The 144,179-nt window shown below is 40.2% G+C and overlaps 1 protein-coding gene across 3 annotated transcripts; it reads right to left on the reverse strand.

The window, feature by feature from the left end:
- Nucleotides 1-41,780: 41,780 nt before the first annotated feature.
- Nucleotides 41,781-116,982, reverse strand: LOC119646917 (T-box protein H15-like). Of its 3 annotated transcripts, none has more exons than XM_038047590.1 (6): nt 115,880-116,982; nt 91,891-92,060; nt 87,505-87,635; nt 51,342-51,627; nt 44,107-44,351; nt 41,781-43,064 (listed from the first exon to the last, which is right to left on the reverse strand). In XM_038047590.1, the coding sequence occupies exons 1-6, from the start codon at nt 116,004-116,006 to the stop codon at nt 42,632-42,634; spliced, it is 1,392 nt and encodes a 463-aa protein (XP_037903518.1). In that variant the 5' UTR covers nt 116,007-116,982; the 3' UTR covers nt 41,781-42,631. The 3 variants fall into 3 exon arrangements, with proteins under 3 accessions (XP_037903518.1, XP_037903517.1, XP_037903520.1); XM_038047589.1 differs by having other exon boundaries at nt 41,781-43,076; XM_038047592.1 differs by lacking the exon at nt 41,781-43,064 and having other exon boundaries at nt 44,103-44,351; nt 115,880-116,981.
- Nucleotides 116,983-144,179: the final 27,197 nt, after the last annotated feature.

Consider the following 144,179-nt stretch of genomic DNA (forward strand, 5'->3'; position numbering starts at 1 on the left):
ACTTTACACACAGGAATGCCTCTCTTGTGTAGAACAAATACATACCCGTTGGTATCGCTCCATCTCAGGCAGGGTCTGCCTCGTCTTCTTTTTTTGCCATAGATATTGCCCTTATAGACTTTCCGGGCTGGATTATCCTCATCCATAGGGATTAAGTGACCCGCCCACCATAACATATTGAGCCGGATTTTATCCACAACCTGACGGTCATGGTATCGCACATAGATTTCGTTGTTATGTAGGCTACGGAGTCGTCCATCCTCATGTAGGGGGCCAAAAATTCTTCGGCGGGTTCTTCTCACGAACGCGGCCAAGAGTTCGCAATTCTTCTTGTAAGATCCCAAGTCTCCGAGGAATACATGAGGACTGCAGGATCATTGTCTTGTACAGTAAAACCTTTGATCCAATGGCGAGACTTTTCGGAACAGTTTTTATAAGCTGAAATAGACTCTGTTAGCTGACAACAACCGTGCGCCGATTTCATCATCGTACATCAATCTAGTCAAGATCAATATAACACCATTCACTAGGAAATGTAAGCTTCATCACCTGAGAGTATAGCATGGAGGCGACACGAGAAACAGAGTTTAAATATATGTGAATTGAACTAAATTAAAAGCTTCGGAAGACACATGTTGGAAACATATGCCGGAACTCTACAATGGGTCTTGCAGGTTCATACCAGGGAAAATGCAATGCGCTTCAAAAATATAATGTATCCAACATTCCACGCTCAACGGTATTCCTTGATGTCCTTCTGGGATTGACTCCTTTCCATCTTCACATACAAATGAAGGGAAGGACGACGCTCTTCAGACTCTCTGGGAGTATGAGGCGGGTTGCATCATATTCTTTCTAGGAGCTATCCCAAATTACTGATCCAGAGGGATAGGATGACTTTAAGATTGCATTTGTACAAAAAATTTGGAACATGCTGAAGTAACAAAGTAAACTGGGGGAGCGTGGCAGTGACATACGACTTAAACCAGCAACTGACTAATTTCACTAATGGATCCCTCACAGCAGAGGCAGCAGGTACCTGGGTCATTGGTCGAAAGAGAACATACGTTGAAAAACTGGTTAGTAGCATACTAGTATATTCCAGGCGGAAATATACGCCACTGGTAGATGTGATTTCTCTAACCTTTAAAGGAACTATTGAGGGCAGAGCATTGCTATTCTAACCGGCAGCCAGGCAGCCATTAAGGTTAAGGTGAACTCTAAACTGGAATAAGAATATTTTAATAGACTGATTATGTTCAGCTTGCAGGAAAAGGCCTGGATACTCTGGAATTCGCGGCACGTTGGGTTAGAAGGCAATGAGGCAGAGGACTAGTTAGTCAGGATGAATGAACCCTCTGCAGAATCAGAATTGAAGTCATGGCTATGACGTTGAAAAACGAAGAGAAACGGATCTTAGTAGGAATAATTGCCTTAAGAATCCGGGAATAGAGTGCCAAAACCCCAATCATTTTATGGGACAGTGTTTAGTGCTTGTATGAAATAGGTTGAGGCCCTTGGGAGAATACCAAATGCCAGGTTGAATTACTTGAAAGTAGGAAACATATTAAAGTTCCCGCCTGTTATAGGCTTGATCGACATTCTATAGTTAAACTGGATACTATAACCGGTAAAACGTTCTGTTAGAACGCAGTGTGAATTCCATTGATTATGTCGATAATAGCAGGAGGTGATATCAACACTCACTGCATCTTGTTGGGGGGCAACTTGCTCTGATGTCGTAGGACTGCAATAGGCAAGACTTGCGGACATTGGCCACATCAGATTAATTGGATGTACACATCCATAATAAAGCTTCCAATCACGACCCACGAAGCTATCCTAAATCTAACCCTATTCGTTTGAAGGGGAATTGAAAAGCAACTGCTGGTGGATATAAGTTTGATACCATTGGCAATCTTACAGTAATGCCCACTGATCTTATGGCTTCCAGCTTTATCTTGGAGAGGACAGATGCTGTCGTAACTACCAAGAGCAGAACAATCAACGATTGACCGCGAGTTCTTTCGGATTACAGACTTAATAATCTTCATCGACGGGTTCTCGAAAAACCCGATTATGGGACTAGTCAGAATTCGGTGAGAAATACTACCATCCAAGTGAAGATATATGCCATTTTATTGACAGCGGGAGAGTGTTCGGAATGAAAATGTCCGGAGCACCATTCATATCTGCTTCGATAGTCGGGCAGGGTTTCCAAAACTAAGCAGTAATAATCTACCAAGCCAGTTAGTGCAGAGTTGCCACTAGTTGCTGCTGAAATTCGGCTAATTGAACAAAACTTCGGCAATGTGGACTCCAGGTCACTCAAACATCGCTGTTAATGACGAGGCTGGCAAACATACTCACACGGGGTCTTGATCCACAATATAAGTAAATTGCAAGGATTTACGCAGTCGAATGGAGGAATGTAGATTCCTATTAGCAAACGAAAACCTTTGGGGAAAAGCCCGGGGCCTCTAGAGCAGCAATAAGGCTTTTAACAGAATACTCCTCCTTAAACTACGACTTGGAAAAAATTGGGATACCCAATATGAGGAAGAGAAGGAGATAGTCTTGTACTTCATATGCAGCTGCCCGGCCTCTTCAGATTTCAGACGAAAATACTTCGGTAAGGTTTTCATCAACGAATAATCTGTGCAACCTTTGCATTCGATTCACAAAAACCTGCGAACACCACAGGCGGAGAAATCCACTTTTCCAGTCAAGACAATAAGGAAGTTGTCACCAGTTTTGACGTCAAATCCTACTTCGATGCAGCACATGACTTGGCCGCTCTGATAATTTTTAGAACTATAACCGGAATGCCCCTCTTGTGTAGAATAAATACACCCCCGTTGATATGGGTGGGATTTAAACTTCGCACATTGCTCCACGACAATTCCAAAGCTTTTAATGTGATTGGCGCAGATGAATTCAGAGTCAGTTTCTCCATGCCAATCAGACTTTTTAGGTGTTTTTTCATGTATTACAAAATTATTATTTTTGTGACAGCACCTCATATGCCTGTTCTTTCACCAGAAACTGGATCATAGCTAATTTGTTGTGGACTCGAAAATGTCCACCTAAAGATAGATATCGATTAAATTCAGGTTTCTAGCCCTAGCTGACTATTTTAGTCTTTTTATTTTCATTGTTTACCAGAATAGTCTATCTAGAGGTCTGACAAAGATTTGTACCAACGAGTAACGCCGGGTATGAACTCGGTATCCTTTGCCTTCTAATAACGCTAAATTGACCTTCGCTACTTTGTATTGAATCTGAACCAACGAGAGGGACTGTAGGTGTCTCGCCATGGAGAACTGACGCATGTCAGTCTAAACTGGCAAAGATGATGCGTAGGAGTAATTGACATGTTATGTCTCAATTAGCGATTTATAGCTACCACTTTTCCAGATCGTTTGCAGTGTAATCGCAGTTATACATACACGTATAAGGCTGGGGCTTTTAAGCTCCATACCAATTACCCTTTAAATTTAACCATATCGACTGGTTTCCGTCACTAGGTTGAATTAATATTAGCAATTACATACTGTGTTCCATATTCGCATTGGCTTATATAGCTTCCCTTGCTCTATAGCAAACTCTTAACTAATGGGTTTCTCAGTATCCGCGGCTTATTTCAATTACTGCCGCTTGTGATAGCTCATAATCGACACTTAACCGTATACAGTTCTTAAGGTAATAGCATTTGATTGCCCTATTATCTTGTGTTAAGTGAAAACCCTTGAAGGAATGTATTCCATGAAATTCATCAAATTTATAGGAGCGCCATTCTTCAATCAATCTAGAAACAGTATATAGTTCGCGACCCCGTAATAGATTTTCTATGACACGTCATGAGTTGAGCAAATGCGTTTTGAATTAGTTATGAAGACACCCACGATAATCGTTTCAGGATATGAAAAGTTGGAATTCAATTACGTATATTTTTCTATTGCCGAATGCATGCATTCCAGGTGAAAGAATCTATTGGAAGTCTCAATAGAGGTGAAATTCTGAATAAGTTATGAGGAGCAAATTGGTGTCAATACTAAGCCCTTGTGAACCTGGGCAAATGTGGTATATTCGCTTGAACGACTGCGAGTGGTTTGAAATTATCAGAACCATCTGCCTTCATATCAGTTTCAATCCAGACCTTCCCTATAAACCCATCAAATTAACGACCTCCTGCAATAATCTTTTAAATTACAGGAATTAGTAGCGAATCTCCATTTGTTTTAGACACCTTGCCATCAATGGGATGTTCATCGGAATAACAGTCCAAAGAGGGAATTAATTCTTATCGTGTAGGTTCAATCTTATCTTCCGAAAAAAATAATGCGTTTGGTACCTTGATTAGGTAAGTCTTCACAAATAGCAAACACCTCCGCAGAGAGTAGAGATTAGTTGCGAAGCCATATTAGCTCCATTACGGAGGTGCACACTTTCTCCTTATAGGTACCTTAAAATTCCAACTTTAATGCTCAGCAATAATAATAATAATTATGACTGACGACAATTATAAAGCAATTTGCTGGGATAATGGTTTTGTAGAGTTTGACCTAAAAAGCAGTGCACAAAAATCGTTGACTGTAGAAACGACCTAGGGGACCCCGAAGTTCTCGAATGTAATAATTGCACTGAAAATGTGCTACCATCGAAGATACTATCCCACCAGAAATTAGCTCTCTGAAGTGCGGTCACATCAGGTGAGCAGGTGTCAAAGGAGGGAGGTTGAATGTATCGTAATTTAGTTGTAGATAATCTGTTTGTTCTTCTAACACTCAATTTTCCGTTTCGTACATTTTACAAAACGACAAGCCCCGTTCTGTGCAAGGTCTGAATGGCTGAATGTTTTTTGTTGCGGCTGATCATAATCAACGACGATCCTAAACACCTTGCGTACACCAACCGAGAATTAGGTTCGACAGCAATTTTCCTTGTTTCAATGCTTTTTGAGGATACAAGGGCAATTTGATAAGATCGCGGCAAGAAAACTTGAAGCATTTTCGGTAGTACTGAGAGGTTGAATGTAATTTTGTTTGAAATCGGGTTCCTCGGAAGGGGTGTTTGTGTAGGAAGCAGTATCGGGCTCTCTATCGCTTGGTAGCGATGATAGATGTAACCATATAGCTTTTGCGAGTTTAAAAAGTTTCAAAAAAATCTCTCTGGTCTCACATTATATTGGACCATAGTTAAAATTTGTCAACTGTTTCGGCGGAATATTGACACAGATTTGCAGAACATGTCCGAAATGACTCAAACCTAATATAATAATAGGGTAACAGTGATCAAGATTGTTGAGCGCAGCCTCGCGATCTCGTTACTCCGGGTTCGAATAATGTTAATTTTTCTATCGCCCGGCTGCTGCAGGCTTATCAGTTGCACCGCATTAAGTGTGATGATAATGAAAGTGAAACATAGCCTTATTGAAAACTGATAGCGTGTGGATACTCCAAAAAGGATAAAATTGGAAAAAATATAACAAGTCGGAAAACCGGAAGCTTGGCGCTTTAGGTATAAAAGGTTTCGTGTTTCCCTATGTGAGGAGCATAACGCAGTTGTCCATTGACAGACAGCATTGACTCCAGAAATTTAAATCGCTCAGTTCTGTTAGCGACAGCGACCTGCCCAGAACGGAGCGATTTAAATATTTCGGGTCAATGCTATCACCCAATGGAGCACTGCGCTATGAAATTGCTTCACGTATTAACGTAATCTGGATGAAGTGGCATTCCACAACTGGTGTTCTTTGTGATCGACATATTAGCGAACGTCTCCAATCTAAAATTTATCGCAATGTCGTCCGTCCTGTCGCTCTTTGTGGTTCTGAGTGTTGGCCGACTATAAAAGACAATGAATGGCGTCTTGCAGTAATGAAGGTGAAGATGTTGCGTTGGATTAGTGGAGTGACACGTTTTGATCATATCCCAAATGAGGATATCCACGATTGATATGGGGTTGAACCGATCGTGGAAAAACTGAGAGAGAGGCGTCTTCGATGGTGTGGTCACACAATTCACGCTAACGAGAACTCACTTACCAAGATTGGTCTGAACATCGAAGTCGAGTAAACGATCAAAAGCCGGCCGAAACAACGGTGACTGGATACGCTGGATGGGGATTTAAAAGGTCTCGAGGCTCTCTGCATCCAGATCAGTCATTTGATAGAGCCAAATGGCGAAAAAAATCACGACTAGCCCGCTTGTAAATGGGAAAAAGGCTGAAGAAAAAGTAGAAGATGTGAATAGCGATGAGTGCATGACAGTTCCGTATCACATAGTTAAAAATTCCATTGCCCTCTATTCTTTAAAAAGCGATTTAAATAAATAATTTGATGGAAAGCACTGTATTGATAATAGTCAACCTCATACGCTTCACACTCGGAGTTTAATATTATTAGCAAATGTCAAGAATTTAGCTTTCAACAGATACAAACATGTCGGGAAACCGGAAGCTGGACGCTTCAGGTATGAAAAGTTTTATGTATTTCTTCTATAAAGACATGTGAGTGTGCATTTGCCCCATTAGTACGTGGGACGTAATATATGCATATATTATGTGAGAGTATCCAATTTCGGGTGATATTGATATTTATAGTCTTGAATTTGCAAAGAAACGACAAATTTGACCTGTTATAATTTTGTTCGTAATGGTGTGATACCCACCAAAATTGGTAGAATATTATAGTCTATATTACTGCACTTCGTGGCACTAGGATGAACTTGAGGGGGACTTTGCAATCAATTACTAAAAATTATAGTAAGATACCATTATTTACTTTACTATTTTTGAAAGGATATCGGCATGGAAGCTATTTCGGAGCCCAGATAACATATAATGGCAGCCTCCTGATTTCTTTCAGATTTTTCAGTTGGGTAGTTTCTGAGAATGGGCATGTTAAAGAAAGGATCATTTTCAGCCCCCGGCACTCCCCACCTTTCCAACAAATCTTAAAACTAAGATCGGCTTCGGAAATCGAGACCTTTCATTTGATATCCCACATGACTAAATTTGGTGACAAAAAAATACACATCCCTTTTGCATGGGACCCTCCCCTTAAAGTGAACATAAAGGGATGTAACTCACTTTATGCGCGAGCGTTCACAGTTCCCACATTTGCACCAAATTTGGTATCAATCGCCGTAACCGTCTCCGAGAAAAATGTGTTTGACAGACAGACCGACAGACGGACGGACAGACAGACATACAGCAGAAAGTGCACTTCCATGAAGATAAAAGTTGGAATACAAACAATTCATTCCGACCCTGCGCTTAAGTACTTAGGCGTAATGATTGACCAGAAGTTAAACTTCAGATTGCATGTGGAGGGTGCAGTAATCAAGGCATATAACATCGAAGCGCTAATTGCGAGAATGCTACAAAATATAAGTGGCCCAGGGCCGATCCGTCAACTCTTTATTTCGAAGGTCAGTTCGATCCAACGTATGCAGCCACAGTATGAGCAGATGAACTGAAAAAATATAGCAAATAATAGAAAGATTGGAGCTGTGTATCGCATAAGTGTACTCTGAACACAGAACACAGTACAGAACAATATCCAATGAAGCAGCTTGCCTGATAGCAGCAACGGTCCCAATTGAGATTCTGACGAAAGACAGACAACGACTTTACGATCGAGCGTATCTCACGGGAGAATCTCCTGCTCCTCGGCGACAGTTTGCACGAACTGAAACTGTCGTGGAATGGCAGGAGAAGTGGGATGAGTCAGAAAAAGGCCGCTGGACTTACAAAATCATATGGGATATCCGGAAATGGATCGAGCGACTCCACGGCGAAGTAGGTTTCGACCTAACTCAATTTTTGAGGGGACACGGAAGCTATCGAGCATATCGATTTGGGCGTGATGATTCGCCATATTGCCCAAAGTGCCCAAATATTGCAGAGGACGCAGAACACGTTTTTCTCCATTGCCCCAGATTCGAAACCCAAAGAGCTACATTGGAAGCTATAGACGGGGAGCACTTTACACCCGAAAATATAATGGAACTTATGGTGAAAGCAAAAGGAATATGGACCGAAGTCGAAAAGATGATTGCAGCCATCGGAAAGAAGCTTAGGCAGGAAGAAGTCATCCGAAAGAATGAACGCGAGAGAAACACCAATGTTAACACGAGCGCCGAATAAATTCTGATCCTGCGATGTAATACCAAATGGGAGTCCCGTGGAGAGAGTGGAAGGAGAAGGAGATGGTTTTAGTGGGTAAGAGTCCCACATAACCGCGTGGCAGGAGTCTGCGGTAGCTTTTGAAGCTTTCCACCTTCCATCGGCAAAAAAAGACAGACATACAGCATGCAGCTCCAGTTTGGGTTGGGCTGGGCAATCTTTGAAGTTGGAAGCAAATAGAAGACAAATAGCAGCTTCATACCGATTGAGAGCATTGCGAACGTCATGCGCTTATGTTACAACATCAGACGAAGCAGTCTGTGTGATAGCAAGCATGGTCTCCATCGACATCTTGGCGAACGAAGGTCAACGCCTCTATGACCCATCATCTGTAATCGGCGAATCCTATACCTAACGTCGGCAATTAGCACGAAGTGAACCTATTTTGGAATGGCAAAAAAGATGGGATAATTCACCTAAAGGACGCTGGACATACAGAGTTATTCTAGATGGATCAAACAAAGGCACGGTGCGGTGAGTTACCACCTAACTCAATTCCTAAGCGAACGTTTTGCCCGATAAGCGTGATGATTTTTTAGGATGCGAAGCATGTTGTTTTTAACTGCTCGCGGTTCGCCGCACACTGAGCGGAGGCGGAAATTGACGCTGGGGCACGGTTAACACACGAGAATATCGTGGACCACATGTTAACCTCTGAAACATTTTGGAGAACGGTGGAAAAATTAATGAAGGCGATCCACAATCGGTTGAGGAAGGGGGAGCTTTTGAGGAAAGTTACAAATAACAACAAGAGGCGCAGTTCGGGACTGATCCTCCCCCGCGATGAAATATCGAAATGAGAGTCCCGCGGGGTAAGCGAAGGACAAAGAGGTGGTTTTAGTGAGTAAAAGTCTCACATAGCCGTATGGCAGCAGCCACCGGTGGGTTTTAAACCTTTCCATCTTCCAACGCATAAAAAAAGACAGGCAGACAGACAGACAGTAATCCGATTTTAATAAGGTTTTGTTTTACACAAAACCTTACAAAGGGCTAGACAGAAGTAGATTTTTCATGAATGGAATTTTAATATTTCATTGGAGTATGAATTATTCTCGTTAATTATGACGTCAGTACCTTATTTGTATGGTTTTAGATGTGGTTAATTCGCATGAAATTGATAAGTTTGAACTGCTATATAACTTTGACAGGAACAGTCGGATTTTCATGAAACTTGGCGCGCATATGCACGATACTGTCATCTATGCCGGTGCCTAGTTAGTACTCATAGGATGAGCCTAAGGGGGGTTTTCAGTCAATTTCTTAAAGTCGATAATATACTATTTTCAAGTTTATTTGAATAGATAACGGAATGGGACATTTTTCCAGGCTTAAAACCTTAAAAAAGGGCTGGGTAGATGTAGATTCTCAATAAATGCGATTTTAATATTTCACACGAATGTCAATTATTCCCCTTAATTATGACGTCAGCATCTTATTTGCATGGTTTTGGAAGCAGTTAATTCGCGCGAAATTGCTAAGTTTGAACTACTGTAAGTTTGGCGTTAATTGCCATATTTCCATGGAATTTGGTATGCACATGCGAGATATTGTTCTCAATGCTGGTGCAATTTAGTAGATGGACTGAAGGGTTTTTTTTAGTAAATTTCCAAAAGTTGATAATATACTATTAGTAAGTTTATTTGAGCAGATATCGAAATAGGTCATATTTTGAGGCCTACATTTCATCAAAGCGCACCATTTTGATTTTTTTCGGTTTTTTGGGATGGACAGTTTCCGGAAATAGGTTCTGCCTCGCTTTAAATGTGTACCTTTTGATTCCTTACTCGCACACTTTGCAATTCAAATCGAAACTAATATCATTTTCGGAAAATACCAACCGAGACTTTTTATTTGGTAACCTACACGACTATATCCAGTGAAAAAAATGTCAAATCCCCCCTTTGCATGTATGAAGAGCCCCCTTTAAGCTCCATCTAAATATATGTCACTTACTGTATGCGTGGGATTTCATAGTTCCAATCTGTTAGCCTTTAGGTTTAGCCGTTTTGGAGGAAAGTGCGTGTGACAGACAGACAGTGAATCGTTTTGTTTTACACAAAACCTTAAAAAAGGCCAAAAAACAAGCTTTAATTCAATATTTAAACATATATTCAATCTCATTGTATTATTCACTTTTCCATCATTGTAAGTCTTTCCTTAAAAAATAAGTCGATACTTATGTCAACCCTACATTAAAATATCTTATTAAAATATGGGTAAGTATCCCACTCCTTTTAAAATTTAACATGTTAAAGAGATACCATCATAGTTACATGCATATCAATGACGGTCCACCTCCCCAACTTTTACAAAATTTTATGGTTGCTGATTTCGCTATAACTCATCACGGCGTTTTCTATTATAAATGGAGCTATTTGTTGATGAAGCTATCTTTTAGCATTTTTTTAACATTTAAGATTTTTTTAGGAACATCATCAGCTACTTCCAAGAGCTATTTTATGGCGGCCGTAATTAAAGTATTCAAGATGGGAATTAATGTCGATTGGTCTCCGATGTGACTTTAATGAGCTCATTCTGTGATAATTGCGAATTGTTTCTCAGGGCAAAGATGGCCGTAGTTTGTCATTTTGATTATGTTCGTCAACAATTATTGCTGTTCCGAGAAACGAGTACAAAGACTGTTGGAGAACTGACGAAGCTTAAAAGTCAACTACTTAGGAAAGGAGTCTTTGGTTCGAATTTAATAATAAAGCTTGGGATCGATGGCGGAAATGGAGGAACATCGAGGGTTTATGATGTCTTGAGGTTTTTGAACATTTGAATTGCTAATTGCGACATTCTCATGTACATATAATGCTCGGGTTCTCAAGAAGACATCGGCCAGTTCAACTTTATTGCGCAAACATATAATGAAAAATATATCTAAATAGCTATGGTCGTAATATTATAGTTTTTCCGGGTTTGAGGGCCTAATTTTTACTGAACTATAGGTTTTCGAAATTGATTCCATTTTGGACTAAGAGAGATGACTTGGATGTCCAATACGAAAATTGTATTTCCCAAGAAATTAAGTTTTAAAAATGAAGTGTTGTAAAATACTGGCCAGTGGCCAAGTGTATTTACGAAAGGATGAGGGAACACTCACTGTGGTCTAAATGGCTGTGTAATATCTAGGCATCTCAGGGACGCCTGGAGATATACTTCTCATTTTCGGGGGCATGATTTTCATTAATTGGTCCCCCTAAACATTGGCCCACCTTAAGTTGCAGATGGAGAATTCACTGCCTGCTTATCGTAAAAGGCAAATCCTTTTGTGAACTAACAATTTGCCTTAGATAATAACGATGCTTTTGGAAATTGGTGAGGCCCACATTGGGCGCAGTAGACTCTTCTGTCAGCGGTAAAGTGGGCAAGAAGCGTAAGACCAACACATTTCTGGTGGGAAACGCTTTATTCTGCTCGGCACTATAGCCTACATCAACGCTTTGGGCGGAGTGTGGCGGGAGCTAATTAAATCATCGAGAGAGATCTCAATGAAGCTGGTCCCTCCCATAGGAATAAGGACAGACGTGAAGGTGAGAAAGTAGGGGACGCATGTGCAAGCTGCAACCTCATTTCTGACCGCTGTCATGGAAGTTTCTTCCAAGGATGCAGATAATCCCAATTTTGAACAGAATCCTGACATTATAAAATAGATCAAATTGCAGCACCTTCAGAATGGAGCTGCCCGCGGAGGATAGTGTATACTATCCCCCCATGGAGACTAACACTGGCAAAGGGACTACAGAGTAAATCCAACCTCTTAGTAACTTCTCCTAAATATTTAATGGAAGAAAGAGAAGCCAAAGACGTGAACAGAACTGGCTTGATGCCAGGTTGTATGATCGGATCTACGCAAACCGCATACCGCAAATCAGAGAAGGTGTTAAGTGGAAAACAGAAGAATGCTCTGCGTGATGAGATGAGACCCTCTATAGATGAGAATGTGGCCACTGTTTCCCCTCCAAACGCTGGTTACGACTCGACTGTGCCATACGCTTTTAACTGTTTTTTAGTACATATTAGACTAAACTTGTTGAAAATATAAAGATACTGGCAGCGAGGCTGGCAAAGCCTACAGACTGTTACTACATTTTTCTGGTGCAAGGGCATGCATTCGATTTAACAGAATTTGTGGCGTAAGACTAGTTAAGGGGGCTAGTATCTTTTACGATGAAAGATCCATATGACCGAGAGCTTGTGTCTTGATGTCAAGACGGTTAAAGGCAACCATCCTGAGACAGTTCTGCTCCCAGGACTGACTGTCGTGATAAAAAACATCATAGGTGCCTATACTTAATTACCCTATAACTATTTACGTCCTCCAGCGGCGCAAGAATTAAGGGATCTGGTAGGATATGTAGAATCAAGTGGTCTCGAATTCTTAATAGGCTGCAACACGAACACTTAACATTCGGGCAGTAGCAAATGCAATTCTAGAGCTATTTGATTTCATCACCTTAGCTGGTGTCATGATTGCAAATCGTAGAACCAAAAGGAAGTGAATTAATTGACTTGAAAATTTGTAATTCAAAGGTGTTTGAGGTGATTGCAGACTTTCAAGTGGTAGACGAAGTCTCACTGCTTGATCGCTGAAACCTAGAATTCAGTCTGACTATTTCAAGCCAACAGTGCAATTCAAAGAGGGAATCTTAGGAAAAGGGAATTTCCCTGTAAAAGCAACAAGAATGAAGACTTGTTAAGTGGTCGAAACGAGACTCGTAAACGAGCATACTGCAAGGAACTCGAAAGCAGAAGACAGACTTCAAAACGGTATAGAGTCCTCAGCAGGAAAGAGTCGGCCAAGTTCCACTGCCTTAGAAAACCGTGTGATACATTCACAAACACCAGACTGGTCAGTACAGACCCTCTTGGAAGTACACTATCCGGGTAAATAGGTGACAGAAGTGGAGGGGTAAGGGGGAGGGGAGTGGGAGTTGGAATACTGCCAAAGCGCTTGTTAACGATGAAAAATTGAGAACTGCCATCCCGATCTTTGAACGCTTCAAAGCATGTCGCATGGATGGCATTATCCAACAATGCTAAAGGCAGGTATAGGACCCTTAGAGCGGCTGCTAAGAAATAATTTTTTAAACATGTTTGGCTTTGGAACACCTGTCTACCTCTTAGCAGAAGGTTAAGGTAGTCTTCCTGGAAACCTGGAAGGGATTATTCATTATTCAAGCCCGAAGAACTTTAAACAGACCAGCTTGACATCATTCTAGGCTAGTTGAGTGTCAATTTCACGAGAAGGCGCAGCAGTTCCACTCGCTAAATGAAAGCCAACACGCTTACTAAGCCCTGTGAATCAGCTTTTCATTCTTTAGGTTTAAAGATAGAGAATACAATTCTGAAAGGTGAGTATGCGATGGTGATGTTTGTGGGCATTGAGTGGGCCTTCGATTGTGCTCCTTCATAAAATCTTGTGAAGCCGCTAGAGAACATGGTATCGATGATACTTTAATTAAATGGAGTCCTCAAATCGCAAAGGCAATAGCTGAAATTATCTTGAAACACATTAGAGAGCACCCCGAAATTATAATGGACACCGTGTGCATTTTTACCCTTCAGATCAATGCGGAGTTGTGTGTGATTCGATCCTTGCTTCATCTGCTTTTTAAGAAGTTCTACTCTTGAAATGCGTAGACTGGGTTCAATTACTCTACCACGATCCGAAAAGTAAAGCTACAGTTGTCGTGCGTATATTTAAACCGCTTCGTGTCTCTGTTCGTGTTCATCAAGGAAGCGCCTTCTCACCCCCCCCCCCCCCCCCCCCCCCCCCGCCCTTGTTCTTGTTATGGACATTGTAACACGGAACACCCAACGTCCCCCGCCCTATAAACTGCTTTATGCAAATGATGTTTTCCTAGCGTTTCATAGCAAAAATGATCTTGCACAACTTGTCCGAAAATAGAATTATCGCCTCATGCCTCATGTCTCAGATTGAATCTGAATAAAATTGAATTTTCGACGACCGATCTCGATGAAACAGGTCCAATCACTGTCAACGGCAATGACCTGCCCAGAATTTCGCAATTTACATAAATGAGGTCAATGTTATCAACCAATGGAGAACCGCATTATGAAATTGTTTCACGCAGTACCGCAACCTGAATGAAGTGGCGTTCCACAACTGGTGTTCTTTGTGATCGACGTATCAACGAACGTCTAAAATGTAAAATTTACCACAATGTCGTCCGCCCGGTCTCTCCATATGATTCTGAGTGTTGGCCGACTATAAAAGCTCATGAACGGTGTTTTGTGATAATGAAGACGAAGATGTTGCTTTGGAGTAGTGGCGTGACACGTTTTGATCACATCAGAAACGAGGATATCCGCGATCGATATGTAATTGCACCGATCATGGGAAAATTGCGACGGAGGCGTCTTCGATGGTATGGTCACCTAATTCGCGCTAACGAAAACTCACTTGTCAATATTGGTCTGAACATCGAAGTCGATGGTAAACGATCAAAAGACAGACCGAAATAACGGTGGCTTGATACGCTGGATGTGGATTTAAAACCCTCGAGATTGCAACCAGATCTGGCATTTGATAAAATTAAATGGCGAAATCCATCACGACGAGGTGACCATGCTTGAGAACGAGACAAAGGCTGAAGAAAAATAATATTGTGCCTATTGTTGACTTTCTGTTAAAATCTTCAAAGAGAACCTTAATGCCGTTAGAGCGCGAAACGGAAAGCGAGACTCGTGCTAATTAGCAAGGGAAAAGGAGACTCTAAGCAGCCATCTGCATACCGATTCTTAGGTATACTTGACACAGCCGGGAAAGTGCTCGAAAAGCTCATAAGGAGTAGACCCGCTTAAGCGCTCCACGCTGCCGGTGATTTATCCCCAAGGCAGTTCGGGCTTAGAGCGGGGAGATCTACGGTGGGTGCTGTTATGGAGGTCGTGGATGCGGTTCATCAATCGGTGGCACGCAGTTGCCGATCTCAACGTATAGTTCTCCCCACACCGCTTGATATTAGAAATGCATAAAATTCAGTGAAATAGATAGACATGCTAGGCGCAGTAGGAATGTTATACCACGTTCCTAGCTATCTCTTGCTGATATTGAGGGACTATCGAAAAGACCGTTCCATGCTCCATGAGATGCTAGAGAGCCAGAGGAAAGGTTCTTTTAATAGCCTGCTAAGACTCGGCATGCCAGAAGATTTGCGCTTGGTCGGTTATACAGACGGCGTTGCGGTACTTGTTACCGGGCCCCTTGTTGAACGGATGGATGATTGCTCATGGTTTCAGCTTTGCGCTGGAAAAAAACTTAAATAGACCTCTTGACCAGAAATTGAATCCCAATCCTGCGTCCCATATTGATCGACGAGTTAACTATAGAGTCAAAACTAGCTGTTAATTACCTTGGTTTAATGTTCCACTCGAAAATGAGCTCCTTCGAGCAAATCGAAATAGTAGCCGACAGGGCTGAAGCTGAGTCGGCTTATGGCGAATGTTAGAGGCTCTATATCTACCAGGAAACGTCTTCTTATGGGAACAATGCAGTTCGTTCTGTCCAACGGCATGGAGGAATGGGCTGCTTCTCTTCACAAGGAGGTATATTGTAAACGTGTGTGGAGATTGTTTGATTGGGTTGTGGAGATGTGGAGCTATGTGAGTGATCTCTGGTTATCGCACTGTCTTAGAACTGGCCGTGATGCCCTTTCCTTTCTGGCTAGGGAACGTAAAACTATCTACAGCCGCAAGGGCGAAGATCTAAAAGGTAGCCCATGATGAACGTCACGGGGGGTGGCAACTCTCTTGACAAAATGAGCCAAGAGGTAGATAGACTGCGCAGCTCATCGACAATTTAGATTCGTGGCTGAACCGAACATATAGCGAAATTGATTACTCGCTTACCCAACTTCTGGTCAATGGAATGTAATGAGCCTGATATTTAAGGATTTGACCGTCATATAATATAAGGCTAAGTCACTACCTACCCTCCAGGTGCCCGTTTAAGTGATTATTTGAACCAATAACTGAACTCAACTTGTGTCCTTTTGCCTCGTTTGACTCAAAAACCATCACTTCCAAATATTCCTTTTAAGGGTAATTTATTTTAACTACCTAGCCGGGCTCGGTGCTGCATTTTTCCAATTGACAATATTTGTAATGAGCATTCATATTGAAAACGGCAAGGTAATCCTGAGAGCTCGGCAGTGTGTTTTTTTGCGTTCGATATAGGATTTACTTGTTGTTGTCCTTTCGGAATTAAGGAAATTTTCACTTCGAATCATTGAAGCTCCTTCTCGATACCCAAAACTACAATGCCGTGTCCATAAAAATGAGCAAATTTTTCCGTGGGATAAAAATGGTGTCTTTTAGTTACACTTTAATTGTAAGTAGATTTTCCACAATAATTAATGCGCCGAAAACGTGTTAGTTTTCGATGCTAATTATTATAAAGCGTAGCAAATGCCTACAAACTAAAGTTCCCACGTAAATCCGGATATCCTTGTAATTCCTTCTTGCAATCAGATAGCCTGTAGTCGAACTGTATCTTCTACTTTAGGTATCACATTTCAGCTACTTGTCCACATCCCTGGACCCTGTCGCCATCGAGTATTACCCAAAAAGCATAATTCCTCCTCGCATCAATGGCTGACCTTTTCCTCGGAAATTTATAATTTCCCTTGTCTACGCATGTGCGTGGTGGGCTTTACGCATATCCCGTGGAATTATCGCACTGACAGGGTGTGAAATTTTAATAAGTCTCCAAATATGTTTTTCCTTTGCCTTTGATGAAATGGGAAAGCATAAAATTCGTTTTTTGTCCCTAATAGGTCTCAGTATGTCGGGCAGATTTTTTTATCGTGGCTTAGTTGTAGTTCGGGAAAAAAACTGGCATCGCGTTTATTGTATCACACACGCAGGGCCTTCTACTTTGGCTACGCTTGTTGTAATTGGGTGTTGGTTGCCTAAGGCCAACTATCCATGTCTTCAAGGTGGCGTATGAGTGATGTGTGGAAAATGGATTAAGAAAGCGGTTTTCCAGTCTAAAACGAGAAGTTTACTGTTGAAATTATTTGACGAGAATTTTTTTTCGGTCTAATGTTCACATCTTAGGAAACGTGGTTTGATATTTAGTCTAATGCTGAAAAAACGACGGTAAGATCAGTCGGCAATTTGTTTCACTAAAAATGATTTGGGATCATGTTTCATACTGTAGTTGTAGATACATGTATCTATCACTTATCATTTATTGAACTGCTGGAAAAGTAGGTAATTTAACACCGCTCAATGAAAGTAACGCATACGTAATGCTAATTTCAAAATTGTTTCCTGTTTGTATTAAATTTCATTGATCAAAATGATATTGTGAGCTCTAAAACATGAAAATCTAAGGTAGATTTGATGCATTACAAAATTTATTGATTGCTGAAAACGATATCTGCTGGTGAAGAAAACAAAATTAAATAAAAAATTTAACCCAAAAAATGAAAGCAGACCTAAAGCAATTAACTCCTAGAGAGCACTGACCTTATGTTGCATTCAAATTATTGTAAGAATACTCCCAATTATGATGTCCAGGTAGACAGTTTACTTATGTGAACCGACTGATTAACTCAAATGTTCGAAACTGAACCAAATATAGTGCCTCCTTCTATCCCTGTATGAGTATCATGCATTTAGTTTCCATAATACTAAGCGTTACCCTATACAGTTGCGATCGGATCAATGACTGCTTTCACCCAGGAACTGTTAAGAGTGGAGTCTGTCCAGTTTGTTAATTGTCACAATCAATTAGGCATGCGCATATCTGCATTGCTCCACTAGGCTGAAGGATATCGCCACAGGGGACAAGTTCTTAATGACTATTGTACGCTTGGCAGGTCAGACTTCAACAGGCCTCCAATATCGCCAAAACCTCTAACTCTGATATCTAACGGTCTTCCACTTTGTACAGGAAAATAGTCTTCAAGCTCGGCGTAATCCATTGCGAATGCCATGGTACTTCCACTAGGATTTTTCTATGGGCGTAATCTTTCGCTGTCAACTATCGAGACTTACGAATACGCTTCATCGCTTCATCACATATGAAGATCCAGCGGAGGGGGAAGGTAGCCACCGGGCTAAATCGCAGGGCACCAGTAAGCTCTGAGCATGGATCCCTTTAAGTTTGGTCCTATTGTATTTCTAAACGATGGAATGGTTTCTTAGGATTAGATGGTCCATTGGTGTGCCCATCGAAAGAATCATCTTCATTTTAACTTAGTAGTGTAGGATGAACCATCTATGTCCATTTAACTGAGGGGTTGCTACTGACGTACCCTTTTCTTGGTGGTAAATAGCTTGAGTTCCTTTTTGGTTGGATTTATGCTGAGTCCATTCAGATATTTCCAAAGCCCCCATTTATAATCTTGCTCCTAATGGAGAGAGTCATTCCTGACACAAATATCTGCAAGTCATCGACGTGCGTTTCTTCTTCTTTTTAAGGTTTTGTTTGCAAAACATTTGCTGAGAAGGTGGGAACTGTGGACCCCAGACATGCAGTGAGTGATACCTTTCTACGCAGAGATTTAGGGGGGTCCCCATACATGCATTTAAAAGGGGGGGTGGAAGATTTGGTTTGCCGAATATGGTCATGTTAGGTATCAAATGAAAGGTCTGGATAAGTACTTTTGGAAGCCGGTCTTAGTTTAGAGATTTATTAGAAATGCGGGGAGTGGGAGGGGTGGAAATTGATGATTTTTTTTATCGGACCCATTCTCAGAAACTACAAAACCGAAAAATCTGAAAAAATTCATGAAGCAGTCTCTATATGGTACCCAGGCCTCAAAATACTCTCCATATCGATATCTACTCAAATTAAGTGAATAATAGTATATAACTATATTTTTGGGGCAAAGTGAGTAAAAACTCCCTTTAAGTTTATCCCAGAGAGTTGGCAGTAGTATAAAATATAATGTGAAGCATAATATCTCCAAGTTTTATCAAAATTGTACTATTACTAACAAACTTACAGTAGCTCAAAGTTGACTTTACCCTGTAAATTACTCCAACTAAATATCAATATAACACTAAAGTAAGCAGTTTGACATGCTATATGCATATACATAACAGGCTACGTACAAATGGGGTAGTTCTGCATTCAAATGTACTCCCAGAAGAAGCAAACAAAACCTTTCATACCTGAAGCGCCGAGCTTCCGGTTTCCCGACTTGTTTTAGCCTTTGTCCCGTTCACAAGCGGGATCGGCTCGCCGTGATCGTTTGCGCTCGTTTGATCTACCAAAGGCCTGAATGACTGCAGCCGCGAGGCTTTCAAACCCTCATCCAACGTATCAGGCTACCGCCGTTCCGGCCCTCGTTTTGGTCACTTATCATCTTCAAACCACTCCTGTTCAGTATCTGCGAAATTTCATCTATTGCTGTCAACCAGCGCATTTAACAGTTGGTACAACCCTGTTGGATGCACCTGCTCACAACTCTGGTCAAGTACTTACTTCCCACATCTAGGATACAGTGCATTGCGTAAAATGCCTCTGCAATCTTATTCTGGTTGGAAATTTCTTAATGGCTTTATTACTTATGTTATTGATTGCTTCCTATTTATCCAGGCACCTAAGGTATATTGCTGATAGTATAACGACTATTCAATTATGCTAATTTCTTCATGAAGAGCCGTTGATTTGTATTTTAGATGCCAAATAGTCATCTTTAAGTATTATAGATGTTCGCTGCGAGCTCAGATCTACGGGACGAAAAATGTGAACGTGAGTGGCCACAAGTGTTTTCGCTTTCAGTACGCGTTCATGCGGTTAGTTTTATATAGTTTAGTGGAGAGAGCCGAAGCTCCGAGCACTCAGCCCTTGGTTAGGCCCATTTTACTTTCTTCGTAAATCAATGGTTTCCCGTCTGCCGCTTTCGTGCGAATCGTAGAACATTGTCCCCAGGCAGAGAGTTCGCAGATTCTTCGTTGAGAAAAACCTAGTGTCTTCGTCTAAGACCCGAAGAAGTCGGGAAGCTACATATGAAGTGCAGGGCCGTTCCTTCGCCCTCCTTATATTGGCTGCATATAGCGAAAATTGCCACCCCAATTTTTTTCATATGGTATTTTAAGATGCAGTTTCCGGTTAAAAGCCCTAGAATGGTTTCCATGTTCCACTTCTAAAGGGGAAGAGGCATGAGAATTATTAGTGGACCAAGCCCGATAAGCCGTGCGAAGCCAAGAGCTGAAAAACAGCAGAATTCCTAGTGGACAGGCGCACAAAGATGCATAAACATCATGGATGGCAGCTACATCTCTTATGGACGTAATATCAATAATTCAGTGCGAGTTAAGTCCATAATTTTTTTAGGGTTCAAAACTTGAAAGCGTTTTTCTCACAACTCGCGTTTTCAAAAGCGGTGCCCCTCATAACTCATAAATTACTGCACTGATCCGTTTGGTATTTCGACACTATCTCTGTACGTAATTTACGAGGTGACGCTGAGTTCTTTTCAAATTTGCTAATATTTTTCATTTTGCAATAATAAATTAGCCGATTTTGTTTTCGCAGAGATTGCGTTTTTCGATTCAAAGTACAAAATGGAAATTTCGAAAAACCCTCCAGCGCTACCTGGGGAAAGCAACTATCTAATGAAAGAACTTTAATTTTTTGATATGCGGTGATCCAGCACCGAGTTAAGAGGGGCATGAACATTTTACATGATATTCTTCGAATATCGTACCCTCATATAAAATTAGTTTTAATAAATATATTTTAATTGTGTCGTCAAAGCAAATTGACCAAATTGTACCTTTTCTCCACGAATTAACGTTACAAGTGAATGGGGGTAGATTTAGAATAGTTTCGAGTACCGTAGCAAGGTGTCCATTACCAGAAGCCATAACAGTGGAGAGCGCCCGCAAGGCATCCTGCCTCAATAAACTTCTGCCCGAAGTAGTATCTTAGCCACTCCTTCGTGTCGTCGTCGGCAAAGTTTAGCCATAATATTTTACCGTATACACTCACCGACTCAAAGCGTAGTTTAATCCCTCGCGAGGATGTAGTCCATACAGTTAGCAGGAGTTTCCTCCTAAGCTGCTCGGTATCGGAAACGGATAGATTGGTGTCGTCATACTAGATTCTTCCATCGGCTTCGATAGCATTGGCTGCAAGTGAGAACTTAGCCGTTTCCAGCCGACTCCTTTTTGCTACTTTTTGTATTAGGTGCTTCGGATGTCCCCTTCTCCTCAACCCTGGCATTGTTCGGTGGTTGTAATTTGTCTGGAGGTGGTTTGCCCGAAGGCAGTTTTCCCGGAGACAGTTTACCCGGAGGCGGTTTTTCTGAAGACTTTTTGAGGCCCAATGATAGATGACCAAGACTTTAGCCCCAGCAGGTGGTGTCGATTGGAGGCCGGGGTCAGGAGTGCTGACAGAAGGGGCATGCTTCGGCTCGACCTTAAGGATTAGGTCCCAGTCGAATTCTTTTCCACTTTGGTAAGCGGAGAATTTGCGTACTCAGAACTTAGGTTCTTGGTCGATGAGCTAACTTACTCAGGGTTGGTTCGTCACCATCGAGATCTAGTTTGTTTCTTGGTTTTTCATAATTGGTTGTCATGGGCTTCATTTTACCGGGGAAAGTAAGTTAATCTCGGTAGAGCCCTTCTTGCCGAGACAAGACTAGTTGAAACAGGAGGTCGCTAGGTACCGAGAGTTCACTGTTCGCGGACAACGTAGGTAACAGTCCAGTAAGACGCGCATACGGTACATGTCTGATCAAAATACAGGCCTGGTAAATCTCTGTAAGCCACGGCGCAGCATGTCGGGCATTGTGCCATCTGTGCTAATTTTATTCTCGGTGATTGTCGGTTTGTTACTCTCCCATAACTGAGGCTGTATTATTTCTAGGCAGAGTACTTGGGCTAGTAACTTCAAGAGACTGTTTAAAAAGAGATGGACTGCCTCCCCTGTTGCCTGGTCATAATCTCACTGACTCTCTGACTCAGAGACTCGCCAATATTTTTCATCAGATAGTAAATGGGAGTTTTCACAATAAATATAAAGTGGTAGGTTGAAAAAGATTGCTAATATTGATTTTACTAAGTAAGGAATTAGGTAGGAAATGAAGGTAAAGAAATTCTATAAAAAGAGAGTCAATAAAATGCTATGCTTTGGGGGAAGGGAATAGGAAAGGGAGAAAATAAATGCAACTACATGTGATTAGGTGATTTAATTTGATATTTTTTCCTTTTCCACTAGAAGTTTTGTTTTAATTCGCACATGTGGATATTTCGGTATAGACGTTTAGTATTGAAAAAGGGAGCAAGTAGTTTTCCTAATATCGGTATAGGCGAATTTAAAGAAAAATACTAGCGAAAAGAAAAAAATGACGATTTCCCAAAGTTATAACTGACATTTCATTTGGGCCTGGGATCCAATTGATAAGAGCCTGAATTTCTCTATAAACAGTCTTTTTCAAGGCTCCCTTTTGTTCTGATTGTTAGTACTTGCCATTCTGCAGACAATTTCGTACCCACTGCGGCTGATAGTGTGAATTAAGATGTTGTGGGGTTGTTCTTTCTTCCAACCGTCTCCTCTTCTTTTCCATATTGGGTGCAAATAACCGAACCTATCACCTCAATTTTCCCCAGTTGGCAGGCTCATTGGGCAAATTAAGGCTTTTGTACTTCCGTGTTGATAGAATAATTACATGTTTGTGTTGACATCATTCTGGTCTAGGCCTGCTTTAGTAAGGAACTCCAGACATCCTGGTTTTGCTCTGAAGTCCACCAATTCGATATCCCTAAAAGCTGTCTGTCTGTCCGTCTGACCTACGCCATCGTTCCATCTAAGGCAGCGTCTGCCTCCTCTTCTTTTTTGACCGAAGATATTGCCCTTATAGACTTTCCGGGCTGGATCATCCTCATCTATACGGATTAGGTTGGTATCACTCATACATTTCATCGTTATAAAGGCTACGGAATTGTCCATCCCCATGAAGAGGTCCAAAAGTTCTTAGAAGGATTCTTCTCTCAAACGCGGCCAAGAGTTCGCCAGGTCTCCGAGGAATACATGAGAACGGTTTTAAGCGCGTGAGACTCGCCTGCATCCTTCTCCGTCTGCAGTTTTTCATTAAGGAACAACTCCGAGCCACGTGATCGTGGAGGTGGAAATAGCGTTTGGTAATAGTGCGGTTGGTGTTGGTTCAGCAGGCATTTCCCAGGTGTTGCGTTCTATTGTGGTTACTAATCCAAGTTTCGCCTTGGGACCTATACTACCCTTTGACCGCCTGATGATGGTAGATACATTTTCCACCGTCTGCTGGCTTCCTATTTTCACCGAATTCTACAAATTTTGTAACTTCTAAGTATTCTTTAAGAAACCTCTTCTCTATCAAGGGTACTCTTGCAACAATGGAGAGGGATCCTAAGTAAAAGTTGCCATGAAAACCTATTGAGTGAAATACCAAGATTCAGGAGTGTTATTACATAAGACAGTTATGGATGACTTACTCAAGAACTTACATAATTTTAGCTACGTGGCATCTATGTTTAGGACAAACGTGCATACTGTGAAGGCAATGAAAGGAAAACTTGCGTTTATCATAATTTAATTTTATTGAATATTTTTCATCATGGCAATTTCACTTCTTTCTTTTTACGACAATAGAAATAATGGTGCTGGGTATCCGGGCTTTCAATTGCATTTTTTTTTAACAGTGAAGTTAAATCTACTTTGTTAAGTTATTAAATCTGGAATAAAAAGTCGGGGAATCAGAAGCAAGACGGTTCCGGTATGAAAGGGTTTGCGTATTTCTTATATAAAAATATTTGAGTGGGAGTGATCAGGTTCTTAGAATGGGTCCCTGAAAGAAATGACCAATTTTCAACCCCCTCCCTCCCCCAATGTGCATTAAATTTCTAAACTGGAACCAGCTTTAAAAAGTACTAATCGAGACCTTTCATTTGATACCCAACTTGACTATATTCTGCGAAAAGAATGTACACCCCTCTTTTGCAACTATGGAGACCACCCTCTTAAACTATACGTAGAGCGGTGTAAATCACTGTATGAGTGAACGCTCACAGGTTTCACTTTTGCTCCAAATTTGGTGCCAATTGGTATACCCGTTTTTGAGAAAAATGGCTGCGACCAACAGACTGACAGATGGATGGACAGACAGTAAACCGATTTTAATAAGATTTTGTTTTACTCAAAACCTTGAAAACAATTCTACACACGAAAAACAGATGCAGCTCCTACAGAACTTTCAAATTTTGAACAATTAAATATCCGATACGACTTGAAAATCGTCGAACTTGGTTGAAAACCAAGGGGTCCAAAAATAGATCTTCTCTTCTAAAAAGTATTTGTATTTTATTTAATTCTTTTCTGCTACTAGGACGTACTGTTTCCGTTAACTCTACTAAAAAATCATCATTTGGTATAACATTTTTTACTCAGTTTTCAATAATTAACAAAGATACCTTTCATCAAGTCCTCACTAATGATTTCTAACAAAAACCCTTTCTATTTCTTGCTCCCAATTAAATGACATCAGTCCAAGTCAACTCATTATTTGTCTATTAATCTAGTATCCGGTGGCAGCAATATGCTTTGCTCAGGCACAACCAATAATTTTTTATGCGTTGTAAAACAAGTTTTTTAGATGTTATCCTTCAATGATTTGTCCCTAGTTGAACCTATTTTCAATACATTATTGAGTATATCTTGTCATCGAGTTAAATTTTAAATGCCATTTACTTTTACCCTTGCTCGCGCCGCCGTTTTCAATTTGGTCATCTGTCCATTAGGCGATTTTATGAGTGCAGAATAAGAGAAGGGTTGACAGATAAGGGTCTTCATCGTCGACTTAATATCCGTACTCATGGAAATAAAACAAAGGACTAATTAAGGGTTGAAGAACAGATGGCCTACACTTCATATTTTGTATCACTAATGATGACTGAACGAATGAAGCGAAAGTTGTGTCTTCATAGATATTTTAAGTTGACTTCAAAAAATTCAATTAGGATTTCTTGATATAATAAGTATGGCAAGATTGTTTGTTTACAGTAGTTTATTAAGAATTTTTCAAAACTTTAAATTTTTTGGCAACCCGGAGCCATTTTTTGATACTAAAACAATATTTGTTAAAACTATTTACTGACTATTTCTAGAGGTAGCCTAATTCTTCTACTCAGCTTGTATAATTTACATAACATTTCTTTAACATATTGAGCCGTTTATATCAGTGAGTTTCCGACATCATCGTATCGATGTTAGCACCACAACTTACCTCAGTGCTTGAACCGCTCTCATTTGAGGTTGTCAGGTCAGGTTTGAACAAGTTTATCAAACTATTTAGATCAAGTTATCGAAATGAAGTTATCTTTTCCATAAATCCCTATATCCTTATTCTTGGAGCGGATTGCTCTGGGTCACAAACTTTCACAGTAGTTGATCAAGTGCCAGAAAGATGGCGAGAGGTTGACAAGAAAGAAACCTTAAAGGTTGTGGTCGAATATTGCGGTAAATTTACCCCCTCGTTCTACCGATGATACAACATTACATTTCTTTGACAGCTCTCGGAAAAAGAAAAACTTGTCAAGTATTTAGGGTGTCCTGAATCCGCCATCTACTTGATGGCAACCAATTTTAAAAAAAATAGGCGACTTGCGCTTTAGTCCAGTATAGAGGCAACTCATCAAACGTTTCGTCGCTTCTAGCCTGGGAGTACCGTGACCCAAGTTGTTATTAGGTGTTATTCGCCCCGTATATAAATCGCGAAACCTGACGAATAGGACATCTCGGCTTTACGCATCCACTGATATGAACTGAAATCTGAACTTGGCATAGTTGTACAGAACTTAAAATGGGGGGTAGGGACGATTCTATTATTAGCCCCCCTCATGAAAATGGATTTGGGTACAAATTCAAAATAACCCACTTCTACTATTTATATAATCCTCTGGCCTACTTACTAAATGAAATAGAAAATCTCTATTGACATAGATATACCTGCCTAGCCATTCGATCAAAATATATGGGGACAGGGTACCTCGATGACATGAAAGAGACAACGTAGGCTTGGAACTTTTGAGTAAAAGTGACGTGTCATTTTCATGCGCTACCCCGATGGATCTCATAGAGACAACACGTGCGGGGAGTTGCCTCATTTTAATGATGGCTTAGAATACCTGCAGATGAAGGTAAATCTAGAGCCGTTATATCCCTACTGATATCAAGTTGTTGCTACTATCCTTGAGCTAGCTTACTAATTTTTTGCCACCTCCAATACTACGTCCATTATACCCATGGGGAGAGCATGACGGCCCATCACGCTCCGTGCCTTGCCTTAATTTGTTTTTATCCTCAGTCGTGGCACGTGAAAAACATACTTTTGAGAACCAAGAAAATATTTACACTCCCCTTTTACATGAATGTATCATCTCCTAACCTCAATGCAAAATCATGCCATTCACTGAATGTGTGGGAGATATAGCCTTCACATTCCCATTGAATTCGGTGTCAGATAGACACGCCTAAAATAAGCGGACACCAGTCTGGTCTGCGCGAGCGTTACCTGGTCTAACGTTTATAGAGGTTTGATTGGGTCAGAATATGATACCAGGCACATCCCCCGAGAGGGCTCTTCCTATAAATTGTTACCGTTCATTGCGGTCAAACTCATTAAAGCGCAGACGATACGTATTCCTGAACAGAAAGAACAGCTACTGATGTAATGCGACCAGTGGCTCAGAAAATTGCAAGCATCTAAGTACACCGTTAGGAAACGAATAGAGATTGCCTCTTCGCAATGTTCTGCAGTTCGGCAAACACAAATCGACTGGAACATCGACGTGGCAAAATTTGTCGAAGCTCTTTCAAGAAGGGTGAACCGCTAGTTCATTCAACAATGAGCTTTATTATCGCAAGGTTGCAATGCATTGAACAAATTTCCTCAGACTTTATCGGATTGCTCAGTGTGCCTGAGGCCAAGACGAGGTGACGCTTAGAACCGCAGAGTATAAGAATGTAGAGGAGGTACCCCGCCACGAAATCAATAGGCAAAAAGCACGCTACAGGCAGAGCTAACCAACGGCGTAAACAGAGAGCCATGGAACTTCGGGTATAAGCTGGTTTCCGAAAAATTCGTTGCCCATCGGCCGTCCTGCTCTATGGAAGCAGCGAAGATGGAAGAAATCGTGTAGGCCTACCCGATCCAAACTGACGCAGCCGATTAAAGAGTGAACTACTGAGAAATTCCCATCCTTCACTGCTAAGGAATGAGAGGAAGCGGCCCTGTCCATGAAGGACAAAAAAGCGGCAGGATCGGACGGTATTTCCAGCGAAGCGTTGAAACTCGCATGTAAATACAAGTCGGACTTGCTACTCGGCCCATTCAACGCACCTTTGACAGCGGGTGTTTTTCTCTTGCGCTTGAACGTTGCGAGACTTGTGGTGATAAGCAAGGACAAAGGTGATCCAGAGGCGCCGTCAACATATCGTCCGCTCAGTATATTGGATACAGCGGGTAAGCTGCTTAAGAAGGTCATTCAGCCACGACTGACTCATGCAATATGTGTTCCGGGAGACTACTCTCCAACACAATATGGTTTTAGACCGAGGTGATCCACAATTGATGCCATTGAGGAGGGGGCCCACGCGGTGAAACTGACTAAGGCACACAGTCGTCATTATCTGCGAATGGTGCTTCTTGTGATGCTCGACGTAAGAAACATTTTTAATTGTGCGGGGTAACGCGACATGCTTGAGGCACTGGAAAATCGTTTCCATACTCAAGCCTACCTATTGCGGATGTTGTGGGACTATTTAAAGGACTGTGTTCTACTCTATGAGGCCCGGAAAGACCCGCGCAGAATGGTGGTAGCTTCGGCTCAGGAATCTATCCTTAGTTTGGACCTTTGGAACGCTTTATACGATACCGTTCTATGACGCGATATGGCGATAAATCGCACCTGGTCCAATACACGGACGACGTTGAGGTACTGGTTATCGAACGCACGGTTGAGTAAGCTCAGCGCACACTGGGAATGTTAATGCGGCGAGTAAACTGATGGATGGCTGAGCATGGATTTTCCCTAGCTCTGCAGAAAACCAGCAGGCATCGCTTGCTTATGAGCGTACTTCATTCCATCCTCCTTTACAATTCCGAAATATGGGTTGACTCCCTCAGTAAGGAAATGCACCGTGAGCCCTTAACGCAAGTACAAAGACGAGGCGCATTGCGGCCTGTTACACCATCTCGGAACCAGCTATAATGATCGCTCTCCATGCTGCCGAGCGGAAAGGGAAAAGAAATAAGGACGCTGATGCTTGTGAAGAGAGGGCCCGTACTCTCTATGCATGGCAGCAATCTTGTGAAAGAGATTCGAGAGGTAGATGAACTGTGTATCTCATAAAAAACGTGCGACCGTAGTTCAATGCACGATGAGCTTGTCTTTTATTTAACCCAGCTATTCACAGGACATGGGTATTTTCAATGTTACTTGCACCCAATCTGGAAATCACGGTCGTCCGACTGTATTTATTGCAAGTACGTGTTGGATGATGCCTGCCACACTTCTTTCTTTTTTTCTGTAGAAGGCGGATCGCCATCGCTATCACCTTTCGATGGAAGATTGCCTTGGATCCCAGGATACCATAATTGAGGCCATACTGCCGAGCTAAGATACATGGAGCCGAGTGGCATGCTTCACTCAAGGCATTCTTAAAACGAAAAAGAGGGAGATGGATAGGGGAGATGTCAGGGTAGCTGAGGCTTCCTGAATCCACAGGAAGTTGCTCCCCTCTTGCCAAACGGCTCTAGGTCAGAGTCCTGGGTGATCGAGGACGCTCCAAAAAGAAGGAGTGTGTATTGCCTTCTGGGCCATCTCAGATCATGCGGCGTTCGTAATCTCAGGAATGGTGCCAATTGACCTCTTGGCAGATGAGATGACGAAGATATATAAAATCAAGTCCATTTTTCGAAAAAGGACCGCGATGGAACCACCCAAACAAGAGTTGTTGGATACCCAGGTTAATCCCTAAAACCAAGGACTGGCGGAGAGAAAACATGGGGTGATCAAGTATAATTTCATCCAGATTCTCACCGGCTATAATGGGTACCGACAATGCGTGTATTGGTTTAAATTTGATACCTCACCTGATTATCTGAACTGCGATGGGGTCTCGGAGGACCCAGCGCACGTATTCTTCCAATGACCGAGGTTCGTGGAAGTAAGGAGGAACTTAGAGGGGACTCTCGGTGAAATACTGAAATTTTTCCAGAGAATGATAGCTTGTCAGGAGGATTGGGATGCTATCAGCTCCATGATGGCAGCGCTCTAAAGTAAAACTGCGAAATGCGGAAGAGGTGAGGAAGGCGCGGTTGCAATTGCCGCGGGTAGACGAAAGAGACTTGGCTAAATGTATTGGAGGTGGTTCCACGGAGAAGGAAGGAGTCGGGGGTGGTTTTGGTGGGTAAAAATGAAACACACTGGTTATCCAGGCCAGTGTCTTTTGATGATTTCCACCTCCTCAAATAAAAAGGTAGACAAGCGGGCAGACAGACAGACAGTAAACCATTTTTAAAAAAGGTTTTGTTTTCAACAAAACTTTAGAAAGGTAAAAGAAAGCAACCATCAGTTTGCGGAAAAGCACAAATGCATTTAGCTTCAAGAATATTCGGAATGACGGGATGTATACCACTACTGGGATGATGCCTGTCAATAACCAGATGATGAGATGGGACGCTTTTAGGATAGAAGCCCAGTGCCTTTGATTGAGATGCGAAGAAAGCTGGAAGGGAATAATCACTAAAGAGGTGTTAACAGCAATGTGAATGATCGGAATAAGGCCGTTGGACTTACAGACTGATTCCCAACATGCAAAGAAACTACGAAAAATTGAGTATACAATTCTTACGAGGCATGGAAGTTACTGAAGATACAAAGGCGAACACTCTACTCAATTGTCCTGTGTCGGACAAAACCCGCAGTAGCTTCTCTTTCACTGCCCTAAGTTTTTGTATAAGCGAAAGAGTTTGTATTAGATATTAGATAGCTGGAGAAAAACGTGTGCTCCTGCAAAACTGGAATGCAATTAACCATACAAAATTGATACTTAATGTAAACTGAAGAAGCATAGAAAGAGCAAGATATCTTTGTAAGCGTAGTAATTGAGGTTAGTTCCACTAGGATTAGAGTTAAAGTTCGGAGGTTTCCGCCTCTAGAAAAAGAACATCAACAGGCAGACAATCTATTCCTTTTTTGAGCAGTCTCTCCGTTAGAGAATTGTATGGATCACTAAAAATCTTCAAGGCCAGCAGAACAATTCAGATTTCAAAATATTTTCATTTTATCGAGTTGAAACCCTTAATTTGTGGGCTCCTTAACTAATATACCTTGTACACTTCCATAGGCTTCTAGTTACAGAAGTAAATAGGAAAGTCATTTGCAACATCCCGCAAGATTGCTACGTTAACTGATACCAGCTCTGAGGCCACCCTCAACAGTCGTTACCATCCTCAAAATAATCCTTGGGGAAGGATGAGAAAGAATTAATAAGACCACCAGACACTTCTCGCCGTTCGTGCCTTAAAAACAAGATGATTATGATACCACCTTCAATAATCAGACATCCTCACCACGTTCCCCGACAATAATGCTGGCGACTGAGAAATTGTAAAGTCAAGTACCCCATCCGGACTGCAATGAAGTCATGTTTTTACTGTATTACGTCGTCATGTCTTCAGTTCGGGCTTTCCAGCATCTTTTCTGTTTCTTTTCATAAGTTTCACGAAAATGCTATGCCATTCTCTCAATGAGTTCACAAAAGTATTATCTTTTTCACTTCCAATCCCGGATCTGATGAAATCCTGAACTGTAATCAGACACCGGCCACATGACTCAGTTGTAAATAAAACTAATGAAGACTTATCTACGTCCGTCTTGTGTTGGATGCAGATTGACTGCGAGATGCTACAGTTGAAGTACTTCTTGTTCTCGCCAAAGGGCAGGGAATGAGCAAAGGAATGGGTTTGAATTGATTTCAAAGGGATTTCGAACCCAAAGCATCTATTTCAAATCATTCCAGGCGGAAGGAGCAGCCATGTGCTGAGGGACAAGAATGTTCTATTGTGCTACCATTAAGGACACATAATTCTTTTTGGATAGTATATAGGTGTCCATTTCAATTCAATCCTTTCTCGTCGAATATTAGAGGTTGACAATACATAAAAAATAGATGAACCTCGAACTAATTCATTTCAACCCGAATATTCCCCTTGATTTGTCTGGGCCAGTTTTTCGATCTTTGCATTTCCTACTGGTGACCCGGACATCCAATCATACGTACGTAAAGATATTGCATCGTCGGTAAACGGGAGTCTTGCTGGAGGGCACCGATTTGGCTTTGAGCACAAGATTAAGTTATCATTTGATCTGTTACAACTTCTTTAGTTGGAGGGTATCAGCTATCGCTCGACTGTAACTTCTTGACGGACTCTATTCAAGTGCTGAAATCTTTGTTTCCTTTAGCCTCGCCAGACAATCAGGAAAAATCGTCTTATGTTTTAAGCTCAGACACTTAAGTATGCTTCCTGTTGAGGAAGATTACTATTTAGTATTGAGAAATTGAATGGTATTTATTTTAAATATTCATGGTCTCAAGATATTTCATTTTTGAGAAAAAGATCCATAGAACTCTTCGTGCATTGTAAGAGACCTCTTTCTGTTCATCTACATCTTCAACTGTAGATCTTATAACAGAGGAGATACATTTTTGCCAGGTCTTGAATGCCTTCATTTGATTTCCTCTCAATATCTTCTACGGACCTACTAAGTACCCTCATAAAATATTGCAAATTTAGGAATTTCAATTACCCTCTCGCGTCACGGAAAAGCCTCGCCTGAACCTCTTCCCGGACTGAAAGCGATCCTTTCGCGCGACTATTGACAAAATTATTTTATGCATAAAATATTTCTTTTATTGCTATGTTCGCCTGTCGTTGGAACTTATGCGCGATAAAGGTGACAGAACGATAAATAAATTAACACCTTTAGGTGACATGTTGCGTGTGCCTGAGTAAAGTTGCTTGGCCGGTCCTTGGACTTTTGTATTTTCGCGGTAAGGTGACTTTTTTGCTTTGAATTTTTCCAGTGTTGGACCCTTTTTGTGAATTTTTGTTTCTTGCTAAATAAGGAGCGAAGACTGAACAAATTTTGTGACAAGTTACAACAAGGCACCTGCTTAATGGCTTGTCCGTCTGTGTTTGATGAAGTAATGAGTAGTTTAAGTCGGACGAATCAGACGGTCAAGTTTATTGTCCGCTGGGAGCCAATTAATGTAGGATAAAAATCAGCAATATTTTTTAATATAATGTCAAGCTCCTCATTGAAGTTAACCTGAATGATACAAAGTTGTACTAAGAGTAGTCATTTAAGGCTATGAAGGATTATCCACTTATTCGAAATAGGTAGTACCATATTAAGATGCAGTAGCTGCTAGAATGTAAAGTTGGGGTTCGCACATGCTCAGAGATATTTTTCCGTTACCTTCACCTTTTCTCGAAAAATTCAATGCAGATTATCATCGAAAGGTACTTTTTCATTTACTCTGGAATGGGTTTCTAGTCCTTATTGCCATATTTCGGTAGAAATTCAGAAAAAACACAACATTGGGAGTTTTTGTCGTCAGATCAATTCATTCAATAGGGGCCTATTTAAACTAGACAAATTAAAAAATTATTTTTTTTTAAAGTATTACCTTGTATGATTTTTCTCATTATCTACAGAGAATAGATATGGGAAGTACTACAGATTTACGGACTCCTTGCTTGCTCCTGTTTCCTTCGGAATTCCTACTGATACAGACCATGGGAGTACTTACCGCATCCTCAATAGGACATATGTTATAAGAAAAGGAATCGCCATGTCCAAACTGATGCAGGTATCAACAATATTCGCCATGACTAGTAACAAGCTGCATTTGAAGATAGTGAACATCACTAGTAAGCCCTATATCCTGATTCTGCCCATTATTTCTTCCTTTTCTTCGGCCTTGCCATCATCATGAACCTAGGTACTGTAAAGTTTTCGCCCAATGCCGGAATTTCACTCGGTATCATTCCATTCTATGTTAACTAAAACAAACTTGCAACCGGAACCACGACAACCTCCGTGGTATACATATGTTATAATAAGAGCTGCCAGTAATAATTTTCTAAGTGGTTTGGACCCTCAAAAAAGGTGGGTCCAACTTACCGTTGAAAGGTTTTTTCATCTTTCAATTGCTAATTAGTATAGCTTTTGTCTTCTGCTCTATCTACTTCAGCCAAGCCTTGATAAGCCTGATCGATGCTTCTTGCAGTCATGATAATGTTCCGAGCTTTTATCGACGAATTAATCAAAATGTTGCTCACGTTGACAATAAGCCTAGCCTGCTTCAGTCCTATGGAACTCGTGCTTTGCAGTAATTATGTTACATGGTTAAGCCTACTCGTGTGTCGTAGATGAGCTTGTTATTTACGAAATACCGCCTGACGCTTAGCCGTATAAATGCGAGTAGATCCAGCCTGCTTGGAGATACCAAGATGGTCATCCACTGAACATAATCAAAAACGTTTTTTGGATTGGGGATGGTGACAACGTCGACCAAGGTGCGGGTATAACGGGCGATATGATACCCGTGTTCTTACTCGAACATATTTTCTACCAGGTCTCTAATCCGGTCCACTCTCTTTATTATTATTCTGTCAAGGGGAAGTCGCACTGCGCCCTTAAAGAAATATTGTGCCCCTTTTATTGGTTATAGTGTACCTATTAATCATAGTATCTCAAGCAAGCCTATAACCATTAGGAATTTTAGTATTATCCCTACTTCCAAACTGTTCAATTTTGTATTTGGTATTAAGTATTCTCCCAGATGCCTCGACCTACTTTGCACAAGTGAAGGACACTGTCCCAGAATCCTCACTCCACACAGAACCTAGTTTCACTAGGTAATGATTTAGGCGGCAGTGACCAGTGAGAATTCGTACTAAAATTCGGAGGTTCTTCTTGGTGAAATTTAAGAAATCCTTTGTGCGCTTGAGTTCGTATCCCCAAATACGCACTCTGAACTGTTCCATTCCTGGTAGGTCCGCCTAGTATTGCTCCCTCAGCCGTTCCTCTTTATTTTTTAATGTCATAGCCATGAACCCGTTTCCGATTTCACAAGAGGTTTCGGCCGTGTAAAGGCGTCCCTGCTTCTGTCCTGGTTAGTTCGTCCGCTGCCTCACTGCCTTCCAACCCAACCTGGACTGGAACTCAAAATGTCCAGACATTGTTAAACGAGCCACTCGCTTCCTCTGTTTTGAGGGATCTGTCAATGCACCAAGTAATCAGTTGCTGGTTTAAGCCGTATGTCACAGCCATGCTCTTCCGATTTGCCTTGTTACTCCAACGTGTTTCAAACTTCTTATCGAAGTCAAATCTCGGTGTCATATTATCCCTTGGTATCAATAATTCGGGGTACCGCCTAGAAAGAATATCAATCTTCCTTCTATTTAGACAGCTCCCCACCTTATAGATATTCGCGGCCATCCTGAAGAAGGGTTAATCCCAAAAGGACCTCCAGGGATACTGTTGGGCATGTCCTCATTGCCCCATTGCCCCCCAAGCCCAAAGACAGGCAGGAGTTTATGTAAATTCCTGGCTTCCGTGCTGAGTTCAGTTCTTTCTGCCCACCGTTTTGAGTACGAACGATGTTAGGCAAATTGAGAGAGATTTTGGGTGAAAAGGTCCCTTTTTACCCGCTTTCGGAATGAAGACCACTTTTGCCTGCCTCTATGTCCTTTGGTATATAACCCAGGGCTATGCTGGTCCTCACCACCCTCAGAAGAGTCTCTGGGATGATTCTCACTGCCCACTTTACCCTAGCCTCCGAGCATACCCCTTGTGCTACTTTTCAGTTCTCCTTTCTTCCCCTTTTATTCATTGTTGGGATGCCAGGCAGAATGTCGTCGCCTGCCGTCGTGGGGTAGGACCCCGGGAAATGAGTTCTGAGAAGTATGTATACTCTGTCCTCCTCATTCACGGTAGATGTTCCATTTTCTATCTTCAAACATACAGAAGATAGTGCCCCGTCTTTCGCTACATCTTGGTGAAGCCTGGTTGCACACAATCGTTTTGAGTGTGATAGTTAGATTTATATTTGTTCAAAACAAAACATTCAAAATTTAAAATATTCCTGGAACATCTCAAGAACTTCATGCTGCTTTCTGCTTTGAAAGCCCCGGTGCTGTCATAAAGGGAACGATCCGCTCGATCGGCGAGTGTGCCATGATAAAACAGAAACTGTTATTGTGCTGGTTAGGGAAGCAGAAGATGCCGCAGGACGCAATTATTTCAGAATTGTATACCGCATCATGAAAGACGAAGGACGATGGTCTTGTGAAGGACGTTACCGGTCGACTTCTCATCGACGACGACGAACAACTGAAGAGGTGCAAAGAACACTTGACCACCACTCTTAATGGTGCAACATACGGTGAGGTCCCTCCTCTTGTGAAGAAATGGGTAGTCACTATAACATGCGGATACGGACTGTTACTGCATTCAAACGCAGCCAAGCCGCTGGGCTTGACGATCTCCCGCTGAGTTATTTATCGCTACACCTGCAGTTACTGCAGATCTGCTATTTCCACTCATACGGAAATCGGATGATCGTTAACATTCCAGAGATGAGTAACCTTAACTAATAACTAAAATAATTCTGGAGTACATCAAAGAACATTTTCAAAAGCTTGATGGACAGAGAGCAGGGTGGTTGACGCTCCAGATCCCACGGATCACTTTGGAACCTGTTGATCATCAATTTCGAGAAAGCTTTCCATAACGTAAACAAGGAGTATATCTGGAGTGGTCTACACAGGAGGGGCATTCTGGAAAAGTTAATGGTTATGTTGTGTGCTGCACCGAAGAAAAATTTGAGAGGAATTTTATGTCCAAAGCAGAGTCCTCCAGGGTCGCATCTTGGCACCGATATTATTTCTTCTTGTTATCGTTGATGTTTTTCCGTTCGAAGGATGGGAAGAAATACAATGGGCTATAACATTTTCCTCAAACACCCCGACTACATTCCTGATATCAATTTGCTCTCTCATCGGGTTATGGGCCTTGACCAAATGGCTCTGCATTTAGAAAGAGAGGTAAGTAGAGTTGGAGCAAAGGTAAACACGAACAAAATCAAAGTTCTCAGTATTGTACTCTCTTCAACGCTGCGTCATATCATCGGAGTACGCTGACCAGTTACTATTCCAAACGAAGAACTTCGCCAGCGAACAGGCCTGGAAACCGTACGCGATGTGACTTGAATGTGGGAGGGATAGGGGATAGGTTGCACATTAATGAGAGCGGCAATTGAGTGGCTATGCAGCGGCATTTACTCTACCAAGATGACCGATTAGTGAGTCGCCCCAATGGTATTTTTCGCAGAACAGTTGGGTGGGAGTACAGGCTTCTTGGGAGTCTGTAGGGGGGGAGCTGAAGGGCATTTCGAGTAATTACGAAAGATGGCGTGTAGGAGTGGTTAACATGCTATACTCCACCAAGGGGCAAATGTTGACTACATATATATCAGATTAGTACTCAAAAAACTGCTCCTATGTAAAGATACCGCTTAGCAGTTTCGTCTTGTTCAACAATTAATAGTCGAGCTCGTTATAATAAGACCTGGATGGGAGGGTTGATAGCTTAAAAAGGATATACTTTTCTTTGTAAAGTGAAAAACTATAGCTCCTCCATTTATACCATTAGTGAGCCAAGCGCACTACACATTTTTACATACTCGAAATGATTCAAAGTCGTGAGTGGGATTCGAACTCAGGATCATGACCGACGATTTAACCAACCACAATAACTATATATGGATGTACGTAGCGGTATAAAAACTATCTCGAATTCCCTAGAGCACCATCTCCCCGAAGGGAAATCAACAATCAGAGCGAATGAATAGACTTGGGTCTCTTAAGCCCGTCGCCATTGTAACTACTAGTCGCTAACTCATAGGGCAGATAGGTATGGGTACCAGTTTTCATCAACGACTTTATATGTAAATAGGCCATTTATTTCAGGGTGGACTGAATAATAATAATAATATTATCAAGGGGCGCTGAACTGCGTCCTGAAAGAACTATATCCCTTGCCGGTTATAGTATACCTATAAACTATAGCATGTCGCTTAAATCTATGGTCGACAAGAACTTTATTATGCTCCCTACTTCCAAATTTTCCAATTAGGAATCTGGTATTAAATATTCTCCCAAATGCCTCAACCTACTTTGCACTAGTGCCGAACATTGTCCCAGAATATGTAAGGAGGTTTCACCACTCTCCTCGCTAAATCTACAGACAGTGTCCGCAGATATCCCTAGCTTGCCCAAGTGATAGTTTAGTCGGCAGTGACCAGTGAGTATTCCCACTATAATCCGAAGGTTCTTCTCGATTAGCTTTAAACAAGCTTTCGAGCGCTTGGATTCGTATACCCCATGAGCTCCTTGGACTATTTCGTTCCGCGTAAATTCGCCCAGTAAAGTTCCTCCGGTGGTGAAAGGGTACTGTTGGTCACACGGTGAAACGTGTATTGGTACACAGGATGGAGCATAAAACCAGCGGAATGCCTGCTGAACCAACAACAGCAGCTCAACTGTCAAACCCAATCTCCGCCTCACGATGATGATCGCTGGGAGGTTTTTGTTAATGAGAAACTGCAGATGGAGAAGGATGAAGGCAAATTTTCCGCCCCTAAAAAGGGACAAATTGAACCATCTGGTCTTCCAGGTTGTGGATCGGATAGGGCTGACAACCCTACACGGAAAACCGACTTTACGAAGCCAGGTAAGGAACCTCCGACAGGATGGATTTTAAAACGACGAACCCGGTAATGAAAACGGGATAACGATTTGCGCGTTTCTTCGTGGAATGTGTGCTCCCTGTGCAGACTGAATGCTGCTCAGCAGTTATCCGAATCCCTGTCCCAACATAAGACTAATGTAACAGCGTTGCAAGAGATGCGCTGAACAGGGATCGGTTTCCTGGGGAAACCATGATGGCCATCAAACACATACTTTATGTGCTTGGAGTAGGTTTCTTACTCTACCAAAAAATGAAACCTGCTGTTATCGGCTTTGAAAACATAAACGAAAGGCTATGTACTCTGCGTTGGTGAGGCAAACTAAGGAATGTAAGCCTCATTAACGTTCACGCCCCTGCAGAGAAGACTGCAGAGTAGGGGAAGGATACCTTCTACGAGGCATTTAAGGGGACCTGTTAAAAGTAAGATGTCAACATCATACTCGGAGATTTTAACAGCCAAGTTGGGACGGAGCCAGTATTCAGGCGATACGCTGGCTTCCATAGCTTGCATAAATATTCCAACGATAACGAACTGAGGATTACTCAATTAGCAATATGACAGGAAAGGATTGTTGGATGTACCTGGTTTGCGCGAAAAGCGGTTCACAAACATACTTGCGCCTCTCCAGACGGGACCACTTTCATCCAAGCTGATCCCGTGTTAATCGAACGCCGCCACCTTTCGACCTTGATGAATATGGGAACATATAGGGAGGTCAATGGAGACTGGGATCACAATTTCACACAATCTCGTTGGTCTCGTTGGTCTGGTTGGTCTCTGACAATCAGGGGAGAGTGAATACTGAAGCCATCCACAACAAAGTCCTCCGTAACACCTCCAAGGGGGAATGGATGCCGCAAAAACTGCAGCTAACAGATGTCCTGGAGATGAAACCTACCATTGGTAAGGCCACAAACATATTTGGCCCCAGTCGCAAAAAAGGCTCGACGAGTTCGACGATGAATGTAAGCTAACAACGAAACGGAAGAACGCCGCATACCGAATAATGTCAAATTCTCAAAGAACGTGAGCACGCGCACAGACTTGTCACGAACTCCCTCGAGCGAAGAAGCGACTTCGTTTGACTGGAAGAACCAACAGGTTTGTGAACTCGGAAAGTACAGGGAGCGACCGCGCCAGGTGCGGAAGTTTTATCAATACGTCAGCAGGATAAAGCCTTGTACACCTCGATGCTCATCCCGCTGAGACAAAGAGGGAAATGTGATTTCCGTCAAAATGGGTATATTGAAACGGTGGGTTGAGTATTTTGATGAACTGCTCAACAACCAAAATTTCGGCGAGTTGAAAGTCTCGCCAACTGAAGACGGCAGACAAATAATGCTACCACCAGGCATGTAAGAAACAGTGCGTGCAAGCCACAGGCTCAAAAACCTAAGTCACCAGGAGCCGACGGAATTTCAGCGGAGTTGGTTAAATATGGAAGTGACCAATTACACCAAGTGGTTCATCAACTTATACTGGCACTCATTCACAACTTAGTTGACTGACAATTACTGATCTATATTGACGACATTGTCATTATGGGAAGAACAACCCGAGATGTACAGTCTACCTTCATCCAGATCGAGTAGATGGCGCAAGCTCTTGGGATACACATCAATGAAGGCAATACAAAATATATGGTGGCAACGTCAGCACCGAATACGAACCAACCAACAACATCAAACCGCACTAGTCAAACAGGAAGAATAAGGATAGGAGAATACAACTTTGAGACCATTGACAATTTCTCCTATCTAGGGTCGAAAATCACAATCGATAATAGATATGACGATAAAATCTGCGCACGGTTGCTGGCTGCCAACAGAGCCTATTTCAGCTTGCCAAAACTATTCCGCTCGAAACGTCTCACCATACTGTCAAAGCTTTTACTGTACAAGACAATGATTTGCCAGTCCTCATGCATTTTTCGAAGACCTGAGTTCTTAGCAAGAAAAATTGCAAACTCTCTATAACGACGAAATCTATGCGCGATACCGCGACCGACTGTGGATAAAATTCGGCTCAACAGGTTGCAGTGGGAGAGTTGCTTATTCCGTAGAGATGAGGATGATCCAGTCCGAAAAGATTGTAAGGGCAATATCTATGATAGAGAAATAAGATGAAGTAGACACTGCCTGAGATGAAGCGATGGCGTAGGTCAGGACGCCAGAAAGCTATTACTGATATCGAATTGGTGGACATCGGCGTAAAACCGGGATGTGTGCGGTTCCTTACTATGGCAGGTCTAGACCGGATACCGTTTCTTGCGCCGTTGATGAGGATAATGAAAGTTTCCTCAGCTGCTCCTCATCATTTTCTACTGCCGTGCATATGAACCCATTTCCGACTGCACAGAATGACTCTGGCCCGTATAGTGGCTCATTTTCTCGCCAACTCGTCCGCTGCCTCATTGCCTTGTAACCCAATGTGGGCTTGAACCCAGTGTATCCATACACTGTTTTAGCGAATTGAGCGTGTTCAGTATCTTAAGGCATTCCCATACCAGTTTGGAATTTACCGGGTAAGGCCTAAGTGTCTTAATAGTTGCTTGACTGATTGTTAGAATAGCAATACTCTGCCCCGTATAGTTCCTTTGGAAGTCGAAGGAGGGGTGGGGGAGCTCATTGTTACTCTCGCATATTTTGAAGATCGCCCCCCTTGCCTGCATCTTTTTCTGCAGATGGAAAGGGTCTAATCCCTGAAATACCTTTAGGGATACCGTTGGGCGAATTCTCATTACACCTCTGATACACACGCAAGTCAGTCTTTGAAGTTCTTGTAACTCCCTCGCTGCTGCGTTGAGTTCCGTTCTATTTGTCCCCTTATTATTGGAGTGTGTATTCAGTGTAGCATTTTCGGGGTGCATCTCTATTTTTTCCCTGCTATAGACTTGCGAGACCTGTTTTCAACATGCGTCTTTCAGAGTAATTTTCGGTCTAATGTGACTCCCAAATATTAGACCTCTGTTTCTCGTTTCACCTCCATGCCAAGTAATCTAATAGCACTAAGGTTATCAAACTTGCGTTTCCTAGTGAATGGCCCTGGCAGAATTGATGCGTAGCCTCGGTCTTCTGCACTAGTTACAAGTGTCACATGGCATGTTCTCATATTTGCGCTAACAGATTGAAACAATATCATTAGCGTAACCTTGATCCTGTATTCTAGTGTTTGCTAGCTCTCCTAGGAGTTCATTTACTAACATGCTCCACATTAATGAAGATAATACCCCACCTTGTGGACAACCTGTACATGTCCTTACTTCTATTTGGCTACTCTTGAACATTCTGTGCATCCAGAAGGCCGGGGTTTTTCTCACTCCTTTGCAGTTTAGGGTACCTCGTATCTCTGTATGGGATGTGTTATCGAACGCTCGTTCGACATTGACCGTCTTGCCCCGAAAAGCTGACAGCGATGTAGGGGTTGCATGTTAGAACGTAAGTAAGCCGTTTACCACTCTTAGGAGAGATCCTAAGATGATTTCAATCCTCTCTTAGTAGCGCAGAAAAATTCCATCTATTCCGGACGATTTTAGTGGTTTAAAGGTTCCCACTGCCCATGTTTCTCAAGCTTCCGAGTGGACTGAAAGAGAATACTGGAAAACGTTCTGACTTTCTTTAACACCTACCTTACTTTGGAGTAGAGCTTCAATTGTAGTGCTGAGTAAAAATTGACCATTTGACGTTATCTGATGTTGCTAATAGCACCAAAATTAAACAAAACATTTCTATATGATTAATAATACAGTTTATTAGGTGATTCACAATAGTTAACATTTACAATAATACAATATCGGCCCGAAAGCGTTCCAAGCAGCACCAAAACTACACTCAGACATCTCATTCATCTCTCTCTCGCTCTCTTCACTTCAGTTACTTCTATAGTTGTTTTACCTATTTTGATCTATTTATTTTATTAACCGATACTTTTGTACATAAATAAAATAAGCCATAAAATAATAATAAATAAATTACACAGGCAATGTATCTAATATCTTAGAAATTATATTAATTAAGCATCTTCTAACATATTTTATTTGTTTTTATTTTAATATTCTGATTTCGGGTTTGCTTAATACTTCACTTTCTAGCTCCTAGGTGTACCCTTAGTGTCTACTTACAGTATTTACACGCAACAACAATATAAGAATGTTTGATTTAGTTTAAGTATATTCTCCGCCATATTATTATCATTTGAATACATTTCAGTTGTGTATTTAAGATTGAAATAAAATTTTTATAGCTGGGCTAAATTTGGGACTAAGACCAACGAACGGAAAGTCTAAATAATACTAAATTCAGGAAATAATAATTAAACCACAGATAGTACACGCAATTTGTTTCTAAGTTTGTCACACGCTCGAATGATGGTGCATCCCCTGTCATTCAGTTCGTATTCACGTTAGGGGAGCGCTGGGCTCCGTAAATTGGATTACTTACAAAATATAGGAGTGAGGGGCTCTGCCGCATCTCTTTTGCACACAGTTTGAGGATGCATCGCCCTCCGCATACCTAAACACAAGACTGCGGAACTGCATCCTCCATCACTGGAGTTTCTTTTTATTGTTTCGTACAGCGCTAAAAAGGTATTCTACTAATTTGGCGGACTCCTTGGGGTTGGTGGGTGCTGCGGTATCTGATACGGACTAAATCGTTGAAAGTGTTTCGTCCTCATATCCGGCGAAGGAGACCCTGAACTTGATGGAGTAGAGACTGGCGGAGGCGGTGGAGTCCGTGCATTTGAGACGGCTGCACTCGCTAGAAAGCCTGCTTGGAGTTGGGGCCATTGCTGTTGCCAGAGGCCGAGGTTCAGTGCACTTAGTCCTGGACGTTGATAGATCTGAGGCAGTAATAGTTCCGTGTACGGTGATCGACCCCACATTTGAAGATGTTGGCGAGCTTTTTCCAGTATTGCAACTGATGCTGCGTCTGCATCCTGTTGAGTGAATTGCGGAATCAGGGGTTCCGGGAATAGACGGAGCGGTGCGCGTAGATGCTGCTCGAGGAGAAGGGCGTCCATTGGATCTCTGTAATCAAAACTGTATCGATTAGTGTTAATTGTTTCATCGATTCGGTCATATATTTTAATATGTGAATGTGTTTGGAGTGAGAAAGTGGTGTTTTTCAGGGTGGGCCTGGAAGCAATTTTGCAACTCACTTCCAGATGAGTTAATAATAATCAATCTCTGTTTCTGGTAACGTCTTAGCCCAAAAAACCAAACGAATCAACTCGGTCTGCATTACGTCTTAACACCACCTCAGCAGAATCTCAGGTATGTTAAACCCGTACAAAGTAGACAAAAAATCTTCGGAGAACCACGTTCATATTGGGCCAGACATCATGCCTCCATAAGAGGCAATAACTCGGAGATTTCGTGAATCCTCACCTCAACTCATCAAAGTTAAACTGGCCGCTCTGTAATTTTGAACAAGACCGTTTCGCATCGATTGCTGATGAAATGTTTGCAATTTTGTTTTATGCGAATATTTTCGCGCGCCACGAGTAGATTTCCAGTCGGCGGGACGCAAGGGGCCAAAGGAGGTGTTTCTCGAGGTATTTTCTCTCATCATCATCTCGCCATAAGCACACCTGTATCGCAAAATTAAAACTTCATACATTAACTTTTGGGCACCGGCGGTAGACAGGCAATTAGCCGGCCGAAGCGGGTGGGAAAAATTCGCTGGTTAGCTGAGTATCTTGGATAGAATGATACCCGTTGAATTAAAGGTACAAAATTACCTAAGACTCAGAATAGCAAGAAAAAATTCACTTGTGCGAAGTTTCACCAAGTCATTTATTATCTTTTATGCTTCGAAGGAGGTAGTTCCTGTCTAAGTGGAGATAAAAGGTAATTTATCAAAGAAAAAAGTAAAGAGGAGTTTGCATTGGCTAGGAGAAAAGGCCGAGAATGAGAAAGTTGAGGCCAGAGGTGGTTGTGGGAGGCGGATTTGCATTGAAATAAGTTGATTCCATGTAAAACTTGATATCAGATTGACTATGATTACCTTCTCTAGCTATTTATCTAAATATTGAACACCATCTATAAACAACTTTCAAATCATGCTTACCTATCAAAATCCGTCAGTCTTGATGAATCTCGGAAACCTTTCGCGAACGGATTCGAATCGATTTTCAATTTTGTTATCAGCTGGTTCTGATATGCTGTCACTGCTGTAAAAACGGTCTCAGGAAACACATAAGTTTTATGGTCGACCTCTTGAAGCTCTTTCGGTGAGCTGGGGATACTCTGACCCGGACCGAGACGAACCAAATGTATCCGGGGTTGATAGCGATGCATCGAATTGAGGACAATCTGTAATCGAGAAACAGAAAATTAGGGTTAAACCAACTATAGTCTAGACGTCTATATCTACTCACTACCAGAATAATATAAAGTCTATTTTTCCCAGCTACCCTACATTTACAGCCCCGTACGTGACTGTCGAGTGCAAACATCCCTTCTGCAGGCGGAACGGGGGCTTCACCCTGCAACGCCCATAAATCAACATGACGACATCATATTGCTCCACACCATGTTGATTTTATGTAGCAAATAAGAAGAGGGAGCCCACAATTTCATTTCTCGTGGCTGCCTCTATTCGGTGAAAATAAGCTTCGAGGTAGTTTCCAGTGGAAACCCTAAATTCTCTGGCATTTTTTCTAACACCCCATGTCACCGTAAAACCCCAATTGAAATTGAAATTGCTCTCAAGCAACTGCTCCAAATAAAAATACCAAATGAAAGGGGCATGCGCACCCCCAAACCTCCCCGATTTAAATTAAGGGTGTGTTCGCATCCACTTGAACAGTTTTTTTTTCTCGTGTGTCTCCTTGCATTTATTTCCCACTTTGCACATGAGCGCAGCAAGTCGACAGCTCCATATCGCGGAATTTTATGGAATGGCGCCGCCACCGTCTACAGCTGTTGAAATAAAAGGACTCATCCTCAATGTCCTTAGGAAATAAACGGTTCCTCATGCTTGGATTTTCATTTTGAAAGAATGTTGTTTTCACAGTTTCCATCGTTTTCCGCATTATTGTATTTTTCTTTCACTGAAATGAAGGCATGAGGACGAGATGAAGAAGTAAAAGCTTCTTCGATGATGCTGTGGCTCCTTTTTTTGTACCTCGCAGACAGGAAGGAAGGTATTTTTGCGTTGCCTAGGTAACTCAATTCAACTGTTTGAATATTATATTCATGCACGTTGGAATGGAGTGAAATGGATGTTGGGAGGGAAAAAAATCAGGGAAAGAATTCACAGATAGGGATGAAGGTGGGAAGTACTCTAAAGGAGCGAGGGTTGTGACGAGATATGAAGTAATTTTTTGTGTGTGAAACTTTTTTTTCATTTAGAAATTGTCTTGGTATGGCTTGATAAGAGAAAATTTATGAGTGTGTAAAACAGCATTTGTAAGGAGCAATGCAGTAGGGAATGGAAGGGATGCGAGCTCTCCTATTACTTTAGGTTACTGTCGTCTACCTTTGTGATTGCTCTAGAAAGAATTCTTGATGAGTAAAATCGTTGCGAATAAAAAGATTGTCATTTGAGGTGCGAATAGATTTAGCTTTCGGGTGAAATAGAAGTACGGGGCCATACAGGTACGACTTACAGACGTTCATTGATGGGATCTGCGCTCACTCACTCGCTAAGTTGGACGCGATCTATGAAAATTGATAGATGGGAAACGTCACAAAAGCCTGACGAAACAGCGGTGGCTTAATACGATGGATGAGGATCTAGGAATCTCTTGATTTCGCCCAGACCCAAAAACTTATAGCAAAAACGAAACGTCTGTCTTTAAATATAATCGAATTCTCCCAACACTCCCAAATTGAATGTAGGCGGGCAATTAGGCTCCCTAAGTTTCTAAAGAAATTTAAGCTCTTTTAAAAAAATAATGTCCAAAATTGGAGTAATGGCACTGATTAGACCCATCAAAAAGGAGAACAGGAACTCAGGGTTGAAAAGGAACTCCATAGTTATTATTAAAATGGAGCAAGGAATTGATCCCAATATTGATTAATATCGTTTTGAGCCACCTAATGGCAGACGGAAAACGAACAGCAACGAATTGTAATCCAAACTAGAGAAAGGTGGTATACTAGACAAGCGTCCACTCTGAGTCAGCACAACTCTGAAAAATTTGACATCATGGGCTAATTACAGTAAAAGGTTGTCTCAGCTATCGATTGGGCGAGCTCATACTAAAGCCCAACAGTCACACAGAAGTTAAATGATCACGCAGCGGTTGGTTACTTCATGCTAGAGGCAATCTGCCAATGGCCTTCATAGTTGTGGCCATCGCCAAATTGTTGAGAGTCTTAAGCCTGCAGCCAAATATTACAAAGGTGTGGATGGAAGAAGGTTCTTGACATACAGACTCCATTGAAAACATGATACTGAGTGCTGACAGTGACCATGCTGCTGGAAGCACGACGGAGAAGTAGCACCTGAGCGTATAGCGTTCTTTTAGGCAAAACCAAGTTCTTAGACATTTCCTATTCATCAAGTGATCTTTGTAGAAGCAGGAAATAGTAAGGTAAGTTGTTTAATACTCTCAAAAGTTTAATTTCGGACAAAGAAAACACTGTAGAGTTTCTGCATAGTGTTGGTTGCGCATTGCACATTCTTGTCAGTCATGTATTAGAATTGACTATGTTTCGCCTGATTAGGGGCTACGCTCTAAATAATCAGGTATGACTTCCAAAAATTAGCTAATTTTGATTGCACGTTTTTTTCCAATAATATATTTGGTCTGATTGGTCTTTGGTCTTTCACATAATCTGATTCTTTTCGCTAACTGCCTGTGCTAACTACCTTTGTATTGGACATATACAACCCGAACTGCTTTGCCCGGTGTTCAGTACGCAGGACCGACTAAGTCATTGAAAGGTTTCTAGATGCTCTTCATATAGAGTATACCCTGGGAACCTACTGTGCAGTTTTGAGTGGTACCCAGCTTCTGGGATCGCCTAGTACATTTAAGGGTTCTGAAATTCAGGAAGAACGTTGTTAACCTGAAAGGCAACAACGATGTCATAACTTCCTGGTAGCATATTTCCCCTTCCACCATCTGATGCGTAGGTATTTGTTGCATTGAACGGAAAAATATCGACTACCCACACGACACCCAAAGTTGGTGCAGAAATAAGGGACGTGAAAACCAAGAGGCTCTTTATTTGGGAATATACTATTTAATTTTCTTCAGAAGAACCTTTCCTTTTAGAAGTAATGCTTCTGAGAATTTGCCATAGGAATTCACACTATTTTAGCTGGCAGACCTATTGCACTTTTTGGAATACTAACGATTTTGATGAAAAGAGTACATAATCTCTTCCAGAAAAATGTTTAATTAAAGGACCTAAACAAATACAAACAACGTTATCTATCGGTGTTGCTGTGAATAGAGTAACCGTCGATGGCTGACCCAAACTGTACCCATAAGACCATCGACAGACAAACTGTTCGTGACGGAATCGCCACCTTTAATTGTTTATTGTTTGCCGTTGCTTTGGCAGTAAACAAGAATGCTGGGTTCAAAATTTCAGTCCATTTGGTTTGATGTTATTGGAAGAGTCAACCACAGATGTTAAAGGACTCACTCCTCAAGTGACTTTGGTTGATTTTTGAAGCAATTTGTCGATACAAAACGAGCCCATTTAGAGTACTGAATAGGAGCGGAACTGGTTCCTGGGAAGGAAGCAGATGCAGCACAAAACTACTGAAATAAGCATATTCCAAATGGACTATCAAGTTTGAGGTGCAATCCTTAGCGAATCTCCATGCTTCTTCTAGCTAACTTTGATTGGGGTTTATTTTAAATCTTTAATGATAATCGCGAGTCCTGCCGGTATGTCAAAATCTTGGAGCGATTTCGAGCTATATCAAAATAAACCTCAAAATGGTTCGCGTTTCTTGCAGTGCAGGATATAATACCGATAGAGATCGCGCTGCATCTATATCGAGTCGAAAATGACTGCAGACAGCAACGAAGGCTCGGCACTCTTGCATGTAGGGAAGAGCTATAGAGGAAAGTTAAATTGAACCACCTCAAGAGCAGGACAGCTGCAATTGTGGAAGGAAGCCTAAATGACAAGGAAATATTCAAGGATGTTTCTAAGGAAGATTGAGGAAAAGTTTTAAAGGGAGAGATTAAAACTCTAAATATATATAACTGATGATATCACGGCAATGCGAATTAAAAGAAAGCTTATCTACGTCTAGGTCTAAGAATGGGTTCATATATAATAGACATTGTAAACCGTAAGAATAGAAAAAGAAGAGCCTGGGCTAACACAACAAACCGCATTTGTTGATAATATTTGCCAATTTATTTGAAGGATGCCAGTGAACCAAAAACTCCAGGAATTACGGAGACAGACATGTTCCTAAACAGAGGCAAACATTCTGGAGGAAAGAAGAAAAACCGAGAGAGTCTATTTAATATCAGACCTAACAACTTAAAAGAAAGTGCTGGTCCATTTCTGGTAGACAAACCTTTTGTTTTGGTAAAAATGTTGAATATTTTTTGGCAAATTGAGTGAGAGTTTCGTCTAGTACAGAGGCTAGTTTTCATGCAAGGCAAAGATGAAACAGCCTCCCTTTGCGCTTTTGCAGGAGAAGTCTGTGCACTAAAATTGACGGGAACAAATAAGTGCGATCTTAGATCCCCTCAATTCCATAGGCTTATCTTTGTCCAGAAGTGCAGTTCCCTTTCCCTAAAGAATGTTCAAACCGTTTTGAATCATCCGCGCAGGCGCAAGCCACAGGGAGTTAGGAAAGGAGAGAAATTCTTTGATATAAATAAAAATGTTGGAGAGTTCAGAACAGAGCTCTGAGAAACATCAAAAGAAGGGGAGAACCACTGGAACAGTTCCTGTCAAGTTGAGTAAAGCTAGCTCGCTTGGGGAGTACCTAAGTCTTTATTAACTGAATTTAAGCCTCTGGAAAAAGCGGCGTCTGTATTTTTTACGTCGCATATTCAGACATTTAATGGCAAACTTAACGTCAGTAGGCAAATGGTTTATGGGGTCATTTTATTCATATATCCTACGACTCTCACAAATTCCTGTCGCTCAGGTGAATTTTTCTCTTCCATTCTTCCTTCTATTTGGGTAATGGTTTGTAGACGTGAGTCATAGGACAGACTTGCATTGTCGCTAATTATAACCACTGACGCCGAAAAAACCCTTCTAACATTAGGAGGAGACTGACATCATGTTTTGGAAAGACTCCCCTACTGACCATTGCTGACATCAATCGGTTGAGATCCTCCAAATTCTTTCCACGGGAATGAGAAGAAGGCAATGGCATATTTACTCGTAAGTTCTTCAAGAAATTATGTCAGCAAAAGAGTGAAGAAACACTAAATCGAAAACAAAGTTGACGTTGTTCAATGAAGATAGAATGAAAAAGATGGAACATGAATGTTTAAAGTGAATTCATTGCTCTTTACTCTTTTTCATCCCACAAATAACTGGGCTGAAAGCATTGTTTTTGTGGGTTTCCAACTTTGCATGGTTTGAAGTAATTGGGGAGGCTCTTTTGTCGATCCTACTCTAATAAGCTTTTTGCAGAATTAATTGCTTCCGTTGGGCATGTAGAAGCACCAGTTCCAAGTTGCGAGTACTTCACAGAAACACATTTTTACGACGAATTTTGTCACTTTTCTAAAAGGGATTAATTTGGAACATACTTTATATTTTTTTGGCCTAAGAGGCCGCGAAGAATCAGATAATTAGTGATTGATGGTGGGACAAAAAAAGTAGGACTGAAAACGCCTCTTTTGGAAGCAATTCCCTCTAATAGTTTTGGGTTCATCCATCACTGACTACTTCATTTGCAAAGTCCACTAAAAAGTTCAAAAACTAATCCGAAGATATTCTGATGCCAACAATTTCACAGCCATCAGTATCTAAATTCCATGCCAGCTTTTGGGTCATTTCAAAAAACTTTACTAAATATTTTTCCATAATTCTTTCTGACATCGCGACATAATAAATTATGAGCTACCTACAAATGTCGGCATATAAGCAAGCACTCGTCAAAAACCCCAAGGCTTAGACCCAAATTCTACACCGATTTGTTTCGCAAATAAAAACCGTTGCTTATTTAAATTTGTAAAATGCTACTTCTCGGCATTCGAACAACTAGTGCCACTGAAATTCAAAACGTATAACGAACAGGATTCACTAGAAGCGCGCATAGCTGCAGCCTATCATCAAATCTACCAGTCTTCCCCGTTGGTGCAATAACTTACCGTCCACATACACTCAAGCGTATATTTTTTACCTCGCACTATCAATGTGCATGTCTTATTGGATCCCATATTTATTATTCATAGAAAAGAGTTAATAAGACATGCATGAGCATTAGGGAACGACAAAAAATAAATAAAACATGTCAGAAATTCATAGGAAAGCGAGTCCAAAAAAGATGAATAAAATATGGCTAGACCCAGTAACTTATGCTTTAATTCGATGAAAACAAATCGCGCGAAGAGAAACCTGTTCAATTCATCAATCAAAAATAAAATTTTTCGGATAAGTATCGATCTCCATCCAAAGTGGAGTCATCCAACATTAATTTCTTCTTCAGGTCTGCAAGCTGGTCAGATGAGTTGATTCGGTTGGTAGTCTGACTGGTTATAGTGTACCCAGATCAGATGGAGGAGCGATGTGGAGACATCGAGCGTAGCTAGTATATGCAAATAAGATTGAAATACCGTGAATACCTCGGATGGATTTTTCTTATTTTTTCGAATTGTCCGATGATGTTTATACGTAGGTACATGATAAAGTCTTAACCCTTTGGAGAAACTGTAGTTTAGCCGGTAGCAGTTAAGAGTTTCTACAAATAAACTCCCTGCAGTAAGTTCGGATAATAGTTTACGCAGCGCTTAAACCCCACCCTTGCTATTTTCGTCATTCAAAATCGCGAAAACTACTGATTTCATGTGTAGTTTTCAATATAAAATTGGTTGCACCAGAACTGTTTAAACTAATTAGTCACCTTCAGGAAGGGGGTTTCCAGTACAAATACAGTAACTACATGAATTTTAAAAATTCAATCCGAGTGCAATCGCTTTCATTTTTCATTCTATGGTTCAGCCCAATCTGCAGCCTTTTAGCTACCAAAATGCTCTAGTTTGAGCCAAAACGTCACAGTTGTCAGTCACAGATTAGAAGAAATTATCCCAAGGATTTTCTACAAAAATTCCCCATAATATCTGTATGAAAGTTCAGGGTTAACTCCTTTAACTATCTAAACATTTAAATTGATTATAATAGTGAATATCTCACCTGTCCGTTTTTGTCCATTTCATTATTTGTCAATTTAACTTTCTCAAACGAGACAACTTGTTTTCGTAGCGCCTCACAACTAATCGGACTATCAGGATGAGCGTATAATCGTGCTGGTGGCGGTGGATCAGCTTTACCCGCTACTAGCCATGATGATCGATGATATGCATAACGATATCGCCTCGAATCCACAGCTATAATATCTAATAGTACGGCATATCTATCGGCTGGTTGTGTCTGTCTAAGCGGTCCCGAAAAGCTGACACGTAATGTAGGAAACATTCGTCTGGAAAAAAATCGAAAGAGAAAAAGTTAAATGAAATTGAATGGAATTGAAAATTAATTAGAAATTAATTTGGAGGTATGAAGATAAATTTGTTTGATCTATTTCAGCCTTAAAACAATAATTCAGGGTACCTATGTTGGTACGTAGAATTCAACCGCAGGTACTCTATTGCAAATTTGTGAAAAATTAAAAAAGATACCGACAATGAATACATGAGATTTCGATTGCAAAAATCAGCTAAGGCACCTGGCAATAAAGGATCACTATCGACTCTGAGACCCATTTTTTAATACTCCTTAAACTATGAAGGATGTACAATAGTACGGAAAATGGGGGCGAAAAATATACAAAAAACCCGAGCCCGCTGAGAAAATTATACAGACCTGGGGTGAAAATGATAGGATTTCCCTATTATCGCTATTTTCATTCAAATTTATTCCGGACTCCGAGGAAACTCCGGGCCCGAGGGGAATCCCTCTCTTCCCAGGCCACCTCTCACTAAGCCTGATAATAAGGAGTCTGAATGCATTGATCAATAGAAAGCATTTCAAAACTTTCAACTCTCAATAATTCTATTTAATTCCTGCCAGAGGTAGTATACGACCATAATTTATTAATTCTCTGATCTTGAGCAGCCCCGCTTCGAACTTGTCAACGAGGGCGATTAGACCCGATTTTGTAAGAGGAACGGCCCTCTGAGAGCATATGCTCCAGGAGAATTCCTGGAGGATGTGTTCCTGGCCCGGTTGTTTGCGGTTGGCCCCCTAGTGGGAGTTTCATGGTGGTTGTGGTTATGCCTACATCGCGGGCATAGCTCCTCGGAGCTCAAGCGTGGAGTTGCGCTGTACAACTCGGATGGCGTACCCCTTAGTTACGGCAGAGGTGTTGGATAGTCCCCGCATCCACTGATATGAATGCTGAGCCTGCACTCCAGTACCGTTATGAGTTCATGGCAGGGCTCTGATTGTGGTCCCAAAATCAATCCGTGTCCGAAGAGGACAGTGGGATTCTGCCTACACGGCAGGTACTCACGTTAAACCCCCAGGACTTTCATTATCTCTCAGATCAATCTATTTCTCTTATAAAATTGAGAAATTGGACTTTATGACAAAGCTCTTGTTTAAGGATAATAAGCACACCGTTTTTGTGTGCGAAAGATTTTCAAATATTTCAAAAATATTTTCTATTTAGGCTTTTATTGTTGTATCACCTTCTGCTGCATATTGAGATTTACAGGTACAGTTCTATATGGGTCTCACCACAGGTGACTAGCACAGAGAATTTCTCGTCCTTCGCCAACATTCGAGCCAAAAGCCTTTTTCTTAAATCTTCAAACAGGTCTTCCATCAGGTCAGGTAATTAAGAAAAAAGTATAATTGTCGCTTTAAGATTCTTGAGAAGAGAGAGAGAGTTTCCTTTTTGGTTATCTAATGTGGATTCGATCCAACGGCTGAACAAATAATAATTTGCTCAAAGGTGAGGAGCCGGTATTCCTCTAAAATTGGAGCAGCTAGGTAAACCTCAAGGGTTATTGGAAGGATGGTCGCTTTTGTAATAGGACTTGAAGGATGTCGATGGCAAATTTGACCTCCCTCCATTTCGCGTTGTTCAGAATAACGTCCGCGCCACTCATGAACGCTGATTTAAGAGAGAGTGCAATTTGTAGGCAACTTCAAATATCTTTAAGAGGTGTTAAAATACACAATCGATGGTAAATTTCTTTGTATGGTGCTTGCAGTTTGACCAAGGGATGTTTGCTTGTCGTAGACCTAACTTGGCAACCACTTAAATTGCTCCCAAAAATCCCGCTTTTTTCTCAATAAGGTTAAACTTTGTGAATAGATTACATACAGGCAAATGTGTTCGACTGTTTTGAAACTTTGAAAAGGGGGTCAAACGGCAGAAGTTTTAATTGCCGCAGGATACCTGCGTTACACTTATTAAGAGATAAGCTATACCCTGAGTAGACGAATGATATAACTTCCAGCATTTCCTCTTGTCCGAGGATTTTGGAATAATGGAGAAAGAGCAATATCGATCTGTGATTAGATTCTTGTTTCAGAAGGGAAATTGTAGGGCGAAATCAAAGAGCTCTTGGATGCTGTGAATGGTGACGACCGTAGAAAATTGGTTTAAAGAGTTTCAACGTGGTCGCACGCCGTTTTTTGATGAGCTTCGACCAGGTGCCCCGAAAATGTCTACCACGGATGATAGCGTGACAAAAATCCACGATCTCGTATTGACATAATGCCGATTGAAGGTGTGCGAGATAGTTGAGACAGTAGGCATTTCAAAAGACCGCGTGGGTCATATCTTGAATGAAATTTTGAACATGATGGCGCTGTCGGCGTTCACACCGGACAACAAGCGCAACCATGAGACCAAATTAGAGCAGTTTTTGACGCTGTTCAAATGCAATGCCGAAGGAGTTTTTGTCCCGTTTCGTAACCGTCGACAAAACGGCAATGATACACACCAGAAACCTAGGATCGGTCAAAAGAGTGGACGGAAAAAGTGCTCTGTAGAAGACAAAGACTGTGTTATCGTAAAGGTGATGGCCACCGTTTTTGTAATTCGCAGATGTGAGCTGCATCGACTACCTGGAAAAGGGCATGACAGTTACAGGGCTCTACTATGCTGAATTATTGAACCCAATCGACGACGAATTGCAGAAAAAAAGACCCCATATTGTGAAAAAAAATTGTTCTTCCGCCTTGGCTCGCACCCCCACAGTCGCCGCTCTACGAACGGCTACACTATCCACCGTCTTCTCCAAATTTGGTCGTGCGTGCGACTCCTTTTTGTTTCCAAATTTTAAAAGGTCACATGCCGGGCAGAAGTTTGAGTTGAATGAGGGGGTCATCGCCGCCACAGAGGTCTACTCTGCAGACCTCGAAAAGACGAACTTTTCAGGCGGGTTAAAAAATTTGGTGCATCACTGGGAGAAGTGTATCGAGCTAAGAGGAAACTATGTTGAGAAATAAATCGCCACTTTTCCAAAATTTTCGTTTTTTTTTAGGCTAAGTACTTATCGGAGCGCCCTTGTATGTAGTGTTCTGAAACGCTGTTGACAATTCTAAAGAACAAAGAAATTGAAAGATTACACGTAACATATACAGTGGTAAAATTAGAAAAAGGCATCTGAAACAACCCATTGAGAAGGTCTGGATTAGACTTGGTTCCGACGTAAAAGAAAGGGATTCGCAGTGAGAGATTTGACTATCGACACTTAATGCGGAAGCAAAAATTCTGGAACACCGACGAATGATAATGATGATGATGCGATAATAAACAAGAGGTGGCAAATAATCCATTCACATTTTTCAGGGAATGACTAAAAAAGTACTATTACGAACCATTCAGCGATACATTCGATTTACTAACTGAGAGGAATTGGAGTACAAGCAAAGCGTTGGCTTACTCTACTCCTCTATTAAGAGCTAAGCAATCCTGAGTTTGCTAACGACAATGCCTATCATCAGGTATGGTATGCCACTATTGTTTTTATGAACTAATGCGCCAGGTAAAGGTTCTTTTAACGAAGACGTACATGCAAAACTTTTTTTTATGAATTAGGAGTAGACACTACCATACTACCCTATCCAGTTGATATGATAACATACTCAAACCAGTCAATTTATGAATATTCTAGCCAACTAACCACTGAGATTTGATTTCAAAGTTATGGTAGCTGATAGAGTATCAGCGATCGAAAGCGGAGTATCTTTCAGCGGAGTATACAGTAAGGAAAATGTTATCCTACGACTTCTGCAAAAAAAAACTGAATCGAATTCCATCAGTAAAGACTAAACACTCGTGGAAATGGTTGTGTCTAAAATTACTCTTCGTTTAGGGGAACGGAATGTAAGGAAAAAAAAGTATAGTTGTTGTCCGCCTTCGGTTCTATCCAGCTTCACTAGACTTACTGCGAGATATACTGAAAAGGGTCCACATTAATTTGATGATAGACCACTTCAATTGGGAAGAAGCTATTTCCCATGATTTGGTTGCACTAACTTCTCTTTTTAGGCAAAGTAGTACCCAGATGTTGTCTGATTCCTTTTAGTCATTCCTAAACATGAAGTGAGAGCATATTTTGCAAGCTTCCTGCTTAAGGCAGTTTCAGCTCATTAAAATTCCCACTCACGTCATACTTACAAATGAACAAAATGGAGCAATCAGCAGGTGGCTATCACTTGGGTCACATTGCTACTAGGGCGGAAAAAAAGGCTGCATCTGATGCAACTTCTCTGTTCTGGACGAAATTCCAGTATAAAAGTGGAGACACTTGTATTAGTTGCAACTTTTATTTCTTCCCTTCATCAGCTGTCAACGTCTCTAGTTCCTATAGAATACGATCAGATATGTGGCTAGTATGTCATCAGTTTATTTTTTACAGTAGTCGAGTCCTGATGAAGCTTGAAGTCTATATTTATCTGCAGAAGAAAGGCTATCCTTCATGTTTTGTGGAACAATAAAGGTCTGGTAAATTTCAAGGAGGCAAATCTGGGTCAGTTTCATTGGTCAAGGAGACGATATGATTAGTTAATTTTGTCTACACCCTTCGAATTTCTTAGTAGAGCGTACGAACGTCACCTAGAAAAAAGATCGGAAAATTGAACTGGTAAAGGAACAACTTTCGGTTTCGTCCGGTAGGTAGAATCATAAACACGCTGTGGGCACGAATCATATTGAGAACCAAATTCGCCTAGTTCAAACCTAAGCCCGGCGGAAGCAAGTTATTTTAATGAAACAGCAAGTCGTCTTTTTTACAAACGTTGGGTGCTTAACCCAAAAGATAGATCCGTAGACCGAAGAAAGTGTCTGAGAGTTTTCCTCAATTGGTCCAGACTGATATCAAGTGGAGGCGGACTTCAAAGTGCTCAATTCCTGGACTGGCCAACTCTACCTCAACCGCCATACAGGCTGCAAGTTTATCATATGTTCCAGTCAATGGAGGATTTCTTGGCGGAAAGGAAGTTCAGGAACAGCGAAGAAGTGCAAGCTCAAGTGGGAACTTACTGAATTTTTCGAAAAGGATATTCATCGTTTGCGAGAAGGTGGCCGACTTGTCAATAAGTTATCCAGAGTGGTGGGAAACATTTTTTCACTTGATATCTGGGACATTATTTCTTTAATTCTATCGATGTTTTTGACGATAACAACAATTAGGAGCAGCGCAGCCAGTGATAAGGGACCACCATACTAAACAGAAAAAGTTCAACACTTTTTCCGAACCAATTTAAGTTTCTCACCAATATATACTGTACCGTAATTCATCTTTTGAAAAATGAAACATAAGCCATTTGCCTGGATATATCAATCTAGGACTATTGCTAAAGGTGACTTCTAGGCTCAAATGAGAAGAAAATTATGTCGATTTTTGTTAATAAAAGTCCATTATTGTAAGTTACATAAACTAAAACCCTAAACTGTAGAAGAATGGATTAGATAATGTCGTCACTTTCCATTTTCATATTTTTGGCGGAAGCTTCCTAATAAAGAAATACAAAAATTTGCTATCTAGCCCTGGCTGCCATGACAAGCACCAATATCTCAACCACTAAACAATCCAGTCCAACTCCTTGATTAGTGTGAGTAAATATAATTATTCAAAATTACCGGACAGATACTACCATAATTAAAATCATAATCAACAACTCTAATGAGCAAGTTCAAAGGCTCATCCACGCGCATATAAAAATTCATTAACTGACCATTTAATTTCCCCAGAAAACATCAAAGCCTCCTCAAAACTCGCAGCATGTTCGCCTTCGCCTTCCATTTAAATTTTACATAGAGCATAAAAGTTCACTAAATTTTCCTGTTCACGTTTTCTGAAAACGACAATTACAGCAGGGGTTGGGGTGCAGTATTTACACCCGCGATGGATAGGAGAAAAAGGAAACAGACTCTGGAAAATTTATAAAGGAGGTAGACTCCTCTTGTTTCCGTAAAACAGTTTAAAGTTGTGAAAACTTCGCGAAGACCACCCCGAGTGTTTATGCAAATAATGGCGTGGTATGGAAGCGCAAGGAGTGCGAAAAGTATGCATAAAAGAAAATAGCGCATAGAATATGTGGAGAAGGAATGTATGTAGGAACGTATGCATATATATATATTGGACAGGCATAAATGTGTAGGCATGAGAAATAAATTTACAATACGCAGAAGAGGTAGTGCTTGTTTGCGAAATATGCAAAATAGAACAAGACTATTCTCTGGTAGCATACGTAAATCTGGTCGTCCTTCCGTCGGTCGGGAGGATTTTTTTCGCATTCCAGACGTCGCTTTTCCTGATACAAATGGCGCTAGAGTTTACACAACCGCAGACTGAATACGCGTATGTATGCGTTACGTTGTAGTAGCGACTAGAAGCTGAAAATTTGAATAGAATAAGCGCAAGCGTAATAATGGCTTCGCCACCTTCCACGCTTGATACAAATCGTGCCTGGAGCTATCTCGATGCGAATAATACAAAGTAAGACCGTAGTCACTCAGTCCCGCGCTATATTGAATATGTGGTATGTTAACTCTGGGTTTTCTTCAGCACTCCACTGTGCTATGTACGCTAAATGTATGAAAGATGGACGTGTGGTTGTGGAGATTCGAAAGGTAGCAACTCGTGAATTGTGCATGTTGGCAGCTTATAACTGGCAATCAGATAAGGTGCCTGCTAAGAAGGAAGTTAACTCAGCACATTAGCATGTGCCACGAGAAATAGGGGCTTCCTCCTTCTGCACGCTTTCTCGCCCTCCTGTTTTGATGGAAGACTAGGGAAGCTAACCTTATGGCTCATGACTGGTCATACGCTGATGATTGTTGTTGCAGTTTCCAGTGTTGGTTGTTACTTTGAGTGAACTATTGTTGAACTGTTTTCAGACCATTCGTGATCGTTCTCACCGCTTCGGGTTGTATACGTGTGAACATTAGTTTTATGACTTTCACCATAGATACTTTTATTTTTATGACTAACTACCCCATGCTGATGCCTAATGTTGACGACGACGCCCACAATCCTCCTGAAATATGGCATTAACCCTGTGTGGCAGTAATCATGAATTTTATGTAGAAAGGAATCTTGATAAGCTTTGTTTTGGTATCAACTTCGACTTTTGATAAATTTCCTATAATCTTTGAGAGAATATTCGCCAATCATGAAATTTACGCTTGAATGGATAATGGGCTTCGTTTAAATAGTGCCTGTATGAAAGATAGTTGGGGAGAACTCGCGTCAAATTTCCTTAAATTTGAGAGCTTTTCAATAGAGTGACTGCTGTTTTGCAAACACATCATCATCATCAACGGCGCAACAACCGGTATCCGGTCTAGCCCCGCCTTAATAAGGAACTCCAGACTTCCCGGTTTTGCGCCGAGGTCCACCAATTCGATATCCCTAAAAGCTGTCTGGCGTCCTGGCCGACGCCATCGTTCCATCTTAGGCAGGGTCTGCCTCGTCTTCTTTTTCTACCATAGATATTATAGACTTATAGAGATTATAGACTTTTCGTGTGAGATCATCCTCATCCATACGGATTAAGTGACCCTCCCACCGTAACCTATTGAGCCGGATTTTATCCACAACCTGATGGTCATCGTATCGTTCATAGATTTCGTCGTTATGTTGACTACGGAATCGTCCATCCTCATGGAGGGGCCAAAAATTCTTAGAAGGATTCTTCTCCCCAACACGGCAAAGAGTTCGCAAGAACCCAAGTTTCCGAGGAATACATGAGGACTGGCAAAATCATTGTCTTGTACAGTGAGAGCTTTGACCCTATGGTGAGACGTTTCGAACGGAACAGTTTTTGTAAGCTGAAATAGGCTCTGTTGGCTGACAACAACCATGCACGGATTTCATCATAGTAGCTGTTATCGGTTGTGATTTTCGACCCTAGATAGGAGAAATTATCAACGGTCTCAAAGTTGTAGTCTCCTACCTGTATTCTTTCCGTTTGACCAGTACGGTTTGATGTTGTTGGTTGGTTGGTTTTGAGTGCTGACGTTGCCACCATATACTTTGTCTTGCCTTCATTGATGTGCAGCCCAAAATCTCTGGATGAAAGCAGTTTGTAAGTTCCGGGTCGTTCTTCCCATTATGTCGATATCGTCAGCATAGGCCAGAAGCTGGGTGGACTTACAGAGGATGGTACCCTTCGCATTTACCTCAACAACACGGATCACTTTCTCGAGGGCCAGGTTAAAGAGGACACATGATAGGGCATCCCCTTGTCGTAGATCTTTGTTAATGTCGAATGGTCTTGGGAGTGAATCTGCTGCTTTTATCTGGCCTCGCACATTGGCCAGTGTCAGCCAAGTCAGTTTTATCAATTTCGTTGAGATACCGTATTCCCTCATGGCCGTGTACAGTTTCACCCTGGCTGTGCTATCATAGGCGGCTTTAAAGTCGATGAATAGATGGTGCAACTGGTGTCCATATCCCAACAGTTTTTCCATCGCTTGCCGCAGAGGGAAAATCTGATCTGTTGCTGATTTGCCTGGAGTGAAGCCTCTTTGGTATGGGCCAATGATGTTCTGGGCCTATGGGGCTATCCGGTCTAGCAAGGTAGAGGAGAATATCTTATAGATGGTACTCAGCAATGTGATACCTCTATAATTGCTGCAGTGTGTGGTATCTCCCTTTCTATGTATGAGACAGAACCAATAGTCGGGTATTGATTCGCTGTCCCATACCTTGAGCACAAGTTGACGAACCACTTGGTGTAACTGGACGTCTCCATATTTAACCAATGCGGTTGTAATTCCATTGGCTCCTGGCGACTTATGATTTTTTAGTAGATGAATTTCACGGACTGTTTCTCCTATACTTGGTGGTGGCAGTATTTGTCCGTCGTCTTCAGTTGGCGGGAGCTCAAACTCGCCGATATTCCGGTTGTTCAGTAGTTCATCAAAGTACGCATTCTGTCGGCAATCAGATTTCCCTCTTTGTCTCGGCAGGATGAACATCGAGGTGTGTAAGGCTTCATCCTACTGGCTTGTTGGTAAAACTTGCCCGGCTGGTGCGGTTGCTCCCTGTATTTCCGAGTTCACAGACCTGCTGGTTCTCCCAAGCTTCCTTTTTCCGTTTGTGAAGTCGCTTCTTCGCTCGACGGTTCGTGATAAATTTCTTACATTCATCGTCAAACCAGTCGTTCCGATTTTTTTTGCGACTGGGGCCAAGTATCATTTGTTAATGCTTCATCTCAAGAATCTCTGTTCACCGCGGTTACTGCGGCATCCATTGCCCTCTTATAGGTGTCGCGGAGGGCTGTATTGTGGATGGCTTCAGTGTTAATTCTCACCTGATTGTCAGAGGAGATTCTGGGTAGTGTTGTTATTCGACCTGGGAGTACCATGCCAACGAGATAGAGATCCGAGTCTATGTTGGCCCCCCTATATGTTCTGATATTCATCAAGGCTGAGAGGTGGCGGCGTTCGATCAACACGTGGTGAATTTGGTTGAAAGTGGTCCCGTCTGGAGAGGCCCATGGATCTTTGTGGACCGCTTTCCGCGCAAACCGAGTACTTCTAACAACCATTTTGTGTGACACTGCTAATTGAATAATCCACAGTCCGCTATCATTGGTATTTTGATGTAAGCTATGGGAGCCAACATATCGCCTGAATACGGCTCCTTCCCTACTTGGCTGTTAAAATCCCCAAGTATGATTTTGATATCATATCTGGGACAGGCTTCGAAAGATCGTTGTACTGCCTCGTAGAGGGTATCCTTCTCCGACACTGCAGTCTCCTCTGTGGGGGCGGGAACGTTAATGAGGCTTATATTTCTAAATTTGCCTCGCAAGCGCAGAGTGCATAGCCGTTCGCTTATGTTTCCAAAGCCAATAACAACAGGTTTCTTTTTTTTGGTGACTAAGAAAGCTACTCCGAGCACATGATTTACTGGATGGCCACTGTAATATATGGTGTAGCGGCTCTCCTCCAGGAAACCGGTCCCTGTCCAACGCATCTCTTGTAACGCTGTTACATAAGCCCTATATTGGGACAGGGTATCGGCTAGCTGCTCAGCAGCTTCAACTCTGTACAGGAAGCGCACGTTCCATGAGACAATGCGCAAATCGTTGTTCCTTTGTTGTTGTATAATCCGTCCAGTCCGAGGCTCCTGTTGCGTCTTCATAACATGTTGTTTTCCGTGTAGAGTTGTCAGCCCTACCCAACCCCCAACCTGGAGGACCAGTAGGTACCGTTTGCCCCGTTTTTAGGCGCGGGAGACTCGCCTCCATCCTTCTCCGTCTGCAGCTTTTCGTTAAGAAAGAGGTCGAAGCGGTCACCACGTGGAGGTGGAGATATGGTTTGGTAGTAGAGCTGTTGGTGTTGGTTTAGCAGGCATTTCCCAGGTTTTATGCTCCATCGTTGGTACCAATCCACGTTTCGCCCTGGGACATATACACCCTTTTGCATATACAGCCCACCACTTTTTCAAACCCCACTGAGCAGATTTAAATTGGCGCTTCCAAGCTAGAGACGTAATTACTTCGAATACCTCAGAAACTTTTCAACTCATTTTTTGCTTTTTTGGTAGAATGAAATCGATCATCTTTGAAGTTTTTCTAACAAAGATATTAAAACAGTAGCAGGAAGTCAATACCATAAACTAAAACATCACTAGGCGCACACATTATTTAATTAGAACTGGAAATTACATGTTTCCTGAAATATACACCACGCGGGTAACCTCGTTGCTAACAGCACATTATGTTCATTTCGCAGACGGCTTTTTTGCAAAGAAGGGAATATTAATTTTTTCGCATAATACAATAATTTTAATCAGTAATGCAAATAAGCACTAAAACCACTTGAAGATGTAATTCGTCTTCACAAATGCCAAAGTGGAAAATTTACCGTCCATTTACGCAATGAGAAACTATGCGAGTCATCAGCATTCTAATCAGGTGATTTTAAATTCACATTTGAAATTAATTTAATGTCGTTTTTTTACGTTTCGCAACGTTCTCTTTATCTTAATTATGTGAAAACATATCCGGAAGCTTTTTCGCAAAGTGTAGATACGTCGGAGTACATAGTGCACTCCTCGGAATCATAAAATTCAAGCGGAACCGAACGAACGAACTCACTTATCATTTATGGACGATTCTAATTACTAAATTCCTCCATGTAATCTTCATGTACACACCTAATTAAGCTATAATGTTCCTCCAGCAACTACTACCCAACATACGAGGGCATGGAGTCAGTCATAAACAGTAAGTGGGAATTGAGTCAAAGATAACCCGGAGACGAAGGAAAAGATTCAACAGACCTAAGATAAGTTTCGCGGCCCCTACCCTGCTCCCGGGGCTTCTGAGTTGAGCCTCCAACTCCAGTGACTTCTTCTACCACCATCACCACCACCACCACCGCCGTCTGCTCCGCTGCCTGCCAGCTCCTCCACGAGTGATGCGGTTCCATTCGACAGCACATCATCATCATCAACATCATTATTGTAATCAAAATGAAGTTGAAGAAACTATTTATAATGGATATGCGTTGGCTCGGAATGGGAATACATATCTTACTCAACGTGTAAGTGCCACAAAATTGAAATAATAAAGTTTTAAAAATGATGATATGAGAATTAACCGCGCCGGCCGGCGGACAGCCTATTTAGGGGCATTTGTTGCAATTTTTATGGCTAATTTGGGATTCCGTGTAGGGGATTTGAAGATTAATGGAAATATGAGGCAAGTGGTGGTTCTGGATGGGTAACTTATTTGTTTTATAATGGGCAACAAAATATTTTATGGCACCTCGAAGCCCGTTTCCAACGTATGAAAATTAAATGAACAGTCATTGCTATTCGATTTGTTCTTAGATAAGTTTGAATATTTATGTTTTATTTTAGTGGTTATATATTGGGTTGGCATGATAGTAACTGCGCACATGGGGGGCGGATGGTTATAGCAGTGAAAGTGGAAGTAAGGAAGCAGTGGCCAGGTCGGTGTTAGGTGACCTACAATAATCCAAGAGCTAAAACTTCCCAGGAAATTTTTCGAATTTCTTGAATTTCTAGGAAAGAAGAAAAGGAGTGTAACTTCATATACACATACTAAAAGGATCTAGATTATGTATATAGTAATATATTGACTCTATTGTAGAGCGCAGGCTTTGTCCTCATCATCGGCAAAAGTCAATGGTCGGGATGGACTCAATGTATTAACCTTGAGTTCCATACAAGCAAAACCCACATTGGGCGCCCTTTTATAAAACACCTTTTAGTAAAATTTGGGTAGGTGAGAGCTAGTACTGGCACCGAAATTAACCGATTGATGGAAGCTACATTGAACAGAATCGATGGCAAGATACATGAAACTTTCGAATATTTAACAAATTACTGTTTACACCTAAAGATAGTGCTAATTTTTTCACTATTTCTTTCTTCTTCTACTTTAGATACTACCTAACTTACCCATTTGATCGTAAAAGCTAGCAAAGCTTCATTTACAAGTTAGGCAGGAAATGTTGAGATAATAAAAAAATTAACAAGTGGACGTGGGTTGCTTCAGTGTTTGCAGATAAAAAGGAGGGAAGTTTAAGGACTAGTTTGAAAAGCTTATTTATGAAAAGCATGCCTCTAATAATTTTGGAGAATTTCTAAGATTACAGTGACACCTTTGACCAAAGTCAAGCATATCGTACGCAGTATATTTCCTTCAAAGAAAGTAATCGAACCCCGATTAAGTTTTTAAAAAGCGAGGCCAAATCAAGGGAACTCGTAGGATTGTCCTTCATATTAAAAACAGCAAAAATTTCAAAATATTCGTTAGTAATTTGCTCAACTTAGAATAAATTTCTAGCAAGATAAGCCATAAACATTTGATCTATAAAAAGAAAAAACTTTTTGAACACCGGAAATCCAAAATCGTTTTTGAAGCGAGTCTATGCGACGAAATTAAAATAAAGTTTTTTCTATCTATTCCAACAGTGGTTAGTTTTTGTAAGCCGAAAAGACTACTCGGAGAAGATTCGTCTTCTGACGTATTGTCTGAATTTCTATGGTGAAAGAAAAGCATTGCGCATGTTTGACGTTTCCCGATCAATTGTGCGTGAAAAATTTAGTGCATTTACTCTGGTGTTGATGCCGTTTATGTGATGCACTGCATTGGTTTGCGGACATGCGGTTGCGAGCTCAGCTGTTTATGGCTTACCACATGGGATGGGGAAACACACACAAGAAAACTTAAAATCTAGTCGATATCGATACAACGACCCACCAATTCAAGAACTACAAGGGCCATGGGTCGATTAGCTACTTGGTAGCTCCCCGCGAATACGCAAAGATATTCCGTGCCCCCTAGAGATTTGATTTGCTCTGTCTGTATTTAGTCTTCTTGTTACAAGTTAAGGGCCCGGATCTTACTGTTAAAATTCTTCCTGCTGACAAATTATATATTTCACTACAAGAGAATGAACCATATCTAAATATTGGTTCTATCAAATCATCCATCCATCTTAAGCTAAGATTCTCAATTACGCCTGAACAGTCTGCAGTTGATCGACCATTGGATGAGATGCGACAGGCCTATCAATTTCGGCTGTTCCGGTGGTTAGGGATCGAATGCAAAACGGAAGACTGAAAGAAGATAAGGTAAACCAGTATGTTTGCGCATTAATCCGTCCTGTCAACAATTGTTGCAAAAAGGCTGTTTTGGGCAGTGAACGAGAAGTATATGTGTGTTTAGGCAGTGAACGAAATTTTTTTATAAATGCTCAAACACAATAATATTTCTGATTTGCGTCTTAAGGCAAGCCAAAGTTGCACACTTGGTATGGTCCCACTCGCCGATATGTGGCTGATGTGTTCACTGCAACATATGGCGGTTGGGCTGTAGACTATTCAGGCATGGCTGACATGCCTGCTTGACTGTAGATGGCTGACTTTACAGTAGAGTTCAGGATCAATCGTTGGTCCAAGTAAGAACCGCTCATAGCGGAATATTACTTCCTAATCTCACCCAGGAACAGACAATCACCTTCTAGAACTTCAGATCACTTCAACTAAGATCCTTTCGATACAGCGTCATCGTACGTGATTGACTTCTCATAACCAGTGGCCTTTCTTTTGAAAGGCCGGTTGTTGGCCAATCACATCAGCAAATGGTTGTATACCCAAATTTCCTCGAATATTCTTTTCAATTAACAGTTTTCCCCAGGGCAGAAGCAATTCCTTGGACACTACTTCACCACTACCCTGCGAATAACATGACGGAAAGTGGTTATCACGTACTGGTTCCCCTGCTTTATTTATATATGCCGTGGTTACAAAGTATAATGGGTGACATTTACCTCTTAAGAATCTCTCAGCTTAAATAGATAAAGGCAAGGTGCACCCCTTTATCGGTATTTCTAAAACGGAATTGTAGAGCATCTCGTCCATAGCTTGACAGTTTTTTCCACAAGTCCATGATGCATTGCAGAGCCGATTCCAAATGCCTGCAGCTGAAGAGTGGAGGAGGCATGTAAGCAACTCGAAAGGATCTGGAGAAAGCTATAGCACATTTCTGCGAACCGGGGACGATGGTTCTTTCAACGAATAATAATGCATAGTTTTATTTATAAAAAACTGAGGAAACTGAGAACAGGTTCATTAAATTGCCAGCGAATTTATGAAATGCTCTGTTGTACCAGTAGAGAAAATGAAAGTAGCCTTGGGATATGTTGGGACTGCGGAAAAATCAATCAAATTACACGAAGAGAAATGAGACCATTAATACCTTGAATCTTCGAAAGTCATGAAGAGAATGTACACGAATTGCCTTTACTTCAGGGGACCATAGAGCCTGTGTATATTGATGGCGATACCTGGTCAACGTTTAACGTGCAAAGTGCAAAAGTTAGTTTTTCACTCCCTGGTGGACTATAGGGCTTCCACACAGTCAGCTCGTGCTTCAGCTTCATCACATCAACTTACCCTAAGGTTTTTTTTTGGCCCACGGGTCCCTCGTTTGGGGCATGGCACCCAAGCATTTAAAAAATATAGGGACAAACGGTTTCCTCCAGGGCAGAGGCAACTCGTCAGACGCTGCCTCACCTGCGCCCTGGGAGCAGCGTGACCGTGAGTGACAGCAGATGGAAAACGCTCCTTCTTATATTCGGAAAAACACGCCAAAGGTGCGAATTATATCCAAGTGAAAACGCCAAGAGTTTGAGCTTAAGCTAGCCTACACCTAAATTATTGTTTGGGATAAGTGAGGGATCCTAAGTCCACATCCACTTGATGTTGGACCGGACCCTTAGCGTCTTTTTCCGAATATATAACGGAGCGTTTTCCATCTGTTGCCACCCACGGTCACGCTGCTCCCAGGGCAGAGAACACTGGATCAATGCCAGTAGTCTAAAAGCTTTGCAAAGTTATTCTTTTAAGATCACCTTCATATCAGTTTCGTTAGCCGGTATCATTTTTAATTGCCCAAAAGCTAGTAATGACGAACCGCCAAAGCGTGTTATCGAACTCATCTAAGTTGAAGGGAAGGGAAGGAACATAGCACAGTATACCCCGTTCATCTAAGACGATTTGCAGCTGTGTCATGCAATCTCATATGGCGACGCCCATTTCTACTAATACTTGATATTTTTACAAAAGTTGGAGTCGAATTAACTTTATTTTTTCTGCTCCACTTCCGATCACTTGACGCTTGCAACAATGGGGCTACTATGTAAACCCTCCTTTTCTTTGCACCACCTGAATTTTGTCAATATTCTCGTTAACCCAATACCTTTTATATCGAATGGCTCAATCAACAAACTTTTGGATGCTTTTGGTAAGTATTCAAACATGAGCTGGATCGTAGAGAGAAAATCTTAGCCCAAAGTTGAGTATGGGGCCTCTATGTTATCAAATTTTGTTAAATTATCTACCCTAGGCCACTCAGGAAACTCCAAGCTTCCCTTTCCACCCCCTGTCGTTAGGTTAAGTGAATGAACATGCAGATGCAACAGCCAGGAAGATCTGGAAATTAAGGTCATCTCTTCTTAGGTACCCCGAAGGGATCTTCACTTGGCAAAGTTTTAACGGAGAGGAGGAAAGCAGACAGCTTCAATTAAAAATGCGATATCGCAAATTTGTCAGGTACAATGAATCCGTTTTATTGCTGTAATGTTTTTAGGTCCACGACTCGGAAGTAATTTTAAACTGGATATTTTTCAAAACGTTAATGACTAAACGGTAAAAAAAAATTTGCAACCAATCAAAGTCCGGAGAATGTGTGTCAATAGCTTCTTCTTTTCAGCCTTTGTCCGGTTCAGAAGTGGGGTCGGCTCCTCTTGGTCGATTGCGCCATTTTGCTCGATCATTTGCCTGATCTCGAGAGACTCTCAAATCGCCATCTAACGTAGCAAGTTAACTTAGGTTCCCATCAGCCTTTTGGGATTTTCCCTTCGATTTCGATGTTCAGACCATTCTTGGCAAGTATCGCGAATTAACTATCTGTATCATTGAAGACGTCCCTCCCGCAATTTTACTACGATCGATGCAACCCCATATCGGATATCCTCATTTCTGATATGATAAAGGCGTGTTATGCCACTGATTCAGGGCAACATTTTCGTTTTCATTACCGCGAGGCGCGGTTTATTGATTTGTGCCAAGAGCACCTCTAATTAAATCCGCTTTTCAGCTTACAGTTCATAATTTCTAAAGAACTCTAAGTTCCATGTTACCTAATAATAGAGAACAGTGACAGTTTATTGAAGGGAATCAAAAGTTGCTGATAGTTCATGAGAAAATTACATAATGACCATTCCTAATAAATCAAAAAGTGAAGGGAGCCTAAACTTGAGGACCAGTCAATTCATAACGAAGGAGCGGGTTCACAAGTAACTACAAGGCAGAATGTATGGTTTTGTATAATTTTTTGACATCTAGGAAATAAAGGATCATTAAATCCCATCCTAGGCGTGATTAGAGCAAAAATCAAGGGTCTCTAGATGATTGATTGCGCTGAACAATCGATATGAACTTGGTTTACGGTTTTGTCCAGGGCAGGAGTGAGGTAGTGTGGAACAGTGTGATCGAAGTGATTGACAGATGTTGAATGCTCCCGTGTTTGGATTTGTAAATACAATATGAGTGCGAATTATATCGAAAGCAATTAGCTGTTTTTGTTTCGAGATTGAGGGACCCTAAGTAAGTACTCAATTAAGATAGGACCCCACTACTACTCTTTGCTTTACTTTACTCCCTTTTTGGCAATAAACCTCTATTATTCAGGCCACCTGATTCAGGGTCTGATGAGTTGCTTATGCCCTGAAAGAAACCATAAGTCGCCTTCGGCTATTTTTTTTTAAATAACTGATGATGCTAGGTCGAAAAAACAGAAGAGTGTGTGGATCAAGAAGGTATCCCACCTTCCAAGTTACTCTCCATTTGGTCCGTGCTTTGGTCTTCATTCTGAATAATGCTTTTTAGAAGACTGACCTGGACTCCTATCATATTCTGTTTGTACCCCTGCCCAAAAATTCTGAATGTTGCTCGGCTTTGTTGCATATAGATGGAGCTGCCTTCTTACAGTAGACTATAAATTTACTATCGGCTTTAGATCAAGTTGGCCACTCAAACGTCGAAATCTGCTACTCACCAGGCCAGCTTGTTCTTGCCTTCTTGCGGTTAATGTATACTTCAACATAGTCGGTCAAATTATATTCTAAAATTTTCAAAAAATTTGGCGCCATTACAAAACGTAGAGCAGATTGTTTGTTGGTCTGATATCAGAGGACAAAACTGGGAACATTCTTTAAAATGCCTTAATTCTGATCTGATATGCGTGATTTTGCTTTTTTACTAGGCTGGTGGTTGTTAACAAACAACTGGACGAAGAGGATTTATTGGGGTGCGTGCTACAGTTTATGGGTAAATGAGTATGGGTATGGGTAAATTTTATGAGTAAATTACTGCACCTTCACTACTATCCCGGCATTATAAAATCAAATTATTTCTTTTATCGAATTAAGCTGTCATTACACAATAATTTAGACTTTAACAAAACTCGCAGTAGTAAACTCCTTTTTTCTAATATTCTCCATTGTATCAAATGACAGGTGAACTGAATTCTCACCTGAATAATTAACCACCGAGCAGTTCTTACCAGCAATTCGAGTGTTTCCCCATAAAGCAATCACCTCCGAAAACGATGTTTTGTCTACCCAATTTTTTTCTCACTCTTGAATAACTAATTAAGTAATTGTGTTCCTATCGCAAGGACAAATAGCCCATCAAAATTACAGCCAAGACCGTTCATATTTGGTAGCACCTATACAAAATGTCCTGGACACGAATACCTTCCTTTTTCACTTAAACAATTTTATATCCCCAGAAGGAGCGGAATATATTCTAACATAAACCTCTCACTGCTATCTTTTAATGGTGTAAAAACGTTCATCAACTTCCTATGAATATTTTATGAATATTTCCAAACTACTCAAATACGATCACACCGCATTACAACCTCCCCCATGTCATTGTGACCCGGGACGCTTAGGTGACTGGAGGGAGTCGAAAAAATATATTTTTCGCTTGATATCTTCATTAGAGAAGGTGTACAGGTCAAGCACTACAACAAAGGAACGTGAGCCATCCACCAAAGCACTTTGTTTTTTATCCATCTCTAAGCCAGGAAAAAAGTTCGAGGTTAAGATACAAATACCCTCTACAAATGAAATATTATTTTTCATTTCAAATTAGTACTGCGCAGTGCTCATAAAAAATTAATAAACATTGAAAAAAGAACTCCGTGAATAATAATTTTTTTTTTTGAAAAGAATCTCATTTTTCCTTAAAGTTTCTGCTTTTTTCCGTGATGATGGGTTTTTTTTTTCGTTTCGTCTTAACTTGAAAATTGAATTTTATCACATTGTGGAATCGCCCCAGGAATTGTTGGTGCGAGTTTTGAGGTTCAACGCTGTCGGAAAGGTTAAGTAGCTGAGACAAGGTAAAGATACATGAAGAATATGACTGGAATCCCGTGCAGGAAGAAAAACATTAAAAATGCAAATTATGCTATGGTGGAAGCAGGGCAGCTCAAGCAAAAACAACTAGGGCATATGTGTGCAATGGGACGCGAGAATAGCACTGGCCAGAAGATGGACCGCTGCAGTTAATCATAGTCCAGAAACCACACAGATAGCAGCTGTATTATGAGGTTGTCCGATGGTGTAATGAGCATTAATCAGACGATTATCTGGTTTTGGATGTGGATGGAGACTGCCTGGGAAGGATTGCGGGGAAGGTGGTGCTTTCATCTTATTGGTATCATATACGAGCAGGTATGACATAAGGCAGTGCAAAACTTGGTTTAAGATACTTTTATGTAAGATGACGGTAAAAGATCTTTTAGAAAAATTTCCTTTTAATAGAACACTGGAGGGTTTCTATCAGATACATATGAACAAAAAGTAGAAAATCGTATCTGCATATCGATATCCTGAACGTACCATTCGCCCCTTCTCCAAAGGACTTATCAAAAAACCTGAATCAAGCCGGCGAGTATCCGATAATAAAAATGTCGGCATTATATCATAATTTCGACTCGAGTCGTGGCCATCGTCAGGTAATTTGAGCGTCCAGTTTATGGAAATATCTACTTTGTGCGTTCATGAGTACTGTTCATTACCAAACCATTACCACCCGTACCTACTGCTTCGGCACGACTTAGCCCCGTCTAAATGTATCAAACAATACAATAAATTGTAGAAAAGAATAGAAATCTACATAAAACCTAAAGTCCGCGGTGAGTTAGAAGGAATGGGGGGCAAGCGGGTTGGTAGACCACTCCAAGGTTCTCTTTATCTGAATTAGAATAACTAAGCCGATCTCAAATAAGCTCAACAGCATGGCGAGGCATAGCCATACGTTTGAGAAGGTCCGTTCACAGCTCGCCGGTACCACCGCCATGCTACCGGCTATTTAACTAATGTATGCACGACATACAAAGTCGTAAGGGGGAGGCGGATATATAAACAAATTAGCGCGTTGCCGTAATGAATGAAAAATTATGATGTAATGTTAACACGTTAGCACAGCAGTAAAATAATAGACGAGGCCCCATTCGACCTGGGCCGGTCATAATAAAAGTCCAATGGTCGAAAATACGGGTATATAGAAGAGATGATGACGGGGAGTTCTTCTAATGCTGCACTAACTTATTCTTGAGGAAAATGATGACCACGAATGCTATGATGATAAGAGGGGCCATAAATCATTTCTTGCCACCGCCGCCGGCCGACGATTTTTGGCCAACTAACAAATTTGTAGCATAGCATCAAAGAGTGGGCTAGAAATAAATGTTGTGTTGATGTTAATTTGGATAGAAATAAATTTCGTGGGTTTATAGACCACAGTGAAATCGATGGTTAAGATGGGAGCCATCGGTCTAATTGTATCCGGAGAATTGCAGGAGGATTTTTCTCAGCAATATGGCCAAGATTGGACTCACCCATAGATGATTCGACTGATATTCAACTGTGATACAAAACCCTGTGACCCCTCAGCACTTATTTTGGAAAGTGATAAATCTGACACCAAACTAACGCTCTAAGATCCATACGAACACAATCACACAACACAATCAATCAAATTCATGCCTAAATCTAGAACCTTTGGGTTCAACATCTTCAGGGGAGATGAGCCTGATCTAGGGGTTGTTGATCTAACCTCAAGGAATGCAAAAATGCAGCAGAAAAAAGAACAGAAGGCAAGCCCTTCCTGACACTGAGGTTATGGGAAGGATGAAAAATGCAAAACATTGAAGTTTTCTTGTGCGTCGAATAGAAAAACTAGCCAAATTCAAGAAACAATTTACACGGCGCAAATGACCTAGCGGAAAGTCGCCTAGAAAACCGGAAAAAATCAAGGATTTTTTTAGACCAGAGTAGAAAAAAGGGCCAAAAACTAAAAATTGATAGATCCTTACGGAAGATACTTTGACCAAAATGAGAAATAGATTGAGGAAATGTACGAGTTTTAATGATTCTATGGTAAAAGCACGAGAAAAACTTTGGAAATTCATGAAAATTCGAATCCTTGTTGGAAGCGGAACTCACTTTCATAGTCAATCTTTCAATTTTAGATAAAAAGGATCATCATTCCGCTTTAGGCTAAACGAATTTTTATGGTATCCAAATACTGTATTTCGGGAACCAACCGGTCCCTACGTACGGTATTCACGAACAATAAAAACATCCATTTTCTACCAAGTTTGGATTTGCTCCAAAGAAAGATGTCAATAACAAAAATTAACAAAATACTGAAAAGTTATCCAAAATCCAAATTTTCTTGCATGCGACATCCCCACACCGAAAGGAGGGACGGCCTAGATACTTATCATAACCGGAACAAACGACAAGCCGAAACAATACAAAAATGGCAGGAGTGGGAGTTATTGCGGGAACATACCAAGGTTAAAGTCGCTTGGAACTTTCCTAATTCAGAGTTCATAAAAATGCTACAATTTCAAAAACGTTCTATTATTGATTAAACGAAGAGGCGGCCATATCATATCTTCAAAAACATCATCTGCCGGAAAACCCCTAACAAAAACGCGGATCACCCTGATTCAGGGCTCATAAATGTGATCAAAAACGAAAATGATCCGTATTCAAACAATGTTTACGATACTAGGTCAGGAATACTAGCCACCCTAGGAAAGCGTCCGGGCATAGAACCAACGGATAAGTGGCAAAAATCAAGCGGGTTTCCTGATTTTGAATCCATGAAAACAAGAAAAATATCCGAAATTGCGGATTTTATTTCGAAAGTATAAAATAATTGATACAACATCGAATAGGAGACCACACAAAACCGGATAAATATAAAATTTTTCTGAAACCGAGGGCGTAAAGATTAAAGATTAATTAAATTAATTGAATTAAATATTAAAAAGCAAACCTAAATCCTTGTATTGTTGCGGCTGATATTTAGACCAAAAAAGTGCCCAGTAAGCGAATGTAAGAATTTTAAAGGTATGACCCCGAAAGACTAGATATTGAGGAATGACGTTAGCAAGAAAGTACCGCTGAAAAATGGCAATTTTCCGAACGAGGGAAGGGGTGGAGCATGGCATAAACATGGCCACGAATTCAAAAAATAGTTTGTGATAGGCAATATCGCTTTCGAAAGAAGAAGAAGTCTAAATTGGGAGATTTGGGTGATACCATTTTGAGAATACAAAATGTTGCGAAAAATGTCTGGACCATGCTTGGGAGCAACTAGGAGAAGTCCGTGAATTCATTTAATGATTAGGCAATAAAATTCACACGAAATTTAAAATCCTTCGATTCATCACTGAGCAAGCAGCTGGCTCAAATTAATAAAAAGCTTTCTAAACTGGAGAAATGCAAGGATTCTGACGATACCAGACACAACGAAAAAGTACAGGAAATTTCAACAAAGCGAAGAAATGCTAGGACGAAAGTCTAATGGAAAACCGAGCAAAATTTTTCTAGTCCAGAGTCCTGAAAATAATTACAAGTTCAAAATTTTTGGCTGAAGATATTTCGATTGAAAGGCACAATGTGTAAATTGGAGGGAGGATTTTGGCGAATCAGGCGAACAGAGTGCAACTTCGCGGAAAACACCTGCGTTAATGTCGCCTGCAAAGCCAGAAAAATTACAAATTTCTCAGAAGCAGGAGCTTAAAGAAGTCGATGAAGTGGAATCTGGACGCTCCAGTTATGAAGGGCTTTGTGTTTCACTATGTGAGGAACCTTGAATGCATAATAGTTCCAGCGCACATAGTTAAAATTCCGATTGTGCTTTATTTTTTAAAGAGCCATTCACCAAAATAATTTGATCTGGAAAGTACTATATTGATAACAGTCAGCTTCATAGGCTTGAGGAGTTCACCTACAGTAGAGGAGAGTTTGCAGAGAAGAAGCAGATTCTTCATAAAGCGAACTTTAATATTTGACTCGAATGTTAATTATTCCTATTAATTATATTGATAAATTTGGTCCGTTATAACTTAGATACTAATAGGCGAATTGTTCCCTGTTGCTGCAAAATTTAGTACTCCTAGGATGAATTTAAAGCATTTTTCAGTCAATTTCAAAAAGTGGTAATATACTATTAGAAGTAAGTGGTTTCTGGAAATGAATCCGATTTTCCAATCACGGATTTTCCAAAAATTAGGATTTTTGGGAAACAATGATCGAGACTTTTTATTTTCATACCCCATATGACTATATTCGGTGAAAAGAAATTTAACGTCCTCCCTTTGCACTTTTAACTCGACTAAAATGGTTGTCACTTACTGTATGCGTGGTTCCCATATGTCCACCAAATTTCATTTGAATCAGTGAAGCCGCTTTTGAGAAAAGTGCATGTGACAGACAAACAGTAAAAGGATCGATTGATTCCTTCCATCGGGAAGGCACTAGAGAGAAAGCATAGGAAGATCAATCATAATATCACCCAGCTTTGCACCGGGTATAGGGGAGAGCGTCAATACCTGCATAGCTTTAAATTGGACACCTCACCTGATTGTCCAAATTGCACTGCAGCGTCGGAAGACACAGCGTACGTATTCTTCCAATGATCGAGGTTCGTGGAAGAAAGGAGGAAGGTAGAGAGAGATTTTGTGCGGGGAATGGTAGCTTGCCAGAAAGATTGCGATACTCCGGCCCGTGATGTAATCCCTACTGGCGGTTCCATCGCGCAGGAGGAGGGGAGTCGGAAGTGATTTTAGTCGGCAAAAGTTCTACACTCTGGCTTGCCCAGGCCAGAGTCTTTGAAAGATTGACAATATCATGCTGAGGAAATCTGTTATCGCAGAAAGTTTAGAGTCTCCTAGGAAACCAGAAGGAAAAAGCAGATTTTTCTGAAAAGGATTTACAGGCATTAAGCGAAAATGCAGAATCGTTAACTTCTTCTCGTTTAATTGAAGTCTAGACGGTCCAGGCTAAGAAAATCCAGTAATTTCGAAGATAGGCGATAAGCATTGAATGATATCATGAAAGAACGTACGTGGAGAAATCATATAAAAACCTGAAAGAAAACTTCTCATCACCCCGGGCTTATAGATAGTTAACTTCGTTTGGTGGAGAGCCTCAGTTACAAGCATTGAGGCTTTTTGTTAGCTCAATGGAACTGTCCTCTAAAATCACACATTGAGCAGACTCCTGCTTGCGACGAGGAATGCTCTCGGTAATGTAAGAATCACTTTCGTGTGCAGACTGTTTCCTCGTCTCCCTTAAATTGGCTACACATAACCGAAACTACTATTCCAATTTCCCCTATGTGATTGTTTAAGAAGTAGAGTACCTCTTTAGAGACAATAAAAATTCAAAAATTTTTTTTCACAATGATTTTCGCCTGTCAGCAGAATTTCGAATTTCTCTATTTGGCTGATGGGATCCCTTGAAACTTCGCTTTCAGGATAGACTTTGTCCCTGATCCCGCAATCGTAGAGCTTCATCTTTGATGAGCCAGCTTCCTTATTACCAGCGATGTTCGAGCGCACTGGTGGATGCTAGGAATATTTTGTTCAGTCGACCAAGTTTCAGCAGTAACAGGCGATAACTCCGCACGAACTGGCTGGGTTGATAGTTACTATCCAAATTATGAGAGAGACAAACTACATTAAGGAGAAAAAAACTGAGCGATATTCTGTCTGGAATGCGAGTTACCTCGGGAAAACTTTCCAAACCAAAGTCCAACAGAAAGACAGGAAAAAATCGCTAATTTTAGAATTGACGAAAAAGCCAAGAAAACTTTGAGGCTTCCCTACTGGTGTTTAAGGTGAAATAGGAGGTGCAAGTGTTGAATGCAAACTGCCCAAAAATCCAGAAAAAGAGCATAGATCTTATAGATGCCGATTGCTTGATATTCCTGAGACGACTGTGAGGAAATGCTGGGGCAGGAGTGAACTCAAAGATTTTTGTCGGAGTGACTATGTGCCCTGCATAAGGAAATGTAAAAGTTTAGATAAAATGACATCAGAATTGAGTGATATTGTGGAAGAACATACTTGGGGAAGTGCCATAGAAAACTTGCAGATTTTCCCGGCCTCGGGTATATTTGGCTTGTTTTATTTTGTGGGTGGGCCAGTATTCCCAGTAAGCAAGGCTTTTATGAGATCCATTGGACTGATCCCTAAAACCGTCTCCAGCTTTTTCTCCAGACTCCAGAAAGTGAACAAATTGTTCGTTGAAGAAAAGTCTACGGGGTCTGAGGTCTGAGCAAGCCAGGCAGCTGCATATGAAATTGAGGATTGCATTCTAATCTTTCCATATTGGCTACATATAGCTAAGACCATGACTCAAATTTCTGTGATGTGTTAGTTTAATGAGCAGTGTATAGTGTGCCGGAATTTTAAACCGATATTTACCTGCTGGCGAGATTTGGAATTCCTCCATTTGGCTTCGTGAATGCTCGTAACTTCACCCTTTGGAGCGGACTTAACAGTGGACGGTCTGATTGTAAAGCTAGACCCTTGACGAACCATGCTCCTCTCTAGGAATATTTAATTCAGTTGGCAAAGTTTCAGCAGTAACTGGTGACAACTAGGCACAAACTGGCTGGGTTTGAAGTTACTATCAGAGCCCAAAATCATGCTAATCTTATGAGCGATACCGCAATTAAAAGAGAAGATAGATCTTATTGATGCGGATTGCCTGGTAATGCTGAGGTGACAGTGAGATATTACTGAGGCAGGAGTGAGCTTATAAATTTCTGTAGTAGTTACTCCCCGAAATATTAGAGCAAAATGCACAACCGTAACTGCAATTTGGGGGATGGCCCTGGGAAAAGTTTTTGACGAATTGGAATGTATAAAACTTCCGAGATGACGAAAGACTATTCAAGCAAAAATTATAACGGTCAGTGGATTCTAGGACGTACCGGGATTCACATATACAATTATAACAGCAATTTTAAAGATTGCCTTTCATTACAGAATATAATCAAGAATGTTCAGCACCATTACAGATGCACTTCGTTCAAACATTCAAGGAGAAACACAAATTCCCTCAGTATCACAGTAGGTCATCCAAAGCAGCCTTACCCCATAAGCCTTAAAAGAGACAGGTAACGCAACAAAAAGTTCAGAATATTTGGCTGCAGTACGTCTTACGGGAATCTAATAATTATCATACAAAGAGAACGGAAAAAGTTCAGAAAGAAACTATTAGGAACTGATGATGCATTCATAATTTGACAGTTCCATTCAAGCAAGCATAGACTTTGTGGCAATTTTCAAATCTCCCGTGAATTTACGGATGCAAATGAATGATGAGGATATCAATGGGTGTTAAGCCTATTTTGTTCCTTGATTGAAAGTAGTACGCTAAGGAGTCCAGTTTCCGATACGCAAGCCAACTGTAAAAGAGACGCACACGCCATGTATTCCGAGACTTTTTTAGTGAAGTGATATTTCTTGGGCGAAGCTATTATATTTAGGTGAGTTTTTTAAGGCCGGGGTGGCATTGTGCTTCCTAGATGCATGGAGGAAGAGAGGTCGAAAGGGAGGCTCCGAGAAAATCAGCCAAATCAAACTAATAAACGTCAACTTGAAGGTAACACCAAATGTCCTAAAATAGATTTCAGGGTTTGAGTTCAGTCAAGGTACTAGTTCATTATTCAATGTTCTTGTCCACTTACACCCTTCAAATAGATATTCTGTACTCCCTAGAGGACGAACAGGAGAAATATAATATCGTGTTTGGTAAACGTCTGCAAAAGGAAGAAGAGTGGCGGTTTCCTAAGCTCTGAATGAGACCCACTCAAAATCCGAGTTTTCAAACACAACTAGTGTCATTAAAAAAATTAATTGGGTATTTCTCCCTCTTCTCGCCCTATGTCAAAGTAAAATTCCCTATACAGTCTCTATATGAAGAGACATACACTCTCCAATACTCAACTTGTTTTGCATTCATTCATAACCACAACTAGGTAGAATTCCTTCAGAATCCAACAAGAAATTTATAGGGTTCTTTATTGCCCATAAATCTCATCCTGAACACAAATATTCCAAATAAGATGATATAAAATTCCACAAGATCACACAAACTCGTTCCTTTCTTCCAAATTATTCATATTTCTCTTTCTTAAGCAGCATCGATATCTACACGAGTGTGTATGTCCACATGTGTGTCTCAGATCTCGGAGCAGCATCACAGCTAAAATTTCTGTGTTGATATTGAAATACCCAAAAGTGTCGAAAGCCGAAAAAACTAATTTAACACTTGTCACTTAAGACACTTAATCCCCAAACAGTTAACCAATAAGCCACAAATTTATGGCTTTGGTCACCCGTATTCTAGCTGACTGGGGCCTTAAGGTCTCTGTCCACTTCCAGAGAGTATTATTTATAACATAAATTTCTTGTTCGGGTCATGGATGCTGCCTGAGCTCCTTCATGCTAAATGTGAAGCAATATGAGTGGTTTTGAACGAAAGGATAAACAAACATACCTGTACGCCGTGGATGTTGTTGCTGGCATGCCCGGCGAATCTTGAATGGCTACGGGGTTATGGGTGATGATCCAGAAATATGCAGGTGAGAATTGTACAGTATGGCAGTGCGGATGGTCGGTTATGAAGTGCTGGGAGCGTTTGTCGACCAGTGTGGAGTTTTGACATTTTTATGACACTCCAGACCATACTTTACTCCTTCATTACACTAGTCTGCTGAGCCTTTAAGGTGTTTGAACGTCTGCCAAGGAATCTCAATGAAGAGTGTTACCGAGACGAATGAACTGAACAAAATGTAGCTTAGTGTGTGGTGATAGGTTCCCATACACACTTTAAACCGTCCCACCTTTCATAAGTTAGGAACATCATTATACATATCTGATAGTTATAGTCTTCAAGCATCCCTGAAAACAATATCCTTTAGAAATACACAGTAGAAATTGAAGAGGTAGTAGTGGAGTAGTAGCCCACAACTTTCCTCCTCAAAACGAAGACCCCATCAACCAGACAACGCCAACCCTTTTCACCACTCTTTCATCCGTCACAAACTTTTTATATAACTATCGTGAGGCAATTATTCCGACACTGTCATAATTTTCTCTATAAACGAGTACCATGCCTCCCAGGTTATCAACATCCACGACAAGGTGTTTTTTCGATTATTTTCGGATGTTTTTGGTCATTTGTATCGATGGTGTGCAGAGGAGGGCCTGTGATCGTGTGTCCTCTGCCCTCGCTGAGACATCTCTAACAATATCCTGCTGTGCAAAGTCATTTCTATTTTTTATGTTCGCCAAGACTTTCCTTGCGTTTCCTTCACTTGTCCCTGCTCCGAGCACATATTTCATCCTTTTTAAGGTGTGCAAGATTTCTTGTGGTGGGTTTAATTCTTTTCTTTCATTATACAATTCTTTCTTCTCAATTTTTTTCCTAAAAAAATATTATTTGTTTATTTCGTCTATGGTTTTGTTGTGCTAAGGAAAATAGCCCATGGCATTGACTGGAAATATGTCCCAAGTATCGACGGGATATCAAGGAATTAGGACGGGTGTTTTGTCAATTGCATGCGTACCTGCCGATATGTCTAATGGACGGATACCAGCAAGTTATCTGTCCGGCCCCGAGGACTGGGTCAATGTTTACCTTTTGATAATTTCATGGTGTGTTGAGATGCTGGATGGAAAGACAAAAGGTGAATGCATTTGTCTTTCTAGCTGTCTTGCCTTCGATTTTGAGGACGATTTGTGACTTAACTGGACAGCAATTTGAAACGGATGCATGGATATAAATGGAGTGTATTGGAAAAGAATTACACGGTGTGTTCCCGATGAGTAGAAAAAATTGATTTTCAACGAAGAATCGAAAGGAATTTTTGTTAAAACTATCTGTGAAGGTGTAAATAGCCTCGGTACCAATATATCATCTCTGTGGGATACCATATCTCATCACATTGGAAGGGCCGAGGCTCTTGTAGTGATAATCAATGGGGGTTGAAAACGTGTTTCCTCGACCTTTAACAGGCCATGGACCATAGTTTATGATTTCATTGTCGGCAGTGGTGTCGACAATTACTTTTTTGGCCACACACGTACTCATATTGAATCTTTCTAAGGAATTAGTGAAAATGTTTGTTTTTGATGTCGATGTTGATAACTGATTAGTATTAGGGATCATTTATTAGATATTGATCACATTATCGGGATGTCCTTACATATGTTTTGGCATCCAATTTTCCTTTGAGTGATTTCAAACAGGATGCGATCACGATTGTTGTTTTATTTTGAGGATGATAAGCAATATTCGAAATTGCGAAAGTGGAAAATGAACAGCAGAGTTCAGAGTACCACACACTGATTTTTGTAGGTAATAAACTTGTTTGATGCTGCTTCATTTGGTAATTTTGAGCTTGAAGTCCAAAAATTCTAAAAAAAAAGCCTTATAATGATGATTGGGATGCATTGGCTTCTTATAACCATATATGGACCATTTTACTAAGCTACGGTGGCATAGATTATGTAATTCCATTGAACTTTCGCTTGTCAGCAATATTTTTTAAACTTCTTGGGCGACTCCCTGAAAGAAGGCAACTGTGAGGATTTCACTATGAACAGACTTTCTTCTTATCTGCTGCTGTGGGTATTTTCAAGAGTGCATATGCAACAGGTGAGAGGAAGGTGCTCTGGTGGGGAAGAGTCACTAGTGTTTTTGGCTTAGGCAGACTACTAAATCCTAGGAATAGGACGAAAGTACCGGAGTTCACTTGGAAATCACTGATCCTTTCAATAATATGGTATGAACTGTTCATTTCATCATGACTAAATATCAAAATTGAAAAGGAAGTTTGGCCCATGGTTAGGGATTTCGAAGTAACTGCAGAGATAGGAACTTACAGGAAAGGAAATTAAACAGTTTCCTCACTATAAAGAAAGTTTTTTTCTGGTCAGAAACCACTCTGCTCCTTTTAAGAAATTTTAGAGTAACCAAATCGTTGACTATGTGGCAAGCACCGCTTGCTAAATAACGATTTTTTAGACAAGACTATTTGATAACAGATTTCACAGAACATTTTACATTTGAAGTAAGTTTTCCGAAAGCTTTGGATTGGCATAAAAATTCGTGACGTTTGGGTCCAATCTAGAGTTGTTTACAAACGAACTTTCGGGAATACTTTGTCTTTTCTCCAATGAAATACTTATGAAAGGGTCTTTAAGGTTGGTCGAAAGGTTGCATATAATCGTTCAAAAAGGCTATCGACTCTGGAATCGCCTTTCCATTCTTCATGACATGCTAGAAGCACAGTAACTTTTTTTCAGCACATAGGGTTTCCCTTGAAATTAAAATAAGATATTTATTCATGCTAAGGTACACTCAGCCGTATACGTCCTAGGCTGGGCTCATAATGGTATTGAGAGTCTATTTAGTTATTCTGTTGCATACAAAACAATATATCCAAAATATACCCTTCTGGTGATAATGCAAGTGCAGGGGTATAACCACTAGATAACGACCACTATCATGTTCGATATTACAGTTTAGAAAAAACCAAATAGTTTGATGAACTCTTAAATCTTTTCATCTCACATAAAATGGTCGGCTCAGACAACTTCCAACTTCATGCATTAATCTCTTCCTCAGAACTTGATTCGGGACTAACACTTCCTTACTATGATAGCCTCATGTTCTTCAAGTAATAGCTGAGCATTTTGCGAACATTTTTAGAGGAAATTCAACAACGAATTGATATTTATTTCTGAGGGGTGATCAGACCTTTACATTTCTTAATGAGAAAAGCTGCTGAAGCAGCTTGAAGTATTTGTGGTAGTTATGGTAAAAATGGCAAGGCCGATTGAACTATGAATTTCAGGTCTTCAAATAGATTTCTTCTTATTGACCCCCTCCAATGGAAAGCTGTCGAACTGCCAACTAAATACCTTCCCATTACCAGAAAACTAGTTGAAAACAATTGATATATCATGATAATTCTCTTGCTCCACCGCATTAGGATTAGGATTAGATCTAGGAGTTCCTTTCACTAACGAGGGGGGAGGAGGAAGGGAAATTGTTTGTTGAAAAGGCCATCCCGTTCTTCCGACGGTCCGGCCTCATCTTTTTCTTGAGAATAAGAACTTGAGCATGCCTCCATCTGTCAGCGCTCTGCACCATCTCCCTGCCAATTTTGTCAGAGGGAGAGCTTCCTGTATCTGCATAGGGTTGGTGACGAATTTCCTCCCTCCTTTTACAAGGAAAAGGTTAGATTAGCATCATCCACCACCAAATTGCAGAAGTCAGGGATCCCTTTTAGTTAGAAGTTGGATAATAGAATAATCAATCGAATGATATTTCGGGTTCACCCACGGATCTCAATCAATGTATCTCTCCATTATTTCCGAACAGCTACCTTCTTTGCGACCTTCGTAAAAAGTAGCGCGACGGGTCATTCCCTACAGAGGACAATCATAAAATTCCTACATTCCTCGGCTTTGTACGTGCTTACCTTCTCTCCTCCTCTCCTCCTAGGAAAATCAATCCAAATCTCGGCACCATAGAATAGAATGCACTATAGCATGCTTATGAAAAGCCCTCTTCCGCTACTCACGTTAGCCGACTTGAGGCCGAAACTTGCACTACAACCTTGTTGGTAAAAATTTTGACTTGCTCCAACAGGCTCATTTTCGAATTGAGCATCAACCGTTGATTCTTCTTACAAAATCTGTTCGTAATTGCCCCGGGATTTTTTTTATTTAACTCAAGACTGGTCATTCATCCACTTGCCGCAACACCATCTGCGTCAGCGACCAGGAGCGACTTTTCTGACATGTCGAGTTATAACAGCCTATCGTTGGAAGTGTTCCTCTGCGTGATCTCCGTCGTCCTCTGACCCTCCCATCATCCAATAGTGCAGAAAGCAGTCTTAGATAAGCCTTCAGTATTCCAAAGAGGTAGCCCGAGAAGGAAAGAATTTTGTGGAGAGAAAGTTAGGCTTGATAAGCTCAGGAGTGGCAACTTCGAGCAGAAGGACGGTCTCCGGTTTTAGATGTTTCATTTTTTAACAGAAACTGATTTAAACCGTTGTTGAAGGAAGGTGTTCTTACCTGTAAGTTCGTTTTATGTGGCAACTAACCAAGGGAAGAAAGTCTTTTAGCAAAGTAACTTAACACCTCCTTCAATATGGAATTATCTGCATAAAGGAGAAGATAAAAGCAATGCCTCCATGTCAAAGCGATATAGCGGAAAGACTGAATTGAATCCGGAGGCACACTAAAGAGTCAAGCAAGATCTTCATCCCGGAAAGACTACGGTCTGTATCTTATAAGAAATCGTAGTTTACTACAAGGAACGCTGTTTCGTCCACTGTCGGAATGACTCATTTCAGTAGAAAAAAGTTGAAAAAACGGTCAAATTATCTTCCTTTATAATGGTCTAAATGCTACAAAGCAGACAAGTGCAGCTGCCAATGGATACTATAACTGCTATAGTAGAGGAAGTGCTGGTCTATGGAGTCAATCTCGAAGGTATTGTTCACCATAAAAAAACAGTAAAAACCCACTTCAGACACAAACGACACGGGTTTTAGTAACTTGAGTTACCTAATTGAGAACCCCTCTGGTATACCCCTAATAGATTTCTGTACGACAAGTTGCACTGAGGATGTAGATGAGTTAGTGACAATTGGAAACATTTGATCATTCCTGAAGAGTCAGCTTAAAACATCATTCAACCCAAGATTGTTGGAAAGTACCTTACTGCGAGGTTTTCGAAGCAGATTTTACACTTATTGATAAACTCATGATACATTATTCAGGGTCATTTAAGCCTCTCTCAGAAAGATTTTTAAATCGCAGGTGGTTTATCATGGACTTCTTCCATTGCCAGTTATCTTTGGGTATTTACTCCTCTCGCTTGTTTTTTTAGCTTATCAAGGAGTTACAATTAATTAATTCTTGGCAGCCTTTTCTATCATCCTAATAGTATAATTGTGCAATTTTTTTTAACAAATTCGATATCTGATCCATCTGAATTTCTTAAGTAAATCCATATAACCATTAGGCATATCCCGACTGAGAAGCGGAGCCTTTGGTTAGCCTACGGTCTACACATCTTTGAGGTTAATACGCATTATTCTTCTTCCTTTCGACACAGCTCGAGACTTGGTTCCCTGTAGAAGCTTCGTCTTTTTGTATTAGACCTCATATAGTAGGTGTAATCAGACCTCATATAGTAGTCTTTCTAACCCATCTGCAGCAAGAGGACAATACAAAGATGAACACAAACATCCATGACAAACCTGAGGCTGATGCCGTCAACTAGTGGCCATCTTAAATTAGGAAGTCCCACTTCCTGTTTACTGTCAATTAGAACTGTGGCGCTAAGCAGTTATGTAAGAATGCAGTCCATTTAAAATTTCCCCACTTGCATTCATTTCATCATTAGAGTTGGAAAATTGCTTTGAAAAGTTTCGCTGTATCGAGCGAAGCACAGAGGGCCTAGGCCGTGCAGAATAATTCGCTTGTTTGTAGCGTCCATGACCTTTTATTCGGGTTTCTGTAGATCGAGATACATCACACTTAGATCCCTCTTGTTTTTATGGATATTACCGAAAGCTCCTAGCAATTGTGATTTATGACCACGAATTTCTGTAGTTCAAGTTGTAGACCTAACCCCTTTTTGCATTAATGGAAACGCAAAAAGAGTGTGAGCCTTTTTGCGGATGAAAAACTAAATTTCCGGAGAATTGTTTCTTTTCCTAATGTCTTTCGGTCGACTCAAATGATATTAACTTTTCTCTTTGTCTGTCAAACATAAAGGGTCTGAAAACTCAATAGGCTTATCACAGCTCTACTTTTCCTGCTTAAAATAAATGTCCATTCCGAAGGATAAACTTATTCTTTAATTTTTCTCGAAAGCTCTTCATCATAACAGGGAAATGCCACCTTGAAATCGGGGTTAATTTTTTTTAGTCCTGGCCCATCTTCATCAATGCTTATTGAATGTTATCCAATACTTTTTTAAAATGTTATATCGACCGTGGATTATTACCATTATTGAACTCTCTTGCATGTTCCACTTCTATATCCGTAAATCTCACCAATTAAAAATAAATGCATCGATCGAAAACGAACCCTTTTCACCATTCATTCGTCAGGACAATGCGCATAGAGAAATTGCTTTTTAATTCGTCACGATCAGGCGAGCTTTGTGTGCTTTCAAGCAGATAGAAGGGTGATGATATCCTTGTCGATGATATCGGCCCGGCATGACATATTGTGTCAATCAATAAAGAACTCTTCCACTCTATTCGTTATAGAGCCATTTAGCTCGCTATAACACTATTTCCGCATGTTGTAGTAGTGCATGGCAGAGGTTTTCCACAGGAATGCTTAGAGAGACATCCACAACAACTATCGAGTGAGGAAAAAGAGTTAAGGCCAAAGACACAGAAAAAAAGAACCAGACCACAAACCAAGCAAAAGCTATAACAAAACGGTGATGTTAATGTTCGATTCGCATGTTTGGATTACCTTCCCGTCATCATATCACTTTTTATGATATTCACAAGGAAACGACGTGGAACTAACTGCACATAATTTCCACACCGGTCGACAGCAGAACCTCAACAGCAGCAAGAGCAGCAGTAACAGTCGTGCCTACAGTCCAACTTGAGAATAATAGTAAATGGCATACAAAAGAAATACAAAGTTTATTAAAGGAATTGAATTAGCAATTTATACACATATTTTGTTGATACTCGTACGCACAGCAGATCATAATTTAATGTTTGTATTGCGTCTCCCTTGTGGATTCCGCATACGTAATCGAGCCCTAATTAACTCATGCAAGTTTGTAAAGCCATATGGCAAGTTTTGGAATGAAAGACTTTTTGAGAAGTTGACTCCTTGTCAGCTCTGTTGAAATCGGAAGAATGGAGAGCTTGGAATGGGGCCTTGCTCAGATTTCATTTACGCACGGCTTGATGGTCCAAGTTTCTAACAGAAATGGTACTAATTGTTGTTCAAGTTTGAATAAGTGTTAGTCATTTAGATTTTCATGAATTCTTGTCAAAGTTCTGAAAGCACTAGTAGGCAGACATCCAAGGTAATGTACCCCGTCGGCAATTCATCAAAGATTCGCCGCCACCTACTACGCACGCCTTCAAACAATCAAAGCTCCGTAAAGATACTCTAATTGCCCTCATCATGATCTCTACCCACTATTAAAAAGTGTTACACAAACTCGTATATGATTTTATGAAGTGTAAAACAACATCTAAAAGAATTAACTGACTTCATCCTAAGAACATCAAACGCAAACCAGAAGAAGTAGCAAAGAACGATCTAAAGGCCCATCATTATTTCATTACCCACCTTTCAAGAAGAATTGAGTCAAAAGGCAAACATCTGAATACAATGCGATTCTTTTTTGATGTGGTATCTAAACATAAACAAAATATAAATGATTGTGCATTGATCATGTTTGGGATTCCTAAGAATATGTTGAACATATGTTGGTCGTCCATGCCATTCATCAACTCGTCTGAGCCACTCAGCCTAGCGCCAGGATATCTGACAAAACCAACAGAGCTTGGGAGCCGTAGCCACGGAGCAAGATTCAGCGAAATAGACCTCACCATTTTTGGGCCTATGTAAACAGAAATTAAACTAATGATTGCCACTAGAGTCCGGACTATCCTTCATCTCATCACAATGATGATCCCATCAAAATATTGATGGTGTGCGGATCATTTTTCTTTTTGAGGTTTTCTGGATGCGTATACGCTTGTTCGTGCAACTTATCCTACATCTGTACAGGTAAAAATGGATGAAATTATTGATGTTCCTCTATGTCCGTCAGATAAAAACTCAAAAATGAATAAATGACAAAGACAAAATTTGAAGAATTGAAAAAATCTACATTTTTTAAGTCTGAATGTTTAATGAGATGAGAATCCTTCGTTCTTACCTTCCTGTTTTTGTGATGATCATTTCGGTGCCAAGTTCATGAAATTTATCCCATAATTCCTTCGTTTCCAGGTGACACTGGACGGGTTTAAGATCGTCACAATTGCATGATCCGGTTATATTTGGACGTGTCTGGAAAATTAGATTGAGGTTTTAGATATGCATACAAATATGAACATGAACAGTAGATGTGAGTAGATATATTTCATATTTTTTTTGTCTCGTTGTACATCTTATAAATGAAGATTCAGTCGATGTGGAGATGGAGTGGAGTCAGTGTTGCCAATTAGGTTTTTAAGTAGCTCCAGTTCGCTAATTACTCGACCGGGTCAGTCTACAAAAGCTCTTTGTTGGCTCTTGCAACTTTTGTAAACCGAAGTATTGGACCGCTGCTGAGCAGGCTTCCATAATCCTATAGAGAACATGAAATGCAAACCTCAGTATATTTTTTACTCTCGCGCCTGGAGCCATTTTTCGCCCTTTACGTTTCTGGGGTGTCTTCTAAATGATTGGAAATGCTTCATGGGGGGTTAGGTGGGCTTTGCTAGTTCTACATTTACGTTGATACAAAATTCGTTTAACAGCCGTTTTAACTACTGATATAATATATACGTGAGCTTAGCAATACGACTAAGATATAAGATCATGGACGTTAAAAAAATGTTTAATGAGATTTGAAGAAAACTTTCGGTTGAGCCATCAATTATCGAGCAAAATTCCAGCTCAAATGGAGGAATTTGCTCAATGGCACCCAACTGTCAAAATAGGGATTGCCCTTTTTGATTAATTGAATAAACAGATCAGCGAACGGAAAGCAGAAGGTAGAAAATGAAGAAAAGAGACTCATCCCAACAGATATGTCCGGTATGCACTCCTGATGAGGAGTCTACACTACATAAGGATTACTTCTTCCTGCTTTCTGCAGAGAACCTTATGGAAGGTTTCGTCCAAACTGCTGAATCTAACATTTCCTCAGTCTATCGGTTGGCATGGGTGAATCACTATTTTTAAATCATAAATGCTTTTAGATCGCCTTCTAGGTTCCGGAATTTCTTAATTTTTTATTGTACTGCCTCTACTGAACCTGGGCGTATGAGAGTGAAAAACCCATCTTGAGATAACGTGCAGATCTAGCAATGAATAATTGGTTTATTCATGACAAAATTATTTGATTATCAATTAAAGACAATGCCATATGAAAAGGCCTCTTCGCATATTATTAAAGGGGATTAATACGACAAGAAGGCACAGCGCAGCGTATTCCCACGAAGGTTTCACTAGGAAACACTTATTGTAGCATATGATATTCCCGAATAGTAAATAATTTGCAGATTTAAAGTGCCAGAAGTTTGTCGTGATACCTTTCCCATCTGCTTTTCGTTGTTGATTAGTTAGATATGGAGACCTTCTAAGGTCATCCTTGTCTTTAGTTTTCTCTGGCCAATATCATGGTGTCATCGAGTTGCGGTATATAGGTGTCATATACACAGAACTTGTTAGATCAAACTTTTGACCAGAATTCCTGTTTTTCAATAGCCGCTTAGCTGTTCTGGCGAAAATTGCCTCGCACTGACGAATTTTGTAGACTATGTTTGAATGGTTGAAGATGATTACTGGACCCTATAACTTTGACGAAAATCGTCCCACAATGTTGCGAGTTCTGAAACTAATTTTATCTGACACTCCCGGGACATAGTTTATTCAATTCAAGTATCTGCATAGGCTCGATTAAATTACAAGATTACAAGATCAATTACTCTAGAATAAATAGAAGTCCAGGACAAAAAGCTTTGAGAGGCTGTTGTGTTTTCCATAGGGCATTCCAAAAAACTAAAACTCAACACTGACAATTTCCAAGAGCTTCAAATTTGTGTGGTTTTCTTATTTTGCGTCACACATTGAGTGCTTGCAATTACAGACAAAGAGTTCCAATTGACCTTTTCACCTCCTAGCACTTCTTTGTAACGTTCAAATAAATAACAAATTTGGATCAACTGGAAACTACTCCACTTGTTTTTTGTAAATTCCTTCAAATTGGATTTGAGTTAGGCCACAGTATATGATGTATACAGGTCGTAACGGAAGAGATTGTATATGAAGTTGTTGTTTTATGTAGCAGATGGCAGAGATCACTCTTCGGCAATTGTAGAGAAAGACAAACACCATGACACGAGTTTTCCAGCAAACAATCACTTGCTTCTTTTGCCAGCGCAACCGGCTAAAAGTGTCTGGCAAGTTGAAAGACTGATCCTTTTCTGATTAGGTGAGAGAAATCAGAGAACCTGTCGCAGACTCGCTCAATACAGGCCTAGGGCTGATCCTCGACTGAAAGTTCTTTTCCGAGATGGGTGATGTTGATCACGACGTTGACTTTCCACAATTTTCCGTCCATTAAGGAATTTTCTCTGACACCTAGTACACGTCGTAGTTTTTACCTGCAAATTAAGTTAAAAAAACAAGCTCAGATTTCCAAAAGTGGCAGGTCCTTTCCTATCAAAAATCCCACAAAGGGAGTTGCATAATGGAAGCAGGAAATAGTAGGGAATCCCCTGTTAGGCCAGGCAACCTAATTTTCTTTGAAATAACTAAGACTTGCTTTTGCTTTTCGCTAGTATAGTTTATTATCCTTGCATATACCGACCTTTCGGGAACCAGTTGTCCCCTCCATCTGTACTGAATCCCCAACAAACTGCAATACACCCCAGGAGTAAGGACTCCCAGTAAAACTATGTTCGATGTCAAAGACAGCAGTTTTTTTAAATGGAAATTGAACTACTTTAGGAGGTTTTAAACCCCATTCAATGAAATCTAGGGTCTAAGCTCACTGAACTTATAACATCACCGCGATTAGAGTTTCTAACGCGAACTTCATCTTTCAATTTTTCGTGACCGTTTCTGAAACACGTCGGACTTGATCAGCAACTGCTAACCACTGCTCATTGCCAAGCAAGCTTATATAGAATCAGCATGGAAGCAGAGAAGTCACACTTATGAATCATGACAATTTTCTGCTCGGAGGAATTTAAGTATTTCAAGAAGATAAAAGAATCAAATTTTGAGTTTTTCAGACGTTCTTGTCGCTTTTCGATTGCACCTCCTATTAGTTAGTTTGTCAATCGTCATCATCATCGTCAACGGCGCAACAGCCGGTATCTGATCTAGGCCAGCCTTAATAAGGAACTCCAGACATCCCGGTTTTGCGCCGAGGTCCACCAATTTTATATCCTAAGAAGCTGTCTAGCGTTTTCACCTACGCCATCGCTCCATCTCAGCCAGGGTTTGGCTCTTCTTCTTTTTCTACCATAGATATTGCATTTATAGCCTTTTTGGGTTAGCTCATCCTCATCCATACGAATTAGCTAATCCGCCCACCGCAACCTGTTGAGCCGGATTTTATCCACAACCAGACGGTCGTGGTATTGCTCATAGATTTCGTCATTATGTAAGCTATGGAATTATCCATCCTCATGTAGGGAGCCAACAATTTTTCAGAGGCTATCAATTTGTTTGCTCTTTCTTGTCTTCGAATTTTTGACTCAGAAACGAATTTCACGCTCAGTCCTCCCCACATCTCATTTTTGAGAATATGTTCTACTTGCTGACGACGCAGTATTTGATCAGTTTGGTTGATGATTGATGTCAATTTGAACTCGTAGTGTAAAAGCACTCGTCATTCGTTCATACAGAACTGACTCTGCTCACCCAAACCTAGGGTGTCCAACGAAAGTTGAAAGGTGGCAAACCCCATCAAGGGTTTATATAATTATATAAAAATTAATTTGCAAAACTGTAACTCCAATTCCACTTCATTGTGGTCAATGCAACCTTCCTAGCCGAAGGCTACAATTTCCACAAAAATGGTGGTATTTGCAGTATCAGTAGTGTTTGATACGCTGGGTACGGATTTGAAAGTCTCGAGATTGCATCCAGATCAGGCATTCGATAGAGCCTAATGGCGAAACCGATCACTACGAGCCGACCCCGCTTGTGCACGGGACAAAGGCTAAAGAAAAAGAGAAAAGAGTAGTAGTAGCTCTACGACTGTCCCGACAGCGGTTGTTGCACAGTTGGTGATGATAACTATGGCTACATAAAAGGCTTATTACTCAATGTATTAAGTATTATTATCCATATTCTGTTTAAAAGTTGTGTATCTCTAAATTGCTGTTTCAATGCTCATTGAAGGAATCCACAATCATTAGCATTGTTTTGCTCTAATCTATTCTTAAATTCTTCATCTGCTATGCTGCGTCCTAAATGAGTATCAATTATAGTTCAACGGGAAATGCAAACGAAATTCTCCTCCCAACTCCAATTGGTAACACCACAAAATTAATCCCATCTCATCTCACACTTTAGTCACATTTCCACTTTTTCTTTCACTTACCTGCACTGGTTCTGGTGATAATCGATCATCCTCTGATGGACTGGGTGGTGATGCACATGATGTTTGGGCCACACGAGATGATCGTGTAGGCGCCTCTGAATCACTACACTGTTCGACATCAACGTCGACATCGTCATCAACTTCAGGAAACCGATCGACCGATAATGGACCTATAAAACCAACAAAGATACAAAATGAGAAAAATTAGATACTCGCTTATTACAAATCATCAGAAAAAAGAAGCAGAACCGAAAACACGATCACTAGATCACCTAAATACTATCTACATTTCAAGATCTTGACGAAATCTTGGGATTACTGAAAGGAATTCGTAGAATCATTGCACGGTAACCGTGATACCTCGAGGAAAACCATGCAATGTAATAGAAAAATTTGAATCTTTGAATTTTTTGAATATTGAAATAGCGCGATCATTTGTAAGATGATGATGATCTTGTTTGCGAGAGATGATCCGCGTATCCTCACTACGAGTGTAAGGTTGTGAACAACAATGGGAGCCTATTTGTTCAGAATGAAATAATTATGAAAGGGAAATTTTTCAAAGGTTGGGCGATGGCATTCATTGATACTTTGATACTTTACAGTGATCGGTTGGTCACGGATTAGAATTCTTTCCTTTATTCCATTACGCCATTGAATGATCTGTAGCAATCAAAAGCCAGAAAATAATGTCACTCAGATCGAATAGCACGATGAGTTTTTCGTAAGAAACCGTGGATAGGCTGGATGGCTATTTTGTAAGACATCTTTTGTAATTGAAGTGGAATCTGAAACGCAGGATGATTAGCTCCAATGTGTATGTGTCAGGTAATAATTCAGTAGTAAATTCATAAAATTGCAAAAATACGTTCGGGGACCTGGAAAACTTACAGCATTTCTTGAAAAGCGGATACACAACATTTGCTCATTAAATGAGAATTATGAAAAGATAGTGTTTAGAGCTACTCGGCAGGTACAAGACCGCTAACTGTCGGTAATAATTGTTTTGACCCCTGCAGTTACAAATTATATAAGATATTTATGCAAGTATCTGCAAACGTGGGTAGGTATAAGCTCAATCAATGTATTTAATATATGAAAATTGGGCACGTCACTTGCAAGTATCTAGCACTTCATCTGAGCCTAAGTGCAGCATGCAACAACTTTTCAACACAAGTGGAAAATGCTTGTAAATTTTTCATCTATAATTTTTCTTATAAAGATGCAAATCAAAATTGCCCCTAATCAACTGTTCAGTATCTAATTTTGTACCGCCTTCAGATAACCGTAGTTAGCATGTTTGTATAATGTTCTTAATTACATAGTCGAGTTCACTATGCTTCCCTCGCCTTGTGCAGGGAAAATAGAGTGCCTTCACCTCCTCGGTTTCGCTTTCATTGTATTGAAATGCATACATAGATCTTATGTTCACAAACCGAATGAATTTATCTCAAATGAAAAGTGGTAAAAGATTGTATGCTGATCAAGACGTTTTCGTCATGATATAGTATCATCGTAGATATCAATTTTTTTTTCGGTGCCCACACATCAATTCCGTCATAACTGTCGATTTATAGCACCTGTCTGTCGACTCGATCACCTCAGTGATCATGCTGAGGGGAACAGTGATGAGCGGAAGTATTTGTATAAGGACATTGCTCTTTGCCGGTATGTAAGGCACAATCCCCATAGTGATCACATCAGAAATGCGGGAATTGATCGAATTTCGATAGACAGATTGGAAAATATAGGCGAATAGTTAAATAAGTCTCGTCTTGTCTTGTCTTTTTGGTTTGGAGCTTTTAGGATACGGATATGATCAAGCTAAAGGCAGGTGAAATATGCTTTCAATATCGTATTTGTATCTCTACTTTCAAGACCGCATTCCAACTGAACAGACCGATCTAAATGTACCAAATTTCCCCTACTCACTGTACAAAATAATCGACATAACATATCATGTTTGTCAACTTTTTTCAAGAGATGCAAACGACTATACGATACTCCCAAGACCATATGTGTAGCAACAAATTATTAATAACAAGAACACCATCCGCTGCGGTCGCAAGAGGAATACGAAGGAGAAGGTGTAAAAAACACCTTTAAAGGTGAGAAAAATTAATTATGAAAACATAACCAGAAATTTCAAGCCGTTGGAAACTATACATATTGTATGGAAGAAAATTGCTGTTAGATTATAGTTTTGAGCAGCTACAACAAGTTAGCCTCACTGCATCGTCGCGTACATGGTCCTAATGTTGTTGTCTTGTCTAATGATCGACAATGAAGCATTTAGTGTTGGGTAAATTGTGAAAGGATTTCACATTAGATAATTATGATCAAGATAATCGCGATGTAATTATTAGTTAGTTAACACATTGCAAGTAATTATATTAGATTTAATAAAAATTTTTACATGACCGCCTGAAGTAGCATGTTCACTATCCGTTCGTGATTGTGCACAGTATCTATGGGCTCTCATTGTGGATAGTGTAAAAAGAGATTTTCATCTTTAATCGGTACACTGTTATTAAATAAATTATTTCCGGTGACAATGTTTCAATGCAGTGGGGTTGAAAATATGAAATCACGTTATTGAAATGAATTTTTATGATGTGCTGGAAATTCAGTCATTTTTTCAAAGTCAATCAAAGGGAAATAATATGACATGCCTTAAAAAGTAGTTTATCAGGTATTTTTTGGAAACTGCGTGCAACAGTCCTTGTCGCCTCTTTCTAAAGTTTTAAAGTGTAGTGGAATACTAAGTGAAAAAAGCTGGTTATGCCACAATGGTTGGAGTCATCTTAATTATAAATATCCAATGTAAGCCTAAAAATTTATGCGTTTCAGAAACAATGTTGGGTCATATGTGCTCCCCACTTCGATCGTTAAACTGATATATATATAAAAAGAACTCGTGCGCTGGGTTCAATTGCTCTACCACGATCCGAAAAGTAAGTATGACGGGTGTGTCAAAATAGCTTCTGGTCTCTGTTGATGTTCATCAAGGAAACGCTCTCTCATCACTCCTCTTTGTTCTTGTTATGGACACCGTCACATGGGATATCCAAAATTGATTTTTTTACAACCGATCCTCATGAAACAGGCACAATCACTGTCAGCGGCAATGATCTGCCCAGAACTGAGCGATTTAAATACCTCGGATCAACGCTATCAGCCAATAGAGAACTGCGTTATGAAATTGCTTCACGCATTAACGCAACCTGGATGAAGTGGCGTATCGACGTATCAACGAACGTCTCAAATCGAAAATTTACCGCAATATCGTCCATCTTGTCGCTCTCTATGGTTCTGAGTGTTAGCCGACTATAAAAGGCAACGAATGGCGTCTTGCGATAATGGAGACACATCTGATCACATCTGAAATGAGGATATCCGCGATCATTATGGGGTTGCACCGATCGTGGAAAAATTGCGAGAGAGACGTCTTCGATGGTATAGTCACGTAATTCGTGCTAACGAGAACTCACTTGCCAAGATTGGTCTGAACATCGAAGTCGAGGGTAAGCGACCAAAAGGCAGGCTTCAATAACGGTGGCTTGATACCCTGGATGGGAATATAAAAGCCTCAAGATTGCACCCAGATCAGGCATTCGATAGAGCCAAATGGCGAAACTGATAACAACGTCATGAGTTTGTCTTGAGGAATCTTTGCCTTTGCCTTCCATTCTACTTATCAAGCAACCTTTCTCCAATATAAATACTTTAAAATTTGGTTATTTACGACTTGTGTGAGATTTGTCCAGGCTTTGGTTGATACCCCAAATCCTCGCATCTACTAGTATCAATATCAACTGTGCACTTAACATAGAGTGGTATTTTCCTATTTTCAGATCTTTCATTTTCGATGGACAGAAATTCACAAATATCCCCTTCTCTACTTGCTATAAGATGTCTTCTTGCTAAGGAGGCAATTCAAAGAAAGTCCACTCCGCATCCCTTGAAAACGACTTCTCATATTCATTCGTCCGGGTTAGGAACAACTCGTCAGATGCTGCTTCACTTCTGCTCTAGAAATAGCCTGAACTTAAGTGGGAGCGAAATGTTGCTTGTTAATTTCTGCCAATTGCAAATACAGAATGCTTGAAAATTATAAAATAGTGTCTGCCTAATTTTTGGTGCAGGAATTGCCGTTTGTGGATAGTTTTTGCAAAAGTTTGCGATTTCGTCTAAGGTAGAGGGAAAGTATCAGACAAAATGGAATTAAACGTTTCCAAAACGTCAACTTGTGCCTTTTAATTAAATATTTGGGTTGGAAAGACTAGGTTCTATTCCGTGTGGAATTTAGGAATTGCTTCGTCTATTTTGGTCACTTGGTCTGTTATTTTCTGTTTGTCGTGACATCTGCTGGTCATCTAGACTCTTCTAGGTCTATTTGCCCATGTGTAAATAGTTCCCAGATTTGCAAAATATTAGCTCTGGTTTCGGATATTTACCTAGAAAATTCGGTTTTCTTGCATTGTTTCCGCAAGATAAGTACTTAGGAAACGATTACTTGAAATTTTGATGAAGTAAGTAAATAACCAACGAGCTTAGATGACCCCACTTGTCATTGATTTATATCATTCTTTGTAAGTCTAAAATTTAAAACAAACAAACAAAGTCTGACGGGTTTTCGCAGGAGCGTTCACGGCTTTTGTCAAGCAAGTCGTGATTGGTACTACCTAAAATAAATGAAGTGCCTGAAGCACTGCGCCACCAAATTATTCACAAAAATATGGAGCTACTGATGTTTCCGTGTAATTTTTGTACCAATTCGAGACCAAGGATCTCAGTATTAAGGTGTCGTCGAAACGGGATTGATTCTTCTGCAGAGTAAGTTACAAAAATCCTATGTACATCTTTTCAGAATGCGAGACTGTAACCTGATATCAAGGCTTATCAAGCAGGAAAATTCACAGAGGAAGGGGAAGATGTATTTCGTGAAGTTAAAGACAGCAAAAAATGTTGGCCTTTTGACAGCTGAGTTAAAAAATATGGCACTAACAGATCCTGGTTTTAAGTGACTTTATTATAGCTCCTGAAGGTAGAAGAGCTAGATTTAGAACAAACCCCCCAATATGAATGTTAATGATGATACTTCTGGACCATTAAAGCAATATTTAGGCTTCAGAAAAAGCATTCCTGAGAGGTAGTCTGAACATTCTGGATTTAGGCGGAGGAGGATAATGAGACTTTGTGGCTCATTACTCATACTCTTGTCTTGAAGTATTGGTTAATTGAAAGTTTTCCACAAGAAAGCGTGAGCTCAAAGCAATTTCGATCCTCTCATCATTCACAACACGATTTATTTTATTTTAAGGCTAGCTGGGGTAAGATTTTGACCTGAAAATTCGGCCCAACCTGAACAGCCTTAGAATAAAATTGCGTTATTCACCGATAGTCACACTTGTTTTGGTACAATAGTTCTATGTCATTGTAGGAAAATCGCGGGGAGGTTCCTCTTTCTTTGAGAGTACATATACCTTAGTGGTTTTATTATAATATGTGCTAAGGCGGAATAGGAAATCTCTTAAGTTTCCAGCTTGAATTTAGTAGTAGAGCTGTCCGAGCAAAGGATATATGTATGAAGCAATCAGCCAGCGTACCTAAAACACTACTTGGTAGTACCCATATGTATGACTCAATGATTAAGTAGAAGAACTATTCTGTGAGCTATTTTGGAAATTCCGGGGGAAGCTGTACCGCACTGCCGGAAACTGACAACGATGCCCAACATAAAGAGCACTGATTTTTTAATGGATTAGCAGTTTCCCATAACATTCAATATATAGCACATACTGATCGGCCAGGAAAGGAAACCCGCAATAAATACGCTAACAAAATTGTTGTCTACAAATCCATATTATAAACTAGACTCTCCCATATTGTCTGCAGCTATAAAGTTTAAGCTAAAAATCGACCATTTCAGTCATATAAGGCACTCAGATGAAAGTTGTAAAGTCTATACTCAATCCTGGTAAATATTTTAATAAGCAAATTGCTGAGAAAATGGTTCAATTTTGAACAACTCTGTTGAAGAAGAGTGTGTGAGTAGGAAAAATCATAACTTTTTGACTATCCGAAGAGCAAAGAATATTTATTTTATTTGAGGATTGAGGGATCTAAAGTCCTTGGTGCCGTACCGCACCAAACTTACTACTCCTTTTTTTGGTCTACAGACCCCCCGATTGAACTAAGCACCCTAAGTATCACAAATGCCAGAGCAGATGGAACTCGTCAGACGCTGCCTCACCTGTGCCCTCGGAGCAGCGTGAATGAAGTGGTTCACAGATGTAAAATGTTCACTTTATATAATTCGCAAAACATGACATCACGTGACAGTATTCGAGCATTTTACATCTGTAAACTGCTTCGGTCACGATGCTCCCTGGGCAAAGGTGAGGCAGCGACGGACGAGTTATCTCTGTCCTAATACCAAACGCTGAAGCTGTCTTTGCTTTTCATTAAAGAACATTTAGCTCAAGGAACCGACTGGTCGATGAGCAACTAGTTATTGACGGGACAATAGTAGCAGCTAACTAGGTGCTAAATAACCATAGAAGAGTCCAAAACCAAAAAAATAAAAGTGGAAAACACCGGAAAAATCCTCAAGGATCTTGCCGTTAAATCCACTGACATAAAGTCCAAGAAAATGAAGCTAACGCTAATTATTCCAACATCCCTGGAGCAGATAAAGATACCACTGAGATACCACTTATAAGCGACTGTTGGAAAATCCTAAAGATACGATGCGAGTCGGCAGGAAATCTTGAGCCCTTCACATGTTAATATTAAGTGGTTAAAAAAAAGATTTCCTAGAAAATAGTTTTAACGGTATGGCTATAATAAATTCAATAATACTATGTAGTAGAAACTTTTGTTATATGTGTAGCAGAAGAACTGCCAGTGAGCCTTGTTCATCTTTTACCACCCTTGTTCCCTTCAGAAGCAGGGTGGATGCGTTTTAGTCGATTGCGCCATTCTACTCAGTCGTGTGCCCGATTTGGTTGGAATCGAGATATTGTCAAATGACAATCTAGGGTATCATGCCAACATTGTTTCGGACGGTCTTTTGGCTGTTTTTCATCGATTTGTATGTTCAGATAGACCTTACAAAGCGAGTTTTCATTAGGCGCGCGAATTAAATGTCGATACCACCGAAGGCCCCTGTTATCGGTGCAAAGAAAGACCAATGAATTCATTGTTAAATTAGGGTCGAAGACGATCGATGGGCAGTAAAAGATTCTCGGCAATGTTGCTGAGAGTTGAAGCCCGTTCCCCGAAACCGGCAGTGATGGCACGCAGGCGTGTTATGTTCAAATGGGGAGCTACAGAAACCCGGTATACTTTTCAATGCTGAAGCTCCACCTATGTTCCTGATTTGAAAATTTTGCTCCTGCACAGTTCGTGCTGAAAATAACATCCTGGACAAGGATAGTTGGGACAGACTACCACAAAGTATACTCGACAAAATGATAATAGCATCCAGTGATGATTTTTAAGATGACAGATGAAAATGAGCCTCTTCCTACGTCATGATGATTTTTGAAGTTTCTTATTCCTTAAGCCGATGGCTTCTTATTGCGACAATCTTTGACAATAACCTTTTTTTTCTTTTGATTATCACAACTTTTTAAGTTTGGAAACGCACCCTGGATAGTTACAATTTGCTCCCGGTATCTCAATGTTGAAGATCACAGGTTCATGGGAAAGCTTACTTTCACTGCTTAAATGTTTCCGCAACCTTCTGTTTCCAAGTGCATGTGGTGGTCCAGTACGCTAGATGGTGATTTCTTGATTTCATTCAAATCAGGACTATGAGCGAATTAAATGGCGCAATCGATCTAGACGATTCGACCCCGATTCTGCACGGGATAAACGCTAAAGCAGAAAAAGGCATCCAAGGACATCAACTAAATGGCTAATTTAGGACTTCAAATGGTGTCTGCACTTCATGACAGAAGTGAGTGCATCGAAAGCGTCGACCATTGAATTTAACTTCTTCCAGCTGAAAATGTTACTGAACAAATCAATGGAAGATACTATTGATAATGCTTCATTGATATAATCGAGCAATATTCCAAAAAAAAGGGGTCCTTGCAGAGCCCCCTTCGGCACATGTTCGCTAGCAAACTCAACCGTAAAGTGGTTGTTACTTTATTGTGTTATGATTATTTTAATTGTATTGAAGGTTTCAAGAGCCTTGGAACTTTTCTTTAATGCTCCGGTAAAGAATGAGCATTTGTAGTCATACGTAAGTTAGGTCTGAATCCCGAAAAGGACTCTATGTACAATGAGAAGCTCCAAGCTCTGTTTTGAAAAACCATAACCCGTATCATTATTGCATTTGTTGAATTATTGAATATATATTATAGTTCCTGATGGATCATTTATTGCCTTGTTCAATACAGAATTTCTTGGGTAACCCAATTGCCTGGGGTCCATTTAGTATCTTTCCTTTTAGTTTAGTTTGATTAAGTCCTTCATTCCTTAGTTTTACTCATTTTAACTTTGAGTAATTTCAACCAAAATTCTTCCTTTTCTTTAAGTAGGATCTTTTTCCTGTCACTAACCTTGGCCAACTTAAACCAAACCTCCCCCTCTCTTCGGCAATTCAGGATCATTTTTGTATCTTTTTTACACCATCGAGGGAGATCTACATCTCTTCCCACACTGATTTTTCAACATTGTTTTTTTCTTGGAAGTGAAGGGGAGACCTTAAATATTCTTTATAGTCATACAGTCATTATTTATAATTAAGTTCCCTCAAAGTAAGTTACATGGGAAAATTTTTCTTGACATTTTTAATAAAAGTCCGCCCTGGAAAACGTTCTAGTTCAAGTTAGATTTTATTAACACTTCAGTGGATATGTTTGAATTTCTTTAGCTTTTTTTCTCAATCCGCAACCTTCACAATTATCTTCCTGAACTTGATAATTTCATAGATTGCACATTTTATCGTGCATTTAATAACCCCAAGACTCTCCTGAATCAATTCATCTTAATTACTGTCATCAACTTAGATTAGAGGAGTTGCATATTGAAGAGTGTAAATCGTGCGAGCGTACATATACAAGTTTATTCATCAAACTTGAAATACGAGTTGCATTTACAGCACCTATCACACATATGTTCTGATGGTGGCATTAATGTCGTTGGAATGTGCATTGTAATTATTTGCCGTTGCTAACACGGTATCCAGATCAAAACATCTGAAGGATCTGAGACGGGGACTTATTGGAGTGCAATAACTACCGTAGCTGATAGTCTTACATGCAGATGTGTACCAGTGCGCTTTGTACAAACAGCAACTATCTGCGAACCTGCAGTTTTTCATTTCCTTTTTATAATTATAGTCGCGGGAAATGTTGTAATCAGAAAATTGGAGTGAATTGCATATTTCAACAACTTGTCAATGGCTGCGATTTTTATTTGACTCCGTAATGGATCTCACCGACTAGTTAACACCGACACGCTGCCTTCATAAAATTGTCCTCAGCTCTTTAATTTCAAAACGATTTAATAATTTAATTAATTCGATAGTCGCAGAGGGCAATGATAATGCACCATCAACAGCGTGCCAGTGTGGAAAATGTAAACTGTGAAAATCATATTCAAGTGTTTTGAGTAATTTTAACAGATTTTAAATGTTTTCGAATGGATCCCGAGGCGCTAATTTCATGTTCACTTTCGAAATGAAATTATATGTACGGCGTACGTAGGTCTTTTGCTTGGGTCAGCAATTAAAATCCTGCTTTTCACATGCACCGCGTCGCGGTTGCCGGTTTGTATGTCCTTTCCAGGCCGTACTAAGCCATCGGAGGGATTTCAACTCCCAGTTGTATATGGAAATTGCCCCGTTGATATTATGAAGCATATGGGTGTAATTATATAGCCACTCCACTATGTGCTCTCTATAAATGGTCTGGAATATAGCAATGCGCTGATTGCAGTTAATGTCCATATACTTAGCGATTGGCATAATATGCACCATACATGATGATTGCTGGACAATTTGCATATGCTAGAGGAATGCTTTGCTGGGCAGTGGTGTTTAGTTAGGGTGCGATTGGGGCCCTATCACTGAAAAGATTGCAGCAAGACCTGGAGCTGAGTTACTTCCAAAATTTTGAATTTTCCACTGACGTATGCTTGCAGCCTCCGACCGTATTGACAACCTGACCTTCCAGGGCTTTTGCAATTTGTAACCCAATTTTTCAACCCCTTCATCTAATTTCAAAATATTGAATCTAATCTTTCAAAACGCCTACAAAAGTCAATTAAGAAGAAACGTGCTGAAGATATACGTATCACAAAGCCACACAAGCTGACGAAACACTGATATAGGAAGAACACACCAACAACACTAGCTTAAAATGAAGTGGCGCTGAAAGTGATTGTAATGACCGTGACACGCCCCAAGTAAATCGTATAGCGGCGGTGATGGCTGTAAAACTATGGGATGCTCGGTATCCGCGCGTAATGAACGCAATAATTGTGAAAAGTACTTGCACCCAGATCCATTGTTTCACTTTAAGTACGGGAAGACACAGGCACAGGCAAACTAACAGATAGACGAAAAGTCAGCTTTGCTGCAATCCATCCTAGAGTTGGCCTGATTTAGTTGTGAGCATTACGATTTGATTAGCGTACTTGGGAGGGGGGTCTATAATTAGGTGGTCGCAGCATGTTGACTTGGATCGAATTGATTCGATTAATGAGCATTTTAAGCGTTGCAGGACACTGGAATTCGAAACATGGTCTGTACTACCAATAGCGAACATAGTGGCTGGTCTGCCACTATCATTTTCTGTAATGATGATGATGACCGCCATCATGACCATCGTCGGAGTGCTGCATTCTGTTAACGGATGCCAGTTTGTAATGATTTCGCGATTTGATATCGCGCATTATTGAATTTCAATTGTTAGTGCGAGTAAGTGAAATTTTTGGATATTAGTTGCCGTTCAGGGAGTTAGGTGACAAGTGAAATTCAAGGATTTAAAAGTGGAAAAAGTTAAAATTTAAAAAAATGCCAAAAGCTTATTCTATTCTGGAAAAGGCGTGCTAATTATAAGAATTTTTATCGTCAAGGAAGTGTAAAGTATCAAGATAAGTCAAAGCTGAGTTCTCCATGTAAGGCCTATCCCGGTGTAAGTCAGGAAGTCCTTGGTCTTAAATAGGTAAAATTCACCTATTACGTCATGTGATATAAAGGACGAATTTTCTAGATGCGAGGTATGGTTCTGGTCTCCTAGTGGATAACAACCAACGCAGATTGGTCATTTAAACAGCTCTCAACCTGGTTCTGGCTACTCTCCGACCTACTAGTTCCTAGTTGCATTGATCGATACGATCGCAATCCCATAATGTCACCCATTTCGCGATATCGACAAATATGGTTTCATAAATATTTTGGGAAGCGAATTCGTTATTGCCGTCCACCATAATATTGAGAAAGTGAAGTAAGTTCCAAATGTTGAACACGCGGTTCTGAATTTCGGGGACCGAGGACGACCTAATCTACTGCTAAAGTAGACGAATACTATTTTCCAATCGAAGAATTTGAATGCGTTTCGTGGTAGAAACTGATGCTAATATTTACTCAAGAAATTCGTCGACATTGCGATTCCATCTGACACGGGAAGATATACGGCCTACATATATTCTGAAAAAAGGACCACAATTGCCGAAGGACTAGAGAACCGGAGACGGAAGAAAAACTATTAATCAAAAGCTCGACTACATGTTCCACTCGAACGACAAGTCCATTGTACGTGGTACAAAAAAAGGTTGGACAACGGAAACCATACGGAGATTATGGCCGTTTGAATGCCAACACCATTCCTGACAAATACCCTTTCGTTCACTTGAGCGACCTTACTCGCAAACTGAGTGGATGTCACGTATTTTCTACAGTCAATTTAACGAAAGCGTCCTAAGTTACAGCCACCCTGGATGTTATCCCGAAGACCAATTTCGACTTTTCCAGTTTAAAGTGATGACACTTGGCATGCTCTTCGAAAATTAGCTTTCTACCACGTTTACACCGCTGATATTTGTCTGGGTATTATTTTTGAACGACTCCGTGAATACAGACTACCGATTAATTAACATGCGGTGTACTATCTGCCGAATGCCTCGGATATTTGTTAAGCGAACAAGGCATCAGACCTCTTCCTGGGTGAGACCAAATGATTTTTTGCTTGAGGAAGCCATGGATAGTAGAAGAACTTCGACGATTCTTGGCAGATGTAAATTTCTACCTGAAACCATTGCAGAATGGTGCCGGAATTTCAGCACTTCTCTAAGAATATCCTGTTGGCGAAAGGATAAACGGAGAATGATGTAGAATCCGCGAGCAAAGTGAGTGGTATAAAGTTTCTCGTTAGATCATTCACCAATCAATAATGATTGCCTTAGTTCACAAACCCAATGAAGAGAGCCAGAGACAATTACAATCGAGTCCCATCGATCAATTTTCGACGAATATTGTCAATATCGATGGCGCAAAAAACGTTGCAACTTGTTGACTCGAATTAATGCCATTACGTGGCCTGTAGAGGTGACTTCGGAAGGGCCATTGTCAGCGGTAAAAGGCAATGGCAACAACAACAATTTCGCTTCGAGACGCCACCGATCCTGACAAAAATTCAAGCTAACAGCAATGGTACTACATTGTACGGCACGTATCGGCATTCGAAAAACGACCATCTATTCCAAAAGTTCTGAAAAAAATAGAATCTTTGAGATGACCCAATGAAGTCCTCATCCCAATGTAAGCACTGCAAGAGGCTGATACCTTTCAAGTATGTTTTGTCTCACATGTCCATTTTGAATGAGCTTGTATATGTTCTTTGTGCTAACAGAGTTGGAAGACATAAAAATTTCTACGGCATGCCAGACTCCAGATGCAGCTACGTTCATATTGATATCCGAGGGTTGTGATCATAAAATGCTTCAGCATTATAACTTCCTTCTGGTTCTGTATTCATAGCTATATTCATGGGATACTAGCTAACTTCTAAGTAGTCACTTATGGCTTTCGATACCATTAGTTCGCCTATTATGCAATTTGAATCCTTTTAGCTCCGCCAGTTGACGGGACCATTATGCGTAAAATCTTTTTACGTCAAGTTTGGAGAGATTTTCATCAAAAATAGCCAAATCAATTTTATTGATAATGAAACTTTGAGAATGGAGCCACGGTTTCTGCTATTATTTTGGATTGTAAATTTGTCAAGGATGATCAGTGTGAAGAAGACTATCTAAGTCAGCATACAATTCACGGGAAAATTCAAAAAAAGTAAAACAGAAAGTTGGTAAACTTGCAAATCCTCTACAAAAAATGGGCGAGGTTCTTAAGCATTTATAATTACTGTTTTAGGGAAGACCACTCGGTCTCAACAGCACTCAAATTTGGTCCACAGAGAGCTTACTTTGGTCTCAAATCAGTTTGCTTGACAAACGCTACCCCTAAGTAGAATGCATACTCCCTTTATACCAATCGAACCATTTGCTCCTTCCTCCTGCCTCCAGATCTATCAAAAGGCGGGATGATTGCCTCCAAGTCCGAATTTCTCCCGAGACCCGTAATAAAGGGGTCAGTGCAAGTAAGGAATAATAGGAGGGCCTGCATAATTTGAACCTCGCACTGGAATTTTCGGCACAATATTCCCGCCGGGACTAGATTTTTTCTCTGGACCCTAACCACTCCATTCCCCCTACTGTCTCTGATAAAATGGCTTCTTTTTGGAAAAAGGACGAACATGAAAAAAGGACGAATCTATGTATGACAGATCTTCCAGGAGTAAGTAATATTACTAAGGAGTAGGGGGATACCAATACAAAGTGTGCGAGCGACCATCGTGTGATATATACATTCAGAGACGTATTATTTGTCAGGCAAACGGCCAAACCCTGGTTAATCTGAAATAAGTATGAGAAGAATTACAATTTCAGAGTATCGTCTATACCTTCGCTTTTCTAACAGAGTTGTAGCTTCGTATTAAAACTGGGAGGAAAAAAGCGAACCTGAAGTCAGACTTCTTGTTACTTCTCGGTGACTTTTTTGGGTTATAAGGGATCCGAAGTGCACACCCACTTGATGTTCGACGGGACCAAGTGAAGAAAAATTTATTTTCCCTCAATGCCAGGGTCACTTTTTTTGGGATATGAGGGATCCGAAGTGCACATCCACTTGATGTTGGACAGGATTAAGTGGAGAGTAATTACGACCCACGCTATCACCAAAGCTTCTATTTGGCGCACCTATCAGAATATCGGGAGAGTTTTTCACCCAGCAGGAGATACCTGTACCTAGTGCATTGCCTCAATAAACTTCAACTAAAATTTTAGGCTTTGCGGCTTATTCCGACGATGTATGCACATCGGCTTCAATATTTGAACTCTTTCTACTTTCCCATTCCGATTATTACTTTTGTATTCAAGAAACTCATCAAAACAATCAAAACACTATTATTCTCCAGCGGGAATAGGGCATTTTGCTTCTTGACGACGCCAAAAATATTGTTTCTGGGATAGTCAGAAATTAGATATCAACTATTCCTTTTCCATTTTTTGCTTGAGATTGTTCATGAAAAATAGAATATTCATCACTGTTCTGCTGAAAATATGTCCCACAAGCTGTGTCCAAGTTTATTTAAAACAAATGTGTATATATGTATACATAGGTAAATTTAAATTGTACATTAATATATTTACAAAGCCATAAAATTTCCCGAATACCCAACTTTATTTCGTTGTGCCAAATTGATTTTTATTCAACGCGAACAATATAATGACTTGTAGCTCCCAAGAATATGTCAACAGATAATATATTTCAGTAGAATACGAATAAGAAAAAGCGTTCTACGAATCTTCAAAGATTCAGTAAGTAAATTCTTTGGAAAATCAGGAATAGGAAAGCAAAATTACTGGGTCTATTTATTCAACTTTGATGCATACAACTGTCATTCAATTTTAGAAACAAAGAAAGCCGACAGCGAAAGGTGAATGAATTATCTGGTCTTTCATGGTTTTGCTTATGATGCCCATAATTAAAAAAATTAAATTTCAATTAATATATATATGGAATGATCCAGAAAAAACTAAACTAAATTATAATTGACATTTTCTGTAAAGCATTTACATGTTTAAAATAAATTATTATTTGTAAATTTTGAATTGTTAATTTTAGGTGAAACAGCTTTTAATGATTATAAACAATAATCAATAATAATTATTATTAATATTTTTTTTTTATTATTATTGGGAAAATTTCAAATCAAACATCATTAATTCAGAACGAAGAAGAAGAAAAGAATGAAAAGCTAGGAAGAAAAAGATAGAGAACATAGAGACATTTCAGGAGTCAGATGCTTCCTTCTTTGGTTTTTATAATTTGTGGATTATTGGTTTTCCTTTCCAAAATTGGCAAACAGCAATTTCAAAGGAAGGAAGGCAATTGTTTTTGATAAAGTGAAAATAAAAAAAAATCCTAAAAAGGGTTTGATCACATAAATTAGTCCTGAGAGTGAATTAGCATTAAAGTACATTACTATACATTAGTGTTACGCCATATTTCCATTAATTTGAATAAACAATTAATTTATAATATTATGATATAATAATATCGTAGTTTTATATTGAGTTATATAGGTTTACTGATAATTGTCTGAGAGGCAAGCAAGATAGTTTAGTAGTAGAGATTAATTTATGACTTCGCGCTCTAAATTCACATTTAATACATTTAATTTCGAATGGCACCAGTTTCGACAAAGCATATAAAATTTTTTAAGACAAAATCACAGGTACTTTTTAGAAGAGACTCTGTATATTGTGATTATCATCTTTCAGATTAAATGAATTTCAAAATTAAAAGGAAAAATAATTTGCTTTTAAAGTGTAGTTCACATTTCAACAAGGTATTTACAATTAACGAAAACATACATATGTACATACAATTTGATAACAATTTCATGAAATTAAGAAGAATAAATTATTATTTTTCAGACCAAATTTCTGAATTTGCAATTTAATTAGAATATCAAAAGCCAAGTAACATTTTTATTTGTACGGACATAAAATTCAACCGAAATAAACTGGAACCGAAAGAAATAAAGAATAAGCCGGCATATGTATAATATGTTAACTAGAAGGAAATATCTGCATGTAAATAGTTCACCTATTCGCTATTTCATAAAATTAACAGGAATATAAACTCTTTCATTGTTGATCTATCTGTTCGTATTCTCATTTTATTGTTGGAGTTATTGCCAGGATGTATGGAAAACTATATTTCAAACGATGTCTTTTACCATTTTTGTTCATATTATTATCTCTACTAGTATAACTCACTAATTTGGTTTCACCTGATGAAACAAAGCTTTTATAGGCTAGCTTTGATAAAATTATTATCTACAATATAAACTAACATGTTTGGTAAGAATTTTATGTGCGTTGTATCCGGATTTTTTATATTTTTATGTTACTACTATTATATATGCTTTATATTTATATTTTACTACCATAAAACATAGGGGCAAAACAAGAGGACGTAAGAACATCAGCACAGAATAAATGCGATGATAGAAATATATAAAACACAAAATTATTCCGATATTAATCCCAAAGAAAAAGAAGTTTGAAAAAGGAAGCAATAAAGCAGTGTTCATGTGTATTTAGTGCTAAATATTCACTTCCATATAAAATAGGGATGCGACGTCGATTTAATCTCTTTTGTATTTTTTTATCTGATTATTCATGTGGTTCGATTTCAACTTCATAATTTTTGCCAAATTAACAGATTGAAAAGCGCATTGAAGAAGGGAACATCTGGCTTCCGAAATGTAAATATATGCCCAATAAAAAGTGGTTGTGCCTGCTCTTTAATTTAAAAATAATCTTTCATTTTTTAACTGTCTACGTGATAATCCAGCAGTGGATAATTATAGAATTATATTACATTTCTATCCGGAGGCTCCCAAATGTGTCAAAACAGCTCCAATAAAGAAAACTACCGAATTTCAGTGTACACAGAATGTATAGAGGTATGGCTTTGGTTGCATTATTTATTAGACCCAGGAATATTTACAGAATTGTAACTGTAGTAAACAATGCATGCAATTATAAGGACTCAATACTTTTCTTAACTTTTTACTTTAAGGCTGAAGTTGGAAATTATTGATAAATCAAAGAAACTTCCAATGATTTAATGAGACCTAAAGTTAGTCATTTATGATTGAATATTAATAAGTTGGAGTTCATTTATTATATTCAGTTCTATTCGATTCCAGGTAATTTCGTCATGTAACTATTGTGTTACTTGTATTGTGGATAAACATGTATACGTTATTTGTTTAAGTTAAGTTTATGAAAGGCTATTAGGTGGTTATGAATCCGCAATAATTGGTAAACGTAGTAGAGTCACACGATGTAACATATGTATATACATTCGTGTTTGGTTTATATGTAGTTTAGAATTGAAGTAACTATATGTATATCGCGAATTTATAAATTTTAGAAGAAAGATTAAATGATTAAATTTAATTAAATGATTATTGTACATTTATTATACTATCTTCATTTATTATACTATTTCAAACCTTCATTTAATTTAGTATTTATTTTAGATGAGGAGACATTTTAAGTATTTTCTTTATTATTAACATGTTTGCCATCCAAAATGTTCAGAAGATGGTTAGCACCTGTTATTAAAGCGTTATTTAATAGACATGTTATTATTTATAATTTCAGGTGTGTTAATATCATAACGATTCTCAGGTTTTGAAAAAGTAGAGAAAGTTTGATTCTATCCTCTCTTTATTGGTTATGGGAATTTATAGAAAACCAAATTGAAGAAATGGCTTAAAAATCTATATTTACATGTTCACAAAAAATAATATGAACTGTTCATTTAAATTTCTCAGGATTATTCAATTGAATAAGATATGCTTTTGTAAATTAGTGACATTGTTTTTGATGTCTACATAAGATGTTGTGTGAAAAAATTCACTACTTTTTTTAAATTCGCCTATTTATTTCTTTGTATCGATAAGACCTCTTTCCGTAATTTTCCATTTTATTGAACAAATACATTCTATAAAATTTTCTTTGCAGAGTGGAGCTTCGCCCATGGAAAATATGTCAGAAAAGGCTTTTGCTAGCTAATGCCTTCCAAGGAAAGAAATATAAACATATTAGAAAGGCTCTTAACAGAAGGCATGGCAAGCTTTAAGTCAATGCAGACGACGATCAACTTCAGTAAATGCGGGCCACCACAAACTAACCAAAGAAGTTTGTTTATATAGTATTTTTAGCATTTCAAAGAAGTCGGTCAAAATAGTTTTCAAATAGATTTTATGTACCATATGTGCCAAGTTTCGGTTTATTCCACAAATTTACTTTTGTGTTTTTTTTTAAAGTGTCGTTTCCACACTTGTAAAGATACGATTTGGCCTATCGATCGATTATAAGCGCATAATTACGAAGGATGAGATATGGATATATGTCCTCGATAAAGGGAACAAATGAGCAAATCGTATAGAAAGGGGGAAACAAATCCAAATCGATCGTGTGAGAGGCATCGAGGTTTTGATAACAGACCAGGCTTGTCTGATGGAAGATTTTTTTTGATGGTTTGAAAGGTAGGTAAATGTGTCAGAATAAGTGATTTGAAATTATTAAAGGTTACTTTGAAGGGAATGAAGTGGATTCGAGCATGTAAATCAATGAAAGTTGTTTTTTTTTCTTCTTGCTGAAACCTTGTATTGAATTACGGCGTATACAGTATTTCGGGAAGCATTTATTGGATGTTGTTCTTCTAACTGACACACATAAGAAGGAAACAAACGGTTTGCGAAATACTTTTAGACAAAAGAGGGGAAAACTCGAAAGTAGTCCATTTTATAGGAGGATTCGCAAGTGGTATACTCCATTCAGTAAAAAATTTTTACTCTTTTGCCTCAAAGTTATTGGACTAAAAGTCGTGGCCAAGTGGTATTGCTCTTGCTTTATTCACAAGAGCTTACAAATCAGAATGTACTTATGTTGAATATTGTTTGCTATTAACAATTTATGAAACTTAATCAAGGACGGGCTTTTTCCTAAATTGACAACAGATTTTCAAAAAGTAAAGTACATTATATAAAATAAGGATCTATACTTGTTGTCTACATAGTTCTTGTCTATGCCTATAAAAATGAATGACATTAACGTGATAGTTGTGTAGAACTAGATAGATGCTTGACGGCTGAATTAACTTAAAGAAAATAGTGAACCAGACTTTCTCAGGATGAGCATTTTTTATGCGAAAATCGTTTATCAAATATAAACCACTAAATGGTAAAAAATTCAAGGGACCTAGAAAAGGCAGCGATATTATGGTAATTTCATCGTTGCAATGCTTCCAGGGAATTTTTGGAGGCAGCTGAAAAACGGGAAGAATGACACCTGGCAAATTAAACAAATAATATACTTGTAGCAATCAGCGTCTTTATGGACTAAATGATACACTCGGATTGATGCTTATAAAAGTCATTTAGAAATAACCTCACACGGTCAGTTTCCTATTAATCTTGCATAACGCTTACTGGTAATACACAAAATGACCGGTCAAATTTTTAAAAAGAAATCTATCAGTCCGGTATGGTGGAGTAGGCTGATGATGGATTAGAACTGATGCCAGACTGATGAAAAACTGATCGTGTAAAGCTGTTCTAAAGGGAATCCGTTTTACCAATGCTTGATATTTAGATTGAGTTGACATTTGCTAACCCATTCAATCAACAAACATAGTTTTTTTGATGAACACGAAGACTTTTCAAGATACACTTCAAAAATCGTCATTTGTAAAGCTAAGTTTGACCGCAAAGGCAAAGACGATGATTTTGATGCTTGGTCCATTGTAAAGTGTAAAATTCACAGACAAAAAGTTATTCTTTATCTCCTGGGATATGGAGTGGCTATTGTACTGCTAGCTTCTAAATTCCAATGAAACTGTGAGAGCAGAATGTTGTGAGTCAAACTAAATAATCTGATTAGCGAACAAATTCAATTTTCGGGCACAGGACTCAGAAACTGATCCTTTTTCGAGACAATAGCGGCCCGTATAAGGGTTTAGCACAAAGGTAATATTCAATTTATGCCGGGAACTTTCCCACCAGTTTCTTATTCAATAAATATAGTTCGTTCAGATTATGATCAGAATCAGTTGGTAAAGGATCTTTTAGTTTCGTGAGCCACTTAGAAAGCTCAAGCGATGCAAAAGTGGATCATCCAATTCTAGCTTCAATTTTCCATTCGTTTCTATTTATATCGCCAATCGTTTTTAACGAGGGTAATAATTTGAACTATTTTGCTTCGATGTTGCCAGAGTTCCTTTTACGTGGGAATCGAAAAATTTCCTGAGGGAAGGTCAATGGCAATAGATTCTCAAAAAGGCAAGCAAATTGAAAATCATTATTTTTGTTGGACTTTTAATTTACACGTAGTAGGTATACATAGAGTTTTGAACTTAGTCCGAAAGTTTGACAGGAAATTCGGTCATCTAGCCGGTAAAAAAGAACATGATCATCGTTGAACGTGAACTCCGTTAACCAATCTTTTAGTTAAAAACTGTTGTTTTTGGCTAAATTTCGTTTTTCTATCAGATGCACAGTCTTTCGGAAATCGTTTACTCCCTTCTTCAGATCTCGCGCTAGAAAGGGGACAAATGGTTCCCGAAATACTGTACACGCTATAGATGAACGAAGTTTAGTCAAAAAAGGATCAATATTAGATTTTATTTGGGTAATTATATTTCTTTAACTTCTTCTTTTTCTTCAGTCTTTGTCCCGTTCACAAGCGGGGTCGGTTCGCGGTGATCTTTTGCGCTATTTTGTTTTATCAAAAGCCTGATCTGGATGCAATAACGAGGCTTCCAAATGCCCATCAAGCGCATCAAGCCACCGTTGTTGTGGCCGGCCTTTTGGTCGCTCACTATCTACTTCATTCTTCAGACCAATCTTGGCAAATGAATTCTCGTTAGCGCGAATTACGTGACCATACATACCATCGAAGACGTCTCTCTCGCAATTTTTCCACGATCGTTGCAACCCTATATTGATTGCGGATATCCTCATTTCGGATGTGATCAAGGCGTGTCCTGAGACTAGTCCAACTTTACATCTTCGTCTTCATTACCGCAAGACGCCGTTCATTGATGTATTTCTTTAACTGAATCTCAATTAACATAGGGCCCAAATGTTTGAAGTCATCTCCAATTGTTCGATGATTCCAAGGGATCTTCGCCTCATATAAGTACCATAAAAGTCATATAAACTCGGGCGCCAATATTTTTTTTTACTTAGTAATGTGAAGCTCATCAATGTGAATTGTCATCAAATATATTTACTAGAATATGTTGAAGAACTCGATTTAAATGGATTGCCAATTTCGATATCAATCTTCACTTTCTCTAGTTTAATAATGTTAAGGTTTCTTTTAGGGTAGTCTGGCAGTCCACACTTTAATAACGCCCAGAAACTTCTAAATGAACGCTCATTCACTAAAACACCAATTACATACTTGGCAGAGAATTCCAGTAGCTACCGAATACAAGTTTGCCTGAATTATCTATTCTTGGGCCTTTATGAAATATGAAATATTTTGTCTGATTGAAATAAGTATCTGAAAACTGGAAGAGCGTGAATCAGTGTCAAATTTAAACATTCCAGGAAAGACGAATACCTGGTAATAGTTGTTCAGAAGTAGCCAATGTTGATAGAAATTTTCCAGATCCTTTCAGAAATACAGAAAGCCAGAGCGAAGAAGAAGTACACGTATGCTTAGAATAATGAATTAGGATCATTTATTTTCTCAAACAAAGGGTGATTTTAACTGAAATCTAGGGCCCTTATAGGAATATTTTTGGGGTAATACCTTGTAGAGAACCCATGTATTTGCACGGCACCAACTAACTTTTTTGTGGTTGGCATTCAATATTAGACAGGATAAAAAAATTGCTATTTTTCTGGAGCGAATGGCTAGCTGATTTGTAGTCTTATAATTTTAGGTAACACGTCATAGTTATAAGAATTTGATCGTTAAGTGTGTTATACCTTTCCCAGCCTCTTCCGTTTTCTTGAATTACCATATACACGTTGTTTCAAGGACCATTTGTTCTGTGCCTCTATTCTGTCCGAGGTCTTCTAGAAATCTTGTCTACTGTAATTATAGTTGCAAACATTTCATTGTTTGCATAATTTATAAAAACAATGGAAATCCTTGATTGACTTCATGATAGGAATTCATTCGCACCAACTATGTTTACACAGGAACTCATGATGGTTGGAAGTCATCTTTAAGATACATGAAAAATTCGGTGCAATAAGGTAAGTTTTAGAGAAAGAAACTTTTGCCGCGTTTTCGGATTGTCAAAGTGGAAAAAGGACTGTTTATGAGAAGGATGAGTAGCGCAGGTGGAAAGATCTAAATTTGGACACATTCTTATTTTCATAATCCAAAAATTCAACTTTCATAGAAATACTTCAATTGCGGGAACCTTTACAATGAAGCATCGGGCGGTTGTTTCCACAAATATTAAGGGAGATGATGGCATTATAAAGCCAAAGGTTGGACAAAAGACTGTCAGGTGCCAATAAAGTCAATAGTAGTTATCGCGAGAGTCGCTACGTTCACTCAGACTCTGTCCTATTTGTTAGGTAATGGTGGAATAAAAATTAACAAAAATGACTACAATCCTGGTGCTTCTTAACAGTTATTTTGTTTCAGTAATTGGAAATATTTTTGAGAAGCAGAATACCTAATTCCGCAAAGTATCATTATCTCATCGGATCGATTCCCTGTCTTAGATACATCAGGCAAGCATTGAAACGCATGGGACTAAATGCTATTTTTTTGTATTGAGTTTACCAAAAAATTGACAATTTTGTTTGATGAGCAGGAGCAACTCATTTTTTCAAAGAAATTGTCACGCGTGTGCTCGCACATGGTAGCCGATGTCGTAATCGGCAAAAGTAATACGATAAGAAGCGAAAGATGACATGACGTTCAAATCGTCTACGTTAACACTTATAAGGAAAATTGGAAGAATCGTTTAATGCAGATGTTGATACTAAGGACAAGTCTTCCAATGAACATTTCCTTTTAACTTTACCGACTTTAGATTAAGGTAAAAGCGTCATTAATATTTCAGAAAGTTAAGAATGTTCAGGGAGCCTACTAGATGAAACAAATTTCCGAGTAAGGCTCAACTAAATTCTACAAGCTCTGAAAGACTAGGATTGGAAGAATATATCCAAATGACAAATTTTCAATTTCAATTTATAGAAAGAGTCAATCTGTCTTTCTTGTTATCATAGATATGTCCTTCTATGTATATTAGTGTAAGGATTCTTCCGAACTCATACGTGCTTTCCACAGTAGCTGGTGCTGCAAAACTTCGACAACTATTAGGTGCCAACTGACTGGTAGGTCCTATCGCTCATGAACTCCTCGTTCGCATCAAAACATTCTCAGTTAATATAATTTAGATGCCTTTGGCTTTCTTGAATGAATAAGCCCCACAAGTTGGCCAGTTAATCATAGATTATTACTCTCGTTTTGTCGTGTTTTATTAATCGCTGGCTAGTGCTTATGACGAAGCTTCGAAAACTCAATAAACTGACAGTTGAAGGCAAAGCCAAATATTCACCCGAACGGGAGCCAAACTAACAGAACAAGGTAACTTAGAATTCCACAACATTTTCACAACGGCGGTCGTAATTCTTCCGCTACAGAAACTAAACAGAGTTTACTTCAGAAATCTGACTTGGACAGTGCGATCTTTTAAGGATTCTCTCAAGTCATCCCTTGGAGATGCTGTCACCGATTGCTATTACCCTGTGATAACCTTGTTTATCCCAGAAGAACTTAAAATGCAATTCTACTAACTTAAATATAGTCTTGAAGACACTATGAAACTAAATAACTCCAAACTACTTACTAATACTCCTTTCCGATGGCTCACGACTGGATGCACCACGTGCCATGATGGCCGCTATTGAGAAATCCGTTGCACCTTTTGATGCTGCCAAATTACCGTTACAATGGTTTTGTGTACCCAATAGCATGTTTTGTATGTCTCTCGCCAGCGCGTCTCCGTTTTCGATATCAAATCGAATTCAGTTTATACGTCACAAAATTGAAATTCAACAACAAAAAGGAATCCAAAATGACCACTAATAAAACAGTCGCGTAACAACCCAACAAACAAAATATTTAGTATATTAAGGTAAATCGACCAACATCAGTAGTTTCTTACAACATTCAATTGCATGAATTAATTAAAGGAATTTCTAGCGGCTATTACGCTGATTGTAGGCAATTTCATGAAACACTCGGTTCGGAATTCGTCACAAGAATTTATTAACTTTATTGCCGTCTGAATGTGTAACGGAAGCCACCCTACAAAATAGCGATAGTACAGAACGGAAACTGAAATTACCGCGCAAACCAAACGACGTAATGAGCCACACTTTCCGCAGCTCGTCAACTCACTATCGATGCAAGTTTCACCAAATTCGAACAACTTCCGCGATTTTTCGACATTGCCATGGAGACTTAGAATTTAGTTTCAATCATGAAAATTGTCACGAAATCAAGTGGAGGAATGTTAACTTGGCTCAACAACTCCAACCGCTTCCGAATCACAAACATCAATCAACTTCGTTCGAATCGTGTTGAACTATACAACGTCCAGGACTGTTTCGTATCAAATATCGTCAAAAATTCACAGGACACCTTCTACAACACTTGAAATCACAAGATTAGAGAAAATCGTACGCACGAAACTCAATCAAAGACTCATCGAATATTGTTCAGATCCCGTCGTAATCGTCAAAAACAAACCGCGCGACAACGAACAACCAACCAGCGGTAAAAAGACCCATGCGAAGCCCAAAGCAAACAATTGCGAACTGAGTAAAACCAATGCCGTCGACTTATCATCAGCTTGACAACGACCACCGACCGACCGCCTGTTCGAACGCCAAACCCGCCCGTGAGAAGACTTACAAAGGAGGCCCCTGCCTGTAGCGACGCTAGTCAGTCATTGTTCAAGAAACCTGACTTCCAAACCAGTTTCAGTTTCCCATACGAACCAATCCACCGAAACCGAAAAGACCTCCTTAAGTCACAAAAAAATAAGAAAAACGGCTATTGACCAACCAATTCAATGATGCACTGCCTCTCGTTCCCTCGACCTGAGCGCGGGCTAAGTCCTACTCCTCTAACCGTCCCATGCTACCCTCACTCCATTCCCAAGTACGCCTGCCCAGCCGATCCCTGGAAAAGTGGAAGGCTCTCCGCATCTCCGCACATAATGGAGGCACATGTCACGAACCAGAGCATCACTCACCCTACCTGCCCTGGGCACGACCCAATGCACTCGCGCCCTTCATAAAACTCTCGTCAAACCACTTCAGTAGTTACACAAGGAAACACATGTTTCTCTCGAAATTGCTACTCAGCCCTCCTCTGCGCTCTCGTTCCGCCTTCCACGTCCTTTTGAGTACAACCAAACCAGTTCCAGGGCCAAGCCCCGCCCTTGTGCATCGAGTCGCTTGCATTTATAATAGAAGCCTCGCTCATAGTGGGGAAATCTCGCCCGAAACAGCGATGGAGTCTGGCGTGGGGGAGGAGCAATGGGGCTCTCTTCGTTTGCACATGACCCCCCGTTCTTACTCCCACTTGGACTGGTTTGCCCCATGTAATTTTTACGAAGTGCTTATTAGAAGTGAATTGGATATTTCGGAATTGCCTGGTTTGTAAAATTGGTTGCCACCGACTTGTTTCTGTTGTTCGCCGGTGGAGCTTTTCACTGCCTATTTGGGTGGGGAGCCTGCATCGCCTCCTCGTCCAATCCGTGCTCCCCGCATTGGTGGAATGGGGATGTGTAGACTTGAAACAGAGGGACGTTGGGCTCGTATCTGAACTGTGTTTGTCGCATGGTGGAGATTTGTGTCTTGGCTCTTTTTGTTCGTTTGCGTTTCCGGGGGGTCGCCCGTCACCAGCCGATCAACACTGGTCGTCGAAGCTCTAGTAGTGGCTGCACTATTCCATCGGCAACAAATGGGTGGGCTGGGTTTCGAGTGTGAGTTCGGGGGGAATGGCAAGAGCTGACGAAACGACCTGACAAAAGATGGAGGAGAGTCGTAGTAGCTCCCGGTTGGAGTGCGTCCACTCTTATACTGAAGCGGGTCGGATATATGCTGTGGGATAGAGCGTGTATGTATAATTGGTAGCATATGTACTCGATTTTATAGGTCCCTGGGAATATTTTATTGTTTCTCATTTATTTTGGTTCGGCGGTTAGCGACTTGCTATTATTTTGGTCTCTTTCTAATGGTGAGAGCTGCGGTGAGGCGAAGGATTTGATGCTCACCGGATTCAACCCTTGGGAAGAGAGGACATGGTCCTGGCGGATATGTTGTACTATGAGATTGTCTCGGAAACCGTTTCCTCCCGGTGGATGACGGCTTCTTTGTTGCGCCTTTGTCACTTCACCAGTTGTGGTGATGTGCTCTATGGATGTGATGATTTTGAATTTTGTTGGGAGGATGAGGCAAGTATGAGTAGTTGCATGTCGGATGTGAGCATTTCTAGTCAATCGAATAATGGATTTTCAGTGGAATTTTTGAAATCTTTCCAATGGTTGTGATTTCGGTGGTAGCAATTCTGGAATCTATCTCTGCAGCAATTATCATTTCTGCATTTCACGTAATTATTTGTAATGCATACGGAATTGTAGTTTTATGTGGATTGAAGTGGATACAGTAGGGTGGGTTGATTTAGCTGAAATTCCCGAGTAAAGGAATGCAATGGGAAGCCAAGTCGTGAACTTCAAGAAAACCGTATGAATAATTCTCCCCGAATTATTGATTCAATTGTGCTGCAATATTACTCTGGGCTATATTTGTCGGGAAAATCTTAGGATTCGATAGATAAAGTCGAATTTTGCGGATTCCTTGTTAATTATCTACTTGCAATAATGTGGCGAACGAAATGCATTTTCAATAGTTGTCTTTGCCGCTCCTCTGAATTTGGGTTATGAGCATTCATTATGTTGAGAACTTGCGAATAAATTTAATTTGCATACAATTGCAATGGGTAAAAGTGGGCTGAAATTTTCCTTTCCGACGTCTTTAAGCTAGTAGTTGATTTTACTGTTAGAATTGGGAGTTAATGGTACCTTTGAATAATTATACAAAATCAATGAGCAAGATATCAACGAAATGAGCTTTTAGTTAAGATATCAACCAAATATGGATGGCTTTTGTGGAGAAAAATATATTTGTTAAGGGATAGTTACAAAGTCAATTACTAAACAGAATCCTTTTTACATAAGATGGATAGAATGGTGTATCATAGATAGAAAAAATTTTGGGTTTAGAAAGTAAAATGGATGATGACTGCTATCAGTTATTACTCTTGCAAAAAAGAAGTTACTGCTTCAAAACGAGTAACTCCCTAATTTCTGTTAGGAGGTATTGTCCGAAAAAAATTTTAACTCATTCGGACAAAAAAAAGTTGGATTTCAAGTTGAAAGGATATGGGCCCACAAGGCAGTTTTTCGGCCCTAAAAATTTAGAAAATTGTTAAGACAATCGCCTTCGAAAATTGCTGTCAACTTTGGGGTTTTCCCAAGAGTCTATAGATTCACACTTTCAACCCAAATTTCTCTATTTCAAAAAATTAATATTTAAAATATATTATAAAGTACATTATAACTGAGTTAATGTATATCTTAGATAGTTGGAGGTGTTAGTGTGAAACTAAAGAAGTTGAAAATATTAAAACATGTGCCCATTTTCCAAATATTTTCGTGTGAACACGAAGATGCAACCATCGCGGATAGAATTCTCAACATTGCTAAACAATCTTATCAGATGAAATGCTTAGAAAGCTTAAAAAGTGGATTAAATGATGAATAATGTGCTCGAAAATGGAAGTAAGACTTTAAAGGGCTCTTCTATATCAACTATTAATTGATCATTTCAACCAAACATCTAGCTTAATCATCGGCGCCTACTAAAGGAATTTACCCACATTGGGCGCCATTTGTAATAAACATAAATCTTCTATCAAGTCCGTTTGTTATTGCAGCTTCTCCTTTTTTCTTGAAAACTAACAATATGTAATCAAACGTTACGGATTAAAAACATATGAAACTTTTTGTTATTATGAGGGGATGCTTGATAGCTAGTCTAAGCTTCAGTAATTATGTCATTCCAATGCGGATTATTATGTAACAATTTTCTGACAAAAAATGTTTCCCTGAAACTTCAATTTTCTTCAATATTTCTTAATTTTTTTAAGTATGCATTTCATTATCTATGAGAAGATCACGTTTTAAGCTACTTTTTTCGATGAACCGAGTTACTTGATGATAGAAATTTTCCTTACATTCCATAACTGAGTTTCGTTGGACCAGATTAAACTTGTACAAAAGTACCTTTTTGTCTAGTGATAAACTAAAATTTCGATTGATTAGCCCGAAGTTACTGTTTAACTGTGTTTCTTTTAGTTTCGATGTGTCTTTTTCCAGCAACACGTCCAAAGAAGGGGAAACCAAGATATTCGTCATTATCACTTTGTAAAATATTAATTCCCTTTTATGGAAATCGGTACGTGCGTTTTCCATTTGTAATGATAGAAGGGGATAGGAAGATCAGGTGGATCATCCTAATTGGCCGACAATGACCTAGAAGGCAGAGCTATCCCAGAAACCTAAAAAAAAATTAGCTAAGTTGACCGTGAAGGTCGGCCCGCAAAGATTGAAGCTCCATCAAAGTGCTCGGTCGACACGTTCTTGCACGCCTCTGTGCTAGCCAGGCTCAGGAATGTGGGGGGTCCTTTGAGCGCTTTGATCCCTCACGCTTCATTACTACAAAACAACGTGTCTATTCCGATGCGTGGGTCCGCACCGGATTCCAAAATAGACATTAATAGGGACTTCGCGACGGCCTATCGAATGATAATCAGAACGCGAACTAAAATTGGAAAATAGAAAAAAAAACGGCTTGACCGCGCGCGTGGAGCCGTAAGTCTCCGGACCTGGGTGCCGCGATCAAGGAGGGGAAGATCCACGACGGATTTTGAATGAGGCGCCTTCCCTGAGATTCCCCTTCCTTGACATCCTCAGGCCAGTTTATCATTTTTGAGGATGTCTCTTTTTAGAAGTTCCGCGGGAGAAAGGAGGAAAAGAGAGGGAGGAAGTCTTCAAATTACACTAGAAAAACAAAAGAAAATGAAAACAAATTTATAAACATAAATAACAAAAATAAAAATAAAAAAAAATAATTAAATTGAATTCAAGAATTATAGAAAAAACTAAAGGAGAAAACAAAAAAAAATTTAAAAAAATAGAAAAAAACTTACCCAGGGCGTCACTCCGAGCTCGGGATGATTCTGGTGTACAAATTATAAAATATTTTATAAAAACAATTATAAAAAAAATAATTCATCTGTATCTATTTATGTTATTCTAACTTGACGATTTCTTCTCGAGCAAAATATGAAACACTTCGCACCAAGCAGGCGTATTGCTTAAATTCTTACAGAAACGATTAATGTATTATGCTAGAATCCACACGTTTCTTAGCTGTTTAAAATCTGTCGTTTCCTACGAACGACAACCTTTCCGGAATTTCTCCCCAACGTTCGAAACTTCCAACAAACGAAAATCACTCCTTTTCTTCTTCAAGCAAAAAGAAGAAAAACCTCCTCCTGGCCCTCAGCCTTCCGTTTTTCTTGTTCCCTCGCGAAAATCTTTTTCCTCTTCCTTTTTCAAACAAAGACGACTTTTACTTTTTTTTCGCAACTATCACCTCCTCCACTCCTCAGCAAAAAACCCCAAAAAAACCAAGCACTTCACTTTTTCTCCATTCCGTTTTTTCACTCTGCACCGCTTCGTCTCCTCTTTCTTTTTCTGCCCCGCTTCATTTCCCGCTACATAGCCTTCAACTTTCTCTAGGCCATGTTGCGGCAACATGCGCCTGCGGATGCGGCAAATCATTCGCCTCTTGTCAAGATCAATTCGCCCGAATGCATTCAATAATGTGCAATCTGCGGCGAACATTAGGGCAATTGCACATTATTAAATGCATTGTTTAAACAAATTAATTAAGAAAGAGCCGAATGAGATTCCGCTCCCGTCGCGCAGCAGCGGTCACTACACATTTTGACAGCTTTACTTTCATTTGCGCGAATTCCTATATCATTACCAATTTATTCAAATAATTTCAAATAAAATTCTAATGATCTGGAGGCATTCACAGAGTTGTTGTATTCCCGATTTACTAGTTTTTACCATTAATTTGCTTATATTTACAGTGCAGTGCCATCGAATTATAAAGACTAAGAACATTTTGGTATACAATTGTCATTAAAAAAGATAAAAAAAAGTAATAAATTCATTAAAATTGGCGATTTAAAATAAAATATACTTTTTCAGAGGTTAGATATTGTCTTCTATTTGTAGTTAAATATACTTTTGTTTAGGGATTTTGAAGACCTAAGTCGCATCCACTTGGACTGACACAAATGAAGAGCAGCTTACTCCCAGCTTTGGTCAGAGGTGTGAGCGATTTTACGTTCCATATAATTCGTTTCTATGTTGGGCTTTAGGAATTATAAAAGGGGCGCAAAACACCTGTCACGCTGCTCCCAGGGCAGAGCTGGGGCAGTGTCTGATGAGTTGCCCCTGCCCTGGTACGAAACCGTAAGCCGCCTTCGTCCCCTTTTAATCTAAAAGTTATTAGTATTTTGTCAATCCACCTTTGTTTCAAATTATGATTTCAATTTTGCACCGCGTACTCTACAGTCAATATTCAATATTACTTAATGATAACTGGATAGCGAATATTTTCTATTAAAGCCTCCCTCGAAGAGTTTTTCGCGCATAAGCCTTTTGTTTTAAAATACTCCAACCATTTTCAATCGGCTTAATAGCAGGCGACTTGGGTGACCAAGGAAGGGTGGCGATGTTTTGACTGGACAAAAACCGCTTGACAGCGCTCGCGGTACGCAGGATACATCAGGGTACACTGCATTGCATAAAGATTAAAGAATCTACATTTGCATCCATTCGTTGTTTAAATGGCAGACGACCATCGTTCAAGACTTTCAAAAAATTTTGCTGGTTCTAGCTACCCTCCACAGAGTGCAAGCGTCCACGAATTTTGTGCACAATCACTCTTCAAACTTACACTGAAGAAGGGTTTTTAACAGTTGCTTGAACGCAGGACGGGTGGTACTCTCCTCCTGATCGTCGTTGAATGGAAACAAACAAGTCTGTCAACGCCTTTAAAATTGATGCGTCACTAAACAGGAGCTAAAAAACCAAAGTTAGTCGCAACTAGTTTTTGTAATAGCAAATAAATTGAAATTACTTTGAATTCCTCCTCCAGTCAGCTGCAGTGAATATTCTATACTGCTTTACGATATTCAAACTGATCTTTTCCATCTTCTCTAATAAACCTTGATATTTTTTTAGGACGATGTGATTTTAGGCCAACTTCAACACACCGGTGTTCGAATGGACGAAAAGACCCCAACAGTGTCCAAAATTTCCTTTTGACTTTCTTAAAAGTTGTTCTCCGGTTCTCCATCAATTTTTGAACCACGGACCGGTTCATTGTCTGTGCGGTTTTGCGTTTGCTCATACAGTTCGCCCGTAAGGTGGTTGGCCGCTTTTTCCTTTATGGATATTTTTAGCATATGTGACCAGCTCAGAAGAAAGGGACCTCATGCCGAAAAATTATTTATCGAGAAAAACACGTTTAAAGTTGAGTAAGCTCTTACACGACATACGTTGTACGTCTCATTGAATTGGCACCGTTTAGGTTATGTGAAGGCGCACGTGCGCATTTTATATCTGGTTGACTGATGCCAGACAAGTCAGTTAGCTAAGAGAATGTAATGCGAAAAGTACGCGAATAAGCAAGGCGAGTGAATTAGACCTAATTGGTGCGGTTTTTGAAAATCCGCGCTCGGTGACGAAGGAAAATGACAGTGAGAGTGCATCGAACGATGCAAGTAGCTGCAATGAAGAAATAATTGCGGCTGCTTCAACACAGGTCTCTATAAAAAGAAATCAGGGTGAGGCTTACAGACAGGCTATGGATGTGTCTCTTCCAATTTTAAGTCTGCAGCTGAGTACGAGGACAGCCTCTTCACAACCTTATGTTTTACTTAAATTATCCGGTGAAGATGTCACAGAGGAGGGAAAAGTCAGGACATTCTACTTCCGGGGCTGTTGCAGTGCAAATTGTAGCACGAAAATCCCGCGAGAATTAGTAAAAGAAACGAACTTTCATCGGGCTGACAACAGAAGAACAAGGCCTGATTTTGAAAGGACACTTGGATGCATGTTGCCAAAATGCAGCATTGAAATCAGTGTACGAAAGTGAACTTACAAAGCAATATACAAGACGGAAAAAAGCCGCTCCTAGCACTTGCTGATGACTACATTTTGCCAAGTTAAAGTGTGTCGCGCCAGGTTTTTGATTCTGCATAACGGAGGCGTAAAGCGTTTTAAGAATGTCGTGAACAATTTTTGATCAAGAAAGCCTGAAATGATGAGTGCACAAACTGACTGGTCGTACTCCCTGTCGTACTTCTAGAGTATACACCCAAGCTGGTGTGGAATTTTTCTTCATTTATTCGTAGAATCGTTCACCATACCACTGGCGGGCCGCCTACCAAACTGTAGGGATATTCGAATCATGAAGTTGCCGTCAACCTTCTCCGAGGCGGATACCCACCGTAAGTACATGGAAGCGTGACAAGAGCAGAATTTGGATATCGCCATGTACAAGAAAAGATTTTTAAAAACATGGAACGAACTGTATCTTTACGTAGACATAGCTCAAATGCACAGGACGCGACAAAAAGTCACAATAGACGAGCACTCCAGAAACGAAAGATGCATTTCTCAGGCAGCCGAAGACTGCGCTTCCACACCAAACAGCCAAACGTTATAATTGTTTATTCCTATTGTTTTTATAATGTAAGTTCATATTTGTTATACAATTTATTATCTTTTTTTTTGATCTGCGTTGTTTTTTTTCAATCGTTCACTATACGGCACGAATAATTTTTTTAACCTTGATACGGTATATGAAAGAGCAAGTATGAAAACTGTCAAAACCTAAAAATCGAAATTTGAGGCTCTTTCATCCGAGCCGTAATCGGCCTTACCCTTTCTAACTGGGCAATTTCAGGGCAACTATGTGTTTACCAAAAACGAGAGCCAGAATGTCCTTTTTTGCTGCTGGAATATTAGCTTTTCTGCCCATATTGCCAATTACACGATCTTACTACAACTTGACGAAAACGTAATTTTTTTAAGCTGCTTACCTTTAAAACTAATAAAATATATATTTATATAATAATTTGTGTTAATGCTGTCAAATGGTTTGCATCGATTTCACAATAAAAGAACGCTTCTTTTACCAATGTTACGCCCGAACCACGACAAGCAACAATGCTCTATTGCGTTTCTACCCCGAGGCACGTTTCAAGGTAAAGGAACGCATAACTGTACCTTTTCTTCAGGGAGTACAGAAGTGGCCAAATAATTAGAAGCTGATGCGTATTAGAAAAATATGCAGATCATAAAATTACATACCCTCGATTTCATATTTGCATTGAAAGCAACGGTGTTCATAATTCGCTGGCACTACACTTTACGTTGGGGAAATTGCCTCCTACGAGGACTGATTTGTCATCCTCGAACCTAGATATGAGGAAATTATTGTCAATAAGCAAATCCGGAATATATATGAGATGCAATAATGGTCCTAGTACGCTTCCTTGAGGAATACCTTCTTTAATTGGATAACCTTTGGAAGTGAAGCTTTTATATTTCAATGAGATAACAGACCTTTAGCATATGTTACTTCAAGGGCAAGATTTACTTGTTGAAGATTTCTAATCTTGTAACATAGCTCTTCATGTCGTACTCTTTCGACAGCCTAGGCAATGTCAAAAAAGCTTCCGGAACAATATTTTTGCCTTGAAAATTTTCTTTTTTACCGAGACGATACGGTGAACCTATTCTGCTATGCCATGCTTATCCCGGAAGCTGAATTCATGGTCGGAGATTATATTGGGATCTGTTAGGAGCGACTGGCTTTTCGAACCATTTGATTTTAGTTAAATTGGAGCCTTTTCCAGTTTTATGCACGTCATTATAACTGACGTTCCCAGCATATTCGGGAATAACGAAAAACGGCAACGCATTGAAGCGGGAGTTTTTTGACTATTTTACATGGATTGTAATTGGCCACTTGCTTTTTTAAGATTAAATTTTCTAATAATTTTCCGTTCATTTTAAGAGATGAGAGTAAGCATTTGCTTTGATTGAGTGTAAAAATATTTTCCATGTAAACTGCGAGTGCGGACCAATCCCCATTTCCTAAGCGCAAGTGTGGTGAATATTCCTTCGGTTTTTTCAGACTCCAAAGAACTTTCCAATGAGAAAAAGTGATGTTCGCTGTCGAAATTAAACCTTTTATATACGAAATCAAATCTTCTTTATAAGACTGTGGAACCATATAAATAATTATCACCGCTGTAGATTTGTATCTTTGTTTACGTTCTTTTTGTACATGAAAAATGTTGCTTCCAACGGAGTGCGAAGCAAGTTTAATTTCAGTAATAAAACCTCTCTAAGCCTAATTTTCTTTTCCCCGGAAAAATTGTGTGAGTTATAGAAATTTCGATTTAGGAAATCAAACTTCACAACTGCATATACGTACTTCATATTTATTTACGTGTATGTATGTACATGTATTTAATAAGAAAGAGTCTTACGAAAACGAAATTTTCATATACCTAAAATGTAATTCGAAGATATTCTTCCTCAATAGATAAGTGAAAGCTAAAAGTTAAAAAGTTCTTTCGTTTGAGATATTTTGATAAATAATAATGTTCAAGGATGGCTGTGTAAAATATCATTTTGATCTCTACTTTTGTTTTAATTCTATACGCATATTTGGAAGCGTGCGTCGGAAGCTTCCTATACAATGGAAATTAGTAATGAATAATTTCCCTCAAAAAAGGATTTGCTGGTGCTTGGAGTAGCACACAAAAAAATCTAATAAACAGATTTAATCTAAGTTTTCATACACACTTATGAATTATTTGACGACGGTAAGCACCTAAAATTAGACAACTATATTACATTTTGGAAGTTCGCAAACAAAAATAAGAAACACAAGAAAAGCATATCAAAACCCAAAATCTATGTACTATTTATACCAAAATTAAAGAAACATTTTTGTTGTATCGGTTATAAATCACTCGGAAAACGTGCGTACGCTGGAATATCTGGATACTGCCGTTGACATTTTGTTTTTTTTTTATTTTCTGTAACCATGAAATTTTAATTTTACGGACTCAATAAAAAAAACGAATGAAATTTCAAATCAGTAACTTTTATAGTTACTTTTTATATTTGCTTTAAAATGATACTCGGTTTTACGCGTTTAGCACTAGAATACCCCCTTATGGAGGGAAACTATAGGCTTATTTTCATGCATGTTTTTGAAATTTCTTTTAGTAAGAAAATATAATTTGAGTTCAACCAAATTTGGACATTATATTAGTCATAATCCGAACAATTTTTGGGATTTCCTTTTTGAAAATTTAAGCTAAGAATAAAAAAAGTTAGGCGATATTATTCAGCTGAGGGTCATAACTAGATTCCTACATCTGCGGAATGTCTAGCGACTTCAATTATCAATTGAAAGCAAAAAAACTTTTTATTTCACGTTAATAACTTATTTTCTAAGAATATAAACCTTGACGAGGGTAAAAATAACCAAGATAAAAAAAAATTACTATTGCTGAAAAAATTCAGTTTTCACAAATCTTTTTTACAAATTATTTACATTGCACTACGTAAAGACATAAAGCGACTACATTCTGGGTGCTCAAGCTTGAGCTGTACCCGATAAGCACTCGGTTCTACGTTCAGGAAAGGAACAGGAATTTTGCTTTGAAATTTTTACAGGATATTCTGGGATAGCTAAGTTAACGATTATATAATATAATAACAAAAGTCAATTTTGAAAACCTCCTAATGTGGTCTCTCCCTTAATAACAAAATATTGTAATGATTAAAAGAAAATCTATATATTTTTAAGGTAATCTGTTATTTATATCTAAATGGTCGGTTCCTGTCTTTAGTCAAAAAAAATCTATTAGATGTAGATGTAGATTAGATGTCATTGACAAAATTACTATTTGAAAACTAGAGATTGACTGATTTATTCTCTATCAGTGACTTTTATTGTAGGGTCAACATAATTATAATTATTCAATGTGGACTTAGTCCAGTAGATTAAAACATTCAATATTACATGTATCTAGTTTCTAATAGCGTGCCAAATTTTTACTGCCTTATTCTCGTTAGTTTTTTTTTTGTTTTTGATTTTCCGAAAGTTACAAAATTTTCTTTAAACTGGGTGTTTGGCAATGCATTTTAAAGTTTTGAATGTCAACAAAAACCTGCGTTTTTACTTAGACAGTAAAGTTATGTTAATATAAACTAAAAAAATCCAAAATTATTTCCGTTAATTTTACTAGAAAAATTATATTTATTTATTCGAAATAATGAAGACTTGCCTCTGGCGTTCGCTAGTAGACTTGAGGCTGGAACAATTGGTTCCTGAAATGTTGGTATTTGCAAGGTTAATAAATATTGGTAGCGAAAAGAAAAGGCAAACCTTTATTATTTCTAATAATTCAATCGCTAGATGGTGTATCTAGATTACATTTAGTTACATTTATTTCTAAATATGCATATTTCGGTTATTCAAACCCAAACACTGAGGACGGCGGTAAATAGTGGTCTAAATATACCTATTTGCCAAAAAAAATTTTTGGATTTTTTCTTGTATTAAGTTCTGAATGATTCCCATCTCCATTGGTTATACTTTTCGCATCATAATCCTATCCTCACCAATCGAGTTGTAAAAATATCCTCGGTCAATCATGACTGCCTGTTTGCCATGTTAGGATAAGGAATTTAGTCGACTAAAACCACGAAATTTGTTATTTTCCGTTTTGTTGATGACCAGCCATATTGGCCCCGATCAACAAGTTACCCTTTACTTTTACTCTTACCCTTGAAATGCTTTATGCCAAAACATTTATCTCTTTTTGGCACTAAAGTGTCAGCCACTTGGTTAGCACTTGTTAAAAAGACTGTTTTCGTTTGCGAGTATACCTTTAACAGTCGAATCATCGGAAAATATTAAAGGAAGTTCTCTAAACCAGTCATTCTCCGATTCTTGATTGCAACATTATCTTCAGATATAATTTTTTTTATAGATTCCATTTCCATATTTTTGAATCGCTGCAACTAGTGGTTGCTAGTTCTGAAAGCAGGACAAATTAACCTTTTCACTACTTCTAGGGCCTTTTCCTTCATAATTGGCCCGCCTACGGGGAGATTGTTTGCTCTCACTAAAATGAACCATGCAAACACAACTTAATCAGTTGGTTCCTATTTGCATACTCTACTCATTTTAACACTCCAACTAGAACTAATATTTGCAAACTTTCTAGCCTTATAAACCCAAATACGGGATAAAATCCTAAGGCGAATTTATTTTGCCTTGCCTTCATTGATGTGCAGCCCAATATCTTGCTCTCGGGTCGTTCTTTCCATGCTGTCGATATTTTCAGCCTTAGCCAGCAGTTCGGTGGACTTAAAGAGGATCGCACCTCAGCATCACGGAACACTTTCTCCAGGACCAGGTTAAAGAGGACACATGATAGGACATCCCCTTGTCGTAGACCGATGTTGATGTCGAATGGTCTTGAGAGTGATCTTGCTGTCTTTATCTGGCCTCGCAAATTGGTCAGTGTCAGCCTAGTAAGTATTATCAATTTCGTCGGGATACCGAATTTTCATTTTTCATCATAGACGGCTTGAGAGTCGATGAATAGATGGTGCAACTGTTGTCCATATTCCAACAGTTTTTCCATTGCTTGCCGCACAGAGAAAATCTGATTTGTTGCTGATTTGCCTGGAGTGAAGCCTCTTTGGTATGGACCAATGATGTTCTGGGCGTATGGGGCTATCCGACCTAGCACGTGTGATATCTCCCTTTTTATGTATGAGACAGATAATGCCTCATTGCCAATCGTCAGTCATTGATTCGCTGGCCCATACCTTCAGCACAGGTTGATGAATCACTTGGTGTAATTGGTCGCCTCCATATTTAACTAATTCGGCTGTATTAATGCTGCTCGACACACCAAACTTTTCCTGCCAGAACCCAACATACGTACCGCAAAGTTTATCCTGTCGAAAAGCAGGAGGACTTGCAGGTGTATTGTGGGCATTCTGACAGGCCATAATTCACTAGCTGGGCATATGTTCAGAATAGGAATTACCGAAGATGATACGTGTCCCTCCTGTAATGAGGAAGCGGAATCCACGGAGCATTTCCTATGTGAATGCCCCGCCTATGGACGTATCAGGCATCAAATCTTTGGTGCCGATGTTCTCCAATTACGACGGGTAGCATCACATCCACTAACGGAAATCCTACGATACGTTAACGAATCCGGAATATTCCGTTAGACGGGGGACGCGAGTACAATGGGCCAACACGGCCTGAGTGCTCAGAAGCTGTAGCTTCTCCCCACCACACACACACACACACACAATTCGGCTGTAATTCCATCGGCACCTGGTGACTTATGATTTTTAAACAGATAAATTGCATGGACTATTTCTCCTATACTTGGTTTTGGCAGTATTTGTCCGTCGTCTTCAGTTGGCGGGACCTCCAACTCCCCGATATTTGCGTTGTTGAGCAGTTCATCAAAATACTCAACCCATTGCGCCAATATGCCCATTTTGTCGGAAATCACATTTCCCTCTTTGTCTCGGCAGGATGAGCGTCGAGGTGTGTAAGGCTTCATTCTGCTGATTTATTGGTAAAACTTCCGCGCCTGGTGCGGTTGCTCCCTGTACTTTTCGAGTTCACAGAGTTGTTGGTTCTCCTAGTCTTCCTTCTTCCGTCTGTGAAGTCGCTTCTCCGCTCGATGGAGTTCGTGATAAGTCTCTGCGCGTGCCGCGTTCTTGAAGAATGCAACATTACTCGGTATGCGGCATTCTTCCGTTTCGTTGCTAGCTTACATTCATCCTCAAACCAGCGGTTCCAACTTTTTCTGCGGCTGGGGCCAAGTATCTTTGAAGCCGTAGCAATGATAACGTTCTTCAAGTGATTGTGAAGATCATTTGTTGATGCTTCATCTCCAGGACCTCTGTTGACTGCGGTTATTGCGGCATCAATTTCCCTCTTATAGGTGTCGCGGAGGGCTGTATTGTGAATGGTTTCAGTATTCACTCTCACCTAATTGTCAGAGAGGATTGTAGGTGGTGTCGTAATTTGAGCTCGGACCACCATGCCAACGAGAAAGTGGTCCGAGTCCGAGTATATGTTCTGACATTCATCAAGGCTAAGAAGTGGCGGCGTTCAATCAGCACGTGGTCAATTTGGTTGAAAATAGTCTGGAGAGGCCCACATATGTTTGTGGACCGCTTTCCGCGCAAACCAGGTACTTCCAATAACCATTTCGTGTGATACTGCTAACTGTATTATGCGCAATCCGTTATTATTGGTATCCCTATGTAAGCTATGGGAGCCGACGTATCGCCTGTTGAAATCTCCAAGTATGAAATTGATATCATACTTGGGACAGGCTTCGAGGGTTCGCTCAACTGCCTCGTAGAAGGTGTCCTTCGCTGAGCCTGCAATCTGCTCTGTAGGGGCGTAAACGTATATGAGGCTTATATTTCTAAACTTGCCTCGCAAACGCATAGTGTATAGATGAGAACGCAATGCGTAATCGAAGGTAAGCAACAATTAAAAGACGATAGTGCTCGAGGTCCCCAATCTATGAAGATTACGCATTTTGGTATTTTGGGAAGTAACATTTGTACATTCCAGAATACAATCATAAGCTTTAATGAAAGCAATGCTGCTTTTGGGACATAAATCAAATTCGGGATTTATTGAGTTTTATCTGAAAAATTTGAATTATCTTTTACAATAAGCCGAAAACGCTTTAAGTGAATTCGCAATCTTGAACTCAAAGGGAACTCGCTACCTCAGTGGGCATCAGTTTTTCGGCTTGATAGTAAATACTATTAACTTTACCCCACCTATTTTTGCGATGTCTAAGGGTAACTTCCTTCTTCCTCTTTCAAACGAGCTTAGAATAGTCTATGATGTTAGTTTCTATCATATATTGTCTAACACTCCAAAATTGCTGGAATTTGTTGAAGGGAGCTATGATGATTAGAGAAGGAAGAGGGCCCAATGCTGGAGAACTTTGAGGAAGAACGAATATATGTACATATTTCTTACTATATACATGTAACATATTTGAGTGAGAAGAAAATTGGCCCAAAAATAATGATATTGTGTTTTATTTCTCTACATCTATATTAGCAGCGATATGCCAGGTCGAATAAGCATTTGATTTAAATTAATGCGGAGCATCAAAACCTTATATGCGAGGTATGAAAAACCGCTAGCAAAAGCCTACTTTCGGTTGATGCTGTTCAAGCAACTCACCGGCAAAAGATGATGCGATTGTATGTTGAGTTGAATTCTGAATTTTTCCAAACAAAATCAGAATTTTTCAAATTAACTTCACAATTTCACAAATCAACTTCAGAATTTTCAAAACCAATTTCAGAATTGTTCATTCCAATTTCAGAATATTTTCAGTATATTTTCATGAAATTTTACAAGTGAGGAAAGACGGAGCTGGGGCTCTTCGAAAAACGTCTGAGCAGCCCAATTTTTTTTCATTATTTGTTTTAATGGGAGAACAATAATTACCTTTAAGATAAAGATTACTTTGTGTAAAGAGTAACAGAGAGAAACAAAGATGCTCATGAAACTTGCGGGGAAATGCATGACATGACTTAGATTGAAGTTCTACAAAGGAACCAGAGGAATGGCAATGGGGAACCCCATGCTCTTCGTTTTGAGTGACAAATTCATGGAAAACGCTGAGAATGATCTACATTTGAAAAGCCTGCTCACCACAATCCGGTCAAGGTATGTAGATGATATTTTCACCATTGTTCATAAAGACAAAGTGGAGGAGATACTGGAATGTACAGTGAAGAGCATCTTCCAATCATCGATTATTGATAACCTTATGAGGAAAAGTCGAAACTTCAAGAAATAGGAGCACTGGTATCCCTCATTAACAACTAAGAAGGGAAAAGAAAAATAGGGTTTACACTCTGCGGCTTTATCGAAACTTAAAAAGCCATGAAAGGGAAGCCATGTCATCGAGTAGGATGCACCAGTTCAAAAGCAGGGTAAGATCTCCCAAAGACTGCACATTAAAGCACGAATTCAGCGAAATTTATACAGTGATATGTCCAGATTATAAGAAAAAGCATAAAGGACAAGCCGCCTATGATAGCATAGCCAGGGTAAAACTGTACACGGCCATGAGAGAATTTGGTATCCCGACGAAACTAATAAGACTGACTAGGCTGACTCTGACCAATTTACTAGGCCATTTAAAAGCAGCAGTTTCACGGTCTACGACAAGGGGATGCCCTATCATGCGTCCTCTTTAACTTGGCCCTCGAGAAAGTGATCCGTGATGCTGAGGTGAATGCAAGAGGTACGATGCTCTTCAAGTCCACCCAACTACTGGCCTATGCTGACGATATCGACATCATGGGAAGAACCACCCGAGATGTACAAACTGCCTTCATCCAGATCGAACAGGCGGCGCGAGATCTTGGGCTGCACATCAATGAAGGCAAGACCAAATATATGGTGGCAACGTCAGCACCGAAGACGAACCAACCAACAACATCAAACCGCACGGGTCAAACGGGAAGAATAAGGATAGGAGAATACAACTTTGAGACCGTTGACAATTTCTCCTATCTAGGGTCGAAAATCACAACCGATAACAGCTACGATGATGAAATCCGCGCACGGTTGTTGTCTGCCAACAGAGCCTATTTCAGCTTACAAAAACTGTTCCGCTCGAAACGTCTCACCATAGGGTCAAAGCTCTTACTGTACAAGACAATGGTTTGCCAGTACTCATGCAATCCTCGGAGACCTGGGTTCTTAGCAAGAAAAATTGCAAACTCTTGCCCGCGTTCGAGAGAAGAATCCTCCGAAGAATTTACATGAGGATGGACAATTCCGTAACCTACATAACGACGAAATCTATGAGCGATACCGCGACTTGTTGTGGATAAAATTCGGCTCAACAGGTCAGTTATTACGTATAGATGTGGATGATCCAGCCCGGATAGGTTATAAGGGTATAGATATTAGTAGAAAAAGAAGATGAAGTAGATGCTGCCTGAGATGGAGCGATGACGTAGGTCAGGACGCCAGACTGCTATTAGGGATATCGAATTGGTGGACCTCAGCGCAAAACCGGGATGTCTGGAGTTCCTTATTAAGGCAAGCCTAGACCGGATACCGGCGCTGTTGATGATGATGATAAAGGACAAGCGAAAAGAATGCTTTTGGTACGCTGGGGAAAGCGGCAGAGAAGCAGAAATGAGCAGGAAACAGAAAAGGAAGAACGCAACCCTGAAAGATAGCACGGCACATCATAGAGGAAGGACATAGACCGCATGGAAGAACGCATATGTCATCAAGGAACGCGGCAGCAGTAGGTTGTGAATGAGCTATGTGTATGCAAATAAAATATACCGTTCCTGGAACAAATTAACCGCTTTTATCTATTTTAATTCTGGTTTCTGAAATTAGCTTGGAAAATTCTGAATTTTATTTCCAGAGCCATTATATAGGCTCCCTCAAACTCGACATGCGTGTGAATTATAACGAGTGAAAAAATCGCGTTATTCAAGCCTCAGCTTAGCCGAAGTTGACTTTTTTTGAGGATTGAGGGACCTGAGTCTGCATTCGTTTAAGGGTGGACCGGGCCAATTGGAGAACAACTTGCTCCGCACTTTCTTTGGTCCACAGATTCCTGTCTTTGGGCTAAGCACTTTTTCATAGACACATAAAAATAATAGAAAAATTCCAGTCCTCAATCCGTTATATCAAAGTATTCGTTCCATATTGTAATTCTTTCTTTATTGCATCCACTTAAAAATTCAGTCCCTCGCGATGTTGTTACATTCCTCCGATTACCTCAGCCAAATTGAAACGTCTCCCATGTGTACCATAAATACTGAAATTATGATTAATTCGGCAATTACTTTGAGTAATCTCGAAATTGTTTACCTACTCGTAGCTCATCATCTTTCACTTTGCATCTACATAACATGAAGAAAGTGCCTACGCACATGAACCTGGCAGGCGACTTTTGAATCTGTTCCACCATCTTTGCGTGTCATGGCATCGGGAATGAGGAACGCCTAAACAGTTGACATTGCAAGTGCAACAACGGAGAGTTGCTTTCGGAATTGCATGCCGTGGAGTGCAATTATGTAATCATTCCGAACAACCTGTCGATGGGTCGTTATTATTTGTCATTGGAGGGTTGCCTGAGCGGTCCGCTGAAAAATGGCGATGATTGCGTGCCTACATATCGAATTCCCCGACAGTATGTATTTTAGGTAGACACATAGCGTCCGGGTATCAAGTAGATACCTACCTCGGGCCAAGGCTTCCCTTCTGCATTATATAAATTTGAATTATAACTACCCCCTGTTTACTCGGCGCCCATTTTCAAATTGTAAAAAGAATGTGCGAGAACCACAGTCTCATGTGCGATCTGCATGGCATCCATTATTTACGCTGTAGCGTTGGTTATATGCAAATGAGCCTCAAATGGTATTCCACGGTGCGAGAGGGCCCAGGCCGAAGCAGGTCGTTAATATTTACAAAGGATACGTACTGATATGTAGGCATGTAGTCTTAGGTAAATAGATATCACTTTGTTATTTCTGTGAATTGTGTGGAATGTATCTCGCCGGGAAAAAATGGAGAATATTAATACCTGACTGTGGGATATCAGCAAACTGTTCAGAAGTTAGGAGTACGAGATGCGCCAAATTTTTTTATTTTATGCACCCTGATATGTAAACGAGCTTGAGTTTCGTGGTTTCCCCTTGTGTAATGTGTCCTGGAGATGTTTTTTCTCCTGTTTTAGAAGGGTGATAAATTGAGATATGTTTCTTTGTTGATGTTTTTTTCGACCCTTCCTCGTTTTACTTTGAATTTATCTGTAAATTTTGCTGTACGATATGGTTGATGTTCATTTCACTTTTGTGAAAATGTTGGATGGAGTTGGATGAAGCTTTTAGGAAAAGAAGGGAACGTGTACCGTGTGCTAGCGCACTGAAAATTTCAGAACCAACTGTAGATAAACTAGTATGATCTTTTTTTAACAACAAAAGCAAGTAGAGCCAAATACATATACGTTAACTGAAAATAATTTAATTTTCATAAATAGTTGAGCTTTTCAATCGAATTTTAGCGATGAATGAAACGTAAAACATGTTGTGTCGTGTCACCTGTTAACTGCTACTTCCAAGTTCTGATCAACACGTTAACTGCTATTCGATCTAGTTTAATACTACCATTAGCAGAAAGAACACCATCAACCATTTGGTTGTAACAAGGACACTTTTGATAGCGGCCCAATGCTCATTTAGGCAGACTGCTCAATATATATGCCGTCCGATTCTACCTTTTATGGTAGAAGACTTATCAAAGGCGGAGAATAAGAATGAGCACCAATCCCCAATACCGTATTCACCACCATCAATAATCACTGATCAATAATAATACATGAAATTTCCTCACCTTCCGCTGACAAACTCCCTTCTTCTTCGCTTTAAAGGTAGAATAGGTCCTTGAGTTTTACAATTCATTCTGTCTTTCAAAGTCTACTTCTCCGAAATAAGGACTGATTAGAGGAGTCAAAGTTGGAAGGCTTTCATCCTAATTTAATAATCTTGTGAACCAATTCATCCTGTTGTCAGTTCTAATAGAAAACGAGCACCCATGTCTGAACTTTATTTCATTCAAAATCAAAACTGGTTGGAAAGTATGTAGGATACGAGTCCGGAATTTTGGGCCAGAAACCTGACCACTCCGTAGATGCGGCCTGTAACGAAAAAAAGTTGCATTCTATGCAAGGATCGTGGCGCGTTTGATGAAAGCGTTACACACACTGCGGGCTTGGGATGGTATCTAGCCTTGAGAGCAGAATCGGAAACAGCTCGCACGTCGTTAACATGGTCCTCATTCTACAGATAGATCAATATGCACAGAAGTGCAACTTACGAGTTGTTAACGCAATTCGCTATAGAGATAAAAGCTGATCTAGCGCTCGTCAGTGGACAGAACCGAAACAAGGACACTTTATGGTACACCGACTTATCAGGTACCGGAGTTATCCAGATTTGGGACGGCACCCGTTTTAGAGCTCTTGCCCCAGACCGAAGGGATGGTAACGTTTTTGAGCGATTACCACCAAATGAGGAGATACCAGAATTTTGACGGAGGTTGAATGCTTTGGGGGACGCAGGTGCGGAGAAGCAGACCTTAGCTGGGGGGGACAGAACAATTGAATGGGACATGCCTCACCTAGAATCCACGGGGAAAGGGATTTTTGGAATGGCGGCTTGAATAAGGCTTGTAGTTACCTGGAACCGAGACTGCAAAGCAAGCATTCCCGACGTAGCCTTCGCATCGGAATCATTGGTGTCGCTGGTGGATCTGTAACCATCAATATACCGTATTCGAAGTAGTTGACACAACTTGTTGGCATGTATCACTCCGGCACTTATTCTGTGCGTAAAATGTCGCGAAGGTGAACATTGAGAGTTTTGTCGAAGCTCTTGGAGCAGGTTGAGTCGCGCTCGAAGGCACTCCGGAGGGTAGTGCCGCTGCAGTTGACACTGTCGTAAATCCAGTTATGAACCTGAAATGGTCGACTGCGGAGCTTTCATGCCCAATAGGGCATCGAGAAGTGGCACACCTTATACGTATTGGTGGACGGCAGAAATTGCCGAGCTCTAGAAAGAGGGTCTGAATTTCCACCGCTTGACACAATGCCTAAAGGACCGCGAGGAAGCGGATAGCACAAGGACGGAGTACTGAATAGCAAAAAGGAGACCCCACAGCGCGATAACCAGAAGCAGAGCTTGCTGCTGGTAGGATTTGGTCAACGGACTGAAATGGGGCTTGGCTATAAACTGGCAACCCGAAAAATCGGGGCTTTGCGTTCACTTAAGGCCAAGCAGATAGCCCCTATTGTACTCCCTACATATCTTGTACGGGTTTATGGCGCGTGGAAGGCGTCAGGAACCGATGATCTCCCCGCAGAGGTATACAAATTGGTTCTCCAACATCGGCTAGACTTACTGTTCGACACATTCAACGCCTGATTGGAAGAGGACATTTTTCATCCCCGCCACTGGCGAGACTTGCGGTGATCAGCAAAGGTTATATGCTTGACACGGCGGGGAAACTGCTCATCAGAAGTAGCCTCGCTATAGCGATATGTACTGTTGGAGACTTATCCCCAAGACAGTTCGAGCAGGGCGTCTCACAATGGACGCTTTCATGCAAGTCGTGTGTGGAGTTCATCAAGCGGAAGCACACAGCCGCCCAATTCGACAGGATCATCGTAACGCTCGATGTTAATGACCTTGCCTTCGTCTTTATTTCTGTGATGGACAATTCAGTCCTAGTGGTTTAGCGTGCATTCTTGTCCCACAAATTCAACCCTGCGGTGTTCTTAAGATATGGATTAATTTTATGATCACAATCAGAGCCCCACTGGGACAAGCGCAACGGTAACAGTCTATACTGAGGGCATGCCTCAGCATACTGGTGGCTGCAAGACCTGCCCAAACCTCTACTGAGCAGCGGGATATGGCAGCCCGGTTGAAACGCGACTTCATGTTTGAGGCCTGAAAGGTTCTTGTCCACTTGGACATAACCACAACTACCATGAAACTCCCACTAGGGAGCCTACCGCTACAACCGAGTTGAGTTGAGCAAGGAATTCTCCTAAAACATGTAAATTCAGAGGGCTATCCTGGTTCTGATAGTGTCAGTATACCTCTTATAAGATTTCGTGATCGACGCCACTTTAGATGAGTCCCCGTGATCGCCTTAATTAAACCTTGGGGCATTCGCCTACTGCATTACGGCCAACAAATCAAGGTGAGTATAACATTTCCTGGTGCCATCACGTGGAGTTTCTCCTCGGGCACTTACTTTTGATCTGGCCGACAGAGCTGCTGCCTCGTCTTCCTTGCCGCCGTCTCAGAGTACCCGTAAAATGAACAGACATTCTAGGCAAACCGGACAATACTTTCCACATGCCGACCTATTTCTTTTGAATACTAAAGGATTACCTAAGAAACCGCTCCCTGCTGGGGCATCCATCTTAAGGCTGGGCCTCTGCAACGCTTCTTCGCAGAAGAGAAGAAGAAGGAGGTGTTATGCGGTTGCCAGATGCACAACTGAACCGGCGCAAAGCAGACTTGGCATATTGTCTCGACAAATAAGTGGATTGATGATTGGTCACGGTTTCAGCCTTGCCCAAAAAAAACCGAAATAGTCATCCTGACTGAAAAGAGAACTCCGACTGTACGCCCCATATTGATCGGCGAGTCGGCAATAGAATGAAAACCAATGATTAAATACCCTCGATTAATTGATCGGCGAGTCGACAATAGAATGAAAACCAATGATTAAATACCCGCGATTAATGCTCGACTCAAAGGTCAGCTTTTTCGAGCAAATTAAAGCAGCGGCAAACAAGGCTGCAGCTGGGGCTTCAGCCTTAAGTTGGCTAATGGCAAACATTGATAGTCCTACATCTAGCAGGTAACGTCTTCTAATGGGTGCATCGCAGTTTGTTCTATTGTACAACGCAGAGATATGGGCTGATGCACTTGGCAAGAAGGTGTATTATAAGCACCTTGTACAAGTAAAGAGGTAGAGAGCTTTGCGGGTGGCGTCTGCCAATCGCACTGTCTCTGAACTCGCTGTGACGGTAATCACGGAAATCATCTCCTTTGTCCTTCTTGAGGAAGAATATAGACCCAAGCACAAGGAAGAAGACTCAAGGAAGGTAGTAGCTCATGAAGAACGGTACCGTATACTTAATCAGTGGTAACTCTCCTGACAAAACGGGACAACATGCAGATGGAATGCGCTGTTCCTTGCAACTTAGGTGCAGGGCTGAAACAACTATTTTGCCAGTTAGTAAGTGGACACGGAGCTTTATAGTTTTATCAGCACAACATTGTGAAGGCACGATGTCTTAACTGTTTGTTTTATAACAGGATTATGAACGACATCGACCACACACCTTTTCCTTGCCAAAGGGGAGATGGGATTCGCTAACGATTTTATTTAAACACAGGGGAGCTCAGTAAAGACAACATTGTCGCCGTGTTCCCTATTACTTACAAATTCTTTTCGTTACAAAGTAGACAGAGATTCACGGGTGAAGGGGCCGGATCGCAGGTTGTTCCTTGAACCGACAGTTCCCTTCCTCCTCTCCTCTCCCATTGGTGAAAGTAATTGCCTGACTTGAAGGCCCCCCAAGACAAGAGGACGGGTGGGCTAGCCCAATGTAATTTGACGTCTCCTTTTTGCTGATCTATACTCTGCCTTTATGGCGCATGCGTCTCCGGGGGAGTCTAAACGTTATGCAAAACAACGGAGCTGGCAGCACTCCCTCCGTAGGTCGGCAATTTCTGCCGTTTATCAGTGCCAGTGGAAGGTTTGTCACGGCTGAGGCCCCTCCCGGGCATGGGAACTTTACACGTTGTCGTTATCAGGTTCATTACTGAGTTTAAGACAGTATCAGCTACGACGCTACCACCCCCCGAGGCGCCCTGCAGCGCGACTCTGCCTATTCCAAGAGCATCGACGAATTTCCCGATGTTCACCCTCGCGACATTTCACACAGCGGGCGAAAGCACCGGGTTGGTGCATGTCGACAAGAGGCGTCAACCAATTCAAACGCAATGTACTGGTGATGCCGAGAAGTCTTTTAGGATTCGCTATGCCGTCCACCGATGGTGCTAGGGATTCCGACGCAAAAGTAGTCTCAGGGATGCTTCCTTCGCAGTCTGTGGACCGAAATGTTGGCGTGGATCTGGTGTTTGAAACTACCAGCCAGGTTCTCGTCACCATTTTCAGGATCCGTTTCCTTCTTGAATATATTTGAATTATGCCTAATTCAAGGGCCCTAGCATTAAAATCACCGTCTACCAGGATTCGCCTCTCCGTGCCCGAAAATGCGTCCTCAAGAGCAGCCGAAAGTAACGCATCGATCCATTTGGCGTCAGGTAAACAGGACCTCATTCCTAAACACCGAATCCGGACAAACCGATTCGCTCGGTCTTGAGCGGGAACACGAAGTCGAACGGCGTCCCGAACCCAGATGGCTGCGGTACCCGATAATAACATTAGCACTGGATTGGCCTTTACCTCCGCATTGGTGAGCGGTTGCGACACTATCCCTGCAGGGAGCGCTTTCATTGCAGCATGCTGTCGTCCTATCGGATCCCTTGCAAGTTGCTGATATCTGTCCATAGTCCAGACACCTGTAGCACTTGATAAAAGTTATCCGCATTCGTACCTTGCATACTACTCATCCAATTTTGATTTTCCCGCTGCTAAGGAGTTTTCTTCTCCTCGGAGAATTCCACCATAGCGAGTTTTTGGCTTCGAGCATTCAGAGAAGTGATAACTATCTATTGGTTACATCTGGACATTTACGCTCTGTGGCCTCTTTCTGATTTCAAGAGAACACAAAAGCTCTAGACTAGAAACAAAAGCTTCCCACTCAGTAACCCCTTGATCTCTTCGCAGAAGGTACACTTGCTAGTCGTCTTCGGGCCTAGTTCGACGAGAATTCTGCCACTGTTCGTTTCTGTATGGAAGAGACTTCTGCTCAATTGTCTTCTGGTTTCATCCTGTAACGGATTTCACTAAGGATTTCTGCAAATGTTTTGTCTTCCGTTGGGATAATTTTCAGAGCCGAAGATTTAGTCTTTTTTCGTTTCCTCATTTTTTCCGTTACTGGCTTTTGGGGGTCTCTCGCGGCGTAGCCTCTTCTTTCTTTTTATCCTTCCTTTTCTACTTGGATAAAGTTTCCTTCGAGCACATCTTCCTCTTTACGATTTTTCCCCAGTATGCTTTGCAGTCAACTATCTGCGATCCGTTTGGCACTTCCAGTATTTTCGGGAAAAGTGTTCTTCTGGAGGAACGCTGCTGACTGCATACGCTTCACCACTGTCGCGTATTTCCTGATAAACCTTTCCTCTTCAGTTCTAGCGAGGACTGTCGACTGCACTTCCGTATGGTTCGTGTCCGAATCGACTTACTCAGCACTAGTAATTCTGACTGGGTTTTTTCCGGAACAAGGACACTACAGGGTATTGGAATTGCTGTCGCCGTACTGTCAGTCACACAACTTAGTAAGGCTATTTTCTTATTTGAGCACCCCGGTGTCACATCGGGTATTTCCGCCTTCACTACCTCTTTCGCTGATAGCTGCGGTGGGCGTTACCTTTTTGCGTTGCCCCCAAACGCGTTGACGTCTTCCTTCTTCCATAATATTTCGTCGAGTTGTTTTGCTACATTATAATTATTCTTCAAGGGAATTTCATCAGTGAATCGTGTACATCGTGTCTAGAGTTCCTTATTGAGGTTGGCCTAGACCGGATACCTTCAGTTCCCTGAAGCCTGAGCTACGTTTCGCTTATCCTGGAACTCACAGACGAGTCAGCGTTCGTTCAGGGCAATGGGGTCTACCAATACCGGGTCAATGCATACTACCCGAACAGGGTCCGAAGGGCTGACTCCTGACACACATCAGAACTACTACCTTAGCAGAGCTAGCCTTACATTACACCATCGACTTCGGCAGAGAGCTGTTGACGACTCCGGGGACTCCCAGTGTATCCCGAGGTGAACCGGTCGTTCATGGCTCGCTCTTCGCCGAGATACTTTCTCAGGACTCCTGTCTAGGGCGCAGGTATACTGCCAGCCAGGGGTCTGAATTACTTATGCGGGCACCTCGGGGACGTCGCTCCCCGTATCGTAACCTCCTGAGGTAGATTCCATGAACAAATCGATCGTAGCCGGATCTCCAGTTTCTCGCATGCTGGGAGTCGCTGTCCGTCCCTTTTTGGCCAATTGTGTTTCAGGCTCTCCCTTGCAGTTTACACATTTCTCCGTGGGAACATGAATCTGGTGAGCACTCCAAAATTCACCCCCTAGATTTGAAGTCCCATTGGCACTTGGAGAGTACAAATTCTTAACTTCCACATTAATGTTTTGGACTTTCCTAATGTTGTAGAGAGCCGCTACAGACTACCCCACCATGCCAAAGTGGTGTCCGAGAGAAACAACATTTATGATAGAAAAAGAAGATGTGGCAGACCCTGCTTAGATGGATTGATGGGGTAGGTGAGAGTATCAAGCAACTACTACAAAAATCGACCTGGCGACAAACCAAGTTATTTGGAGCTCCTTATTAAGACCAGTCCTAGCCGAAAGCTGGTTGCTACACAAGTTATCCAAACTAGGGTTTCTTTTGCTAACATCTTTACTTATTAGATCTTGTACCCACCATCGTATAGCTATGTAATATGGTGGCTGTAGAAAGCGGGATAATTGTAAATGTTTAATGACCTGGGTGGCACAATCAGCCCTTGGTGGTGCTACTGATTAATTTGCCTCAGAAATATTGAACGTATGTTAGTAAGTTCTCAATCACTTTTCGTTCATTTCGGGGTGAATAGGTGCATATAATTAAGACATAACAGTAACATATCACGCAATTAAAGCACAGCCTATAATTGCCCGAGTGAGAAGATTAACACTTGTTCTCTCTTAAAGTTATGTTTAATAAAGCAATTCGGGGTACACCACTGCTTGAAAACGGCCAAAACTTATCAAAAATTGAAAAGGAGCACGGATGAAGTATCAGCTGCCCCAATTACGAGTGTTAACTATTTATTAAAATCTGAGAACCCTCTGTTTAATTCGCGCCTTTCATCTGACATGAGTGAGCTAATGGCAGACAAAACTGAAAGGAACCGTCATAAATTTATGAAGAGTCGGCTTTATGTACACCTTGCTTTAATTACAATTATGTACTTCGGAAGAGTTTAATTGTTCTCTTCAATTATTACATGCCATCGCATGTTCCTAATAAATGCCTTCCACTAACAATATGTTACCAACAACGTCTAATTA

The sequence above is a fragment of the Hermetia illucens genome, chromosome 1 (assembly GCF_905115235.1).
Source record: "Hermetia illucens chromosome 1, iHerIll2.2.curated.20191125, whole genome shotgun sequence".
NCBI lineage: Eukaryota > Metazoa > Arthropoda > Insecta > Diptera > Stratiomyidae > Hermetia > Hermetia illucens.

Bases quoted from the DNA above. Each gene is read 5' to 3' on its own strand.
- LOC119646917 (XM_038047589.1), bottom strand. From the start codon at position 116,006: ATGCTATTGGGTACACAAAACCATTGTAACGGTAATTTGGCAGCATCA. The intron at 92,061-115,879 runs GTAAGTAGTTTG...TTGGTTTTATAG, and splicing joins GCCATCGGAAAGGAGTATTA to GTCCATTATCGGTCGATCGG. The intron at 51,628-87,504 runs GTAAGAACGAAG...ATTTTTTTCCAG, and splicing joins ATCATCACAAAAACAGGAAG to ACGAATGTTTCCTACATTAC.